Source organism: Moschus berezovskii, chromosome 4, assembly GCF_049115385.1.
Source record: "Moschus berezovskii isolate FMDL1 chromosome 4, NW_MosBer_1.0, whole genome shotgun sequence".
NCBI lineage: Eukaryota > Metazoa > Chordata > Mammalia > Artiodactyla > Moschidae > Moschus > Moschus berezovskii.
Window position 1 is genome coordinate 17840470 of NC_142463.1, and position 121896 is coordinate 17962365.

Below are 121896 nucleotides of genomic sequence, written 5' to 3' on the forward strand. Positions count from 1 at the left end.
CCATCCTTCAATGCATGGAATTACATTTTAAAGCAATGTGAGAGCTAATACTGAACGTAGCCCAATTATACTTTAAGACTTGGAATGGTAAAGTGATATAAATAAGCTCTATAAAGTATATCTCTGAAATTAAGTGATTCTATTTGCTATAAAAAGAAAAAAAAAGTAAAGTACATCATCCAAACCCTACAGAAGTATTCAAATCAGTAATTTACTTTTGTCCCTACTAGTGTAAACTCTGTCAATCTTAAAACTCTCCTATGTTCCACTCATAATTCAAAGTTTCTTAAGCTAAGGCTCCTAACTGGAATTACTATTCGTTACACTATTCACTACTATTGTACAAATTGTCAAACTAGGTTGGGGTAAAACATTGTGGTCTTCTGAGAATATGACCTATGTGCTTAAGACTTTTGTTCATTGAAATTAGTTTGCAAAAACTAAATTCATTCTTTTCGTTCTAGAAGCAGTATCATAGGAAACCAGAGAGATCTTTTAGGTACCAATGATGCTACAAGAAAACCATACAAAGATGAGTTGTTTTTTCTGCTGAAGCATCTAGAGTTCTCAGATATTCGTAGCCTCAAAATTTCTAAACTGGAATGGGGGCGGGGGCGAGGTGTGGTGTGGGTTGGGAAGCTGTCTTCCCTTCCTGCCTCTCAAGACAGAGAAAATCCCAACATGAAACACAGCCTGCTCACAACGTTCAATCTGCACACAGCTCCAAGCTGGCACTGGAGGACTTCAAATACACACACAGCACATGGCTCAGCAGACATTATGGAGAACCAACCCACCCAGCAAAACAATCCCACGAAGGTATGTACTCTTCATTATTCGGCAGGCAGTGTGCTAAGCATTTTGCACACATCAACTCACTGCTACATGAACCCTCTTTGGTAGATTGAATTATCATGTCTATATAGAGATGACAGAGCACAGAAAAATCAACTTGCCCAGGGTCAAAGAGCAAGTACATAGCAGAGCCAGGTGTCAAACCTGGCAGTCTGGCCCCAGAGTCCATGCTTTTAACCTCCACAGGGCTCGTTTATTTACTATCAATAAATGGCAATATTATTTAATATCTAAAGGTAACTTCTAAATCTTTTAGTCCTGAGTTTTTAACCAAGAATATATATTTCTCCGAAAATTTTTCTTTAGTTTATTGAAAGAATTTTTACAAAAAGAAGCTAACAGAAGGGATCCAATTGCCTTGTGAAATCACAAGTCTCCATCTCTTTTTCTTGGTGTTTGTATACTAAGATGTGGCTTGTTTAGTGTCTTCTGCTCTTCATTTTCTCTCTTGTCCGTTTTCCAGGTCTTTTCTGCAGAAAAGGAAATACCATGTGTGTTCACACAGCAGTTGGCCTTCTGCCCCAGGGTCTGGACACAAGGAAAGGGAGGGAGGGAGAAGGGAGGGGTGAGAGTGGAGGCTGCTCCAGCCCCCTCACTCCATACTCACATTTGATCCTTTCTTTCCAGGCCTCTTGAGGCCCCTGCCATGAGCTGTCTTGGCCCGGAAGCTGGATACATCATCATAGCTCTCACGAGTGTTCCATTTGGAGCCTTTCTTCTTCCCACCATAACCAAACTTCTGGTTTTTATAGCGTCGCTTGGCATTGGGCCTGGAAAAAAGCAGTCTTATAGGTTACCCTCAACACTGCAAATCCTGATGAATGTTACGATCCAACCATACCCTCAGTTTCCTATCTGTAAATGAAGCCCGTACATACTACTGTACCCAAAATCTCATCCTTGACCCGGTACTTCTACTCTATAAACTTCCCAGACAAGATCATCTACCTACAGCCAAGGCAGGAAAACAAAGCGAGAATCAGGAAAAGATCTATCATGTGGCTCATCATTTATCTTCAGAGCCCATGGACTGTTGCCCACCAGGCTCCTCTGTCTATGGAATTTTCCAGGCAAGAATACTGGAGTGGGTTGCCATTCCCTTCTCTAAGCGATCTTCCACACTCAGGGCAAACCCAGGTCTTCTGCATTTCAGGCAGGTTCTTTACCATTTGAGCCACCTGGGAAGCCGCATTTTTAAACTAAATCTTATTAAATCACCCTCAGCTGTTCCTAGTCCTCTCAAGGATATTAAATGCAGTTAACACTAGAGGGTAAAACATGTTAAAACTGATCATCCCACAGGAATCTCAATTCACCATATCCAAAGTCATAGTCGCCTCCCTCCTACACTGGTTTCACCTCCTGTATCTACAGCCTAACTTGAGGTTGGTGGTCCTACCATATACTCAGCTGCCCACGCTATGAACCTAGGGTGGATTATAATTCCTTCTTTCATTCTCTGCACCCAGCTCAATTCCTGAGTCCTGCTAATTTGACCTCTTGAGTATTTCTTCAAGCAATTTTCTCTTCTCTACCCCTATTACGACTTTCAGGTCATTAGTCTTGTTCTCTGGACTTTGGTAACGGTCCCCTGATCAATTTCCCTGCCTCCCCCACTTACACAAGTGCCAGCGTAATACTGAAAACACGAATATGACCTGCTCACCATTTTGAGTAGAGCCCATGAGCACCTCCCCAGTGACTGCTGGAAACAGCCCAGGCTCCTCACAGCACTCCCTGCACTCAGCCCAGGCCCTCCCAGCTACACCTCACCACTCCTTGCCTCACGGGAACCCCCATTCCACCAGATGCCGGCTGCTCCTCACACACAAGCCTGCTCTTCTCATCTCTACACTTCTGCTCACTCGTGTTCTTCCATCTTCCCCAAACCCATGTCTCTCCCGTTCTCCTGGTTAATTCCTACCCATCTTTCAGACTAAGCTCTGGTGAACCCTTCTCCAGGAAGCCATCCCCAGACTCTGACCCCTGGACCATGTCACATATTTCTAAAATGGGCTTCCAGACTTCTCCCTCAATGCCTCTATCACGCAGGGAGTATATTATACAGATACGATCATTCCCCTCAGGATGGGTGTCCAGGAATGCATAAAGGTGAACAAAAAGAACCAATAATAATATCCAACGTTATCCCTTTTAATCTAATATTAAGAGGTACTTACAATTTTTTTTTCATTTTCACAGATGAAGAAATTAACATTTAGGAAGGTAAAATAACGTGCTCAAAGCTACCCTCCTAATGAGAGACAGAACCCAGATCAGAACCCTGGGTCTGCACACAATCGTCACACACGAGGAATCAACTTCTACGTATTCACTGAAGTCACCTCACTAGAACCTTCAGAGACTGATGTGGCTGAACGGGGCCATCACAAGGCCCATAGGTCTGGCCGCAGGCACAGCCGCACTCCTTGCACTGAGGACACACCATCAACTGTGGCCCTGCACACACCACCGCCAAAACAGGATGCAGCCTCACCCCTTCTTCATTTGCTGGCCTTTGGCTCCTTCTTTTGTACTCCGTGCAACAGGCTTCTGATCGCCCTCAAGGAAGTCCAGTTTATCAGAGAAACCTGGGAGTGAAGTACTTTGATCAGCACCACAGTGTTTTAAAAAAAAGATTCAACTTCAAAAGAAGGATGTTACTTTTGGAATTGGTATTAAGAGGCACATCTTGCTCCCCACACCATTCCCAAATGTTAGGTCCAATGGTTCCAAATCAATCAAGCCTTCAGATGTGTTTGACAGAATCAGCAGGCGCCCCTGCTCCCCTGCAGCCTTATGAGAGAATACACTCACCTTTCTGATATTTCTTAATGGCACTCATCATGTGTGATTTCTCCTTCTGTCGCTTCTGAAGAACCTCTGTTTGCACCTAGATGTGGACACAGGACTGTTACACCCACTCCAAACCAGCACTCCAAACGTCTACAGCCTCTCAGTGACCAGTCTGTGACCACCACTGAGCACTGACTGTGTGCCACAACCACGTTAAGGCTCTAAGTATATTCTCAATTTCTCATCCCAACAACCCAGTGAAGCAGAAATTCTTATGACCCCAAAACGAAGCACAGAGAGATGCTATAATTTGCCTAAGTCACACACCAAGTGTGGAGCTGAGATTCACACCCAGGTAGTCTGCGTTCTTACCCATGACACAACCTGCTATAAAACTGCACAAATCATGTTTATGTCAACATCCAATTCTCTCCCTAATTATATCTGGGCAGATTAAATACCTAAACCACTGTTGCTAGGCATGAAAATACCAACAGAGAAAACAATCTCCCCAAAAAACAAACAAAATACTTTAAGGATAAAAAGAGATGCTTAAACTCTAAGGCAGGGTTTCTCCATCTCAACACTATGACAGTTTGGACAGGATCATTCTTTGTCAGGGGGGAGTATGGCCTGTCCTATGCATTGCAGGACGTTTAGAAGCCTCCCTGTTCTCCACCCACAAGCTGCCAACTGCACACTCCCCACCAAGGTGTGACAACCAAAAATGCCTCCAGACATTGCCAAATGTTCCCTGGTCAAACAAAATTCTCCCCCATCAGACTGTGCTGGGAAGTCAGGTTTGGAAACCACTGATCTGGACCCAGCTCTTCACAGTACAGGTGTGTAAAGTGCAGCCAAGAGAAGTACCTGACTCGCTTGTAATGACCATACTACTTCTGGTGACACACAGGTGTCCAGGAGGGATTGTGTTTTGTGGACACTAGCTATGAGATAGTAAACACACAACGGAACACACACCAGGCACAGAACCAACTCAGACCAGGCAATCTACGGACAAACACCCTCGGCCCCATCCCATCCCTGTCCGTTTTCCTTCCCACCTTCTTTCCATATTTTCTAAGTGCTCGCAGCTGCTTAGCCTTTTCCGACTTCTCCATGGCGGCCTGTTTAGCCTGCAGTTTCTGTCGAATCTAAAACACAAAATGTTGTCAGCTTATGTTAATTGAAAATGGCATGAAAGCTGCTTAGGGTGCACTGCAGCAGGCAGCAGACACACTGTGGAGCTCTGCACACTGTGGAGCTCAAAGGAACTACTTGTTAATCATCTACTCCAAGCCCTGTGTTTCACACACAAGAATAATAAGGCCCAAAGGCTAACACCTTTATCCAAGACACCAAAAGTCTCAGTCTTGGAACCACAACATCAAGGGGACCTTCTTATTCCCAATGTGCTGTTTGCTCTGTTAAACAAAACAGCTTGCTTGTCACTGAATCAGGAGAAAAGACTAACTTCTCTCCATCCATACCGTCTGCAGACTGTGGTGAAACCAGTATGCAGCTTTAGCCTCCTTCTCCAGTATACCATCTATACTATAAAAACTTCAAACCGATATCAGATACCTAGCTATTTGCATTAAACATACACATTTCAGTTAAAGAATGAACAGTTATGAATTTGAATGTGCAGAAATGGGTCTGGGTTCGTCTCTAGATTAGCTTCCTTGAGTACCACTGAGACAAGAAAAGCCAGCTTGAGACCCAAGGGAACTATTTAGGTATATCTTGGATTCAGTTCAGTTCAGTCGCTCAGTCGTGTCCAACTCTTTGTGACCCCATGAATCACAGCACGCCAGGCCTCCCTGTCCAACACCAACTCCCGGAGTTCACTCTAACTCACGTCCATCGAGTCGGTGATGCCATCCAGCCATCTCATTCTCTGTCGTCCCCTTCTCCTCCTGCCCCCAATCCCTCCCAGCATCAGAGTCTTTTCCAGTGAGTCAACTCTTCTCATGAGGTGGCCAAAGTATTGGAGTTTCAGCTTCAGCATCAGTTCTTCCAATGAACACCCAGGACTGATCTCCTTGCAGTCCAAAGGACTCTCAAGAGTCTTCTCCAGCACCACAGTTCAAAAGCATCAATTCTTTGGCGATCAGCTTTCTTCACAGTCCAACTCTCACATCCATACATGACCACTGGAAAAACCATAGCCTTGACTAGACAGACCTTTGTTGGCAAAGTAATGTCTCTGCTTCTTAATATGCTATCTAGATTGGTCATAACTTTCCTTCCAAGGAGTAAGAGTCTTCTAATTTCATGGCTGCAATCGGGACTTCTCTGCCTCCCAAAGTTGAATAAGGACCAAATTCTACCTAACTGTTCAGTTCAGTTCAGTTGCTCAGTCGTGTCTGACTCTTTGCAACCCCATGGACTACAGCACGCAGGCCTCCCTGTCCATCGCCAACTCCCAGAGTTTACTCAAACTCATGTCCATTGAGTCAGTGACGTCATCCAACCATCTCATCCTCTGTCATCCCCTTCTCCTCCCGTCTTCAATCTTTCCCAGCATCAGGGTCTTTTCCAGTGAGTCACCTCTTCACCTCAGGTGGCCAAAGTATTGGAGTTTCAGCTTCAGCATCAGTTCCTCCAATGAATATTCAGGACTGATTTCCTTTAGGATGGACTGGTTGGATCTCCTTGCAGTCCAAGGGACTCTCAAGAGTATTCTCCAACACCACACTTTAAAAGCATCAATTCTTCAATGCTCAGCTTTCTTTATAGTCCAACTCTCACATCCATACATGACTAGTGGAAAAACCATAGCCTTAACTTACCTTACCTAACTGTAAATTATGCCAAGTCTGAGCCATACATTAATCCTTCATTTTACAGCAGAGAAAAACTGAGGCTCAGAGAAAGGTAACTGTCTACAAGTTATAATGCTGCCCCAGCAATGGCAGGAAAGAACTGTTGTCTCTTCCACACACCATGCCATGACCATGCCAGCTAGGAGATGCATAAAGATCATCTTTACCTTAGGGACCACACTTCTTACATTATCTTCCTCCCTTAACTGTTTATATTAGGAACAAGTCAACCTTACATTTGCCCAACTGGTGTTGATTAGCATGAATCTGACATAGATAACAGATAATAACTGTCCTCTACAACTGGCTCCCTATTAATGTGCTTATGCTTTTGTCTGTTTGAACTTTGAGACAAGCCAGCCATATAGACTTAAGTACAAAGCCTCAGTCTTCCAGAGAAACCTTTTCCATTTCTTACCTTCTGCATCTGCTGATCAGATTTGGCCATCTCTGCAAAATAATCTGTAGGCCGCTTGGTAGGCACTTTGAGCTGATGGAGGCGGGGCAACACTGCAAGCACGGCTGCCTGGGCTTGACGGTAGCTGTGGATATAGGACAAAGTGTGAAATCAGCTAAGGCAGAGAGGCCTTACATCCTTCTCACTGCCTCTCATAAGGTATCCAAGGTCGGAAGAGCCTGCAACACCTGACCGCCACCAGCAAGAACACACACACAAACAAAAATGGTAATAAAACCGCATTAACTCATTAGGAGAAATTTAGATGTACACTCTCTTAAAACGGGTGGGGAGTATTGCTTACAATGAATTAGTAGTGTAATAGAATGACCACTTGAGAAGTGCTCACTAACTTACAAATGCCAATTACACATTCTTATTTAGTCAATTAAAAAAAAGTCCATATAAGTATCCTGCATAAGCAACTTCTGTTCTCATAATCAACTGCACAAAAAAATTAAAAACTTAATATCTGAAAATAAACTGGACTTTAAATTGTGACTGCTGGACCACAGGGCTTTTCTCTCAACCACGGAATATCTCCTACTCTTTAGTCCAAAGAAGCTTTCCTCCCTACTCCGAGGCTTAGAAAACCTCGGAGGAACACATGCTCCCGGCTTCCACCCTCTCCCCACTCTCTAGCACAGGGACCCACAACCTTTCCCACACTTAAAAACATACATACAAACTCATCTCCCGCTTAAAGTCATCTTCTGGATCAACAGCTTTCGGATCCTGGTTCTGAGACGTTGACTGAGGTCCACTGATTTCTGGTACCGGACCCAGGGTCACATCAAGCCTTTCAACCCATTCCAGATCCCGCTTGAATTCAGCCAAACACTGCTTCAGGCCATTCTAGGAAATTCAGACACCAAGCTCACAAAAACGTAACAGGCCAACAAACGAAGTGCCAACCTCCAAGACCCCGACAGGTAGTTGACCCTCTTGGCAATGCGCAGGTTGTGTGTTTCCTGGAACTAGAACGTAGTCTCTGGAGCACAACAGTGCCCCGCGCGCATCCCAAGTCTAGCATTCTCCGACCGGGCGCCTGAACTCACCACGTCGTTCACGGCCTTCTTCGGCCCCTCTAGCACCACGTTGAGGCCTGGCTTCAGAAGCCCTCGGGAAAACGCCTCCTGCAACTACAGGGCACGTTCCGCGGTGAGAACGCGAGAGTGAGGAGTCCTCTCCTTCGCGCAGCCCCGCGAGCTCGGATGATAACCTACCTCTCTGTCTGTGACAAGAGAGTCATCAGAATCGGAGTCCGAACCTGAGAGCGGGGGGGTGTCCATCTCACCGGGCGCGAGTCCACAACCACCGGAGGAAGCGGAGTAGCCCAAGACCCCCGCGCCTGGAAGAGGGCGCCCCTCGCCGCTGCCGGTTTGCAGCCCCCTGCCCTCCTGCCGCGGACCCACGTGGACTCGAACCGCACGGGAGCAAACAGCTGCTCCTGAGCTCGCCGAGCGAAAGACTTCCGCTTCCGGGTGCTGACAGACTTCCGGCTTGCCGTTGCTATAGGAACCGCTCCGGCGTCGGTGAGTGCCGGGTTGCTTCGGATTCGTAGGGATAGTACCCTGGACACACGCGTGGTGTGGGGATCCAGAGAGCAGAAGCTTACAGGTGGGAGAGATCCCTGGGGGTCGTCCAGAGGAGCAGGTAGCCGCGAGGGCGAAAGGAACGAGCAGACGCAGGAGCTGGGTTGGGGGCACCGGAGGAGATCGCTAAGGGGAGGGGCTGGGGAGCAGTTCGGAGGCGGAGCCGCGGGCGTGTCGCGGTGCGGGTGCGGCAGGGTGGGCGGGGTTTCGCGCTCCCCGTGCTCACCAGCTGCGTTGCATCTTTAGCGGAACTACCCGGATCATGTCCACTGTGGTAGCTCAGTCGCTGCATGTTTTTGGTCTTCGATCCCACGTGTCCAACAATGTCTTATTCTTCGATGAACAGATCATTATATTTCCTTCAGGAAATCACTGTGTGAAGTACAATGTGGATCAGAAATGGCAAAAATTCATTCCAGGTAAAACTGTTTCCAATTTGACACCTTGGTAACCATGTGAACCAAATAGAACCCCATAATCCCAATACAACGATTGAAAGAAAACTTTTTTGGCCAACTTGAATAAACACATAGTTTTATAAATGTAGAAGAAATACATGTCTACTTACCTTATTTTAATGTAGAGATTAATGAATCATATATAAAGTCACATGTAAAATCATGTTAATTTAAAGGTACTTATTTTCACTGTGATCTAGTGGAAAAAAATTATTTTGAAGAGTTTCATGCATCTTCATTATCACTCTCTTTGTCATCACCAGGGCTGCTTTTTGACTTCTCTAACAGTTTTCTAGAGTACACCACTTTCATTACAGGCCTTTTGAATTCATTTATGATGAAGACACTAGAGATTTTACCCCAGGTCAGAAATAGCCATTTGTATACTGTAACATTTGGTTTTGTTCACATTGGTCCTGCTAATGACATACATGATTTCCACACCTTAGCCACTCTTTTCCACTGTTTTCTGTGCTCAATCCGTTTTATTGTGACGTGCATACAAAAGACTGTATACTATATATATGTATTATTTAAAGAACTATAGTAAAATGAAGCTTTGAAAGTCTACCTAAAGGAGAGCAAATAGTGCATTCCCAGTTCCAGTGTTTCTCCCTGACTTCACTCATCTCACATGTGCCCACTCGCACTCCATCCTGGAATTTGTAATTTTTCCCTTATTTCTCTGCATAATTTTACCACATATTTAGCTGTGTGGCCTTATGTAAGATATTGTTTTTGTCTGTACTACTTTCTAACTTCATATAAATGTAATGGTAGTATATGTATTCTGTGACTTGCTTCTCTTGTTTAACAACATACTTTGAGATTCATGCATTTTGTACATGTTAACTGAGTTCTTTTTATTACTATGCAGTATCCCCTCATATGACTCTAATGTCTCAAGTATATTTATCCATTCTAGTGTTGATGGACATTTGAGAACCAACATTTGCTTCTCTGGTGGCTCAGATGGTAAAGAATCCTCCTGCAATGAGGGTTCGATCACATTGGGATTGACTTGGGTTTGACCCCTGGGTTGGGAAGATCCCCTGGAGAAGGGAACAACTACCCAATCCAATGTTCTGGCCTGGAGAATTCCATGGACAGAGGAGCCTGGCAGGCTACAGTCCATGGGGTTGCAAAGAGTCTGACACGACTGAGTGATTTTCACTTTCTTTTTTTTTGCTATTTCAAACCATGCTGCTATAAGCATTCTTGCGTTCATGTATTCTTATCTACTTGTGCAGAGATTCTCCAGGGCACACACCAAAACAGTAGTGTGGCAGTACTAGTTCACACTGCTGTTACCCCACAACCTCACCGCCTCTTGCTATTATTCTACTTCTAATGTTCTGTGCATTTACCTACTACTTTGGCCACCTCATGCGACGAGTTGACTCACTGGAAAAGACTCTGATGCTGGGAAAGGTTGGGGGCGGGAGGAGAAGGGGACGACAGAGAATGAGATGGCTGGATGGCATCACCAACTTGATGGACATGAGTTTGGGTGAACTGCGGGAGTTGGTGATGGACAGGGAGGCCTGGCGTGCTGTGATTCATGGGGTCGCGGAGAGTCAGACACGACTGAGCGACTGAACTGACTGACTGACTGACTGAACTGAATGAGGATGAATATATTTTCACATGATTAAGGGGCTACTCCTGTTTAATCTTCTGTGAAATGTCTTGTTTAAATCTTTTATCCATTTTCTACGTTTTAGGGGGTAATTTTCTTACTGATGTATGGTTGCACTATATTTCTGTATGCTAATCCTCTGTCAGATGTATCAGTTCAGTTCAGTTCAGTCGCTCAGTCGTGTCCGACTCTTTGCGACCCCATGAATCACAGCACGCCAGGCCTCCCTGTTCATCACCAACTCCCAGAGTTCACTCAAATTCACGTCCATCGAGTCGGTGATGCCATCCAGCCATCTCATTCTCTGTCGTCCCCGTCTCCTCCCACCCCCAATCCCTCCCAGCATCAGACTCTTTTCCAGTGAGTCAACTCGTCGCATGAGGTGGCCAAAGTATTAGAGTTTCAGCTTCAGCATCAGTCCTTCCAATGAACACATACTACAAATAATTTCTCCCAGTTTGGGGCTTGTGTTTTCTTCCTCCTTGTGGTATCTTGATGGACAGAAGTTCTTGGTTTTAATGAAGTCAAATTTATCAGCCTTTTAATATTCTCCTGTATTAACTCTTTGATACGCTCCACATTTACCTTTCGTCTTTTAGGCTTTGGGTTAGGGGGGTGCTGAGTGTGTTAGGGGAATAGCGAGGAGCCCAGTATGCCTGGAGCAGAGTGAAGAGAGGAGGAGGAGCGAAAGGTGAAGCAGAGAAGTAAGCAGAGCAACATCACATGGGCTTTGAGATCAAGGGCTCCTACTCTGAGTCACATGAGAAGCCGGGATGGAGGATTCTGAGCACAGCGACATGATCTGACTGATGTTTTAAAAGGTTCCTTCTGGCTACTGTTCAGAGAATAGATTTAAGGAGGGACAAGAGAGGAAATAGGAGACCAGCTGAAGGACTATTGCTGTAATCCGGGTGGGAGGACATAGTGGCTTGGAGCAGGTAGCAGGTAACAGGGATGGTGAAAAGAGGTCAAAGCCTGGCTCTGTTTTGAAGGTGGAGGTGACAGGTTTTCTCATCGACCTGATGTAGTTGGGAGAGAAAAGGAAGAAGCAAGGGTTTTGGCCTGAGCAACTGAAAGGATGGAGTTGCTGCTAACAGACAGGAAAGACTGCAGAAGGAGCAGGTTTTGTACGGGATGTTAGTGTTTGACAGGAAAGACTGAGATGCCTGCTAGATATGCAAATAGGATCTTAAGTGAGCACTTTGATGTCAGTTCTTGCCTGAAGAGTTCCATGGACAGAGGAGCCTGGCAGGCTACAGTCCATGGGGTAGCGAAGAGTCGGACACAACTGAGCAACTAACACTTTTTCAATTTCAATTGATGTCAATTGTGGATTCAAGAGAAAGAGGCCCTGGCTGGTGATAAAAATTTGAAGGTTGTTAGCATAGAGGTTCGGAGAAGGCAATGGCAAGCCACTCCAGTACTCTTGCCTAGAAAATCCCATGGACGGAGGAGCCTGGTAGGCTGCAGTCCATGGGGCCGCGAAGAGTCTGATGCGACTGAGCGACTTCACTTTCACTTTTCACTTTCACACATTGGAGAAGGAAATGGCAACCCACTCCAGTGTTCTTGCCTGGAGAATCCCAGGGATGGGGGAGCCTGGTGGGCTGCCATCTATGGGGTCTGACAGAGTCGGACACGACTGAAGTGACTTAGCAGCAGCAGCAGCATAGAGATTAAATACAAAGTCCTTAGAATGAGGATTTTCCTGGTGGTCCAGTGGTTAATTCTGCACTTCCAATGCCGGGGACATGGGTTCAACCCCCAGTCAGGGAACTTAAGATTCTACATGTTTGCAGCATGGCCAAAAAATAATTTTTAAAAAATCCTTAGAATGGAGTAAATGTTTTGTGAAAGAAAAGAAGGATAAAAATTGGACTGTGGGGGCTTCCTACATTTAGTGCCAGGAAATGAGGAAGAATCTGAAAAAGAGTCTTTGGAGGAGTAGCCAAAAAGAGGAAATCTGTATAGGAGGTGAACATATGTCAAGGAGAAGTCAGTCATCAACTACTTTAAAACAACAGGAGAGCATTTACAAACTGCAATCAGTCAGCACATGTTAAGCACCCACTGGGAGTTAGGCACTAGTGATTAAAAGAATGAATAAGCCAGAAAGCCAGGGCCCCTGGCCTCCAGGAGCTCTCAGCATTGTAGTAGGGACAGGTGTGTATGCAAATGAGCACTGGGACTATGTAAACGAGCAGGACGCCTGCTAGGCCAGGTACAGCCCTGCTACAGAAGCCCAGAGGAGGGGAGTAAACTGTTGTCCTTTGCCTTCTCCTGGCAGTCTGGTCTACACTCACACTTGCAACTCCCCACCATGACTTTTACCTCAAATCTGTATTTCAGTCCAAACATCTCCCCTAGCTTTCATCATATCAAGCTGCCTGCTAAGACCTCTTTACCTGAAAGTTCCACTGTATGTATCTCACACACAATATATCCAGAATGGAATTTTTCATTTCCTTTTTTCTCCCTTTCCTTGAGACTCGACTTTGCAAGGTATCCAAACACATGATGAAGATATGATTACAAAAATAAGCTAGTCCTAGTATAAATATCCCAGAAACCCAATAATACACAAATAAATGAATACAGTGGATAAAGGAATATATAAATGAATTTCAGTTCAGTCACTCAGTCGTGTCCAACTCTTTGTGATCCCATGAACTGCAGTACACCAGGCCTTCCGGTCCATCACCAACTCCTGGAGTTTACCCAAACTCATGGCAATCCACTCCAGTATTCTTGCCTGGAAAATCCCATGGACGGAGAAGCCTGGGAGGCTACAGTCCATAGGGTCGCAAAGAGTCAGATACAACTGAGCAAAAAGTGGAGGAAGAATATGGAGTGCTGGCTGTTTAGGGCATACAGGCCTGTTATCTGACCCTGCTGCACCTTCCAGACCCATCTGGGTCATCCTTGGCTCACACTGGATGCTCAGCCACTGCCCACTCTGTGTAGTTCCCCCACCAGCTACACCCTTTCTCATGCCCACACCTTTGCCCCTCCTGACCTGCCCCACCCCCTACCCTGTTCCCACTTTGTCCTCTTTTAGGAATCCTTCCCTGACTTCCCTCCCACCACAGCCTCAGTGAGGGGCCCATCCTAGGTATTTTCAAAACAACCAAGGCACAGTTGTACTGAAGGATACAGGGATCAGCGGTTACCTGTTTCTGCACTTTTCTCCTGTTGCCTTGGCAGCACCCACCATGGTGCCTGCTGCTGCTGCTGCTAAGTCACTTCAGTCGTGTCTGACTCTGTGCGACCCCATAGACGGCAGCCCACCAGGCTCCCCCGTCCTTGGGATTCTCCAGGCAAGAACACTGGAGTGGGTTGCCATTTCCTTCTCCAATGCATGAAAGTGAAAGTGAAATTGCTCAGTTGTGTCCGACTCTTATCGACCCCATGGACTGCAGCCCACCAGGCTCCTCCGTCCATGGGATTTTCCAGGCAAGAGTATTGGAGTGGGGTGCCATTGCCTTCTCCGACCACGGTGCCTGGTTTGTGCTGAATCTTAGTGAATGCATAGTCACCCCTCATCAGCCCCTCTCCTCTGTTTGCAGGCTCAGACAAGAGTCAGGGCATGTTGGCCTTGGCAATCAGTCCCAATCGGCGCTACCTCGCTGTCTCGGAGACCGTGCAAGATAAACCTGTCATCACCATTTACGAACTGTCAGCCATGCCCTGCCGGAAGCGCAAAATCCTTAATAATTTTGACTTCCCAGTTCAGAAGTTTGTTTGCATGGCTTTTTCTCCAGACTCCAAATACCTCTTGACTCAGACCTCACCTCCTGAATCAAACCTTGTCTATTGGCTGTGGGAAAAACAGAGAGTCATGGCCATTGTTAGAATCGACACTCAGAACAATGCTGTCTACCAGGTACTGCCCAAAATAACAAATATTATGAAAATTATTAAAACACAGTAAAAGCTGTCTCTCATTGAATGCTTTCTATGTGCCAGGAATAGTGCTGATTTCTTAAAATGCATTAGGAAATTTGCCACACAACACTACATAAAGTATATGTAATTATTGTCTCTGTTGTAAAGATGAAGGAACTGAGGCTCCAACAGTTTAGCAGTACCAGGACTCGCAGTACCAGGACTCCCTGACCCTAGGGCCTGTGTTCTTTATTTTGTCCCAGAACTGCTTGCTGGTTACAAGTCAGATTCAGAGGCAGTTTGATCAATTTGCTCTCTCTCCCCAGACCTGGCCTCTTCTGGGAAGCATTTCTGGGCAGTGGGAAGACTTCAGGAAAGTGGTGTGAGGTCATAAATGTTTAGGAAGCTATCCGTGAAATTGCAGTTATGTGAGGAGCAGAAGTTTTTATTGTTCTTTGAGGGTAAAATGCAGAGGACATGTCAGGAGGCTGGTTGGGTCCCAAGGTGGCTTTGCTTGGAACAATCAACCTGTTCTGAGATCTAGTGCTCAGTTTTACAGGTCCACGCACTCAGTTCTGTTTAGGTTCAGAGATACTGGCTATTCAGCATCTTGGGCACAGACTCTGTTATTCTCACAAGAGGCTGGTGAGTGAACCAGCATGTCACAACCAGAACACACATCATCTATCCAGAAGTGCAGTTGTTAATCAACAGGTTGCTTGGTGATTACAGAATCAGAGCAAAGTAGAGCCTGAAGATTGTTTCATCCAGGTCATAGTAAGGCATGATACAGCATCCTATTCAGAGCAGGGAGGACCTTCTCTCAAACAGATTCAGGAAACATTCACTGGATGCCTGCTCTGAACCTGCCATTGGGGGGATACAGAGATGAAAAAGTCACAGCCCCTCCAGGCGCTCACCTTCCAGTGGGGGCGACAGATTAACTGTGACTGCAAATGGGGATGAGGGTAAAGGAGGCCTAATCCCTGACATGTGGCTCCTTCACCCTGGACAGGTCACATAAACCTGCCTGATCCTCATTTTTCTGTTTTTAGCTGAGCTTTCATTCTATTTTGCTAACACAGAGTTTGGTGATTGTCAAGACCTGCTACTCATCCTGCTTTTTGGTCTTCATCAGATGACTTTTGAAGGTTTCCTAATTTGATTCATGGACCCTACAAATATAATGGACATAGATCTGTCCTCTCATCAAATATATCTAAAATTATATGATTTAGTGATGTTTAAAGGATCCTGTGAACTACTTGGACTAACTAATAATTAGTTAAACGGGAAATAATTCCATCAAGTTTAGTTTTATGTCTTTTTCTTTCATTCTTTCATATTTTACAGGTGAGCTTCAATCCCCAGGATAACACTCAGATTTGTATCACTGGAAGTGGGATGTTTAAACTTCTCCGTTTTGCTGAGGGAACCCTGAAGCAAACTAATTTTCAGAGGGGAGAACCCCAAAACTATCTCGCCCACACCTGGGTGTCCGATGACAAGATTATTGCTGGCACTGATACAGGAAGACTCTTCCTCTTTGAATCTGGAGATCAACGCTGGGAGACAAGTATCATGGTCAAGGAACCCACCAGCGAGACAAAGAACCTGGGGGTGATCCAGGAATCAGAGAGGTAACAATGCCCTCTGGGCTGGAGCTCTTGGAAAAACACACTCGTCTTGCCAGTAGCATCACTCGTAAAACAGCATTCTTTAAAAATCATTCCTTTGTCTTTTCTAGAGTTCATCCATATTCAGGGTCAAATTTGATGCTTACAACTATAACCTATGTACAACTATTTTTATGTTTCTACCTAACCTCATTTTATAAGTGTTTCCCTGGTGGCTCAGATGGTAAAGAATCCATCTGCAGTGCAGGAGACCCAGGTTCGATCCTGAGTTGGGAAGATCCCCTGGAGAAGGGAATGACTACCCACTCTCGTATCCTTGCCTGGAGGATTCCATGGACAGAGGAGCCTGGTGGGCTAGAGTCCGTGAGGGTCACAAAAAGTCAGACACAACTAAACAACTAACAGTTTCACACTGGTATGACTTAGTCTTCAAAGCTACCTATTTTCAAAAATATGTTTTCTACTGGCTTCCCAGTTTACTAAATCAATTAAATAGATGTCCACCAAGCCTTTGCAATGTGCAAGGCATCTTGCTAAGTGCTGGGGACACAGGTCCTCAGGACCTTATAATTTGATAGGAAGCAGCAGACTAATAAGGAAATACAAGGAAATGTCAGTCAGTATGACAGAAGTGTATGGACCAGAGTAGGGGCTCAGGATGAAGCTGTCAATTTCACCTCTACTGTAGCCAGTAATAGTCACATCTCACTCATACTGGATAGTACCATTGTGTGGTCTAGACACTGCCTTAAACACTCTGTATATAACTTCATTTGAGCCTCACCCATCCTACATAGTACATATTATTATCACACCCATACTGTAGACTCAGAGGTTAAATGCCTCACCCAAGATCACAGCACTGTTAAGTAACAGGCCAGGATTCAAAGCCAGATGTCTGATCCCAATCCCTGAGCCCGCAATCAAAACGGCACCCTGTAGATTCCTCTTTCTCAATGTCTTTGGGTTCACCCATTTATACCACCCCCATGCCAATGACATTTCCTTTTTGTCGTGATTATGTTGAGAACTTCCTAATAAGGCCATTTCCCTCCAGTTTGCTGTGTTCACCATCTTTCAGTGAGTCCAGGACACCAAGAATAAAGCTCAGACTCTTGAACTTGGCCCACATGTCCCTGCTACTCTGACCCTTCTCTATATCTGCAGCATCAGCTCTTGCCTCTGTCTACCGCATATCCCTCATGCACTCTCCTGCTTCTGGGCTCAGTCTGCCCCTACACCGACCCCACTCCTCTGGACACTGCCACATCCCTCTTTGTCCCTCCAGTCTCAGCTGGGAGCCCCCTGCCTCTGCTCATCTCAGACAGCTGTTCTTCCTCTATGTCTGTCCTTAGGTTTTCTTGTTAGCTGATAACCAGCCACTGCCATCCTACTCAGCAGTCCCTGACAATCCTTATCATACATCCCCTAGAGCATCAGCTTAGGAACTGGGTCAACTTATTTATCATTGTTTCACAGAGTCATTGACACAATATAACTCTGGTAAATGTTATATGAATGAATGAAAATATGCGTAAATGAATGAAAGAGAAAGGAAGGGAGGAGGGAAGGGGAGGAAGAAGAAATGGAAGGAAGAAAGGGAACCCTCTGACACTGTTGGTGGGAATGCAGACTAGTACAGCCACTATGGAGAACAGTGTGGAGATTCCTTAACAAACTGGAAATAGAACTGCCATACGACCCAGCAATCGCACTCCTGGGCATACACACCGAGGAAACCAGAATTGAAAGAGACACATGTACTCCAATGTTCATCGCAGCACAGTTTATAATAGCCAGGACATGGAAGCAACCTAGATGTCCATCTGCAGACGAATGGATAAGAAAGCTGTGGTACATTTACACAATAGAGTATTACCCAGCAATTAAGAAGAATACATTTGAATCAGTTCTAATGAGGTGGATGAAACTGGAGCCTATTATACAGAGTTAAGTAAGCCAGAAAGAAAAACACCAATACAGTATACTAACGCATATATATGGAATTTAGAAAGATGATAACGATAACCCTGTATACGAGACAGCAAAAGAGACACAGATGTATAGAACAGTCTTTGGACTCTGTGGGAGAGGGCGAGGGTGGGATGATTTGGGAGAATGGCATTGAAACATGTATATTATCGTATGTGAAACGAATCTCCAGTCCAAGTTTGATGCATGGTACAGGTTGCTCAGGGCTGGTGCACTGGGATGAACCAGAGGGTTGGGATGGGGAGGGAGGTAGGAGGGGGGTTCAAGATGGGGAACATATGTACACCCGGGGCAGATTCATGTCAATGTATGGCAAAACCAATACAATAATGTAAAGTAATTAGCCTTCAATTAAAATAAATAAATAAATAATAAAGAAATGGAAGGAAGAAAGGGAAAGGGATGGAAGGGAGAAAAGGAAACGGAAACTGGATTTAAATCTCAGCTTTCAGTTCAGTTCAGTTGCTTAGTCGTGTCCGACTCTTTGCGACCCCATGAATCACAGTACTCCAGGCCTCCCTGTCCATCACCAGCTCCCGGAGTTCACTCAAACTCATGTCCACAGAGTCGGTGATGCCATCCAGCCATCTCATTCTCTGTCGTCCCCTTCTCCTCCCGCCCCCAATCCCTCCCAGCATCAGAGTCTTTTCCAGTGAGTCAACTCTTCGCATGAGGTGGCCAAAGTACTGGAGTTCCAGCTTTATCATCAGTCCTTCCAATGAACACCCAGGACTGATCTCCTTTAGAATGGACTGGTTGGATCTCCTTGCAGTCCAAGGGGCTCTCAAGAGTCTCCTCCAACACCACAGTTCAAAAGCATCAATTCTTCGGCGCTCAGCTTTCTTCACAGTCCAATTCTCACATCCATACATGACCACTGGAAAAACCATAGCCTTGACTAGACGGACCTTTGTTGGCAAAGTAATGTCTCTGCTTCTTAATATGCTATCTAGGTTGGTCCTAACTTTCCTTCCAAGGAGTAAGTGCCTTTTAATTTCATGGCTGCAGTCAGAATCCGCTACCCCTTACTAATTGTGTGATCTTGGAAACAACCCCTCTGAGCCACTTTTTTCTAAACAACAAAATGAGTATGATAATAAAAACAGTGACCACAGAGGATTGCGAGATTTCCATATAAATGTATAACCTTCCATCTTCCACGGAGCCCTAGTAGCACTCCCAGCCAAAGGGGCACATTTAGGCCATGGGAAGGGGGCTCACACTGAGTGGTTTCTCCCATGTGCATGCATGCTAAGTCGCTTCAGTCATGTCCAGCTCTTTGCAACACCATTGACTGTAGCCTGCCAGGTTCCTCTGTCCATGGGATTCTCCGGGCAAGAATACTGGAGTGGGTTGCCATGCCCTTCTCTGGGGGATCTTCCTGACCCAGGGATGGAACCTGGGTCTCCCACATTGCAGGCAAGTTCTTTACCATCTGAGCCACGCTCCCACACCCAAGGACAGTCCTTCTTTCTCATCCCTAGCACAGTTCATCTCCTTGGAATCATCTCTGTTATCTGTGTGTGCTATTTTCTTTTCCAGCCTGATCGAATTTCCAACAATCACTTCCCCAGTCCCTTCCTACGAGCAGGTCACGATGACCAGCAGCCACAGCCAGCTATCGCTGCCCCAGGTGTTTGCCATCGCAGCCTATTCAAAAGGATTTGCCTGTTCTGCTGGGCCAGGGAGAGTTCTGCTGTTTGAGAAGATGGAAGACAAGGAGTTTTACCGTGAGAGCAGGGAGATCCGGGTAAGGAGGGGAGGAAGCAGCAATGCTGGGGTCCAACTGGCATCTGTTCTCCAGGAGCAGAGCACTGACACAGCGACTGATGCCAGGAAAGGGGCTGAGTGCAGAGCACAAAGGGACTCGAGCCATTTGTCCCGAGGGGAGTTTTAGGATGGGTTGGACAGAGTTGAGGTATAGAAATAGGGAGCTCTGGATCTGAATCCCGGGAGAGAACTTGGGCAAATTGTTTTCTCTTCAAGTTCAGTGTTCCCATAATGTATATGGATGTTTGAACATCAAGAACACCACCTGATTTGGGACTTCTCTGGTGGTTCAGTTGCTAGCCTCTGCACTTCCGATACCGGGGACCTGGCTTCTAGATCCTTGGTCAGGGAACTAGATCCCACCTGCACAACTAAGAGTTTGCGTGCTACAGCTGAGATCTCATGTGCCACAGCTAAGACCCGGCACAGCCAAATAGGTAAATAAACATCTTTAAAAAAAAAAAAAGAAAGAAAACTACCTGGGCTTCCCTGGTGTCTCAGAGGGTAAAATGTCTGCTCGCAATGCGGGAGACCAGGGTTCGATCCCTGGGTCAGGTAGATCCCCTGGAGAAGGAAAAGACAACCCACTCCAGTACTCTTGCCTGGAAAATCCCATGGACGGAGAAGCCTGGTAGGCTACAGTCCATGGGTATCAAAGAGTCAGATACGACTGAGCAACTTCACTTCCACTTTCATCTGGTATGCAGTAGGCATTCAGTAAATCTTTGGGGAAGAAATGATGCAAACTGTTGTGAAGAGAGATTTCACCTGGCTGGGGAAGAACCAGGAAGGTTTCAGAGTGTTTGCAAGTCATCGTTGAAGGGCTGTAGAGAATGGATAACATTTGACAGGAAGAAACAGATCAGGAAGTCCAGGTGAAGGGAAGAAATTAAGCAAAGGTACCGCTGACATTGGAGAAGGAAATGGCAACCCACTCCAGTGTTCTTGCCTGGAGAATCCCAGGGACAGGGGAGCCTGGTAGGCTGCCGTCTTTGGGGTCACACAGAGTTGGACACGACTGAAGTGACTTAGCAGCAGTAGCAACCGCTGACAGGGATCAGTGGTGTGTTTGGGAGATATCTGTTCCCCAGTGGAGGGGCCTTAAGTCACTTGAAGGGAACGAGAGGACTAAGGCTGGTAGAAAGATGGCAAACGCCAGCCTGAGGAGTGAGTATGTAAACGGGCAAGGCATCCTGTTTTCAGTGGAGAAGCACTATGCTTCAGAAAAGTGATCTGCCTGTGATATTAATACACAGTGTGGGCGATTTGAAGGCATTGGCTATGGAGTGGTAAACACACATTAAATGAGTTAGACTTGACTCTAAAGGTTTCCTGGCTGAGTGACTTCACATGAGTTGCTGAATGTGGCAAACCTGTGTCTCTTCACTAAGGAAACAGCTCACCCTGGTGGTTATCGAAAGGATTAAACATCTATGTGATCACGATGCAGTTCAGTTCAGTTCAGTCGCTCAGTTGTGTTCAACTCTTTGCAACCCCATGGAGTGCAGCATGCCAGGCTTCCCTGTCCATCACCAAGTCCTGGAGTTTACTCAAACTCATGTCCATCACGTTGGTGATTCTATCCAACCATCTCGTCCTCTGTCGTCCCCTTTTCCTCCCACCTTCAATCTTTCCCAGCATCAGGGTCTTTCCAGTGAGTCTGCTCTTCACATCAGGTGGGCAAAAGTATTGGAGCTTCAGCATCAGTCCTTCCAATGAATAGTCAGGACTGATTTCTTTTAGGATTGATTGGTTGGATCTCCTTGCAGTCCAAGGGACTCTCAAGAGTCTTCTCCAACACCACAGTTCAAAAGCATCCATTCTTTGGCGCTCAGCTTTCTTCATAGTCCAACTCTCACATCCATACATGACATTGGAAAAACCATAGCTTTGACTAGACAGTCTTTTGTTGGTAAAGTAATGTCTGTGCTTCTTAATATGTTGTCTAGGTCATAGCTTTTCTTCCAAGGAGCAAACGTCTTTTAATTTCATGGCTGCAGTCACCATCTGCAGTGATTTTGGAGCCCCCCAAAATAAAATCTCTCACAGTTTCCATTGCTTCCCATCTGTTTGCCATAAAGTGATGGGACTGGATGCCATGATCTTAGTTTTTTGAATTCTGAGTTTTAAGCCAACTTTTTTCACTCTCCTCTTTCACTTTTATCAGGAGGCTGTTTAGTTCTTCTTCGCTTTCTGCCGTAAGGGTGGTGTCATCTGCATATCTGATGCAGTGCCTGTGCTCAATAAATAGTACTAGTTAATTTTGCAGTTAGGAATTAGTCCTGAGGTTTTTTGTTACTGGAGCCAAAGGGCAGTGAGGTCTAGGATCACAGCAGTGGGACGCAGAGAGAGCCTTTGTGAAGGTTAAGTCTGTAGGATGTTCCCTGAGTAGATGCCGCAGCCCATAGATGAGGAGCTCTCAGGGAGGATGTCCAGGTTCAGTTCAGGGTTCTGGGAAAGGACACCAGGAAATAGGGGTTAAGAGCAAGGTGGATGGACACTAGGGGGAGTTCGTAAGTTTACTTTGACTATAAAGCAATTCATTCTTTTGTGTGTTCATTTACTTAACAAATATTTATTGAGTGTTTGCTATGTGTCAGGCTGTATTCTCGGGGCTGGGACATAGGTGAGAAGTAACCGCACTGAGACTTGTCCTTAGGGCTCAATCAACAAGCAAACAGATATGAACAGATTGTTGGATGAGATCAATGCTACAGCCAGGAGAGGACAGGGAGTAGGAGGGGCTTCTGTTCTAGAAAAAGTGGCTGGGGGAGGCGCCCCCGGAGGAATGTTGACACTTGACCAGAGACAAGGATAAAGTGAAGCAGTTTGAAATGTGGTTTAGACCTTGGGAGTGAAATCACTCACAATATATCCATGGCACATACACACTCAGACACAGGCTCACACTCACACACACATATACACACACATACTCATATGCACCGCCATTGTGCTTGGCTTCTATCTGGCGCATAGATGATGCTTAATTTTCACTGTTTTAAGTATTTATTATTGTAATTACTACTGTTGTTTTCAGGCTTCCCTTGTGGCTCATCTGCTAAAGAATCCACCCGCAGTGTGGGAGACCTGGGTTCAATCCCTGGGTTGGGAAGATCCCCTGGAGAAGGGAAAGGCTACCCACTCCAGTATTCTGGCCTGGAGAATTCCATGGACTGTATAGTCCGTGGGGCCACAAAGAGTCAGACACGACTGAGTGGCTTGCACTTGCACTTTCGCTGTTGTTTTCATTGGATCCTCGTGTTAGGTAAAATCATTGAGAGAGAAAAAGTAGAGACAAAAAGAGGACTGAGGACAAGCCTTAGCGTTTCCCAGTTTCAAGACTGAGATGGGATGAGAGCCCAGCAGGACACTGAGAAGGCGAGGGCGTCCGCTCATCCGGTCAACAAACGTCTGCCGGTCACCCCAGGGCCGGGCTCCAGGGTGGGGCCTGCGGTGGGCACATCAGACGTGGCGCTTCCCCCACGGACCTCACTGTCTGGGGGAGGATGCAAGGCCACACCATGCAGTCACTGAGTCACATGGCAGGCTGCCATGTGCCAGGCACTGCTCCAAGCACCAGGGGACAGAGCGGGAACAGACAAGGTCCCCGGTCCACAGGCTCCTGTTCCCTTTATGCAGTGTGACACCTGGGACTTAGAGGGAACTCCTGGGTGCTGTGGGCACATTGAGGGGCTGTCAGGGCCCACTCAGCCCAGGGCGGTCAGGGAAGGCTTCCCAGAGCCCTCGCTGTCCTGGTGGAGCAGGAGAGTAGACTTCATGAGGACGGAGTAGGAGGTGCTGAGGAAGACAACCCCACGCAGTGGGAGGGCAGCACAAGAGCCCAGGGTGTTCAGGGGAGGAAGGTGCAAGGTCACTGCCCCAGGCTCTAGGAAAGCCCAGAAGACGAGGGCTGAGCAGGGTATCAGGCTTTGGTGGGAAGGAAATTTCTGACGTTCAGGAGGACAGTTTCAGTAAATGAGGCAGTGGAAGCCATGTTATAAGGAATTAAGAACTGAGTGGGTAGTGAGAATGCAAAGGTGGTATATACAGACCAGATTTCAGTCGGTTGTTCGTGGAAGGAGAGGAAAAACAGGGAGAAAGAAACCTCATTTAATAATGTCCGCTGGGAACTCCAGGCCCCCTGAGACTGCTGCAGGAGCTGCGGGACCGCTTCTTTTCTCTCTGTCTGCCCTGTCACCCACCCCATGTGATAGAAAGACCTCAACCTTCCCCTCCCCTGCCCTGAAGCACACTGTGTACCTGGTGCAGGTAGACGCCTGCACTGAGCTCCCACCAGCTGGGCGAGAGTGGGGTCTAGACTAACGCTTGTTCTGAGGGGGGATCTCAAACAGATGTACAGATGGATCCGTTTCACCTGTGCCACTGCCTTATGATTCAGCCACTAATCACTTAAAGGTGAGTAGGAAACCCACAGAAACTGAGACACCTCGAACCTTCCCTTCTCCACATCTGAGGAGCATCCAGGAAGCAGGCTGATCAGGAGTCTGTATGCTGCAAGTATCTGAGAGCATCTTAAAGTCCAAGGACACCTGACAATGCAGAGGCCTTGCTGACCGCTGTCCTGTGTCTTGGGCAGATTCCTGTGGATCCACAGAGCAATGACCCAAGTCAGTCGGACAAACAGGACGTGCTCTGCATGTGCTTCAGCCCCTCCGAGGAAACGCTGATCGCCAGCACCAGCAAGAACCAGCTCTACAGCATCACCATGTCCCTGACAGAGATCAGCAAGGTGAGTCTCGCCAGCAGCACTTCCTGCCAGCCTAGGGACAGGTCACCACTGGGCAAATTTTAATCCAATTCCTGAGCATAGGCCCATTCACCCCTTCATAACAAAGCAAAAGAAACTCTAATTTCAAGATGTCCTTGTAGGAGTACTCCAATACCCACAGGGGGCTGGGGTGGAGGACGCCAGAATCTGATTGTTGTAGCCTCTTTGGATGGCATCACCGACTCAATGGACATGAGTTTGAGCAAGCTCTGGGAGTTGGTGATGGACAGGGAAGCCTGGCATGCTGCAGTCCATGGGGTCACAAAGAGTCAGACACGACTGAATGACTGAACTGAGCCTCTTTGGAGAACACCTTGGAGGTCTCTCTCAGATTTAAATTGTACCTATCTTTTCCTCAGCAAGCAAGTGTACTTCAGGTGTTTAATGTACTGTAGTACCTGCTCCTGTGTACAAAGATGTTTATGTGTAAAGATTTATCATTGCTTTTGTTTTTAAATAATAAAGCCAGTATGAATACACTGTGGATATTGCAGCAAAAAGGATAAAAAAGAAGCACTTTGTACTTATAAAAGGTTCATTTTATCAAGCAGACATTACAGTTTTAAATTTGTATGCAGATAATAGCATGAACTCAAAATACAGCCTGCAAACTTTGGCAGAACAACAAGGAAAATAAACCACCTACAATCACATGAGGTTTTAAAATATCTTTCTCAGCAATGATGGTTTTTAAAATAATAACACTATTGAGTTATTCATACACTATACAATTCACCTACTTAAAGTGTACAATTCAATGGTTTTTAGTATATTCGTAAAGTTATGCAGCCATTACCACCATCAATTTTAGAGCATTTCTTCACTCAAAAAAAAATGCTCTTTAGCTATTATGCACCCAGCATCCCATCTGCCTCCCCCCAGCTCTAGCCAGTAACTTGTGTCTTGTGTCTCTATAGATCTGCCTTTTCTGAATGTTTCATAGCAATATGTAGACTCTTGTGACTGGCTTCCTTCACTTAGCACAATGTTTTCAAGTTTCATTCATGTTCTAGCTTGTATCAGTACTCTATTCCTTTTCATAACCAAATAATATTCCATTGCATGGATATATACCATTTTTGATGGTCTAATCATCAGTTAATGAGCATTTAGATTGCTTCCACCTTTTGGATATTATAAATACTGCTGCTATAAACACCTATGTTTTTCTGTGGAAATACATTTTTATTCTTCTTGGGTATATATCTAGGAGTGGAATTCCTGAGTCAAGTAGTAACTCCATATTTAACCACTTAAGGAACTGCCGGATGGTTTTCCCAAAGTGCTGACCTGTTTTATGTTCCCATCAGCTGTACATGAGTGTTCTAATCTCTCTGTACTTTTGTCAGCACTTATTCTTATCTGATTTTTAATTTACGTTCTTAACAGTGGTTGGTCTGTAGTTTTCTTGTGATGCCTTTGTCTGCATGTGGCGTTGGGGTAACGCTGACCTCACAGAATGAGGTCCAGGGAATACGGTGGAAAAGAGAGTTGCTTTTGTTTCAACACAAGGAAGATTTGCGTGTGTTTAAGAGCTCGTAGGCTGATATGTGAATCATTCTGCCATATACCCCAGACTGAGACGTTTTTATCATTTCACGTGGGGGGACCTCATTCACAAGGACTCAGAAAGGACTTCTCTGATGGCTGGATCTTCAGTCTGTCCGCTTTCTCCATGTAGAGGGGTGAGCTCACCGCACAGAGCTTCTCTCCCTGCTGTTAGGCGTGCCTCTCAGAGGGAAGGTTGCCTGCAAAGGAGAGAACCAGACAGAGAGCAGGATCTTCCGTAGAGAGGAGTGTTTTCACTCTCACTTCCAGGATGTGTAAGTCTCCTGCCTGTCTCCACGTGTACACTCTGCCCTTAGGCCCCCGAACTATACTCTGTTCGGCTGCCAGAGTGATCTTTTCAAAACCCAGATGTGGTTGTCACAAAATTCACATGTTCCACCACCTCCACCATTGTCACAGCCTCAACGCCTCGGTGACCTTCCGGTGCCCTGAGAAGAACTGAACTAGGTGCATGGGGCTGGGTGATGTCTGGCCAAGGCTGCGCTCTGCAGCCCCATCCCATCACTCCACCTGATAGAACGGGCCCTTTGATCACTAGGAGTCTGCATGTTCCTTCTGCCAAAAGGCATCAGCGCTCCTGCCTCTGCCTGGGGCACTCATACTCTTCCTCTCCCCCACATTAGTTCTTGTTAGTTCTTACTCAGCCTTCGAGGGGGAAGAAAGCTATCAGAAATGTGCTAGTAGAGACAGGGTGGTTGAAGATATTAGAGAAAGTATGGGAAGCAGGCGGAGAATGGGGATAATCTGTGCCTACCCCCTGTTGGCTCAGATGGTAAAGAATCTGCCTGTTATGTGGGAGACCTAGGTTCGATCCCTGGGTCGAGAAGATTCCCCGGGAGAAGGAAATGCCTACCCACTCTAGTATTCTTGCCTGGGAAATCCCATGGACAGAGGAGCCTGTCAGGCTACAGTCCATGGGGATCGCAGAGAGTTGGACACAACCGAGTAACTTTTACTTTCACTTTTCACCCCCTCTTTCTGACAGCCCAGCACCTCTTTCTGATATAACAGAGGTGGGTAGAATAGATGCAGGTAGTTTCTAAGTGGGGAAGGATCTGAATTTGAGGGAGTTGCCAGTTCAACCTTTGTCTTGGCTTGTGAGCAAAGTATATACACCTCATTGAGTTTCCCAATCATCACTTCTCATGCAGAAGTCCCAGGTATGATGCTTCTGATGACAAACACCTGAAATCTACACGTAACATGCAGACCTGTGCAATAGGATGCATTTTAACTTAAAATCATTCACCCAGTTCTCCTAGCTGCAGCTGATGGAGTCATACAGTCTCTCTGCAGAGAAATTTGGGAGTACTCATTAAGATCCTTAACACCATTCAGACCATTTTGCCCTGTATTCTATTTCTAGAAATGTATCTGTTGTGTGGGGCCCAACCTATTGTTAGTGAAGCCATCAGCTAAGAATACTGGAGGCACTCACCCACGGCTGCATCTCTCCCAGCAAGCCCCACACACACACTTCCCCCACCAGGGCCAGTGCTGGGGCCAGACAGTCCTTTTGGTTCTTATTACAATTGAAGGATGCACTTGAGCAAAATCCATCAGGGAAATTTGAGGAACAAGATTTTTTACTTACAGGTCCTGGAGGGCACATAGCATGCCAAAGGGCCATATGCAGTGAGGCCATGGGTACAGAGAGAGGTGGACCAGGGGCTCTGCCTTTATCAGGGTTTGAGGATGGGGTGTCAGGGTTTCGAGAGTTCACTATTTATTTAATGCTCATTTAGCCATGAGTGTGGGAATTAGGGTACAGGAAGAGTGGGATCATTCAAGAAGTCAGTTATTTAAGTATCCAGGGCTTTCTACAAAAGGGATCTTCAAGGGTGGGAGCAGCAATTCTTTAGCCGGTTGTTTTGCTGGTAACTGCATCATACAACTGCAATATGTTTATTCAAGCTGGAGGTCCTTGGAAATAGATGCCTTGAGACTCAAAAACTTACTGTCAGGCACTTACTCTACAACATCTAAAGAAGTAATCAGAGAGGTACACAGACTTAACTTGCAAGAATATTTAGTCCATGTTACCCCTTGATAGCAAAAAATTGGAGACCACCTAAATGTTCCCACAGTAGAAAAATGGATAAATTAAATCCTGGTGTATTTATAGAATAAAATATTTTATTGCCATTAAAATGTTTTAAAATAATAATAGCATGGGGAAATATGCATCGTGTTAAACAGCTTGCCCACAGCCTGATTTCTGCGCATCTGGCTGATCAACATCCGTGAGCAGCAGGGGAGTGGAGTGCCCGGCCAGTCTTCTGCTTCCTCTGCTCAGTCCGTCTCTGTGATCCCTCAGGGGGAGCCTGCCCACTTTGAGTATCTGATGTACCCGTTACACTCGGCATCCATCACTGGTCTAGACACTTGCATCCGCAAACCCCTCATTGCCACCTGCTCTGTGGATCGGTCCATCCGCATCTGGAATTATGAATCAAAGTAAGAAATGAAAGGCTTTGCTACTGGGGTACGCAGGATTTCGGTTGTTAAATTTTTCCATGCAGATTATTTTAGAGAGTTTTCCATTTTAATTACTTAGAAGCTTTCAGCTGGAAACCTTTTATAAAAAAATCAAGTCTGTCAGGCTTCCTTTTTCCCTTTTCACTCTTGCATGAGCTAGAAAACTCACTTTGTACTTTATTAAGTGTTTACTATATGCCATACACTATGCTTGGCCATGGGGACAAAAAGAAACCAATATCTCACCTCCTTCCATACCCTCCTGTGTCCTTCGACCTTTCCTTCCCCTTGCCACCACCACCACCGCCCCCCCCCCAAACTGGATCGGTTCTTTGTTTCATGGAGCTCTCCAGATCATTGTTTCATCCTTTCAATCCTGATCACTGCCCCAACAACCCTCAACTTCCAGCTATTTTATCCTCTGAGCACAGCTTCCCTGAGAATCTCCAGCCTAGACTGGCCCCAGAATATAACTTCTTTGCTTTTACATATAGCTGCTGGGGCTGCTAGCGAAAAAATTGTGCATTACTTCTGAGTTGGAGGTCTGAATGGAGCTGTATCTTCAACATCCCTAAACACCCCTCGATCAGTCCCTTCACATGCCATACTCATTGCTGAACACTATCCTCAAGTAACCAAAATCTAGAAAAAGAGGCACCAATAATTACAAGTAATAAAGTATCTCAAATGCTGTTATAAAATTACATACGAGATACAATGGAATGCTCAAGGGACTTAGTAGGCTAGACTTATATTCAGTAATGTATCTTTTCCACAGTTCTTTGGAACTATTTAAGGAATACCAAGAAGAAGCTTATACAATCAGCCTTCACCCATCTGGACACTACATTGTAGTAGGGTTTGCTGACAAACTACGCATTATGAATCTACTTATTGATGATATACGTTCTTTCAAAGAATACTCTGTCAGAGGGTGCAAAGAGGTAAGAACTTCTGGAGGTAAGTATCTTGGAAAGTCAGAGTTGAAATATCACAAATTAACACAGCTGAAGAGGTAGACCAAAGAATATCTTAGAGAATTTTAGTGGCTTAAAAAAATCCAATTTTTCCACCAAAGTTACTGAGTATATTGGTCCTATCCCTTTTCTTTTTTGCCCACCAGAGTATATCTTTGAACCAAACCGTGTGAGGTCCCACCTGCAATCTGTCCTCTCTGTGACTGTGGAGTAATTGTTTTTAAGCATTGAAAAGAAAGTTATCACATATTCAGAATCACAATTGGGAGGACAGGGTTGGCAATTGGGAGGGATCTGGGGAAATGAGCAACAGTGAAAGACAGTAGCAGCCTATCTGATTTCCCCCATCCGCATCCTGAAGATGACTTCCAGAAACAAGACAGAGCTTTATTCCCACTCTGAAACTTCTCCTACAGGCAAAATGAGTATTCCACTCTCTGATCCAAACAGCTTCATGATTCATGCACATTGTAGTGTCAGCATCTTGGCCAGTATGAGCTACAGGAATAGTGACATCAAATAGGCCAAGTCTGAGTCCTATTCACACCTCCCCCCAGTTCCCAATCCTGCATGTGGTGTCAGCGTGAACTCTTTGGGAAAAGAAGCTCCCAACTACAACCTCCAGGTAAACCGCTCTTTCTTTCACTCTTGGGCTCTCCCTGTTTTTCCTTGCAGTGTTCCTTTAGCAATGGAGGTCACCTGTTTGCTGCAGTCAATGGGAACGTGATTCACATTTTTTCCACCACAAGCCTAGAGAATATCTCAAACCTGAAAGGGCACACCGGGAAGGTGAGTGAGTGAGCAGTGTCCAGGGAAACAAGGGCACAAAGTCAAATATCATGCTGGCCAATGGGATATAAGAGAACAAAAGAGAAGTGATTCTTTTCTTCTTGGAGGTCCCTGTCTAGTTGAGGGAAAAGACAATAAAACAAATGCACATACAGATTTAAGTACTAACTGCAGAAAACTCAATGAAAGAAAAATGTGGGTTGTTAGATGAGGAAGTGGTGAGGAATTGACATGATGGAGATTGGGATGTTCACAAAGGCATAGTCCTAAGGAGTGAGTCAGAATTAACCAGACAGACCTAATGGGTCAAATAATTGCCGATAGGGAGCCAAAGACTCTGAGATGGAGATCGCTAGGGGTAGAGGAGGAACTGTCTGTGGTACTGAAAAATAGGTATCAGGAATGAAACTAGGCGTGAGCTAAGATTGGTGAGGTTAGCAGGGCCTGAGTTCTTGAAATCTTGTTCATGGAACCTTATAGGCCCTGGTAGTTCAGCTGGTAAAGAATCCACCTGCAATGCAGGAGAGCCCTGTTCCATTCCTGGGTCTGGAAGATCCCCTGGAGAGGGATAGGCTACCCACCTCCAGTACTCTTGGGCTTCCCTGATGGCTAAGTCGGTAAAGAATCCACCTGCAATGCAGGATCCCTGGGTTGGGAAGATCCCCTGGAGGAGGGCATGGAAACCCATTCAGTATTCTTGCCTGGAGAATCCCCATGGACTGAGGAGCCTGGTGGGTTTCAATCAGTGGAATCACAAAGAGTCAGACACCACTGAGCGACTAAGCACAGCACATACTTTATCCTCCCTTTTCCTTGAAATCACTGAAGACTTTCAGGCCAAGAAATGATATGACCATATTTGCATTTTAAAAGATTACTTTGGCTGCAGAGTAAAGATTGTATTGAAAGGGATGAGGGTAGAAGTGGTAAGGAGGTTGTTGTCTACATAATGATAGTATTTTGGAGCCAGATGGAACTGGTACCAATAGGAAGAAATGTATGCATTCAAAAGGTATTTAGGATGTTAAACTAGTAGCACCTGAAGGTAAAGTGGATATGGAGCATGAAGAAAAGGGAGACGCCAGAGACTGAAAGGGTGAGAAGTCAGCAGATGAACTTAGAAAAAGCAGTGGGAAAAGAAAGGCATTCTAGGCAGCAGGACGTGTTACAGGTGAGGGGGTGGGAGTATAGAACAGGACGGTGGTTTGTGGTTTATAGGCTGGAACACTGAGCACATCCGAGAAGTGATACAAAGAGGAGCTGGAGAAGTTCGTTGCATCATGGAGTGTGTGTGTGTGCCATGCCAAGGAACTGGACGTTAGTCTGTAGGTGATGAAGCAGGGCAAAGGCTAATAGAGTTTTGTCAAGAGAACACACTGGTCATAGCAAACACCCTTTTCCAACAACACAAGAGAAGACTCTACACGTGGACATCACCAGAGGGTCAACACCGAAATCAGACTGATTATATTCTTTGCAGCCAAAGATGGAGAAGCTCTATACAGTTAGCAAAAACAAGACCAGGAGCTGACTGTGGCTCAGATCATGAACTCCTTATTGCCAAATTCAGACTTAAATTGAAGAAAGTAGGGGAAACCACTAGACCATTCAGGTATGACCTAAATAAAATCCCTTATGATTACACAGTGGAAGTGAGGAATAGATTTAAGGGACTAGATCTGATTGATAGAGTGCCTGATGAACTCTGGATGGAGGTTCGTGACATTGTACAGGAGACAGGGACCAAGACCATCCCCATGGAAAAGAAATGCAAAAAAGCAAAATGGCTGTCTGAGGAGGCCTTACAAATAGCTGTGAAAAGAAGAGAAGCAAAAAGCAAAGGAGAAAAGGAAAGATATAAGCATCTGAATGCAGAGTTCCAAAGAATAGCAAGGAGAGATAAGAAAGCCTTCCTCGGTGATCAATGCAAAGAAATAGAGGAAAACAACAGAATAGGAAAAACAAGAGATCTCTTCAAGAAAATTAGAGATTCCAAGGGAACATTTCATGCAAAGATGGGCTCTATAAAGGACAGAAATGGTATGGACCTAACAGAAGCAGAAGATATTAAGAAGAGATGGCAAGAATACACAGAAGAACTGTACAAAAAAGATCTTCACGACCAAGATAGTCACGATAACGTGATCACTGACCTAGAGCCAGACATCTTGGAATGTGAAGTCAAGTGGGCCTTAGAAAACATCATTACGAACAAAGCTAGTGGTGGTGATGAAATTCCAGTTGAGCTATTTCAAATCTTGAAAGATGATGCTGTGAAAGTGCTGCACTCAATATGCCAGCAAATCTGGAAAACTCAGCAGTGGCCACAGGACTGGAAAAGGTCAGTCTTCATTCCAATCCCAAAGAAAGGCAATGCCAAAGAATGCTCAAACTACCGCACAATTGCACTCATCTCACACGCTAGTAAAGTCATGCTCAAAATTCTCCAAGCCAGGCTTCAGCAATATGTGAACCGTGAACTCCCAGATGTTCAAGCGGGTTTTAGAAAAGGCAGAGGCACCAGAGATCAAATTGCCAACATCCGCTGGATCATGGAGAAAGCAAGAGAGTTCCAGAAGAGCATCTATTTCTGCTTCATTGACTATGCCAAAGCCTTTGACTGTGTGGATCACAATAAACTGTGGAAAATTCTGAAAGAGATGGGAATCCCAGACCACCTGACCTGCCTCTTGAGAAACCTGTATGCAGGTCAGGAAGCAACAGTCAGAACTGGACATGGAACAACTGACTGGTTCCAAATAGGAAAAGGAGTACGTCAAGGCTGTATATTGTCACCTTGTTTATTTAACTTATATGCAGAGTACATCATGAGGAACGCTGGGCTGGAAGAAGCACAAGCTGGAATCAAGATTGCTGGGAGAAATATCAATAACCTCAGATATGCAGATGATACTACCCTTATGGCAGAAAGTGAAGAGGAACTCAAAGGCCTCTTGATGAAAGTGAAAGAGGAGAGTGAAAAGGTTGGCTTGAAGCTCAACATTCAGAAAACAAAGATCATGGCATCTGGTCCCATCACTTCATGGGAAATAGATGGAAAAACAGTGGAAACAGTGTCAGACTTTATCTTTTTGGGCTCCAAAATCACTGCAGATGCTGATTGCAGCCATGAAATTAAAAGACGCTTACTCCTTGGAAGGAAAGTTATGACCAACCTTGATAGTATATTAAAAAGCAGAGACATTACTTTGCTAACAAAGGTCCGTCTAGTCAAGGCTATGGTTTTTCCCGTGGTCATGTATGGATGTGAGAGTTGGACTGTGAAGAAAGCTGATCACCGAAGAATTGATGCTTTTGAACTGTGGTGTTGGAGAAGACTCTTGAGAGTCCCTTGTACCGCACGGAGATCCAACCAGTCCATTCTAAGGGAGATCGATCCTGGGTGTTCATTGGAAGGACTGATGCTAAAGATGAAACTGCAATACTTTGGCCACCTCATGCGACGAGTTGACTCACTGGAAAAGACTCTGATGCTGGGAAAAGTTGGGGGCGGGAGGAGAAGGGGATGACCGAGAATGAGATGGCTGGATGGCATCACCGATTCTGTGGACATGAGTTTGAGTGAACTCCGGGAGTTGGTGATGGATAGGGAGGCCTGGCGTGCTGTGATTCATGGGGTCGCGGAGAGTCGGACACAACTGAGCGACTGAACTGAACTGAACTGTAGGTGATGAGAAATAACTGGAAGGATTTAAGAAAACAAGTAACGGGATCAGAAAGATAATTTTCCAGATAGTATTGAAAATGGTTTAGAGGGAAGGGAAGCTGGAGTGAAAGAGGTCAGCTAGAAAGTGAGGGTGAGAGAGGAGCTAGGAACTAAACCATGGCTTTCATAGTAGGGACAAAGAGAAGGAAGCTATCAAGCTCCATCTTGGACGTGTTATGTTTGCTGTGTCCAGGAGTGTGGTATGTGAGAGTAGAAGTCAGAAGGAAGTCTGGGCTAAAAATTCCAATTCAGGGAAGTAGGTGGTAGTTAGTGGAAGTCAGAGGCATAGATTAGATCACTAAGCGCTCATGCAGAATCTGAGATCTTAGTCAGGAGACAGGTGACCAACATGAAAGGGACTGGTAAAGAAGAGAGAGACTGCAAATGAAGGTACAGAGAGAACCTGGAATCAAGGAATTGTATCAAAGAAGCCAGGGAATTAGTTTCCAGACAGATAAAGAAGTCAGTGACCACTGACTTCAGCAACTAACAGGTCATAAGTGTAAGTGCTATTAGGCACCAGTGTACTGAGAGCTACTGAGCTTCCTCCACTCCAACAGTGCGATTGCAGAGATGTAGAGGAAAGCACACCAGGTGAATGTGATGCTCTTTCTAGAACCATGCACATCTCCATAGGAAGCCCTACCTCACCAACCCAGGGGAGCAGCCATTTGTTCCATCACTTTACCAGAATTTATAACACTTGTCTCTAATCAGGGATATATGTTAGGTTTGCTGCTGCTGCTGCTGCTAAGTCACTTCAGTCGTGTCCAACTCTGTGTGACCCCATAGACGGAAGCCCACCAGGCTCCCCCGTCCCTGGGATTCTCCAGGCAAGAACACTGGAGTGGGTTGCCATTTCCTTCTCCAATGTGTGAAAGTGAAAATTGAAAGTGAAGTCGCTCAGTCGTGTCTGACCCTTAGCGACCCCATGGAGTGCAGCCTACTAGGCTCCTCCATCCATGGGATTTTCTAGGCAAGAATACTGGAGTGGCTTGCCATTGCCTTCTCCGATGTTAGGTTTACAGGTGTGCTATTAAAAGAAAATACAAAAACAAAAAATATAGATGGAGCATGCAACTAAAACCATGCATACAGGGAAATTTTTAACATTAAACATGTATTGGAAAAATGACAAAGATGAAAGTCAGTGATACCACCATCCATTGAAAAAGATAAGAAGTAGAACAGCAAATTAATTCAAAGAAAACAAATTGAAGGACATCCTAAGGATAAGAGCAGGATGGAACAGAGAACATTTACACAACAGAAGATCACCAAAGCCAAACATTGTTTTTTGGAATCCCAAAATGGACAAACCATTAGCAAAATTGTTTAAGGGAAAAAAGAGAGAGAGAAGATATAAGTAACCAACATGAGTAACAAAAAGGGGTTATCACTGCAGGTCCAATAGACATTTTAAAAGATTATAAGAGAGTATTATGAACAACTTTATGTAAATAAATTTGAATAAATAGATGAACTGACAAATTCCTAGAAAAATTCAATCTGTAATTTAAAACCTGACAGGAAAACTGTCACCGGAGAAGTATATCGAATTTTAAGGAAAGCATGACACTAATCTTGAGGGGCGGGGGGAACGCTTCTAGAGAATTTTTTTAAAAAAAGTAAATACTTCCAACACTGTTCTAGGAGGCCAGCATAGTTGTGATACCAAAACCTATCAAAGACATCACAAGAAAGGAAAATGGTAATCCAGTCTTTTGTGTAAACGAACATAAAGATGTCCTAAATAAATTATCATCAAACCAATCCAGCAATATGTTAAAAGGATAATACAACATGACTATGTTGATTCATTCTAGGAATACAATGTTGTTTTAGATTTTGAAATCATTAGTGTATACACGTTAATATAGTAAGGATTAAAAAGCATATGCTTATCTCTATAAATCCAAATATAATAAATCAATAACATTAACAGTATATCAATAACATTAACAGTGTATCAATAACAGATTTTAAAAGCACTTAAAATAATGGGGAATGTACGTTATTATAAAAAAATCTTATATAAGACATTTATTTTAAAAGCCTACAACAATCAGCACACTTGATTATGAAATTGTGAAAGAGAACAAAACATGATGCCTTCTGTTAGCCTTGTACTGAGTTCTATCCAGTGCAATAAGGTACGAAATGGAAATATACATTAGTCCATGTATGGTGCTCAGTCGACTGCTCAGTCATGTCCAACTCTTTGCGACCTTATTGACTGTAGCCTGCCAGGCTCATCTGCCCATAGGAATTCTCCAGGCAAGAATACTGGAGTGGATTGCCATGCCCTCCTCCAGAGGATCTTCCCAACCCAGGGATCAAACCCAGGTCTCCCATGTTACAGGTAGATTCTTTACCATCTGAGACACCAGGGAAGCCCAACATTAGTCCATGGGGCTGCCATAACAAAATAGCCCAGACTGGATGGCTTATGAAGAGCAGAAATTTTTCCTCACAGTTTGGAGGGTGGGGAGTCCAAGATCAAAGTGCCAGCACGATCAGAAGAGGGCCCTCTTCCTGGTTTCAGACTTACTGTAGCCTCACATGGTGGAAGGAGCGAGCTAGCACTCAGGGGCCTTTCCTAAGAGCACTCATCCCATTCATGAGGGGAGAACTCAGGACCTAATCACTTCCCAAAGGCCCCACTTCCTAATACCATCACCTTTGGATGTCAGGATTTCAACATATGAATTGAGGTGGGGCTGATGAGAGACAGAAACATTCAGACCATAGCAAAATAAGAGGCATGAAGGTTGGAAAGGAAGAAATAAAGCTATTACCATGGACAGCATAACTGAGTTTATAGAAAATTTAGAGAATTTGCAGATAAACTATTAAAATTCGTGAATCTGGGAGTATTGTTGGAAATGAACTGATTATATTTAAGTCCATTTTTACATAATAGTGACAAACAATCAAAAGATGTAATTTAAAAGGTAGTGCTCAGGCTAAGATATGGCTAAGGATGTGGCTGGCAGGACTGGAGTCATGGGAACACCCAAAAAGATGTCCAGTTGGTCAGGAGGTTGGCTACTTAGAAGGAGATTGAGAAAATGTGTTGGAGATACTAATGTATTAGAGATTATGGGAGCCAGTCGCTCTATTGGAGAAGGGAGTTACAAATATAGAAAAGGGGAAAAGCTAGAATGTTGTTTTTATTTGGTAGTTTTGTTCAGTGACTTGGTAAACTAATTCTGAGAAGTCATTTTTTCTCCTGCAGTGGGCAGCCTCAGACGTCGCTGCTCGGATGTTTTTCTTTCTTGATCTTTTAGCCTGGTTACCTAGGGCTGGTCCCTGGGTTGACCTTAGCCACTTAATTTGTCACAGATTATGCTTAAGGCCCCTTCCCCAGTTATATTTTCACCCTTTACTGTTGGATTTTTGTTTAGAAAACAGAAAACTGTGATTTTCCTGTCACAGTTCATGGAGTTTATGCTTTTGCTGCATGTTTAGCCAGAAACTAGTAGTTTCGAGCTTCCCTCTCTGACTATACCTGAGAGGGTGCAGCCTCAGCCATGCTCACCACCTTCCAGGCTGCCAGGCGTAAGCATGATGTTATTTCTAAGGCTGACTTCCTGGGTAATGCCCCTGGGTCAGAAGCTTATTGTTCAGTTAGTGTTGGTCACGTGTTGTGTTTAAACCCTTCGTGCCTGTGAGGCCTCCATCCTGCGTCAGTGGGTTTTTGCACAGCAGAGGAGATGCTTTCAAGTGTCCCCATATCCTGCCCTGATTTCTCCTGCGTGTGTGCAGCGTAGCACATACATCAGGCTTCCTGATCCCCACAGCTGTCTCTCATCCCGGAAGGGCTCTCTCGTCTGTCTCCTCCCCTTGTTCTTCCTGTTATAATTCTCTTACTCTCTGCCATTTTGCTTCTATCAGGGAGTTTCCAGCCTTCTCTTAACTGCCCTCCACCTAGATCTCTGCCGATTTAGATGATGCCCGTAGGATGAAATTCTCCATGCTCTGTTCCAAATAAGTCAGTCTCCTCCAGCAGAGCTGTGGAGCTCATTGTCTTATGACCAATGTCCCCCTGGGAAGAAGTTCTGCTCCATTGCACCAGAGCTGAGGGTGAGGGGTAGCGACTTTCTTTCCCAAGAGTGACCTCCCTACTCTGGGGATGGGATCCCTCATCTCTTCAGCTCTCCCCTCATGATGTAGAACCCCCACCCATTGAGTTAACCGGGGCAGGGGCGACTGGGGTGCTAGTATTCTCATGCTTCTGCACTTGGAGTAGAGCTTCCACCAGCAGGTGGGGACTGGCTAGGGGAAGGGAGACGAGGTCCTCTTGGCCACACTTGCCTGGAAATAGAGCTTCTGGGTGGGGATAAGAAATGCCGGCAGGTTTCCCAGGATGAAACCATAGCCAATGAGTAAGATCTAGGGGAGAGAGGGAGCCCCACCTTTTGGCTGTAGCTGCCCAGAGTACACTGGAATGAAGTGTTTGAGGATGACGAGGGTAAAGGAGCAGATCAGCGCTTATATCCCGCAGTCCCTGTTCCTCCTGAGACTGAGTAGATTCTCTTGAGTGAATGTTACTGCATTTTCTATATGCCCTTAAGACAATTGCCAGAGACTTTAAATAACTGTTTTTATAAACTTTTTGGCCATACCATGAGGCATGCAGGATCTTAGTTCCCCAACCAAGGATCAAACCTGCACCCCCTATAGTGAAAGCGTGGATTCTTAGGACTACCAAGAAAGTCCCTAAATAACTGTTTTTATGATTTTTAAGTTACCTATTATGTAAGGGATAGGCCAGCTGAGGTTCTTACTCTGCCATTTGGAAGTACCCTCTCTATGCAATTTTTGCAACTCCCTTTGAATATATATATATAAAATATATATGTATAATTATTTCAAAATAAAAAAACTTTTGTAAAACAGCAATGATTGATTGCATCATTATAGGAATTATTATGATTCAGTCTTTACATTCATAAAGTGAAACAAATGAGAATATTTCATCTTCAGTATTTTGCAAACGTCTGAGGAAATAGAATGCTAACTTTCCTACGAAGCTATAATTTGTGTTTACTGACGGGTGTGTACCAGGAAAGGACACTCTGCTTCAGCGTAGTGAATCACGTAAGGGGTTCTCCTCCTCTCCTTGAGAGGGGTGTGTGTGTGTGTGTGTGTGTGTATGAGTGTGTATGTGTGTGTGTGTGAGTGTACATACACACTCCCAACTGGGCACGTCTTCATCCTCTGTAGATTCGTTCGGTTGTGTGGAACACAGATGACAGCAAGCTGATTTCTTGTGGCACAGATGGTGCTGTGTACGAATGGAGTCTGTCCACAGGGAAGAGAGAGACAGAATGTGTGCTCAAGTCCTGCAGCTACAACTGCGTCACCATCTCTCCTGACGGCAAAATCATCTTTGCTGTTGGGTCAGACCAGACCCTCAAGGAGATTGCAGATTCCTCAGTGAGTCTGGCCCTGTCCCTCCTCTGGGCTGCTGCCTTGATCTGCAGAAGACAGCTTCCTGTGTTTACAGCAGAAAGGGGCTCTCTGAGAACAGGGCCCTTCTTGGGAGAACACCTGCCTCCTCATCCCTAGAGGATCAGCTCAGTAATTGTTACTCCTGGAATTTCCTGCCCAGTGCCCACCTGACTCATTTAAGTTGTGGGGCCCTTTTCCATTCTTCCTTTGCTTGCTGACTGTAACTTCTCTCTCTCTCACCCTCCGGGGAAGGAGGTCAGCAGCATCTCTAAATGGCGCTCTAACCCTTGATTTGCACCTACTTCCATGGGCTAAAAACAGAACCGTAGTTATTGCTATCACCTAAGCTTGCCTCCATAATTTTTTGGAAATCCCCAAACTCTGAAATTTTAAAATGATGCACCTCGGCTCCCAAATAGTTAAGGGAGGAAAGAAGAGCTCGGCAAGGACAGTTCCTGGAAAAGGAGCAGTGTCCTCCTGCACGAGCCCAACAGAGAGGAGGGTGTCTCTCCAGTATGCCCCCAGGTAGCCCCCAGTGTGGTGGTTTCCACGGTGCTGCACCAGAACAAAGCTTCTTCAGGGAGGGCCATGGTTCACATCTCTTGGTATCCCTACTAGGTAGCACGATGCATGGCCCACAGAAAACACCCAGTAAATAATTGGTGGCTAGGTGGGTGGGTGGGTTGATGGACAGTAGGGTGGACGGACGGATAGGTGGATGGATGGGTGGACGAGGGGACTAAAGAGTGAAGGAAGGAATGAATTCCCTGAGAGGGTCGTTTTGTTCCTATAATGGACATTAACTATTTGCTGAATAAATTTATGATCCACATCCCATTATTAGTTTGAGATACGTGATAGAACAGCAGCTGAGAGCATACTCTCGGGAGCCTGAGTGTAGGTGGGTGAGCTGAGGTGACTTACCTAGCATCTCTGTGGCTCTGTTTCATCATCTTTAAAATAGGGATGACAGTAACTACCTTAAGGGGCTTTTGTGAGGGTTAAATGAGTTACAACCCGTAAAAGCAGTAGAACGCTTCTGGGTATCTTATTAACGTTTCCTTAGTGTTATTCCTAACTCCTAGAACTGCTTACTCATCAGTTAAGCCACCAAGAAATATTTAGTATGTGCCCTTTTACGTGCCAGACACTATGCCAGATGCTAAAAGGGATGGAAGACACACATTTTTAAATCCGGAAGTTGCCCTAATGTTGCTCTTAAAAGCAAGGAGGAGAATGACCTGGGGACACTGGGGACATGGTTCCGCCCCTCACCCTGAACAAAGCTGGCTGTGTTTCAGGTGATTCGAGAGATGTCAGCATTTGACGTTGCCTACACAGCCATCGTCATCTCCCACTCCGGGCGCATGATGTTTGTGGGCACCTCGGTGGGAACCATCCGTGCGATGAAGTACCCGCTCCCTCTGCAGAAAGAATTCAATGAGTACCAGGCCCATGCAGGTCCTGTCACCAAGGTGAGGGGGACCATTTCCCTGGGGTTCAGTACCAGATTCCGCTCTCGAGAGATCCACCTGGTCCTGCCCGCTGCGTACCTGCTTCATCCCTTCTCCCTCCCAGCATCTTTTCTCTCCCCTTATTTATTAATCCAGCCAAGTGTTCAGTAAACACTTACTGGTTCTTAATACTCTTTGTTTGAACTACTCCTAGGAATTTGTCCTAGGAAGTGGTCAGAGGTGCCCCTGAAGATTTATGTACAAGGTTGTTCATCATATTATTTTGCATAATAATATGGGCCATTTGAGAGATGCTGTAGGGCCCCGCTCAGCTGTCCTCTACAGGCCAGCACCCTCATGTCCCAGCTGCTAATGGCTCACAGCTGTCCTCCACAGAGTTGCTCTGAACTAAAAGGAGACAGCCTGGGAGATGAGCCCCCATCCCTTCCCAGGGGCAGTAACGTGAGCACACATTTGTAAATTGTCCTTCCATCCCCCCTTGTGAAAAAGCAGTGTCCATGTTTCCAATGGGATCCTGAAGAACAGGCCCTGGGAAATGTGTTCTCTCTCCCACCTCCCTCTCTTAACTCCAATTGAACAATACCAGCCCCTGAGGTTTTTCATTAAGTCCCAAACTTTAAATTGACTTGCCTGCAGACACATCCTTATTAGGAAAGGATTTTTTCATTATAAACCGGAACATTCCTGTACTGAACCTGAGTCTTGGGTCCAAAGTAAATTACTATTACATATCTCCCCACTTTGCTTTAGAACCACTAAATTTTGTGGATGTTTACTTTTCTGATTATAAAAGCAAGATATGTTTATTTTAGGAATGAAAATCCTAATAGCATCATCATTAATATACTGATGCATTTTCTTCTACATTTTTGTGCATATGCTGTAAATAGATTGTATTGTATGTACTCTTTTGTTGGCAGCTTTTTTAAAATTTGTGCTATTATAGGCATTTTTTTATATGATTAAATAAATATTCCTCAAAAGCATGATTTTAGTAGCTATTCAAATATCCTATCACAATGATGGATCATAACTTATTTAACTCATCTCTTGCAGCTGGGCATTTCAGTTATCCCATGAGCTCTTGGATATCCTTATCTGTAGATTCCTATGAGCATCTCTGATTGTTTCCTAAGGCTAAATGTCTAGACAGAGAATGAATCCTGAGGGGAAGAGAATGGCCATTTTTAAAGTTCTTGACACATTTTGGTGATTGTGAGAAGAGAGTTTCCATAGTTGATACTTCAGTTTTCATTTTTTTATTTTGAAGTAACTATAGATTCACAAGAAATCTAAAAGACATCAAGGTCCCAGGCGCTCTTCACTTAGTTTCCCTCAATAGTCCCATCTGATGTACAGTGTCAAACCAGAAAACTGACAGTGGTACCAAGGTGGGGTCCTATGTCATTTTTTCTCATATACAGATGTGTGTAACCACCGCTGCACGCAAGACACAGAACTATTCCAGCACCACAAAGAACTCCCTCCCGCCCCCATCAGAGCCCCACCACCATGCCTAGTCTTCGGCAACCGCTGATTTATTTTCCACTTCTATAACTTTGACATCTTGATAATTTTATGTAAATAATCATACAGTATATATATGAAATTATCAAGATGTCAAAGTTTTAGAAGTGGAAAATAATCATACAGTACCTGGAGAAGGAAATGGCGACCCACTCCAGTATTCTTGCCTGGAGAATTCCATGGACAGAGGAGCCTGGCAGGCTACAGTCCATGGGGTCACAAAGAGTCAGACACGACCAAGCGACTAACACACAATCATACAGTATATGACCATTTGAGAGGAGATTTTTTTTCACTCAGCATAATACCTTTGATCTCCATGTCAGTTTTTTCATATGTCAATACTTTATTCTGTTTTCTCTGAGTAGAATTCCATGGTAAGGGTACGTCGTGATTTGTTTAGCTGTCTACCCCTTGTAAGATATTTGACTTTTCCCCATAGGTTTTGGGCTGCTACAAATAAAACTGCTATGAACAATCCCGTACTGGCTTTTATGTTAACATAAGTTCATTTCTCTGGGGTAATTGCCCAGGAATACTCTTGCTGAATCATATATTGCAAGTATGTTTATTTAGTTTTTCAAGAAACTGCCAAGCTGTTTTCTATTCCTTTCAGCATCACACAAAAGATCAAGTTTCTCTGCATCATTGCCAGCGTTTTGTATTATCAGTATTTTTCTTTATTTTAGCTGTTCTAATAGGTATATAGTGACATCTCATCACAGTCTTCATTTTCATTTCCTTAATAACTAATAATGTTGAATATCTTTTCATGTGCTTATTTGCCATCTGTATTACTTCTCCAATGAGATGTCTCTGTATCTTTTGCCCACTTCCTAATTAGATTATTGTGTGTTTTTTTAACTATTGATTCTTTCGTGTACCTAATAATTGACTGAAGATTCCAAATCCACAGAGAACATATACATAGCCTTATCTTTTCATTCATTCCCAGAAGCACGGGAGGGTTCCTGCCTCACTCTTTTCTAAGATCAGATCTTCCTCCCTGGGAGGCTGTGCCCAGGCTTGCGTGGGGTGGGGATCTTGCACAAGCACTGCCTCAGTCCTGGTCTCCACGGCCCGAGAAAGCCTCTCACCATGCTCCTTCTCCTCAGATGTCTCTCACCTTTGACGACCAGTTCCTGCTGAGTGTTGCCGAGGATGGCTGCCTGTTCACCTGGAAGGTCTTTGATAAGGATGGTCGGGGAATCAAGCGAGAGAGGGAGGTGGGCTTTGCTGAAGAGGTGCTCGTTACCAAGACAGACATGGAAGAGAAGGTAAGAATAGGATCTGACAAAGAGCAACAGGGAAATTGCCTGTCAGGCTGCGTCCAGTGTCCTGGGACCAGCATAGAGCCCCTCCCCAGCCTGTCTTCACCTGTGCCCGGCAGACCCCCACCACCACCATTGCATCCTGTGTCCTTCCCACCCCACCTGTGCTTCTGCCATGTGGTCACCGACTTACACTGAGCTGTACTCTCAGCCTGTGAGCTAGCTCTCCTCCCCTACTCTTTGAAAGCAGGTGCTGCTGCTGCTCAGTCGCTTCAGTCATGTCTGACTCTGTGCGACCCCATAGACGAGAGACACCAGGCTCCCCCATCCCTGGGATTCTCCAGGCAAGAACACTAGAGTGGGTTGCCATTGCCTTCGCCTTGAAAGCAGGAACTGTGACATAATTCTCTTTAATGACCAACAGTTTCCAGCACATGCCAGGCATGTGGGAATCAATAAATACTTACAAAATTAATGTAGCACATTGAATATTCCAGTTTTATCTGTGAAACTTAAATAACAGCTGGTATCTGGAACCTTCTTTTTAAAAAAAAAAAAAAAGTATTTATAAAACAGCCCTGAAATCCACTGCTTTCAATAATTAAACAATAAAAGTAATAATATCCAGTAACCATCCTTTTTGGGGGGGCTTTCCTGGTGGCTCAGTGGTAAAGAAGCCGCCTACTAATGCAGGAATCACAAGTTTGATCCCTGGATCAGGAAGATCCCCTGGAGGAGGAAATGGCACCCACTCCAATATTCTGGCCTTTGAGAAATTCAATGGACAGAGGAGCCTGGTGGGCTATAGTCCATGGAATTGCAAAAGAGTTGGACACGGCTTAATGACAAAACAACAGCAACTTTTTTTTAGGTTTGCCACAAGTCAAGCACTGTGCTAATTACTTTATAAGTATTTTCTCATTTAAATCTCCCGACTGGAGAAGATACTATTGTTTTCCCCCATGTTTCAGGAAATACTTTGGAGAAGTTGAGTGGCATGTCCGTAGTGCTCTTACACATAGAGCTCTTACAGTTAGGAGTGGGCCCAGAGCACCAATCCAGACTCCATCCACAGCCCACTTCCAGCACCATGACCTCAGAGGACCTTTCCTCCTGCTGATGCAGCCAACAGTCCAATCACATGTGTTTGGAGCGCTCTGAGCCCTATGCCCCCCGAGGAAGCCCAGTGGGTGGTATTCTCTCAGGGCGTACAGAGCATGCACAGCTGGCACTCACTGGCATTCATCCAGAGTTTAATGTGCATTCACTGAGTACCTGCTGTTTGCTGGTCACTGGGGTTGCATGTGTGGAAAGACAGGCCGGGCCCCGTGATCAGGAAACTCACAGTCACGCAAGGGACAGAGACAAGTGAAAGCAGCGGGACTGCCATGCCAAAAGGGCCCCTTAGTAGGATGATAGTCCCCTGGCGATTCTCGGAGATCACTCCGAGAGCTCCCTGGAACTTTCTGCAGGAAAGGGAAGTGGGAGGAAAGGCTGAGGGAGAGCCTGCGACAGTTGGGGTCTAACCTCCTGCAGGCAGGAACATGTGTCTCCTCCTCCTCCTCCTTCTCCCTTTTCTCTCTTCTTCCCAGAGGGGAGAGGAAGACGCCAAACAGGACACACCAGGCTGCACCGACGCCGGAGGTGTCTGGGCTGCCTCCTGACCCCCGCCCCCAGCTAGGCCTGACAGCGCTGCTGCCAGCTGGAAGTGACTAGTGTGTGTTCCCCTCACTTCTTGAAATTCCCTTGTTTCTTGGGCTCCATGCGCCCACACTCTTATCATTGCCTGTAAGCCACTGACTGTTCCTCCCCAGCAACTTTCCTGGCCCTTCCTTCACCTGGCCTTAAGTCACATTGCCCAGAATCCCCAACTCTCTCTTTTTCTTTACACTCTTTATGACATTCTATGTAACTGTGTGATTCACCCAGCCCCTTAATCATTCATTTATTCATGCATCCAACTAGTACTTGCAGAGGGATCTGCCATGTACCAGACACTGTGCCAGATCTGGGATTACAGAAATGAAAGACATAGGCAGTCCTGGAGCTTATATCACGGGAGAAGGTGTGGGTAAAATTTTATTCATTTATTTATTTTGGCCCTGCCACATGGCTTGCAGGAACTTAGTTATCCAGCCAGCAATTGCACCCACACCCTTGGCAGTGAAAGCGTGGAGTCCTAGTCACTAGACAGCCAGGGGATTCCCTAGGTAAAATTCTTAAAGGGAATCAAATGTGTAGTGAGCGTTATGAAGGAAACGGTGCTGTGGAGCACAGGGAAGGGACCCTGACCCAGGCAGACTGGTGTCTGAGGAAGGGAGCCTTGAACAGAGCCTCTAGGACGAGAACGTGTGCAGACGGGTGAGGGAGGGTGCTCTGAGGAGGATGCCCCTAGCTAGTGGGGCTGGAGTGGAGGGGTGCTGGAGAGAAAGGTTGGAGGTGAAGCAGAGAGAGACGGTAAGGGGGCTTTTATGGCAGGTTTTAGACTTTGGAGATGGTTCCTAAGGCCCCAGTGATGATCTGAGTTAGGCAATGACTTGATAGACTTGCATCTGGAGAGACTTCTCTGCCGCAGCCACGTGGAGAAGGACAGAGGCAGGAGGATGAGCAGGTGCTTCCAGTGCAGCGTGTCAGACCGGTGGTTCCGGCCAATAAATGTATCGCACTCGTCCCCGGACCCCCGGGGCCACATGTTCATCTGATAAGGTTTATTTGGTGCTGACTCCGTTGCCGGTCCTGTGCTGGGCTCCCAGGATAATGCAGGGAAGCAAGCCAGGCCAGGGCAACCCTCAGGGAATGGTCCGGTCAGGGGAGGTGAACTTCACCCACAGTCCTCTCACTCATCTTCACCACATCAGGTACCATTCCCTAAAACCTCTCCGAAATCTTTCCACTCTGCTCTGTTCCTCGACCTCTGGTCAGGCCCTCACCATCCCCCACCAGGACTGTGCAGGGCCCCTCAACTAATGCATCTGCCCTCAGTCCTTCTCTAACCCAGCCTGGGGGCACACTGCCTGGCTTTGGGCACTTCTCACAGTTGGTGATGATATGTCTACCTGACTGATTCAGTAAGCTGTAAGTTCCACGGAGGCAGGAATCCTGATTCAGCAAATACTTTTTGAGTGCCTACTGTGTGTTCAGCACCATTCTAGGTACCTGAAATACCTCAGTGTACAAAACCAACAAAGATCTCAGCCTTCTTGGAGATTGAATTCTAGTGGGGGGTGAAGACAAAAGGCAATAAAATAATACATAACATTTAATAGTGCCAAGATCTAAGGAGATAATGAAAAGTGGAGTAGAGTAAGGGGTGGGGAGTCAGAGTGCTGAGAATGGGAATAGCCAGGGGAAGGAAGCAGGATTAAATCAGGTCCATGTAGACCTGACTGAGCAGGTGACATTTAAGCATATTTGCAGAAGAGATGTGAGTTATTAGCATAATGCCTGCCGCTCAGTGGAGCTCCACACTGAATAGGTGTTTTGGAGATAGAGGAAGAAGCTCATATGTCTCCAGGTGTCTGATCTGTGTTTTATGTGGAAAGATGACAGATGCTCTGAGCAGAGCTGCAGGTCCCAGAGAGCTCAAGGCCACGGGTTTAAATAGTCCGATTCAGCCGCACTGTGAATGTTCTTGATTCTGTGTCCTCCTCCCAAAGGCTCAGGTTATGTTGGAGCTGAAGACTCGTGTGGAAGAATTAAAAATGGAGAATGAGTATCAGCTTCGACTAAAGGATATGAACTATTCTGAGAAGATTAAGGAGCTAACAGACAAGTTCCTCCAGGAAATGGAGTCCTTGAAAACAAAAAACCAGGTCTGTTGAATCAACAGCCACAAATAAGAAATTTCCTATTCACGCAAGACAACTGGCACTTGCTCAAACAATAAGACATATGATAATGTTGATAACATCAGAAATGCTTACAGCAAAGTGCTCAGTGGAAAAAGAGAAAAAAGCAGAATATAAAAAACTCTTTATGGTAAATGCTACTAATGAGGTAAAATAGGTACACTTAGAACAGTTTTTAAGAAAATAGGTAATGATGTGACCATCTCTGGAAGCTGAGATTGTGGATAGTTTGAATTCAGTTCTTTATGCTTTTCTATAATTTCCAAATTCTCCACCAGGAGAATATATTACCTTTCTGATCGAGAGAAACTTACTTAATAGCAAAATGAAAAGTAACAAGAAAAATCAAGTATGGAAAGAGAAAGCTTACAGAATATTGATCTCCAGATTGTCAGTAAGTTAAGTAACATTAGTCTAAATGACCTTCCTGTCATTAACATTGGTCCAAGATTCTCCTGGAGTGATTTCTCTGTTACGTACAAACCCGCCTGGCCCTTCTTCCAACACTGCCAGTTTTTTGCTCAAGTGATATTTGGTTCTTTTATGTTATCTCTATGGGTCTAAAAATACCCTGACAGTTAATTTTAGTATTTCATTCTTTTAATCAACAAACATCAGTGCCCTCTGTACACAGAGTACAAAGTTAGGTCCCTCCCCTGCCTGCAAGGAGCTTTCCTGCTCCATTAAAGAAAACACATTCTTAGAAGCTGACACATTAACATATCCAAGGATTTCCTTTTAGAATGATGTGCTAACAACAGAGGAGTCAAAGCAATCCTTACCTTTTCCACTCAAAAATCCATTTGGTGCCTGTCCAAAACTGAACTCATGATTGACAAGATCCATTTCATAGGAGGGATCTGTATAGAGATAATATAGAACTTTCAGAGCAGACTATAATACAGATAAAAATGATAGCTTGACTATTGTCATAGAACAGTGCTTGGTGCAAAGTAAGGGCTTGGGAAATGTTTGTGAGTGAAGGAGGCTGTTACTTATACAATTGGTGCTTCTCACAGTGGTGCTTTCAGCAGACATGTAGAAATGATAATATTTAACTCTGTGTCTTAGGTTTTAAAAACTGAAAAAGAAAAGCAGGATGTACTCCATCGCGAACGTATGGACGACCTCCTGGACAAACAGAGCCGGGAACTGCAGGACCTAGGTGAGGCCACCTGGGCAGAGGGCAGTTGGTTGGAGACAAAGTCCGACAGCCCTCTGGATTCAGCCCCTGTCTGTAAACAGCCTGCCTTTATCCCCTGGAGCTCACTGTGGTTTTTATTCCTGTGTGTTTACTCATTCTTTAAACACAGGTTAAATACCTACTGCATGCCAGTAGGAGATAAAAAAAAAAAAAAAAAGTGTGGGTTTGGAACCTAATAGGCTGCATCGGGTCCCAGACTCACCCTGACTTGCTGGTGCTCTAGGGAGTCACCTAACCTCCCCCAGCCTCAATTTACTCTTCCATAAGATGGGGGTACTGGTACCTGTTTTGCATAGTCAGGACATTTTTCTTGGCCCTGGACCCACAAACATCCCTCTGCACTTTCCTGGAAACCTTTCTGCCTAACATCGAAGGGAGGGAATCCGGTTGCCTTATAAGACGATAGCATGGGGGCCCTGTAAGGAAGCTGGGTGTGCATTTGAACCTGGCCTGTCGAAGCAGAGGCTCTGGCTGGCCCTGGAAGGGAACGGAAAAGCAGTCAAGGCTCCTGAGTGTCCCCGGGGTGGGTGCTACCGTCCCTCCTGAAGTAACCTTCCTTGCTTCTCTCCAGAATGTTGCAACAACCAAAAGTTGCTTCTGGAATATGAGAAGTACCAGGAGTTGCAGCTCAAGTCCCAGAGGATGCAGGAGGAGTACGAGAAGCAGCTTCGGGATAACGATGAGACCAAGAGCCAGGCCCTGGAGGAGCTGACTGAGTTTTATGAGGCCAAACTGCAGGAGAAAACCACCCTCCTGGAAGAGGTACTCACAGGAAGCCAAGATTCGCCTCCCGTTCACAGTGCCATCCTGCAGCCCTGGCCCAGGAACAGCCCTGAGAGCAGTGGGGAGCCTCGCTTGACCTCCTTTTCCTTCCCCACCTTCCTTCCTGAGTGTGTTTCGTGGCCTTGCTTTGTGCTGTTTCTATGTTTGTGTCCCTGGCAGCAAGGGGCCTCCCTGAGTAGGGAGGTGCTCAGCTTTTCAGACCGAAGTTCCTTGGCTAGACTAAGTTCATCCCCATTGTTCTCTTCTAACTGTATCTTCACCGGGGAGAGTTTTCTAGCAGAAGCCTGTAGAACCTGGAGACGAACAAGGTACCTGAACCATGGGGAAGGTGGTTGCCTGAAACACTTCGTAGCTTCTTATGTCTCACAAGATGAAATCATCCCTTCACAAACAGACCTGTCTTACAGGTTTACCAGCATAAGTGCTGGGTGGTCAAGCAAAGTGAAATGTGGGGCCAGGTTCTCGGTTGGGTGAGAGAGGGGGTCACACAGACTAATGTTCATCCAAATGTAGACGGGACAGTGGGGGACGCAGACACAGAGCACCTCCCCCCTCCACCTCCTAACCCCCCACCCACCCCCCACATCCCCTGCCCCTGGCCTGCAAGGTCAGGAAAGGCTGGCAGGAGCTACAGAGATCCTGGAGGCATGGAAGCTGGGATTAACCAGGAGACAGGGAAATGCAGGAGGTTAAGAGAGAGCATCCAGGGAGAGCAAAGTCATAGAACGTTCCAGCAGATGGGGTTGCCGCAATATCTCGTTTCCTGAGATGATGAGAACATTGAGAGAAGCCAGATGGTCTCCTTTTTGGCACAAAATTCTGGCAGATGGTGTTCTGAGAGTGAGGGGGCAGGAGAGTCATGAAGGTGTGGAGTGGTATTTTGGGTTTTTGTTTTTTGTTGTTTTTTTTTGGCTGCTCTGGGTCTTCATTATGGTCATGGCCTTAGTTGCCCCATGGCATATAGGATCTTAGTTCCCCAACCAGGGATCGAACCCACTTTGGAAGGCACATTCTTAATCACTGGACCACCAGGGAAGTCCCCATATGGAGTGATTTTTGAAGGGAATGACCAAGAAGAGGATGGGCAGGTCTGTCGCTGAAGGCCTAGCTGCCTGAGGCTAATTCTGGCTGTAGTCACCCACTATGCTGTGTGCTTTTCCACAGCAGGGCTCTGCAAGTAAACGTGTGAGCACGGAAGGCACAGAGCAGCCCTGACCCAGAGCTGGGACTTCACCAAGTGGTGAAAAGTTTGTCCTCATAAAACTCAGTGGCTGCAGTTTGGCCTCGTAAAACTCAGTTGGCTGGGAACTAGCCACTGGGTCCAGGCCAGAGAGTCAGTAAGGAACCAAGAGACAGTGGATGACTCAAGCCCAGGCCAGGGAACGTGGTGAGGTTGAGAGCCAGGGTGGCATACCTGGGATCCAACAGGGAAGCCACCGGTGCTCAGAGAGCAGGGCCTGTATTTTAAGACTCAGAGGTGGCACCGTTCCAGGGGGTGGGCCTGAGAGTGGGTGCACGAAGATAAGGGTCACAGCACCAGGAAACGTCCTAGGGTCCTCTGTAACCACCCTGATGATGGCAGGGAAGATGCTGAATCGGCATCCAGAAGTCCTCAGTGAACTGGGACACTGCCCAGGCAGCGGGGGTGGACTCCGTAGGAAGTAGAGGGTGGAGGCCCAACAGACTTGGCAGAGGCTGAGCGCAGATAGCAGAGTGAGAGCCAAGAGAATTCCACCACCACCTGAGCCCACCTGATTCCAGTTCTCCAGTGTGAGCAATGCTCCCTGGCTGCCCTGCCTACCTGCCCAGCCTCATTTCCAGTTGCCCCATCCAGCTCCCCACATCCAATGACGTGGAGCCTCCAGAATTCTTCTGCACCAACCTCTGAGCTCCTGCTCAGGATGATGATCCTTCACTTGGCTGCGGGTGTGCGCCCCCAGGGACTCAGGACAAGAGCCAACTCCTTGACAAATTTCCCCTAACCCCTCACCCTCCTCCCCTTTTACAGGGCTAAGCATCCCTCTGTGTTCTCAAGGCCTCCAGACCCCTTTTGTCCGTGTGGCTTATACAACAACATCTCAGTCTCCTGGGCTCTGCTTTTAGGGTGAATGGATCCTCCCAGAGTAGTGAGAGGCCAGCCTTCCTCCCCAGACCTCTCATGGTGATGACAAGGCTTTTCTTCTTTTGAGTCAGCAGGATTTCAACTCAGAACTTTCCTAGAGAGATGCCTCCCAAATGTCATCTTACTAAGCTGACTGGGATTCTTCTATTTTTTAGCAACATCTCTTAGATCAAGAGCAGGGGCTTGTGGGCCCCTCTAGGTTACAGATGGAGTCCACTGGCCAGACTTCCATCCAGCAAGAGTCTAGCAAAGAGAAGCCTTTGTCAGGAGGTCGTTGAGCTGTTTTAAAACCACCTGCCTCTCTCAATCTCCAAAACACTTGGTCAAGAGATGGTATATGCAACCTGGGAGAATGCCAGGGTCCGAATCAGAAGAAAGCCACTGATTCTGCTGAGATCTACAGTGTCCACCCCCAGGCAGCAGTGATCAAGGAGGGGTCCTACACTAGTCACTCCCCATGCTCCACCAGGCAGAGCTAGTTCTCCCAGCATCTGAGCTCTAGGCTTGTACTCATTCAATACCAACTCTATACCATATACTGTGCTGGGTATTCACTGCGGCAGACAGAGATGCGGCCCTGCCATCATGGAGCCTCCATGTCAAACATCATCATCAAACATTATGTGATGGGGGATATACAGGCTTCACACAGGAAATGATAATTCAACCAAGAGCTGGAGGAAGAGTCAGAGAAAGCCACGGGAAGAGGCTAGAACCAGAGGTACAGTGATTACCAAGGTCCTGTAGCCAAGGACCGTGCACAATGGGGGAACTGCAGTTAGTTCACACTGGCAAGAGCTCAGGGTGGGAGTGATGGCTGAGGCTGGAGAGGTGAGCCAGGCCTGCCTCCTGAGAGTCTGTGGACCGGGTTCAAGAGTCCGGACTCTACCCTGAGGACAAGGGTGAGCCAGAGAAGGCTTTCAAGTTAGGGGTAGCATGACCAGGTGCGTGGTTTAGAAAGCTCCCCTCGACTGGAGGATGAGCTCAGACTGGAAGGAAGCATGACCAGAGGCAGGAAGCCCACTCGAAGACTGAAAACAGTCCAGGCAAGAGAGAATGGGGGCTGGGCAGTGGCAGAAGCATAGAGAAGTAGATGCATTCAAGAGGTGAAAAGGGTGGTACTGGCTGGATTAGGGAAGGGTAGAAATCAAAGAGCCACTCATTCATTCAATATTTATTGAGTACCTGCTGTGTGCCAGTGTGCATTGTATGCTGGGAACTCATGGTAGGCATGATAGGCTAGGTTTTTACCCTCAGGGAACTTACATCTAATGGGAAAGACAATCAAGTAATTCCAGAAATAAATATAAAGTTGTAAGTATCACAAGTTTAGTGAAAGGAAGATAGGGGTGGGGGGCTGGTGTCAGTGTGAAGAAAGCCAGAGGTGGAATGGCGGATGTTCTGATGGGACAGTGATCAAAGCGATGGAGCGTGAGGCCTGATCTGGTGGGGAGAGAGGGACAGACAGGACAGGAAGAAAGTGGAAGGGCCGAGGGGCCCATGGCCTTGTTTTCCATTTCTGTGCTAACACTCGGTCTCTCATCCCCGTGATAGCCTTCAATGCTCACCTTGCCCTGGGCCCTCCGAGCTCCAAGGTGCCGCCTGTCCCCACCTCCCTGGGCTCACACTCTTCTTCTCTCCATGCCAGGCACAGGAGGATGTCAGGCAGCAGCTACGGGAGTTTGAAGAGACCAAGAAGCAGATTGAAGAAGATGAGGACCGTGAGATCCAAGACATCAAGACCAAATATGAGAAAAAGCTTCGGGAAGAAAAGGAAGCAAACCTGAGACTCAAAGGAGAAACAGGCATCATGAGGAAGAAGGTATCGGGCTGGTTTCTGAGAGGCGTGGGGGACAGGCCTGGACCACACTGCAGAGAAAGCATGGGGCGGGTGGATGGACACGGAGTCAGCTAACAGTGGCTCTGCCCAGGGAAGGAGCCGGTGACGGGGGAGACTGGCAGAATTCCCACCTGAATGTCCTCATCTCCAGCAAGTGGGTTTGGAAAGCAGCGCCGGCCAGTGTGAAGGTTCCCCCTGCACAGACAGGCAGACAGATCCTTACCACACCATCTGATGGGGTAACCACTGGGGCTCGTCCTCCTCTCTCCTGTTTACAGGAGACAGGGAGGTTCACCTTGACACTGGTGAACCCTTTGAGCTTTCCTTTATTGGCAAGTGGGATTTAGAGTTTTCCGAGTTAAACCTTTAAAGTGGAAATGAGGTCTTTGGAGGTGAGATAAAGTCTGCGACTGGAGGTGTCCTCAGGCTCTCAGTGTAGGGAGTCAGGGCTGCTCCTGGTCGGACACGGTGGGTGGGAGAAGGATTGGGAGTAGAGGGTACTTAGTTTACAAGGTGGGGGAGATGTTTGTAGTCACTGACGGCCAGGCAAGGAGGCATTCAGTTCACGGATCTTTACAGAATTGCCGATCCCCGCCCCAAACTTTAAGCATTTGTTGTTGTTCAGTTGGTCAATCATGTCTGACTCTTTTCGACCCCATGGACTGCAGCACGCCAGGCTTCCCTGTCCTTCACTGTCTCCCAGAGTTTGCCCAAACTCCTGTCCGTTGAGTCGGTGATGCCATCGAACCATCTCATCCTCTGTCATCCCCTTCTTCTGTCTTCAGTCTTTGCCAGCATCAGGGTCTTTTCCAATGAGTCAGCTCTTTGCATCAGGTGGCCAAAGTATTGGAGCTTCAGCTTCAGCATCAATCCTTCCAATGAATATTCAGGGTTGACTTTCTTTAGGATTGACTAGTTTGATCTCCCGGAGAAGGCAATGGCAAGCCACTCCAGTACTCTTGCCTAGAATATCCCATGGACGGAGGAGCCTGGTAGGCTGCAGTCCATGGGGTTGCTATGAGTCAGACATGACTGAGCGACTTCACTTTCACTTTTCACTTTCACACATTGGAGAAGCAAATGGCAACCCACTCCAGTGTTCTTGCCTGGAGAATCCCAGGGACGGGGGAGCCTGGTGGGCTGCCGTCTATGGGGTCACACAGAGTCGGACACGACTGAAGTGACTTAGCAGCAGCAGCAGCAGTTTGATCTCCTCACAGTCCATGGGACTCTCAAAAGTCTTCTCCAACACCACAGTTCTAAAGAAGCCAAATGCAAAGCAAGTTCACATTCTTTCCTATTAGAAATCACACTGCTTGGGCTTCCCTGGTGGCTCAGAGGTTAAAGCATCTGCCTCCAATGCAGGTGACCCGGGTTCGATCCCTGGGTCGGGAAGATCCCCTGGAGGAGGAAATGGCAACCCACTCCAGTATTCTTGCCTGGAGAATCCCATGGACGGAGGAGCCTGGCGGGCTTCAGTCCACGGGGTCGCAAAGAGTCGGACACGACGGAGCCACTTCACTCACTCAGTCAACCCAGGAGCAGTCGTGCCTCCCCTTCTTGGATGTGACTAAGATGGCTCATCGCTTAGGACCTAGTCTCTGTGACCTTGATGGATCATGGAGTCCAACCTTTCAAGGTCAGTGCAGTCATGGAAAACTCTGGATCCACCAGGGGAACTGGTTTCTGGAGGCTCTAACGGCAGACAGTCTTCCTCACATAAGGGGATGGGACCGGGTCTTCTTGGACAGAAGGCTCGTTGCCCCTTTGTCCTGGGAAACTCCTGAAAATCCCAAATTCCGCTGAGGAGCTCCTAAAATCTACAGGCAGTGGGAGGAATGGAGGTGAGCTCACAGGCTCTGGTGTTCTCTGCTGTTGCCCTTTGTTCCCCTAGTTCAGCGGCCTGCAGAAGGAGATTGAAGAGCGAACCAACGACATTGAGCTCCTGAAGGGGGAGCAGGTGAAGCTGCAAGGGGTCATCAAGTCCCTGGAGAAGGACATCATGGGCCTCAAGCGGGAGATCCAGGAGAGAGACGAGACGATTCAAGATAAGGTAAAGGCACATCCTCTGTCCCCCCTCAACTCCAGCCTAGCTGGACCCAGGCCATGAGGGCAAAGCTCTAGACAGACTCCCTGCCTTTTGACCGCAGTGGGGGATGAGCTGTCAGTGAAGTGCCTACTGTGTGGGTGGCACGGGCCTAAGTGCCGTAAATTCATCCATTCAGTTCCCCCCAAAACGCCAGGGACCACGAGCAACCCAGTTGTATAGCTCAGGAAGCTCAGGAAACTGGTTCCCAGGGTTAAGTGTCTCACCCAGCGTGGTAACAGTTTATAGGTGACAGACTTGTGGTAAGAACCTGAGTGCTGACTGCCAGGCCCCAGCTCACCTCTGTGCCAGGCATCCCAGGGTGACCATCCCTTGGACTGGGGGCAGCTCACCCACCGCATCGCCGGTGTGGTCCCCCTGATCAGAGAGGAACTCCCCTGCGGGGAGCCCTGTAACCACTGGGGACCGCAGAAAGTGAAATCACTTTTCTGGATAGCTTTCTCACAAAACAGCAAGACAGACACATCACCTGTTGTGAGGTCCACCAGCTCCGTATCCAAAATCTCACCTCCTCCTCCTCCTGAGCAAATCCAGGCTCCTCGCCCTCCTCTCATCCCCTTTGCCATTGTTGCCTTAGTTGGATGCAACTCGGGTGTGGTTGAGAACCTGGGTTTCCACCTAGTGAGCTGGGTTCCTGGGCAGCCTTTTCCACTGGCCACATGACAGCCTCAGGCAACTGATCCAGGTCTTGTTTTCTCACCTGTGAATGGGGTGCTCAGCGGGTCTGACAAAGACACAATGAGGCAGTGCCTGCATGTCATTTCTGCAAGTGAGCATTTGCGTTTATATCTGGGCATTTTTTTAGGTAGGAGCCAAAGCTCTCTGCAGATTCTTAAAGTGTTTTTTTATTAATTTTTATTGGTGTATAGTTGATGTACAATGTGTTAGTTTCACATGTGCAGCAAAGTGAATCAGTTACCCATATGTATATACCCACTCTTTTTTAGATTCTTTTCACATATAGGTCATTACAGAGTACTGAGTAGAGTTCCCTGTGCTATAAGTAGGTCCTTACTAGTTAGCTATTTTACGTATAGTAGTATGTATATATTGACCCCCAATCTACTGATTTTTTTTGTCCCCCGCCCCCACTTAAAGGGGGGTTTTGACAAGAAAGAGGTTAAGACCTCTAGAAAATTGCACCAGCCTAACGGGTCTAACAGCCTTCCATCCCACTTCCCATCCAGGCTCCCTGCCTCCACACTCTGTAATCATTTCAGTCTCCCACTTTAAATTCTTTCGCAGCACTCAACTGCATGTGGCAAGGGTCAGCAACCTTTTTCTTCTGTGAAGGGCAAGGTAGTAAATATTTTTGTCTTTGCAGGCAGTGTGGGTCTCTGCCACAGTTGCTCAGTTCTGCTCCAGTAGCATAAAATCAGTCATAGACATCAGTGAATGGGCTTGGCTCTGTTCCAATAAAACTTGATGAAAATAGGCAGAAGGTCAGATTTGACCTGAGGGCGATAGCTAACCAGCTTCTGGCCTCCTGGATAAATTCTCAACTATTTAGACCCTCGCCTTTCTCCCCTCTTCCCCACCAGCCTCGTTTCTCACTGCCCGCATCTACCACCGCCCTAGCTCATGCGGGTTCTTTTCAGCACCCTCAGTACACACCATGCCTTCCGTGTGCCAGCCTCTTCAACAACACCTGTCACAGTGTAGGTTTACACTTGTTGGCACGTCTGCTTTCCCAGCTAGTATGTTTCCTCTTAAGGGTAGGGACTGTGGCATATTTCTATTTGGCATTTGTAACCTTGACAAAAGATCTCTGTTCAGTAAATAACAGATAGATCTACACTCCAGTTGTCATTGCCTTGCAACACATTGCCCCAAGACTTAGTGGTGAAAAACAACTGTTTTATTATACTTGAAGATTTGTGGGTCTAGAATCTGGACAGGGCACAATGGGATGGCTTGTCCTCAATGTCTGGGTCCTAGTGGGACCTCAGTTGGGTGACTCCAGCAGTGGTGGGCTTGAAGACCAACAGCCAATGTGGCTTCTTCAGCCCCCTATCCAGCCTCTTTTCCAGCATGGCTGGAATGCTGGGCTTAGCTGGGACTGTTGACAGAGCACCAAACATGCTGTCCAGCCTATAGGTCTCAGAGTGGTGGGACGTTTGACATAACAGGTGGCCTCCCCCAGAGCACGTGTTCCAAGAAAACCAGGTGGAAACTGCTAGGTCTTTTCCGAGGTAGCCTGGGAAGCCACACTGCATCACTTGAGCTGCATTCTTTGGGTTACAAGCAGACCATAAATCCAGCCAGACACAAAGGGAAGGGATTAGACCCTGCCTCCTGATGGAGAAGTGTAAGATCATATTGTAGAAGAGCATTTGGGATGAGAGGTGCTGTCCAGGTGAGCTTCTTCCATGCAGTTGACCACAACCTGTCCGGATGGGTGAGTGAATGATTGAAGTCTGGAACAGAAGCTGGGGAGTCAGTGGTGCCCCTGGTGGGAGACACCCCCCTTTGTGTCCCCTCAGGAGGTCACAGGATTTGTGTTCTGTGCCTAAAGGGATTCCATACCAGGGCCTCCGGATAGCTGTCTCATGCCTCCGTGCTCTCACCCACAGGAGAAGCGAATCTATGATCTGAAAAAGAAAAATCAGGAACTAGAGAAATTCAAGTTTGTGCTTGACTACAAAATAAAGGAGCTGAAGAAGCAAATAGAGCCTCGAGAGAATGAGATCAAGGTGATGAAGGAACAGATTCAAGAGGTGAGAGGCCATCTGGACACCCTGGCCTTTGTCCCGACCATTCCTGGCTGGGGTGGGGGCTGGGGGAATGAAAGCACGCTCTCCTCACAGCCTCTCTCTGCTCCCAAGGTCCACACCAGCCTCCACTCCTCACCGGAAGTCAAAGGGAAGGCCTAAGGAGGGGTCCAGTGGTGCAGAAGCAAAATGCTTTGAGATTTGGCTTCCCCTGGGGCCCTTGGGTGGGATTTAACCCTGCTCCTCCCCTGACTCCCCGCTGTGCCCATATTCTGGGCCCTCAAAGGGAAACCGCAGCCATTGAGGCTTCAGCCACCAGGGGGCGATGTCTACTCAGCCACCAGCTTGTCCACCAGAAAGTACATCCCTCTGGATTCAACATTTTTTTCAAGGACTAACCATGTTGGTGGGGGCCCTACGTGAGGCGGCGGTGTTTGGACTTCATCTGACAAGGAGTAGGAAATCCTCAGAGGCTCTTGAGCAAGAGAATGGCAAAATGAAGTGTGTGTTCTGGGAAGCAAACAGGATGAAGGCAGAGAAAAGAGAGGGCTCCTGAGAGTCCAGTGGGGTACAAGTGTTCCCCTTTGGCCCCTCTGCCTTTCCTTATGGCAGCGTTTACCTGGAAGTCTGCCCATGCTGGGCAGAGAGCAGCTGGCTGGGGTCCACGGTTGATCTGAAACTGAACTCCTAACATCCCCCTTGTCCAGTTCCCCCACTTCTCAGTCAGCGGCACCAAGGTGCTTAAGGCAGAACTCTGGATGCCTTCTAAGGTCTTCCCTTGTTAACCCCCGTATCCAAATCACTGATGCCTGTCTGACTGATTTCCAAATGATATTTCAAATCCAACCCTCCTTGCCCTCTGTTTCCACCTACCACTCCAGTCCACACCTCCCTCTTCTCTCTTCTGGACTTGACCCCAGCCTCCAGTCTGGTCCCTACATCAATACCACAGCAAACTCCCAGTGGTATCCCATCCCACCTAGAATAAAATTCAAACTCTACCGAGGCCCCTGAGGCCCTGCATGATCCCACCTCTACCTGTCCCTCCAGCCATATCTCCAGGCTCATTCTCCAGCTCTAGCCTGCAGGCTTTCTGACAGTTCCGAGGACAAGCCACGTTTTTCCCATCCTGGGACCTTTGCAAATCTGTTCCCCCTGCCCGGAAGGCTCTCAGAATGATGATCACCTAACTGGCTGCTTTGAGTTTTTCACATCTCAGCTCCTGTGTCACCTCTTCAAGAAGGCCTTCCCTGACCATCCTATCCAAAACAGCCTCCTGCTCCCCATCATCTCTAACTGTGCTGAGCAAAGCCAAACGTAAAAGGTACAGGATGTGCCGATAGCCCCATTAGAACCGGCTCCACAATAGCTATGGTGGAGGAAAGCAAGGCCTTTTGTCCAGGAGGCCCAAAAAAGAGGCCAGATGGCGTGCTCGGTCCAGGGCTGATGCATCCAGAAAGGACTTGTCCTTGTGACGGTTACTTTCTCCCTGGCCTCTGGGATAAGGAAGAGTGTTCCCAGCTGGCCACAGAGCGGCTTCCTGGTGGCCTCCTGCCATTCTTGAATGACCTCAGGGCCCAAGAATGGCAGCCTGAGCAGATAAGAAAGAGCAGGGGCCCCACCTGCCTGGAAGGTCGAGGTGCCGCAGGCCCCAGACTGTCACTGCCTCCCTTCTCCCCCTACTCCATCTGGCGTTTGTTAAGTGCATTTCAGGTTGGGTCAGTTGTCTTCCGCTGCCACACCCCTCAAAGATTGTTCACTTTCCCTTCAGTTCCTGGACCAACCATGACTTTGGTCGTCAGCAGGGAATATGCCCCCCTCACTTTGGGAATGAGTCAAACAGGACCCCTCCAGCCCCACCACAGGTGCCAGTCTCAGCCAGGGCTGCTCTCTGGGCCCAGTTCCTTCCCCAGGGGCCCATGACCCAGGGGCTTCCATCTGGGGGTCAGAAACCTTTGGCCCACCTGCTGCAGCCCTCCCTGGAAGTTCCCTTCCCTGCAAGAAGGAAACTGCAAGTCCTCGGCGCCTTTGTAGAGCTGAGACCTCTGTGCGTGGAAGAATACTCCCCACACACACCCCAAATGCTTTTCCAGCTTCTCTTTGATGAGTCATGACTATCTCCTTCCTAGGGCAGGAGTTTGCAGAACCTTATTTTCCTTCATACATTTTTATTTCTTCATCTAGTGCGGGGTTTGTTCTCCTCAGGACTGTTTACACTCTGGGGTGCCCACGTCTTTGTTGGTGGGGAGGGGGGCTATCCTGTGCCTCGTAGGATATTTAGCAGCATCCCTTGTCTCTACCCACTAAGATGCCAGTAGCAACCTGCCCCTCCCCCTCCCCCAGATGTGACACCAAAAATGCCTCTGGATGTTTTGCCACATGTCCCCTGAGGAGGCAAGATGCCTCTCCCCAGCGCCCCACCCCATTGAGAATCTCTGAACTGGGTGAGTAACACATGACGAGTAGGTGGAATTTCCCCACCGGGAACAGGACTACTTGTTCCCCTATACCAGCTAGTCTCCTGGCTGTCCAGCCAATGACTCAAATTTAACATATTTCACAATTTTCTGTGAACTAGATTTTTTTTTTTCTCAGCGTGGTTTGAGGCTTTGCTCGTATCACTTCCTTTCCAACCTAATCTGCCATTGCTGACTTTAAGATTGTAGAGAAAGAGGCACAGCCAGCTACAGGCACTCAGATAGACCTTGGAGAAGCCCCTCTCTCTTTTTATAAAGTATTATTTATTCAGCTATGTCGGGTCTCAGTTGCAGGGTGTAGGCTCAGTAGTTATGGCATAAGGGCTTAGTTGCCCCGAGGCATGTGGGATCTTAGTTCCTTGACTAGGGATTGAACTCATGTCCCTTGCATGGCAAGGCAGATTCTTAACCACTGGCCCACCAGGGAAATGTCCCCTTTCACTCCTGCAGCGGCCATTTCCTTGGACTGGGGCAGCAGCCTCTCGCCTGGGCCACAGTGGCAGCCCCCTGACTGGCTGCCTGGTTCCAGTCTTGCTTTTGCCATCAAACCTTCTAAGGTGCACATCAGGTCAAGCCACACCTTGGGTGAGACCTGTCAGCGGCTCCCTGAACTCTCAGGATAAAGGCCACGCTTCTGACCAGTTTAAACTTCTGGCCAGGAGAGTCTGAGCTTCTCACCATTCGAGCCTCAGCCCTAGGGTCCTGAATGACCCAGCTCAGCTGACCTGTCCAGCCCCCTCTTCCCCTTCCTCACATGCATCCCCTCCAAGGTCCAAGGGTGGCTGAACCACTCGCAGCCTGCAGAGATGCACCAGACTCCCATGCTTCTGGTCCTTTCTGTGCATGGCTGTTCTCCCTGCCTGACATTCTCCTTCCCGACTTGCCCTCTAAACCCTCTTCCTCCTATAAAACCCTACTGAGCATCCCTTCCCTGGGGGCCACCCCCACCCCTCCACTGTGCACACACAGGGCTCTTTCTGTCCTGACTGCAGACGATGCTTATCCTGCTCCACCTGACCTTCTCATTGACTTCCCGCTAATCCCTCTAGACCCAGGGCTTCTTGAAGACAGAAACTGCCTCTCAATCAGGTCCGTATCCCCTATGCCTTTGACAGCCAGCCAGTCCTTTCTAACAGATACATTCTTTGGTTAGCTGTGCAAATAACCACACTTGCTGTGTGTCCTCTACCCGGTGGCCCCGCAGAGCTCTGCAAACATTGCATGTTTATCTTATCATTCTTCTTCCAGAGCCAGGTTGTTCCAGGCCCCCCTCCCTTCCCTCGCTTTTGCTCTGCCTTGCCCTTCTACATCTGCGGTGCATGCGTTCATTCACATGAATATTTCCCGAGTGCCACCTTTATGCCAGGCGTTGGGTCAAAGGGTTCCTCTGTCCATACAAAATGCTTCCAGTAATTAGGCTGACATTCTTCTAAACGTTACCCCTCCCTGTCCAGGATGCGGCTCCTTAAGGCTTGCTGGTACTCCAGAACATGACTGGGGAGCCTTGAAATCTGACCAAAGGGGCTGGGTTAGAGTAAAGGGGCTACTCCATCCGGTCATGAAAAAACCCAGTAAACTCCCCCAACCTCCTCCCTCCAAAAAAAAAAATAGCAAACCTCTCTAATAATAGGAATGCTGCTGCTGCTGCTGCTAAGTCACTTCAGTCGTGTCTGACTCTATGCAACCCCATAGACAGCAGCCCACCAGGCTCCTCTGTCCCTGGGGTTCTCCAGGCAAGAATACTGGAATGGGTTGCCATTTCCTTCTGCAATGCATGCATACATGCCAAGTTGCTTCATTCGTGTCTGAATCTGTGCGACCCTCTGGACAGCAGCCCTCCAGGCTCCTCTGTCCAAAGGATTCTCCAGGCAAGAATACTGGAGTGGGTTGCCATTTCCTTCTCCGACAGGAATGCTAGTGTCCACCAGATTTGGCCTGTCAATCAGGCTGCACTCTTTTGATTTTGGCAGGAATTAAATCCGTGAAGCACTCACCTACAGCTGATTGTCACTCACAGGTCTTTGGTTAATAGCAACGCCACAGTGAATAGTCTTTCAGAAGCACATAGACAGCTTCTTTTTCTTTTGAAAATAAGACACCCTGAGTTGTACTTTTCAAGAACTTTTCAACAGAATGATGAGGCAAAGGTCCCTTCTCAGCCTCCTCTTTCCTGTTTGATGCTTTAGACTGGGGACACCTACATGCTGGTCCTGTCAAAACTTTCTGCTTTAGAGTCAGCCCTGCTGACTTGTGGCCCCAAAGAGTCAAAATTCACTCACTCAGCTTCACAGAGTAGACAAGAAAGGGGCTTGTCTGCAGAACCTTGCCTCAGGCTCCAGGTTCCAGTAGTCAGGAGTCACCAATTTATAAGGAATTCAAGAAAAGAAGGTTGAAGGAACAGAGAAACTAGAGGGGGAGGATTCATAGCCTGGGTATAGAAACACATGATCTGGGCCACCATACCAGCCAAGGGGGTCGGGGTCTTCGAGGATGGCCAGGAATAAAAGGAAAGGTTCGTTCCAAAGGGGGAACTAGAAGGGAGGTGCCCTGGTAGTAGGGGAAATAGTCCCACTGAAAGACTTCAGTTCTCAAATATAATTTTCATTCTCTTACTTTCTTCATGGAGGCACCATTGGTTTGTAATGTCATGTAAGTTTCATGTTACTACACTGTGTTTCTGCTTCTGTATGCACTGCAGCATGTATAGTTAGTTTCCGTCCATCAGCACACAGTCGCTCCCCTTTATCCATGTTGCCCTCCCCCTGTCCTTTCCCCTCTGGTAACCACTACTCTGTTTCCTGTATCATGTGCTTGGTTTGTCCATTTACTTTGTTTTTTGCTTTTTTTCAATTGAAGTATAGTTAATTTACAATGTTCTATTAGTTTCAAGTGTACACTTAAGTCATTCAGTGATACACACACACACACACATATGTATGGGTTTCCTTGGTAGCTCAGCTGGTAAAGAATCCACCTGCAATGCAGGAAACCCTGGTTCAATTCCTAGTTCAGGAAAATCCTCTGGAAAAGGGATAGGCTACCCACTCCAGTATTCTTGGCCTTCCCTGGTGGCTCAGATGGTAAGGAATCTGCCTGCCATGTGGAAGACCTGGGTTCAATCCCTGGGTTGGGAAGATCCTCTGGAGAAGGGATAGGCTACCCACTCCAGTATTCTTGCCTGGAAGATCCCATGGACAGTGAAGCCTGGTGGGCTACAGTCCATGGGGTCACAAAGAATTGGACATGACTGAACACAGCACGGTATAAGATACTGAGTATAATTACCTGTGCTACACAATACATACTTGTTTACCTATTTTATATATAGTGGTGTTTATGTGTTAAGCCCAAACTCCTAATTTATCCCCCTCAACCCTTAATATTCCCTCTGGTACCCGTAAGTTTTTTTATGTCTGTGAGTCTATTTCTGTTTTATAAGTAAGTTCATTTGTATCATTTTTTTTAGATTCCACAGATAAACAGTGTCATACAGTGTTTATGTTTGACTTACTTCACTTAACATGACAATCTCTGTGTCCATCCATGTTGCTGCAAATGACATTATTTCATTCTTTTTTATGTCTCCGTTATATATTGTACTACATCTTCTTTATCCATTCATCTGCCGTTTATGTTGCGTCCATGAACATTGCGTCTTTTATATTCCAAAGATGAATGAAATCATACAGTATTTGTCTTCCTTTGTCAGATTTGTTTCACTTAGCATAATACCCTAAAGGTCCATCCATGTTATTGCAAATGGAAAATGTTCATTCTTTTTATGGCTGAATAGTATTCCGTTGTGTGTGTGTGTGTGTGTGTGTGTGTGTGTGTGTGTATATATATATTACCTATATATATCTTCTTTATCCATTCAGCTGTTGATGGACACTTAGATTGCTTCCATACCTTGGCTATTATAAATAATGCTACAGTAAACATAGGGGTACATATCTTTTCTAATTACTGTTTTGGTATTTTTTGGATGAGTACCCAGAAGTAGGATAGCTGGGCCCTCTGTTAATACTTCTCTTCTTAATTTTTTGAGGGATCTCCATACTGTGTCATACAGCGGCTGCACCAATTTACATTCCAATGAATAGTGCGCAAGAAGTTCCTTTTCTCCACATCTTTGTTAATCCTTATAGTTTCTTGCCTTTTTGATAATAGGCATTCTAACAGGCATGAGGTGATATCTCATTGTGGTTTTGATTTGCATTTCCCTAACAATTAGTGATGTTGAACATCTTTTCCCATGCACATTGGCCATCTGTATGTCTTCTATGGCTTACTTTCTTATTCTTGACTCTTTCCCCACTGCTGTCTATAGATGGAAGCCGAACTGGAGCGTTTCCATAAGCAGAACACACAACTGGAGCTGAACATCACAGAACTGTGGCAGAAATTAAGAGCCACTGATCAGGAGAGGCGCAGAGAAAGACAGAAGGTATGAGGATTTTCAGAGTCTGGCAGCTCTTGGATGCAAGAGCTGGCACCTGTCTGCAACGGGCAGCTGGCTTCCAAGAGACAGAGCCAGCCCATCGCTAAGATACATTCCCATTTTAACTCACATTCTTTACTCACTCACAACCCTGCCCTATTTGAGGCTCGTGTAAATTTATGTGACTGAATCCATCTGAGACTATAAAATGCCTTTGGGTAGAGCAATCAAGGAGGTGGAAGACAGTGTTATAAAGATGCTTACAACACTGGCTTGTGCATCCTGGGAAGGAGCATGCTCAGAGAGGTTCTCTGTAGTAGGTGGTTAAAGCCTTGACTACCAAAACAGTGTGACCTCACGGGACCTCAGAGATCACCTGTTCTGGTCTCTCTATGTAATAAACAAGGAAAGCAAGGTCAGAGAGATTATGAGATTAGAAACTTCACCCAGAAGCCATAGCTATTTAGCACATAGAGGCCAGTGCTGGAAACCCAGTCTGCTGGTCCTGGGCCAGGACGTGGCTGCACCCCCACCCCCTGGTGGCTCAGACAGTAAAGCATCTACCTACAATGCAGGAGGACCCAGGTTCAATCCCTGGGTCAGGAAGATCTCCTGGAGAAGGAAATGGCAACCCACTCTAGTATTCTTGCCTGGAAAATCCCATGGACAGTGGAGCCTGGCAGGCTACAGTCCACGGGCTCGCAAAGAGTCGGACACGACTGAGCGACTTCGCTTCCACTTCACTTTCACCCGCTGGCACAGAGCACCTCATGGTGTTGATAGAATCAGATTGAACTTTTCTATCTCCGACATCAAGCCTCGACTCTGGACTAGGTAATACTAGAAGCTTCAGAGCTATCGACGTGAACTGACACACATCCTGCCCTTTCCAAACTGAAGAGGTTAACAGGTCGCTTATGATGTGTGCATAATAATTAACCATGCAAGGTAGAAAATTATGGAGCATGATTAAATGGGCTGTAGGGGCAAAGAGAGAGAAGAGGCTCTCTAGGTCAAGGGTAGGGGAAGATGGGTGTCTGAGCCAGTATGGTGGAAGAGCCCAAATTTGCAAATGAACCATTCTGCCCAATTTTGTCATTATCTTCCCTACCCACTCATTCATAGCAACCCTCAGGAAGGAGAAGCACTGGATGAGCTAATTAGGGGGCAAGGAAGCCCCGGCCTGGGATCTGCACGAGGGAATCAATGCTCTCCATCCTGGCTCTGAAAGGAGTAGGTGACCAGTGGTACCTCCTTTAGTCTTTTAAGGCCTGTGGTCCTGGAAGAAATACAGAGCCAATAAAGAAATCCATGTGTGCAGCCTCTTAAAGATGCGAAACCATTCAGGCCATGGGCATGGGAGTTCAGTGCCTCCCCCGCGGGCCTGTGTGCGCCTCCTGATCTCTGGGCCCCATGTGGCCCCTGGCGGTCAGTGATAAGTCTCAGATGAGGTGTTTCTTGTCCCTTTAAGCAGCCACGAGGCTGCAGCCCCTGTCCCTGGAGAGTCCCTACAGGGCCAGAAGTAAATGCCTCTGCTCGCAGGAGCGGGACTTGGAGGCGCTGGTCAAACAGTTCAAGACGGACCTCCACAACTGCGTGGCCTACATCCAGGAACCGCGGCAGCTGAAGGAGAAGGTCCGTGCGCTCTTTGAGAAGTGCGTGCAGCGGGCAGATACGGTGAGTGCTGCCTCCCACTCCCACCCTCCGCTGTCCTCCGGGCTCTCCCCTCCCTCGTGGCTAACCCCTTCTGCCCTGTCAGGTGGAGATCGCGGGGCTGAACTCAGACCTGCAGCAGGAGTACGCCCGTCAGCGGGAACACCTGGAGAGGAACCTGGCCACTCTCAAGAAGAAGGTGGTCAAGGAGAGCGAGCTGCACCGCACGGATTACGTCCGCATCATGCAGGTACCCATGCGCGCCCTCAGAGACCGGGCCATCAGAGATGAGAAGGTCTGCTGCCAAGGGCCCCTCCGAGACCACTGTCCTCAGGGCTCCCCCAATGTCCACTAGCTTTCTCCAAAGTTCCTTCTTTGACTCACCTCCTCTGACCTCCCAGAGCTCATCCTGGCGGTGACCATGGCCCAGAACCCCACCCAAGGAGGTTTCGTCAGCATTTCCATGCCCACTCCTGCCCTTCCAAGGCCCATTCATTTCTGCCCCGACTCTCTTCACCAGGCACCTGTTTCTTTTTTCTACCCCCCATCTCCAAGCAAAGCTCTCCTGCACCCTGCCTCACTCCTCTCCTCGACCGCTGTTTCCTCTGGACCTGCGTCCACATGACTTTAGCGCTCCGAGTCACTCCCCTCCATCTCCTCTTTTCTGTTTCCAACTCTTGTTTCACCTTACTTTGTCTTGCTGCTTTTTATTCTGCTTTTTATTTTATTTTATTATCATATGGTCCCCGCTGGCCAAGTCCTCTCCTGGGAGCGTGGCCAAGTCTTTTGTCCTCTCCCGGGAGCGTGCCTGTCGCCTCCCACCTCCTCTGGCTTTTCTGATGCCTCAGGTTCCAACTCTTCTCTTGGGTCCGGAGCCAACCACACCCACCCTAAGGGTTATCCTCCCCCTGATTTAATGAGGCCTCCCAGAACCCTTCCTCAGGCTATTCAGAGTCTAACCCCGTTACTACCGCTTCCATTCAAGTGCACCGTCAGGACTGCCAGGCAGGATTCTGCTGCCAATCCCTATCTGGGTATCAGTATCATCTGAGGCAGTTAATGTGAGTTAATAGTAAGAGAAAACATCAGAATTACATTTATAAAGCACATATCTTTTAACGTTTGTATTTCTTTAATGCTATAGTTTAAATACTGGAATGGGGATGAGCTACAGTTGGACTAAAACAAATCAGTTCCGAACACAGCTGGGAGAGCACAGTGCAGTCTAGGCCAGACCAAGGCATGGTGGGCCCTCATGCTACCTTCCAACCAGTCCCTGCCCACGGCCCAGCTCCTGAATCCTGAAAGCAGCCAGAGGCCCAGAGATGGCAGTGGATCCAATGGATGGGACTCCGCAGCAGCTGATACACAGAGCCATTGCTAGGGGTCTTGAGTGTTCCCTAGCATGGAGAGCCCCCATGGATGCTGCAGTGCAGCATGCAGGGCAGGGGGACCAGGGTGACTACAGGAGAGGTTGTCAGCTAGTGACACTGCTGAACTCTCATCTGTGATTTACCACCAGAGCACACACCCAAGGGGTCCTCCAGGGGCTGGGTTCCTCTCTATGTGCCAACCAGGCCCCCAAAGCAAGTATCAATCCCAGGAGAAGGAAAAGGAAAGAGGACGGAGACCACAGGATAGATCAGAGTAAGAGCATCAGCAGGAGGCTGCTCAGGGCTGGCAGAAGGTCCCCCTTTGGCTCCCCCATCCCCCAGGGACTGCCTGCCCACTCCTGCTGAGCCAGGGTGAGAGTCAGGGGAGCAGAAGCAGAGGGGACCCAAGCAGGGGACCCTGATGGCAGGCAGAAGAAGCCATCAACAAGGAGCTCCCTGGAGAGTGTCTGCTGCTGCAGCATCGTAAACCTGCGTGTTGCAGAGCCCTGCAGATGTATAGAAGTGCCGCAGATAACCACAGGGGCAGGAGGGGTGTCAGGACGCAGGGCTCTGGGGCCCCACCATGCCTCAACCAGGAAGACTCCTTGCTTACTTCAGTGGGCTCTGTGTAAGATTTTTTTGAAAGATGTAAAAAAACCTTTCAAAACCTCTATTCTAGATGATAAAAATTGTTTCCTTCTTTGATGTTAAGGGCCAGGCAAGGTGTCAGGGCGGCGAAGCATAGCCTTTCTCAGTTCAGAGCCGGTTTATCTGCTAGCCACTCTTGCTGGCAGGTTCAGGGGAAGGGAACTCTTCAAATTCTCCAGGAGCCACCTTCCAGTCTGTACGAAGAGGAAAAGATGCCAACCTCAGCCAGTGACTGCGAGGATTGGATGAGCTAACTAATGTAAAGCATCAGGCACTGGCCCTGTACAGAACAGGGGTTCTAAAAATGCAGTTTTCCTTCCCTTCTCCTGAGCAAAAGACTTACTCAAAAACCAAGGCAAAATCCAGTAGGAGAGCCTAGAAGTCCATCACAACATGGACTGGGGGTACCCATGAGCTGGGGGCATAGGAGATAGGATGGTGCAGCCGATTCCAGACCTCCCAGCTGGTGGCCTGAGGCACCCGCTGCTTTGATACATGTTTGTAAGGAGCTGAGTCTACAGGAACCAAAGCCCTGACACTTAAGTCTCAAAGGGCCAAGGAAGGCTGGGGTAGACACGGCGTCTGAGAGAAGCTTGTTAGCAGACGCAGAAAATGAAGTCAGTGTTTCATTTGTATGTTCAAACAGGAGCATTTGTCACTTACTCTCATGCCTGCTTGCAGATATGAAAATAGGATTGGCGATAGAACACAGATATCTAGGACACATACTTTATTCATTCAGGACACATATTTTGCGAGCTTCTCACATGCCAAGCTACAAGCTGACCGTGGAGGATTCCCAGATGAATGTGAAGACTTGCCTACTCTCATGGGGCTCAGCTAGGGAAGTGGAGCCAGACACAAGTAATCACTGCTCCACACCAGGCGTGTAGTCTGGCCAGTGTACTGGAGAGGCGGGCTTCAGCTGGGCAGCGTGGCATTTGAGCTAGGCCTTGAATGGTGAGTAGAGGGGGGGGTCAAGGAGCAGTGGAGGAAGAACCTCCCAGCCAGGGGCACAACCTGAGAACAGTCAGAGAAGAGTGAGACCATTGGGGTGTTTGGGGACCCCGGAACCCTCTGACCTAACTTTATAGCAGAGCATGGGGGCGGGGGGAAGGGCCTGCTGGAAGGGTAGGTAGCTTAGGGTCACGTTGAAGGGGCTTTTTGTGTCACACCGAGAAGCATGCAGTGTATCTTATGAGCTGGTGCCACCCAAGTTTTCTTAAGTAAGTAGGGGTGTTATCTGTTCTGGAAATGTTACCTCTATGGGCAGAAGGGAAAGACCGGTGGGGAAAGGGAGGTGGCAGGAAAACCCTTTAGAGTATGACTGTCATGTTAAAGAGAGATGTCAGGCCTTGGGAGGGAAGGTTGTGATGTCAGAAGACATTTCAGAGTAGAGATGATGAGTAGAAATGTCAGGTTGGATGTGAGAGGAAGGCTGAAAGAGAAACAGAGAAATGGTTCACTTGTGCATTAGGCAAGTGGCGACCCCACCAGCTGTGGGCTCAGGAAGGACGCCACTGGATGCGGAGCTCTCAAGTTTCTGGAATAAATCTGTTGCCTACTTTTTTGCACACTAACCAGACGCTGCTGTATTCTTAAAGATGTCAACCCAAGATAGGCCAGTAGGGAGTGCTCTAGGCATTTCCTCTCCGTGCCCTTCTTCCTGGGAGTCTGAAGTTCAATGTCATTCCCATCTGGAGCTTTCTGGCATTGTACTCAACCAAAGGCAATCGTGGACAGCTTGGACAGCCTCTTTGTTCAGGCTTTCTATCTAAACAGACCTTGGCGTCCCTGAGTGTGTCTCTTTCACATACCACAGGTCCTAGTGCTCAGTGGATCAAGGTTAGATTTTCCCTGCCAAAGGAGCTGTGGGCACTGTGTGTGTGTGTGTGTGTGTCGGGGGCGGGGGGTGGCGTAGCTCTGAAGGATTACAGGAGTTTTTGTAGACCATCCTGACCAAGGAGGGATCCGGAACAGAAGGCTCAGCAAATCTGTTGCATTCACATTTTAATCTCACAAAACTACTCAAGGCATATACAGTTGAACTCAGTGTGACCTCTGGACTCCTCAGAACATGGGCCACCCCAGAAAGCCCTCTGGTACTTTTATACTAAGGCAGCCCCCACTTGTGCTTTTCTGAGTTTCCTTGGCCATCCTGTGTGAGGTGTGGACGGAGGTGATGTACATCAGTGGTCAGACAGCAGAGCCTGGGAGGTGCCTGTGGGCAGACACAACCAGATCTGAATCCCAGCTCTGCCCTCCACGCAAAGCCTTGGATTCCTCTTCTGAAACTAAATCTCATTACAACTTCCTCGTAAGGTGGTTGTATAGATCAAATGATATCGTGTATGCAAAGTATCTGATATGGTGCAGGAATCTAGTCAGCCGTGAAGTTATTATCTTGTTGTTATCATCATCAAGGGCTTCCCTGATAGCTCAGTTGGCAAAGAATCCACCTGCAATGCAGGAGACCCCAGTTCAATTCCTGGGTCGGGAAGATCCGCTGGAGAAGGGATATGCTACCCACTCCGGTATTCTTGGTCTTCCCCTGTGGCTCAGCTGGTAAAGAATTAGGTGGCTCCGTGCTTGCTCCCTTTTAGTTCTGGGCCTGAGACACTCTTCCCTGCCCCCTGCTTCCATGAGGAGGCTTCCTTACACTGGTGACCCCCCACTCGCTCTTTCAGGACATCTCTCTACATTGGATCCACGCTGGACCCCCGCGTCTGGCATAATAAGCACCTAATAGGCTTCCCATTTTTATGAATGAATGAGCAGAGCAGAAGAATCAGGTTGCGCTGAGTCCTGGACCTCAGTGATGCTCTAGTGAGGACTGAGCCGTAGTCTGGAGACCCGCCTAGGAGGCAGGTCTCATAGAGGTGTCCAGGGCTGGCAGTGGGGTCAGAAATGTGTATATCCAAGGGTTGCAGCCAGAGGTCCCAGTCGTGGCAACAAGGTTGTCAGGGTGGAGGGAATGGCAGGGGCTCCACGTGGGTCTACGACAGTGGCAGAGGAGAGACGCTGCGAGCTGGTGATGAATGAACATGAAATTCAGTTCAGACACAGAGTCGGCAGGGTTGAGTGACACGAGGAATAGAGATCGCCTGGGAAGAAGTACCTTAAGATGTTTCTGAACAGAACTCTGGAGATGGCACTTCTAGTCTCTGATCTTTATTCTGAAAGTTATTACTTTATTGAATGAGGCAGAGGAAGTGAAACTAAGTGACATCAACGAAAAGGAGGTGTAGAGAGAGCCCCTGAGCAGGCCGGTGTCCCCAGGGCGTCCCTGGGGCTCTCTGAGGACTCCTTTCTATCTGGTCTCCCCTGACTCTACCCCCTGATTTGTAATTTCCTCATTAGGAACATTCATCTTATTCAACTTGGCATCTTGCATTAGTTATTCATTTGCTTATCCCTTCCACAAATATTTATTAAGAACCTCTTAGGGGTCAGGCAGAGTCCAAGGTCTTAGAATCTAATGAATACATATTTAATTCATTATGTCATGATATAAAGTCAGCAGGGAGGAAACATAGCATCTGGAAAGAAAATGTGGGCTGTGCATCTCCAAGGTTTGGGCTGTTTAAAGGGGTTAAAAATGAGGAGAAAACCTACTGACTTTATAAAAAATATAGGCACGAAGCTGAGCCTGAGAGAACAAAGGAGTGGCAATAATTGGGCATTTCATCCAAGAGGGAGAACATTTTTTTTTTAAATGAGGAATAGTGAAATTAAGTGATATACTATAACTCTGAAGGCAGATCTGACCTGCTTAGGTGAAGAGGCGCTGGAGGGAGGGCCTGGCAGGGAGTCTGCAGTTCACATCCTCCTAACAGAGAAGGCTCATCCCCCTGGCTCAGGATCACCCTGTCCTCTGGGCTCAGACTCCCCGCTTGCCACTGTGAAGATGGAGTCCCAAGCTGAATGAAGCACAGCGTGTTTCCGGAACTGGTCCGTCTTAGGTAGATTTGGCCGGTAATTGCTGTGTCAGTTCGGTTCAGTTCCTGGGACTCCATCCTGGTCATTCAGGCAGGGCTAAGTGCCTTTGCTCTGAGTCCTACTCCTCCATCCCAGTAAGGTGGCCACCTCACTGAAGCGTGCCCAGACCCCTCACCAAACCCTAAGCTCTTCAAGTAATGAATGGCAAAAAAACAAGCGTAGTACAGCACTGAAGAGCTCTGAGCTCTGGGGCCAAACTGGGTCCGAATCCTGGCTCAGCCACGTGTTATCTTTATAGTTTGGGGAAGTTAAAGTACCTCTGTGTGCCTCGGTTTTCTCGGCGTTCTGTGGTCGTAACAGAATCTGTGCATAGCGTTATTATGAAACTTCAGTGCATTAAGTCCATGAAAAGCACTGTTGTTGCTACTGATGGGAAGAGCCTGGATGGATGGGAATGGCGCATGCTGTCTGTATGTTACATTGCCAGAGTCCACCTGAAGGTGAGTCAGCTGACACCTCAAGAGACCAATCCACGAGCCAGAATAAAGACTCATGATGCCACCAGAGGAACCAGAGATGTAATATGGATCCAGGACCAACCCTGACCTTCCCCTACACCCTCAGCCCCAGGCCAGCAGAGGTCCTGTGCCCACTGATCACTTATCCATCTATACTCACTCTCTCCTCCTCCTTTTCTATAGGAAAATGTCTCCCTGATCAAGGAGATTAATGAACTCCGCAGAGAGCTGAAGTTCACCCGCTCCCAAGTCTATGACCTTGAAGCAGCTCTGAAACTGACCAAGAAAATTCGACCAGAGGTTTCAGAGACAGGTAATATCACCAGTGGCCAAATAAGACAGGCACTGGGATCCAGGGGACAGAGGCAGCCACAAACAGGTCTCCTCTTGGCTTCCAAAGCTGCCTCTCCCAAGCTTCCTCCTGCATCATGTCACACCCACCCCACAGCCTCCTGGGCACCTCTGCATGCCACACGCCTGCTCCCCAAAGGCTTTGTGAGGACCCTACTGCATTCAAACACTCACAAATCCAAAATCCTTGGGCTTAGCTAAGGTTTCAGAATTAAGGATCTTTCAGATCTTAGGAAGAACATACTATATATACTATACATTATATAACATCCCTAGAGGAGTCTGGGGCAGTGCCCTGAAATCAAACATAGTCTTTCTGTAGAGAAACATATGACTATTCATACTCCAGTTCATGAGTCTTAAATGCTTTCCATTTTTAAAGTTTTTAGCATTTAATAATTGTGGGTAAGGGATTGTGGACCTGTACAAAGAAAATAAGGCAAAAAGAAAGGCCAGAACTATTCAAAGGGAGAGTGGGAAGAATGACCCTAGAAATGTTAAACAAGTTAATTATTGCAGTTATAAAGTTCCTCTGAATTTCTGATAGCCAAGACAAAAAGGGGAAAAATATAACAGTTTATATAGCTCTTGTATGGAGAAAGGACGTTTTTTCTGGAGAAGCAAACCTTTCTCTGGTACTAAATTCTATGAGAAACTAAATACATGGAGCCCTATGTAGTATATATAATACGCAAGCCTTTTATATAAGTAAGCCTTATAATATATATAAAACCGCGTGTGCATGCTAAGTCACTTCAGTCGTGTCTGACTCTTTGTGAGCCTATGGACTGTGTAGCCTGCCAGGCTCCTCTGTCCATGGGATTCTCCAGGCAAAAATACTGGAGTGGGTTGCCATGCCCTCCTCTGGGGAATCTTCCCTACCCAGGGATCGAACCTACATCTCCCACAGCTCCTGCATTGCAGGCAGATTCTTTACCACTGAGCCCCCAGGGAAGCCTATATGCGATCGTATATATAGACTTGCCTCACATGCCATTTTTGTTCGAGTTGAAGAGAAGTTGAGAGGGTCAACTCTGTGAGTAGTACCAGAAGAACAGTATCAGCGCTAAAGAAATGACATGAGAGTACTATATGTGTTAACGTGGCTGAGACCCTGACTTCTTGGAGGTGAACCCATTTTCAGTTAGAAGTGATGCATAGATGCGTCTGTGAATAATTGCAAAACTTCTCTTTTAAAAAGTATTTCAAATATGCCCGAGCAGTCTAGCAAATAACCCCTTGGGACCTCCTCAGGATGCTGTATGATATAGCCAGGTTCTTCTTATTGCTGCTGGGTTAGCCAAAAAGTTTTTTTGGTTTTTTCCATAAGCGCTTCAGAAAACTCTTAACAAAATTCTGGCCAACCCAATACAATGGAAACTGTCAGACCTAGACAGAAATTGAGAGAAAAGTCTAACAAATTTCCACAAATCCATTCCCCAACTCAAACAAGCGTCAACTCCTATCACTCTTGCTTCCTTGGTATCTCTAGCCCCTCCCCCAACCCAGTTATTTCCTCCCTTATCCATAGTAGGTTATTCTGAATCATGAATCAAACATGAAATCAAACATCATGTCACTTGTTTCATAGAGCTTTACTCAAGGGAAATTTCATCTCTAATAGTTGACAACAGGTATTATCAATTGACTGAGAAGGCAATGGCAAGCCACTCCAGTACTCTTGCCTGGAGAAGCTTCTCAGGAAGCTTCTCGGCTGAGATGCAGAAGCATCTCAGCATGGATGGAGGAGCCTGGTAGGCTGCAGTCCGTGGGGTCGCTAGGGGTTGGACACGACTGAGCGACTTCACTTTCACTTTTCACTTTCACACATTGGAGAAGGAAATGGCAACCCACTCCAGTGTTCTTGCCTGGAGAATCCCAGGGACGGGGGAGCCTGGTGGGCTTCCGTCTATGGGGTCACACAGAGTCAGACACGACCGAAGTGACTTAGCAGCAGCAGCAGCAGCAGCCTTGAAATGAAGAAGGCTGGCTTCTGATTTTGAACATGGGGCCACCGAAACAAGTTAGCCCCAAATACACATTCCCAAGTTGTTTAAAATTAACCAGTTCATTTATTGATCATTTTAAACTAGGCAAAGGCAGGTGATGCAGGCCCAAGAAGGTGGATAGGCTGATCAGCCTTTATGTGCTGTACCTTCCCAGGGTTGCTTCTCTCCCCAGGGCTCCAGGGCTTGACTGAGGAAATGGTTACCAGGAACACTGAGTAACACAGGGAGGATAAAAGGCCAGGAGTCTGGAAGAAATCAAGAGCCTAGAAAGATCAAGAACCTAGGAACCACAGCAAAAGAGAAGACAGAGGAGCAAAGGCAGAAAGAGGAGCCAGACTTCACCTGGAAAGGATGAATGCTGGCCCCATCAGACCAATTAGAGGACCAAGGCAAGGCTGCCCACTGGCCATTACTGACCACTTCCTCTTTGGTCAGCAATCTCTCTCTCCCTTGGACATCATCATCTGTTCTTTTCTAGTTTTTCCTCCAGGGAAGGGGTCAGCAGTGGATAGGAAAGAGACCCCTCTCCCACTGAGAGAGAGAAGCTTGACTGTGGGACGGGAGCTGGAGACATAGTTTCTCAGTGAAGAAGGTGGCAAAGTCATTCGTTAAGGGCAGAGGAGAGGGTGGATTTGACAATAATTTCTTAGATATGATGCCAAAAGCACAGGCAACAAAAGAAAAAAAATATAATAAACGAGACTGTCAAAATTTAAAACTTCTGGGCATCAAAGGACACAATCAACAGAGTGAATAGGCAACCTATGGCATCAGAGAAAATATTTGCAAATCATAAGTCTAAAAAGGGGTCAATGTCCAGGATATATAAAGAACTCCTACAACTCAAAAAAAAAAAAAAAAAACCCACCTGACTGAAAAATGGCCAAAGGACTTAAATAGACACTTTTTTTCCCAAAGAAGATACACAGATGGCCAACAAGCACATAAAAAATGCTCAGTATTACTAACAATTAGGGAAATGAAATCTAAGCCACAGTGAGATACTGCCTCACACTCATTTGGATGGCTACTATCAACCAAACCAAACCAAAAAGAAAGAACAAAACAAACATACAAAAAAAAAAAAAATCCTGGAAAAGACTAAGGGTTGACAAGGGTCTAGAGAAACTGAAACACTGGGGTACTGTTGATCTGAACGTAAAGCAGTACAGCCACCATGGAAAATAATAAGGTGTTTTCCTCAGAAAATTAAAAATAGAACTACCATATGAACCAGAAATTGCACTTCTGGGTTTATACCCAAAAGAAGTGAAAGCAGGGTCTCAAAGAGATATTTGCAAACTCATGTTCACAGTGGTGTTATTCACTGCCAAAAGGTGGAAGCAGCCCAAATTTCCATCAATAGATGAATGGATAAATAAGATGTGGTGCGTGCATGCTAAGTCGCTTCAGTCGTGTCCGATTCAGTGCAACCCTTTGGACCGTAGCCCACCAGGCTCCTCTGTCCATGGGATTCTCCAGGCAAGAATACTGGAGTGGGTTGCCATGCCCTCCTCCAGGGGATCTTCCCAACCCAGGGATCGAACCCGAGTCTCCTATGGCTCCTACAGATTCTTTACTGCTGAGCCACTGGGGAAGCCCTAAATATTCAGCCTTAAAAAGGAAGGAAATTCTGACATGTAACGTAGATAAAGCTGAGGACGTTATGCTAAGGCAGACACTAAAGAACAAATACCATATGATTCCACTGATCTGAGGTACCTAGGGTCGTCAGATTCACAAAGGCAGAAGGCAGAATGGTGGCTGCTGAGGCTGCAGACAAGGAAGTCGCGGAGCTGTATAATGAGTATGAGGTTTGAGTTTTTCAAGATGAGAAGAATTTTGGAGACTGGTTGCACAACAGTGTGGATGTACTTAATGCTACTAAACAGTACACTTAAAAATGGTTAAGAGAATAAATGTTGTATAGACTTTATCACAATTTTCTTGCTAAGTGGGAGAAAGGAGTTGGGATTGAAGTTCCTGAGTGCCACTGTGGGGTATGAGAGTTTGCTGATGCACATAAAGTCCGTCTTTTGGAAACCAAGAATTTGACTCTCACGTGTTACTTTTACTGGTAGTATGCAGCAGGCCAGATGTGAAATTGGAGACCCTGGATGGTTGGGTTATCTCGGGTTGGGGCTAGGCAGGGTGCCTGGGAGCAGAGCAACGACGCCTCTAGAACACCAAAGTTGCTGTCATGACGACAGAAGAAACTCCCCGTGGGTCTAACTGGACAGAAAAGGGGGAGAATCTAAGAGGAGTCCATTTGGTGGGTAAAACATGGAGTTGTCCAAGAAGATGAGGTCTAAATTCAGCCAAAGAAGAGGAGAATGGAGCATTGGAGTGAAACACCCTGGCCATAACGAGGGAAGGGAAGGTACGAGCTGGTGGGCAGGCCAAGCACATTAATGCTGAGAGTTGGATCTTGTGAGGCCAGGCAGTAGGAAGAGCCATGGACACCAGCATTTCTCAGGAGCATGGCAGCACTGAGGCAGGAGGAGGGCTGAGAGTCTTGGGGGACATCCTCAGGGAACACACGTGAGTGACCACAGCAGGAGGCATCTCCAGGAGCCGGTTTACGTGAGGACAGGCAGCTTAGAGGCCAAGCTGCGTCAACAAGGAGAGCAGCACCCTCTCTCTGCGGGGGTGTGGGGGTATTCGGGATGAGCAGCGCGCATGGAGGGAACTCAGGGCAGACAGACTAGGGGGATCAGAAGAGGGGTCAGGCTTAGGCTCCGCATTTGCCTTATCACTCCAAAGTGTGTCTGTTCACTTCTGCACTGCCTGACGGCGAAATGGCTCCTCTCTTTATTCCTAGCGTCTGGGATGGAGTGTCTGCCCCATAGTAGGTGCCCCATGGACGCGTGTAGGGGTTGGGGTAGGGGCTGGTGGGGGAAGGAAGGATAAGCCGCTTCCAGAAACCTTTGCAGCCATCCTGGAACAGACCTCCCAACCCTAACCCTGCCCTGTCCCCTGCAGTGTCCAGCGAGGACGTGCCCAGTGTCCCTCCCACCAAGAGGTTGAATGTGCAGGAAGAAACTGGGCGAATCATCGAGATGCAGCGCCTGGAGATCCAGCGCCTGAGAGACCAGATCCAGGAGCAAGAGCAGGTCCCCGGCTTCCACCCCGTGGCCGGGCTGCAGCTGCCGGCCCTCAGCGGAGAAGTGGATTTAAAGGCCCTGACCAAGTGACACCCTCTGGTGAGACGTCTCCAGCCTCTCCAGAAGGTGCGCCACGCACCTGTCCTGGACTGACTCTGGGCTGCAACCCAGACCACACGAGCCTCTCCCCCAGGCCCTGGGGAACCTGGGACACAGGCAGAATAAAGGTGTTAGCCCACAAACACGTCCAACTCTCCGCTTAGCCACAGAGCCGGGGAGGAGGGAAGGGAAATAGGGACCCTGAGGCCCAGGGGGCTTCTGCTTGCGCAAAGCCGCTGCCAACCCCTGTCCAGGCACCCAGCTGCCCGCCCCTGCAGAGATCCCACGCCCCTCCCCGCACCGGGCCTCAAGGGCAGGGCTGTTACTTCTGACCTGCTTTTTCCTCTGCCAGCTGCATCAGGGTCAGACAAACCTTCCTATGTTTTCTTCTCACTTAGGAAACCTAGCGAGGTTTTCTGAGGATTTTCACATCTGTGTGAGAGTGAGCGTAGAGTTAGGAGCACGGCACAGTGGGCAGCGTGCCCCGACGTCTTCCCTCACCTGCGGACCCCGGTGGTAGGACTATACGCAGAGCTCTGCCCTTCCTTCTCTCACCCCCCATGCCTCTCTACACTCGTCATCCTCAGTCTGCAGGGCCCTGCCCCACTTCTCCATTTCCAGGGGGTGCCTTTTCCCCATGACCCTATACTGGCTGGTCCAGCCACACGCACCAGGAAAGGTGGGTTTTTATGCACTAAGAACCCAGATGTCCTGTCTTCTCCCACCTGCAGAGGTCAGATACCCTTCTAATACCCAAATAACAAATATTAAACCCCCAGTCTCTGCTGGCCCCACTGGCTGTCTTAAACCTGGCATCTCCAAGGCATCTCCCCATCTTTCCCAATCTGCTTTACCCCAACTCTGGGCGCTGCCCTTGAGTTAGTTTTCTAAGAGCTGAGGCAGAGCTGTGAAGCTTGCTGAGGCTCTCCTGAAGGCTGAGAACAAAAGGAGATGCAGAACAGAGGCCCTGAAGCAAAGTCTACATGGGTCTCTCTCCTGAGTGACTTCCCACTCCCACCCCCAGCCCACACCCTTTTGTGGGGGCCAGGAGGAGCCTGGTAGGCTGCAGTCCGTGGGGTCGCTAAGGGTCGGACACGACTGAGCGACTTCACTTTCACTTTTCACTTTCATGCATTGGAGAAGGAAATGGCAACCCACTCCAGTGTTCTTGCCTGGAGAATCCCAGGGATGGGGGGAGCCTGGTGGGCTTCCGTCTATGGGGTCTCACAGAGTTGGACACGACTGAAGTGACTTAGCAGCAGCAGCAGCAGCTTATTCCCTCCAGAACAGGGTTCACCCAGCAATGTCCCCTCCCACAGGGAGACCAGGCCCAGAACATGATCATGCCGAGTAGATGGGCTCTTCTGGGAACTCAGACTTCTCCATCCCAAACTAGCTTTACCCTCTTCAGAAGAAACTGACTCGGAATGAGGTTGGGGAGGTCAGCAGGGCCAGATGGTGTGGGATCATGAAGGCACGTTACAGGTGGGGGACCATCCAGAGGCCACCGCTGAGCCACTGAGAGTCACTCCCCACTGCTTCCCAAGCTTTGCCAAATAGGCCTCCTTTCAGTTCCTTGTCAAATTCTTTCTGGCCTCTGGGTCCTTGCACATGCTGTAGGCTCTGCCTGATGTGCTGTCACCCCACCCCTCACTCAGTGAGCCTCTCCTCATCCAGCAGGTCATAGCTGAAATGTCACCACCTTAGAAAGACCTTCCCTGATCCCTTCCTCCCCCGCCTCATCGTCTTCCCTTCTAGTGAAAGTGAAAAAAGTGTTCGTTGCTCAGTTGTGTCCTCTTCCAGTGTGTCCTGTTTGCGACCCCTTGGACTATAGCCTGCCAGGCTCCTCTGTCCATGGAATTCTCCAGGGAAGAATACTGGAGTGCATTGCCATTCCCTTCTCCAGGGGATCCTCCTGACCCAGGGATCAAACCCCAGTCTCCTGCATTGCAGACAGACTCTTGATCATCTGAGCTGCTAGAGAAGGCCCCCTAGCCCTCCCTATGACATATCCCTTCAGTGCGATGCCGCCTCTTCCCAGGCTCTCCATTTCATGGGGCAGGGGCTGTCTGTTTTCAAAGTTCACTCCAGAGCAGAGCATTGGCTAAGGGACCCAACTATGGTGGCAGGGACCATTAGGAGGACTCCGTGACCAACCACACATGAGAGGACAGCTGCTGGGACCAATGTGGTGACCATGGACATTCAGAGAAGAGAGTTCTTTTGACTTGAGGACTAAAGGGAGTTATCCAGGCAAAGCAGGAGGGAGAAGGACCCTGCAAGGGTTAACTGGGGCTCTACTGGGGGCCAGAAGGAAATTCACTGGCTAGGGTTAGCAACATTCAGATGACAATTTTTTCACCTTAAAAATGGCTTAGGATGAAGATGTCACATTTCACCTACAAGATGGGTCTTATGTTACTGATGAAGAAACCAAGGACAGGTAAAGCAGCTGGCACGGGGTCAGGACTACACCCTGGTTTGCCCAGTGGCATCCACATCCTGTACTCTTGACCTGGGGCTGGAGAGGTGCCCAAACAGAACACTGGGCCAAGTGGTGGAGGTTACAGAGTTTGAGGCCCACAGCATCTAACGCAGAAGTCAAAGGAGCAGGCAACTCTCACGCTAAACTCACCTAAGCCCATGGCTGGCTGTGGTCCGCTGGGAAAGGACGAGGTGGAGAAATCCCAGGCCGAGGGAGAGCCCCACACACAGGCAGAGCCTGGCACCTCAGCCACCAAGTCAGCAGGGTGCTTTCTCAGTTGCACAGGGGTGAGTGCAGCTTCCTGCTGGCAAACCTGGGACCAAAGGGACAATCTTGTTTATGTCCCCGTGTTGTTTTCTGATCAACATATAGTTGATTTAAAGTGTTGTGTTAGTTTCCACTGTATAACATGATGATTAAGTTATACATGTGTGTGTGCATGCCAAGTCACTTCAATCGTGTCCGACTCTTTGCGACTCCATGGGCCACAGCCCACCAGGCTCCTCTGTCCACAGGATTCTCAAGGCAAGAATACTGTAATGGGTTTTCATGCCCTCCTCCAGGGGATATTCCCAACCCAGGGATCAAACCCACGTCTCTTAAGTCTCCTGCATTGGCAGGTATGTTCTTTACCACTAGTGCCACCTGGGAAGCCATATATATACATATTCTTCTTATTATTCTTTTCCATTATAGTTTATTACAAGATATTGAATATAGTTTCCTGTGCTATACAGTAGGACCTCATTGTTTATCTGTTTTATATATAACAGTTCAAATCAACCAGTCTCAAACCCCTAATTTATTCCTCCCCCATCCTCTTTCCCCTTTGGTAACCATAAGTTTGTTTTCTGTGCCTATGAGTCTACTTCTATTTTGTAAATAAGTTCATTTTTGTCATATTTTATATTCCTCCTATAAATGATATCACGTGATACTTGTCTTTCTCTGCCTGAAATACTTCACTGAATATGATAACCTCTAGTTCCATCCGTGTCGCTGCAAACTGCATTATTTCATTCCTTTTTGTGATTGAGTGGTGTTCTATTGTGTATATATACATACCACATCTTCCTTATCCTTTCGTCTGTTGGCAGACATTGTTTCCAACGTCACTATGTTCTGTCTTCCATGTTTCTATACCAGACTGTTGGGTGGCACTGGTTAGGTGGCATTGCTGAGTGGCTGCTGCTTATGAGAATTTCCTTCACTTTGCCTAAGCTGACTCCATGGGGAGGTTCCCACCACACTGGTGCCACCTTCTCCTCCACAGGCTCCCTTGAGCCAGTTGACCTCTCACTGATGGAATGGGCCTGGCAGTCTGTTGCTCACCCAAGTGCCTAGGCATTAGCATATGGACTCTGCTTTTGTTCTTCTGGTTACAATCTACTGGGGATCCACTCAATGCTGGTGTGACAGCTGTGCCTTTGGGGGCTACCCTCTTTCTGGATTCCAGACATCCTTTGGCTCTCTTCCCCTTCTTCTGGAGTCTTAGCATCAACGGTGGCCAGACAGGATGAGTTGCTCAGCTGAGCCACCTCTGCCATCCTGTTCTCCCAACACTGAAGACACTGCCCTGTAGGAGTTCATACATCAGTGTCTACCTCTCCCTACTGCTTCGTTTGCTTGTTTTGCAAATTAACATTAGGTTTTATTAGAGTCTCAGGCAGCGTGGGGATGGGGCAAGAGATACACTGCAGCATTAATAGGAACTTCTATAGTCATTGAACCTGGTCTTGGGAGAAGACATACAAACGTATGACAGTTAATGGAAATGCAACCCTAGAGGCATAAAAATATTTCAGCAACATGGAGTTGCTAGGAAAACATATTTGAGAAATATGGAAAACCCTGAGGGTCACTCTTCCAGAGTCAGAGAGAGGAAGATCGCCATTAAGGATGGAGTCATCAAAGAAACTACATGCTGCCTTAGAACAAAGCGCAAGAATGGGCTTCTCAGAACCCCTATTGTTATTCTCAAAGCTAAAAGACCAACGTGATTCAGGAATAGCTGACCTCCTACATGTTTCCCTCTCAAGGAATACATTTTTTTTTTTTTTTGGGGGTGAAATGTCCTATAGATATCTATTAGGTCTAACTCTTCTATTATATCATTTAAAGATTGTGTTTCCTTGTTAATTTTCTGTTTAGTTGATCTATCCATAGATGTAAGTGGGGTGTTAAAATCTCCCACTATTATTGTGTTATTGTTAATTTCCCCTTTCATACTTGTTAGTAATTGTCTTACATATTGCGGTGCTCCTATGTTGGGTGCATAAATATTTATAATTGTTATATCTTCTTCTTGGATTGATCCTTTGATCATTATGTAGTTTCCTTCTTTGTCTCGTTTCACAGCCTTTGTTTTAAAGTCTATTTTATCTGATATGAGTATTGCTACTCCTGCTTTCTTTTGGTCTCTATTTGCATGGACTATCTTTTTCCAGCCCTCCACTTTCAGTCTGTATGCGTCCCTCGTTTTGAGGTGGGTCTCTTGTAGACAACATATATGGGGGTTTTGTTTTTGTATCCATTCAGCCAGCCTTTGTCTTTTGGTTGGGGCATTCAACCCATTTACATTTAAGGTAATTATTGAAAAGTAGGATCCCGTAGCCATTTTCTTTATTGCTTTGGGTTCAAGTTTATACACTCTTTCTGTGATTCCTGTCTATAGAAGATCCTTTAGCATTTGTTGGAGAGCTGGTTTGGTGATGCTGAATTCCCTCAGCTTTTGCTTGTCTGTAAAGCTTTTGATTTCTCCTTCATATTTGAATGAGATCCTTGCTGGGTATAGTAATCTGGGCTGTAGGTTATTTTCTTTCATCACTTTAAGTATATCTTGCCACTCCCTTCTGGCCTGAAGAGTCTCTGTTGAAAGATCAGCTGTTATCCTTATGGGAATCCCCTTGAGTGTTATTTGCTGCTTTTCCCTTGCTGCTTTTAATATTTGTTCTTTGTGTTTGATCTTTGTTAATTTGATTAATATGTGTCTTGGAGTATTTCGCCTTGGGTTTATCCTGTTGGGGACTCTCTGGATTTCTTGGACTTGGGTGATTATTTCTTTCCCTATATTAGGGAAGTTTTCAACTATTATCTCCTCAAGTATTCTCTCATGGTCTTTCTTTTTGTCTTCTTCTTCTGGGACTCCTATGATTCGAATGTTGGAGCGTTTAACATTGTCCCAGAGGTCTCTAATATTGTCCTCATTTCTTTTAATTCGTTTTTCTTTTTTCCTCTCTGTTTCATTTATTTCTACAATTCTATCTTCTAGTTCGCTTATCCTGTCTTCTGCCTCTGTTATTCTACTGTTTGTTCCCTCCAGAGTGTTTCTGATCTCATCTATTGCATTATTCATTGTATATTGACTCTTTTTTATTTCTTCTAAGTCCTTATTAAATCTTTCTTCCATCTTCTCAATCCTTTTCTCCAGGTTATTTATCTGTAACTCCATTTTACTTTCAAGATTTTGAATCATTTTCACCATCAAAATTCGAAATTCTTTATCAGGTAGATTCCCTATATCTTCTTCTTTTGTTTGTGTTGGTGGGCAATTATCTTGTTCCTTTACTTGCTGGGTATTTCTCTGCCTCTTCATCTTGCTTATATTGCTTTGCTTGGGGTGTCCTTTCCCTCTTCTTGCCCAATCAAAAAATGGGCCAAAGAACTAAACAGACATTTCTCCAAAGAAGACATAAAGATGGCTAATAAACACATGAAAAAATGCTCAACATCCCTCATCATCAGAGAAATGCAAATCAAAACCACAATGAGATACCATTTCACACCAGTCAGAATGGCTGCTATCCAAAAGTCTACATGCAATAAGTGCTGGAGAGGGTGTGGAGAGAAGGGAACCCTCTTACACTGTTGGTGGGAATGCAAACTAGTACAGCCACTATGGAGAACAGTGTGGAGATTCCTCAGAAAACTGGAAATAGAACTGCCATATGATCCAGCGATCGCACTCCTGGGCATACACACCGAGGAAACCAGAATTGAAAGAGACACATGTACTCCAATGTTCATTGCAGCACTGTTTATAATAGCCAGGACATGGAAGCAACCTAGATGTCCATCTGCAGACGAATGGATAAGAAAGCTTTGGTACATATACACAATGGAGTATTTCTCAGCCATCAAAAAGAATGCATTTGAATCAGTTTTAATGAGGTGGATGAAATTGGAGCCAATTATACAGAGTGAAGTAAGCCAGAAAGAAGAACATCAATACCGTATATTAACGCATATATATGGAATTTAGAAAAATGGTAACCTGAACCCTGTATAAGAGACTGCAAAAGAGACATAGGCATTTAGAACAGTCTTTGGGACTCTGTGGGAGAGGGTGAAGGTGGAATGATTGGAGAGAATGGAATTGTAGCATGTATATTATCATAAGTGACCAGTCCAGGTTCGACGCATAAATTTTCCTCTGTTCAAAAAAAAAAAAAAAAAGGAATACATTTATTTTTGGTGATTAAAAACCTGTTTTCTAAAAGGTTTTTTTGTAGGAAAATATGAGGACTTGCTGAATTTAACCTCCCACTTTCCCCCAAAGATAACATTTATTATTTTGCCCTTCTATTAAAATTCACGGAGAAGGCAATGGCAAGCCACTCCAGTACTCTTGCCTAGAAAATCCCATGAATGGAGAAGCTTGGTAGGCTGCAGTCCATGGGATCACTCAGTCACACACGACTGAGCGACCTCACTTTCACTTTTCACTTTCACGCATAGGAGAAGGAAATGGCAACCCACTCCAGTGTTCTTGCCTGGAGAATCCCAGGGACGGGGGAGCCTGGTGGGCTGCCGTCTATGGGGTCGCACAGAGTCGGACACGACTGAAGTGACTTAGCAGCATTAAAATTCATCTTAGGAATGCAAATAGTCACAGTTTATTGCTTCAGTTTATTGCTTGCCATGTTTAATTTTTAACAGATTTACAAGAATGAGATTTAGATTATTTGTATTTGTCTCTTATAATGTAGGATTAAATATTCTAAAATTATTACTCTCCAAATCATAAAAGTTGCATTATATTAGATATTTATAATCATTATTGTTTATCAATTATTAATAAATATCATCAAAATTTCATAGCAAGTACTATAAAATGTTTGCAGGTGTTTGACAGTAGTGACTGGTTTTAAGCCTAGAATAGTTTTCTAGTCTGATTTTTTTTTCCTCTTTTCAATAGTCCCTTCCTTTGCGAGAATGAAATTCCCTCACCTTATTTAGAAAATTCTGGATCATCGATTGTTTTGGTTATTTATTGTTATATCTAAAGCTACACCAAAACTTTGCAGCTTAAAGCAACAGCTTTATTTTGTTCATCACTTTATGGGTCAGAAAGTCAAGAAGGACTTCCCTTGATATCTTATCTCTGCTCTACATGGTAACAGCTGGGGAAGGTGACTGAGGCTGGAAGATGGGCACCCTTACATGGCTGGCAAGTGTTTGTACAAAAAGTCCCCTACATATAAACAAGTTCCATTCTGAGAGCAGGTTCATAAGTCCAATGTGTTTGTAAGTCCTACAAATTTAGCCTAGGTATCCAACTAACACAATCAACTATCTAGTACTATACTTTAATAGGTTTATAATAGTTTTCACACAAATAATACAGAAAAAAAACGTTTTTAATCTACAATAGTGGAGGTGATGGAATTCCAGTTGAACTATTTCAAAACCTAAAAGATGATGCTGTGAAAGTGCTGCACTCAATATGCCAGCAAATTTGGAAAACTCAGCAGTGGCCACAGGACTGGAAAAGGTCAGTTTTCATCGCAATCCCTAAGAAAGATAATGCCAAAGAATGCTCAAACTACCACACAATTGCACTCATCTCACACGCTATCAAAGTAATGCTCAAAATTCTCCAAGCCAGGCTTCAACAATACATGAACTGTGAAATTCCAGATGTTCAAGCTGGTTTTAGAAAAGGCAGAGGAACCAGAGATCAAATTGCCAACATCCACTGGATCATGGAAAAAGCAAGAGAGTTCCAGAAAAACATCTATTTCTGCTTCATTGACTATGCCAAAGCCTTTGACTGTGTGGATCACAATAAACTGTGGAAAATTCTGAAAGAGATGGGAATACCAGACCACCTGACCTGCCTCTTAAAAAATCTGTTACAGGTGAGGAAGCAACAGTTAGAACTGGACACAGAACAACAGACTGGTTCCAAATAGGAAAAGGAGTATGTCAAGGCTATATATCGTCATCCTGCTTATTTAACTTATATGCAGAGTACATCATGAGAATTGCTAAGCTGGATGAAGCATGAGCTGGAATCAAGATTGCCAGAAGAAATATCAATAACCTCAGATATGCAGATGACACCACCCTTACGGCAGAAAATGAAGAAGAAAGAGTCTCTTGATGAAAGTGAAAGAGGAGAGTAAAAAAGTTGGCTTAAAGCTCAACATTCAGAAACTAATATCATGGCATCCAGTCCCATCACTTCATGGCAAGTAGATGGGGAAACAGTGGAAACGTGGCTGCCTTTATATTTTTGGGCTCCAAAATCATTGCAGATGGTGACTGCAGCCATGAAATTAAAAGACGCTTGGTCCTTGGAAGAAAAGCTATGACCTACCTAGATAGCATATTAAAAAGCAGAGACATTACTTTGCCAACAAAGGTCCGTCTAGTCAAGGCTATGGCATTTCCAGTAGTCATGTATGGATGTGAGAGTTGGACTATAAAGAAAGCTGAGTGCTGAAGAATTGATGCTTTTGAACTCTGGTGTTGGAGAAGACTCTAGAGAGTCCCTTGGACTGCAAGGAGATCCAACCAGTCCACCCTACAGGAGATCAGTCCTGGGTGTTCATTGGAAGGACTGATGTTGAAGCTGAAACTCCAATACTTTGGCCACCTGATATGAAGAGCTGACTCGTTTGAAAAGACCCCGATGCTGGGAAAGATTGGAGGCGGGAGGAAAAGGGGACGACAGAGGATGAGATGGTTGGATGGCATCACCAACTCAGTGGACATGAGTTTGGGTAAACTCTGGGAGTTGGTGATGGACAGGGAGGCCTGGCGTACTGCGGTCCATGGGGTTGGGAAGAGTCAGACACAACTGAGCAACTGAACTGAACTGAATCTACAATACCTTGAAAAGCACAGTAGTAGAGTATAACAGCTGGCATACAGAGGCTGGCATTGAGTCAGTAGGCAAGAAGAGTTACTGACTGGAGGAAGGAGAGGAGGTGGGAAATCGTAAAGTTGAAGGACGGTCAGCAATAGGAGACAGAGGGCAAGCTGCACTTTCACTCACATCTGACATTGATGGCACAGGTTCTGGTTACTTGCTGAAACAAGATGCACATTTGCATCTTTGAGAGTTTGCGACTTGACGGTTGGCAAGTAGAGGACTTACGTCTGTCAGCCCCAAGCTCATTTGGGAAGCTCAAGGACCTCTACGCTGAAGTGTGTTGACCTTCTCAGAATGGAGGCTGGTTTCAACACCTAAGAAATGTACATTTTATTTCTTTTTAGTCCTGGGCTTGGAAACTGGCAATATTATAACTTCTTCCATGTTGTTGATCAAAGCAGTCTTAGAACCCACTCAGATCCAAAGAGAGGAGGCACAGACTTTCCACTGCTTCTTACAAAGCATAACAAGCCATTACCAACCTGCAGGTCCCAGCAAGTGTGGAAGGGGGCCTGGGGGGCCTGAGAATATCTGCATGTCCAGCTTGGACCCCCAACATTCACTGTTCAGGATCTGGAGTGAGAGGTGAGAAGGCATGTCAGGGTTGAACATGAATGAACCCCAAGGCTTCTGGGGCTCATTCTCCCTGAGTTCTGTTGGGGTGAGCTTCCCTAGGCCTTGGAGGTTCTGGGGCCTGCTTATGCTCAGGGCATGTCTGAGATGCCATCAGACTCCCCACAGCTGAGCAAAACTGGGGGGCAGATTCTCAAGGAAGGAAATGTGCTGTGTGCCAGGCAGCAGGAAGGGCTCGCATTCTTGATCACCTATGATGACCAGTCAAGTAAAGGAATCTGTATTTATTGCTCATCTAGTATCCGTCATATGGTGGGATTTGGCAGCGGCAGCAAGTGTAGACTATACATAATTGCTTATGTATTAAAATGTAGGCCCTAATGTATTAAACGTAGTAAAATTGGGACCATGAGATTCTAGTTCTGAACAGAGAACTTATGAGTGCACTTCTTTATTCACAAATAACAGAAACCAACTCTAGCCAGTTTAATCAAAAAGGAGAGTTTATTGTCTAGCCCTGGGGGTGTGTCATGGAATCTCAGGGCTGAGATACAGTCAGGTCTTGGGAAGGACTTGAACTAAGACCTGGGACTTGGCTAAAATCACCCCTTCTGTTATTCTCAGCTCTCTGCAGACCAGCCCCATATTGCCAGTTCAGCTGGTAGAGGGAACCCTTAGTATCCCGTGAGTACATGCTACAAGGCTGACATGGAGTCTCTAGTCTGACTTCAAATTGCCAAAGGAGACTGTTTGGTTTCCCAGGTGGCACTAGTGGTGAAGAACCCGCCTGCCAGGGCAGGAGACGCAAGAGACTAGTGTTTGATCCCTGGGCTGGGAAGATCCCCTGGAGGAGGACTGGCAACCCATTCCAGTATTCTCGCCTGGAGAATCCCATGGACAGAGGAGCCTGGCAGGATACAGTCCATGGGGTCACAGATGTCCATAGGGTCGCAAAGAATTGGACACAACTGAAGCGACTTAGCACACACACAGCCCGAGTCTGGGGTTCATTTCTATCCAGTCAACTGTACCCGTACTGCTGGGTCACAGAATGGAATCCTGGTTACTGGGGCTCATTCCCAGAGTGAAGTTGGTCATTTTGAGCAGGGTAGATACTCCAAAAAACGTCTATCTGGGGCAACTGTCAGTCATGGAATCTGGAGTGGGGTCAGAGGGGATGGAGCCCTCAAAGACGTACTGTTGCACCTGTGCTTTAAGCCCCTAGTCCTCCCACCACCTTTCAGGGTAACGGACGGGAGTGCTTTTGCTCACTGCTGTCTCCAGCACCTTCACAATCCCTGATCCAAAGAAGGGAAACAGTAAATGTTTGCTGGATGAATTATATTCTTCATTCTCACCCCCAGCTATTTAGACTAAGCACTATTGTCTACGTTTTGCAGTCTTGCAAATGAAGAGATTGGGACACAAGGAGGTTTATCTAAGGTTGCTCAACTAGAGCTGGGACTGGGACCTTCAAGGTCAATCTAATTTCAAAACCAGAATTTTCTCAACTATCCATGTGTTTTCTAAACCCCTATTGTTTGCCAGGCCTGTTCTAGGGGCTAGGATCTCTACACAAATCTCTCTCTTCATGAAACTTATCTTCTAGTGGGGTAGACAGACAATATTCCAGACAGATAAGAAGAATATATGGCATATTAGACAGAAAAAAGCTAAGGAGAAACATGAGAGAATAAAGGAAATCAGAGAACTAAGGGCAGGGAGATAGGAAGGATGTGGAAGGCTGTGATTTTATTTTTTAATTTTGTATTGGAATATAGCCAGTTAACAATGTTGTGACAGTTTCAAATGGACAGCAAAGGGACTCAACCAAACATGTACATGTGTCCATTCTCCCCCAAACTCCCCTCCCATCCTGGCTGCCACCTGACATTGAACAGAGGTCCCTGTGCTATAGTAGGTCCTTGCTGATCATCCGCTTTAAATATAACTGTTCATAAGGTTCAAAACTCCCTCACTGTCCCTTCCCTGCATCTTTTTCCCCTGGCAACCATAAGTTCCTCCTCTAAGTCTGTAAGTCTGTATCTGTTTTGTAAATAAGTTATTTGTACCACTTCTCTTTAGATTCCCCATTTAAGGGGTGTCACACAATATTTCTCCTTCTCTGTCTTACTTCCCTCAGGACAAAGTTCCCAGGTGGGAAGGCTGTGCTGTTAGACAGGATAGAGGGGGAAGGCTCCCTGAGAGGGGGACATTTCAGCACCTTCCAGAAGAAAGGTGAGGGAGGGAGCCCAAAGGAGGAACGTGTTCCAGGCAGAGGGAACAGTCAGTGCAAAGGCTCTGAGCAAGCACAAGCAGAAGAGAGACAGCAGGGGATGAAGTCAGAGAAAGCATTCGAGATGGTGGAAGGACTCTGGCTATTTCTCTGGGTAAGATAGGCCATTGGAGGGGTGACACTGGAGGCAGAGCAGTGACATTATCTGCTCGAACCATAATGGTATCGGTATCGCTGCAGCTTACTGGGTGGAGAACAGTCTGAGGTGTAAACTTGGCCCAAGCAGGGAGGCTGGGTTGCAGGCCTCTCCCTTCTCCTGGGTCCTCCCACCAGCTAAGGGATCAGTTAGGATCTACACCTTGCACTCTCTGCCCACTGTCGCCGCCTCCCCCTGCCTTCAGTACCATCCATCTGTGCTGTCCCAGCGGCCTCTGCTTTAGGGACAGAGTTCAACAGCCCTGCGAGGAACCTGCCTGTCCACCTTTACTCCAAGTTATTCGATAGACCCATAATGAGAACAGAGTGTCACCTGATCGATGTTTAAACTGAAGAAGCTTTTAGACTTTGCTCCCTCCTCCCAGAAAAATTCCCTTCAAACCCCCAGAGGAAGGGAGGGGGGCAGGGGGCGGGGGGCGGGGGGGCGTTGAGGGGAGGAGGGCGAATCTCATGACTTACCCTGTCTAGCTCTATTCAGGACAGCTGGACCAGGGGTCTGGCTGGAACTGGCCCCTCCCTGGAATCAGTAAGAAAAGGAATGTCAGAGAAGCAAGAGGAATACACAGCCACTGAGCCCTGCCAGGTCCTTGCTCCATGCCCGCCCCAAGGCAGGGAACTTTTTGTAATGTTTTACAAAGGAGTAAAACCACATGTTTGTCCCAAGGTCCAACCTGCCTCTTCCCCTTTTTCCTTGAAGGGAAGCCATCCAGTAAAATATCTGCAAGCCATACCTGGAAAGCTTTAGACAGACGGCTAGTCTGAGCTGAGATGCACTATAAGTATAAAATACACAGTGAAAATACACCGACAAAATAAAAGATTGAAATAGCTCAATCACTTGTGTAGTAAAATGAAAATATCTGGGGCTTCAGTACAAATTTTAATGTGTTCATTTCACCTGTTTCTTTTTACTTTTTTCACGTGGTTACTAGATGATTTTAAATTACATATGTGGCTTGTGTTATATTTCTACTGGACGAGGCTGCTCTAGAATTATGACCAGGCCCCAATGATTTCTGCAGACAAAGCAATGAACAGGTCCAGCATAATGACTTTGTGAGCTGATGATGGAAAGAAAATGTTGATTTTGTCTTTCTTGTGTGTTTCATACACACCAGAAGGAAGAGAGAGCAGGAGGTATTACAGGGGGTTCGATCCAGTCTAGCGCCACTTCCAACCAGCCTCCCTCGCCCATTTTGTGGTGTGTGGTGCCAGATTCGCCCATCAGAAGCAGAGCCCTGCCCAAGTTCTTGTTATACTTCAGAACCCTCCATGAGTACCTCAAGTGAGTCCAAATGCCTCGCCAGGGCATTCAAGGCCCTGTGCCACCTGAGCCAAACTTGTCTTTCCAGGTTCATCTCACAAGCTCCCTGCGTAAAAACCCCACATCCGACAGTTCACACATTCATTCACTCAGCAAGTATTTACTGATTACTTCCCACGTGCCAGGCACAGTGCTGGCTGCTGAGGTCACCATGGTTAGTAAAACAGGCACTAAACCTGTAAGCACTGGGAACCTCACGTCTATTGAGGGGTATTGCTGTTGTTCAGTCGCTCAGTCGTGTCTGAATCTTTGTGACCCCATGGACTGCAGTATGCCAGGCTTCCCTGTCCTTCACCATTTCCAGGGCTTGGTCAAACTCATGTCCATTGAGTCAGTGATGCCATCCAACCATCTCGCCCTCTGTCATCCCATTCTCCTCCTGCCTTCTGTCTTTCCCAGCATCAGGGTCTTTTCTAGTGTGGGGTTACAGGTTAGTAAATAAGGGCACTCTTAGCACATGCAGTAAGAGCAATGGTAGGGGAAGCCCCAGGGCCATGGGCACTCCCAGAGAGGCACCTGAACCAGCCTGGAGGTCAAGGAGAGCTTCCTGGAGGAGGTGACATCTCAGCTGACAAATTCAAGTTGGTCAGACTGAGGTTAAGGGTGTTGTAAATATCCCAGGGAGACGGAACTCTGAACTCAAAAACCAAGCAAAAGGGCAGAGCAATGCAGAGCATGCATAACTGAAAGAAAGAAAGGCATTCTGGCTGCAAGGCAGAGACCAGAGGAAAATGACTGGCCAGTGCTGGGTTTTGTGAGCCTGTGAAGGAGAAAGGCATTTATCCCCAAGTGTGTATTCCGCAAGTGTTTGAAGCAAGGGAACCCTTGCTTTCTACCTGAAGAGCAATTACCCACTTCTCCCTGTCCACTCAAACCCTGCCTCCTCAGCGGGACCAAGACGCAGGGCAAACCTACCTTGATCTCAGGCCCTCGAGGCTTAGAAGGAAAATGGGCAGGGGTCTTGGGGGTCTCCTGCCTAGGGGAAAGTGACAAGGAAGTGGTGGGGCTGGGTTTGTGGGCTGGGTTTTAGAATTTAAAATTTAGAATTTTAGAATTTAGAATTTGGGACAAAGGCAGGATTTGAGTTTGGAGTTAGAATTTGGGGGCTACATTCAGAAACGGGTCAAGTTTGGGGCCAAGAATAAGGTTGCAGTCCAAGACCTAATTCCAGAATTTGGAAATGAGGTTTCAAGCCAGATTTGGGGCTGGGATCTGGGGCTGGGACTGGATTTGGATTTGGAAGTGGGGCTGGGGTTAGGATTGGGAATTGAGATTCAGAGTTGGGGCTGAGATGTGAGGTAGGGGCCTCAGTTAGATCCAGGAGTTCTAGGTAGGGTTTAAAACTGCAGCTGGGTTTTGGGGTTGGGTTGCAGGCTGGAGTTAAAGCTAAACAGAGGTTGGAGCTGGGGGATGGGCTCAGGCCCAGGCTCTGGGGCAGATGGACAACATTCCTCCTGCTGTCCAGGTCTAGGAATTGTGTTCGAGCCCTAACAGCAGCTGACAGAAGCCCCTCCCTTCCCTGGAATGCCTCAGCCCAGCAGAAGAAGCAGTGCCACGTAAGCCAATCGGCTCAGGCTCTGTCTTGGAAACACCTGTTGATCCTCCTCCCCCTCCCCCACCTCAGCTCACCTAGGTGCAGGTTAGGCAGGTGAAGCACCTCCCCGGAAACGGAGCTGGAGTGCCCCACCTGCCAGCCCTGACTGCTCGGGATCGGATCCAACAACTCCAGGCTTCTTGTGAGTGCCCCATGATCCCCTACGCCCTGCCAGCCCACCTTCTCCCACTGGCTCTTCCCTTGAGAACCCCCAACCTCGGGCCCGCGGTCCCAGCACACCTGTGCAAGCACTTTCAGACCAGTGAAGTCACAGTCCTGGGGAAGCTGGGACTGATTCCAGGGCCCCTCCTCGGCCCCTCCCCCAACTCCCTTGGGGGCATCTGCAGCTGCCCCTCCTACCTCATGTGCCAGGCAGCCCCTGCTGAGGGATTGGGACAACGGATACCTCATCAGGGGTGTAACCCACGTACAGTCATGAAGTCACGTTCCTAGAATGACCTAGGGCCTTCGTCCTCCATATAAAGCAGGAGTCTTCGTCCTGAATTGGATGAAAGAATGCTGGGTTCTTTTATTCAGAAAGCACACTCTGGGCATCTTTGCGGGCCCTAGAGTTTCCACTGAAATTCTGACCTGGAGATTTTTAATGCCCCCCCCCCCAGATAAAGGGTATTGACCTCACTTTTCAGATTAGGAGCCTGAGCTCCAAGAGGTGAACTCATGGGGGCTTCTCTGACCTCCTGCAGGCCCCGCTGTGACTAACCCACAGCCCAGCACTCAGCAGCACTCCTGTAAACTGGGGCTTCTTGTGGCAGGGCCTGGAATGCTGTATTTTGTCCTGTGGGATTCACTCTGACTGGCCTCTGGAGGATGTGTTCGATGAAGAACCACTCCAAGATCCCTCGCCCACACACCCCAGTGGAGGGACTGCAGCTGGGGGACCAGTCCAGAGCCCTCCTTCCCTTTGTACCACATTAGGGAAATTGTGGCATGGGGGGGCGGTGAGAGGAGAGGCGTGGGGGAGGCTGGAAGAGCAGTGAGGGAGTTGTGGGGGGACAGAAGTTGAAGTGCAGGAGCAGGGGCATGAGGGCAGGGATGAGATGGAAAAATGTTCAGAGGTGGCGTCCCCAGGACGTGCCCAAGGGAGAAGCGCAAAGGAGGAGCAGGTTCAGGGTGAGATGATGAGCTTGGGTTGGGACCTCTTGTGTCAGAGGTGCCTATGGGACGTCAAAGTGACTTCCACCTTACAGGTCTGGAGCTTGGGAGGGAGATCTGGGTTTGGCAGAGAGAGGGATTCGGGAACCAGTTGCTGTGGCTCTGAGATTGGATGGAACCTCTGGGGAAGGAGGGTGTTAGGAGTCAGATCCTGACTCACAAAGAAGAAGTCGCACCCCAAAGAGAGAAGATGCAGGGTCGGGCTGCTGGTTCCAGAAGGGTTAAATCATAAGCCCCCTCCCTCCCCATAACCCTTCCCCCAGGAGCCAGCGGTGACAGCTGAGACCATGTGAGTCAGATCCTGAATGAGGCTTTATCTGCGCGTCTTCATCCAGTCCCGTCGTCCACCGTGACACCAGCCCCATCAGCCAGCCGGAATGCGCCAGGCAACTGAGACAGCGAGAGCCAGAGAGGTCAGGGGTTGGGCAGGGGGTTCCCCACAGGGCTGGGGGTGCCTTGGGTGGAGGTAGCCTACCTGGGGTCTCTGGAGAGGCATTCCCAAGGGAAAGTGCCAGGGAGGGACTTGGGTGGCCAGGGGGGATTGCAGGGGACACGGGAGGATTCCCAGGGGACACGGGAGCATCCCCAGGGCTCCCAGGAGAGACCATGAGGGGCAGGCAGGCTGGAGAGATAGCATGTGTGATTCTTCCCTGGCAGGTGATGGTGACCAGACCCTGGACCATGCGCGGAATGGGACTCTGGGCCTCTAGCTGCCACGCAGGCGGTGGGGGATCCAGGCCGTGACCTGCAGCTCTGCCCCTGATGCTGCCCTCCACCCTCACTCGTGCCAGATCAGCCATGTCTGAAGGAGAGGCTCAGGCCCCGCGGGGCCGGGGGCTGCCCCCGGATGTGCTGGCCGAGCAGGTGGAGCTGTGGTGGTCCCAGCAGCCGCGGCGCTCGGCGCTCTGCTTCGCCGTGGCCGTGGGCCTCGTGGCGGGCTGTGGGGCGGGCGGCGTGGCCCTGCTGTCCTCCACCAGCAGCCGCTCGGGGGAGTGGCGCCTGGCAGTGGGCACGGCGCTCTGCCTGCTGGCCCTGCTGGTCCTGGTTAAGCAGCTGATGAGCTCGGCCGTGCAGGATATGAACTGCATCCGCCAGCCCCACCACGTGGCCCTGCTGCGCAGCGGAGGAGGTGCGGACGCCCTGGTGGTGCTGCTCAGCGGCCTGGTGCTGCTGGTCACCGGCCTGACGCTGGCCGGGCTGGCTGCTGCCCCTGCCCCGGCCCGGCCGCTGGCCGCCATGCTGTCCGTGGGCATCACCCTGGCTGCCTCTGGTGCACTCTTGCTGCTGGGCCTGCTGCTCTATCAGGTGGCCGTGAGCGGACACTGCCCCCCAGCCCGCACGGCCGCTCCCCCCACCCGCAGTGACCACAGTGGCAACGGCAGCGTCTTCAGCATCTCAGGACAGCTGTCTGCCGGTCAGCGTCAGGAGACCACGTCCAGCATCGCCAGCCTCATCTGACCGAGCCCGGGGCCCTCCTTCCCCTGACCTGCCCTCAGCCTCCACAGAACTGTGCCCGAGCGTGAGCGAGTGTGTGCGCAAGCATGTGTGCACACGCGTATCGAGCGGATAGTGACAGCACGTGTGTCCCCAGGACTGCCCAGCCCCCTGAGGGACTGTGTGACTGACCTGTGACGAGGCGCCGGCATGCACCCACACATCACATCACAAGGAGAGTCCTGCTTCTCCTTGGAGTTCATGGAGCTGTCACGGTCTGCCTGTTGGTGTCCCGAGCCTCTCGGCAGAGAAGCGTCTGGGATCCCTGAAGATTCTTGACCCCTGTTCCTAACACCTCTGAGAGCCAGCTCTGCCTGTAACACCCATCTGTTTCCCCAGGAGAGGCTGCTGCCCACCCCCAGAGACTACAAAGGGAGCCCTCTTCATTGAGGAAACTGACTGGTGGCAAAGTGGACAGAACACAGGCTCTGGCATGACAGGCCTGAGTAACAGTATCCCCCTTCCACTCCCCAGCCGAGGGCCTTGGGCAAGTGGCTTAACCCCGCTGAGCCCCAGTCTCTTAAGAGAAACGGTCATGGTCATAGATTGTTAGGATCAAATGAGATGATGTGTGGAAGGGCCAGGCACATGGCAGGTGTGCAATAAAAGTGGTGGCTGCTATTACTAGTTTTGTCTTTAAGCATCTCCCTTAGAGACTATCCCTTCCCCTGGCCCTGTCCATCCCCTCCCCCCAGCCTCCCTCCCAACAGGAGCACTTAGTGCCTCTCTCAGGCTTACAGAGGTAACTTGAAGGTGTCCTTAGCCAGGCTTGTGGCTTCTCCTCATAGGTGCTAGGAAGCTCGAGAGGGGACGGGTGAGGGGATACTCACCCTCAGGAAGGTGGCGGGCCTCTGGTCCGAGGGAGAAGGCGGTGGGGAGGGGTGGGGAAGCTGATGAGTCCTCATCTGCTTAGGTGCTGGTTCCACATGAGGCCTGAGTATTTAGGTTTTATCAGCTGGTTTCTCCAGAGGCTGTAGCTCCCAACCCCCCTCTGAAACCAGAACATCCTGGTCTGTGTGATCGCAGCACCAGCTGGCCTGCCTCTGGGTTCCCAGGCATGGGAGGAGTGTTAGATGCCCGCTGGGGCATAAGAGTCTCTTCCTGCTTTAGGTCAGCCCTGAAAGGGTTCTCCCTCTGTGGGTGCAGGGACACTCGTTGCATGAGTTGTTGTTTCATCACTTCCTGCTTCACAAGGTGAAGACCGTGGGATACCCCACTGAGGAAACCAGGAGTGGCGGGGAAGCCGGGCAGACATGCTGCTGCTGCGGCTGCTAAGTCACTTCAGTCATGTCCAGCTCTGTGCGACCCCATAGACGGCAGCCCACCAGTCTCCCCCGTCCCTGGGATTCTCCAGGCGAGAACACTGGAGTGGGTTGCCATTTCCTTCTCCAATGCATGAAAGTGAAGAGTGAAAGTGAAGTCGCTCAGTCGTGTCCGACCCTTAGCGACCCCACGGACTGCAGCCCACCAGGCTCCTCCGTCCATGGGATTTTCCAGGCAAGAGTACTGGAGTGGGGCGCCACTGCCTTCTCCAGACATGTTGCCTAAGAGGTGTTAAATGTGGAGCTGCAGAGGCTCTGACAGGAAAATTGTTTTCAGCTGCCAAGATCAAGGCAGTTTCCTGGAGAAAACGCTGGGCTGATGGACGAGGGGAAGGGTGTTGCCAGCCGTGGCAGGGAGCAACGTGAGCAGAGAGAATAGGCAAGTCGAGGAGCACCAGGAATTCCGTGGGCATCTCAGACTCCACGTAGTCAAATGTGAGCCCCTCTCCTCTCTACCATGAACTAGCTCCCGGTCTCACCCTTCACCCAGCATCCAGGTTAAAGACCTCAGGTGCCAAGGTCCCCCCTGCTTTTGCAGGATAATGTGTGGACTCCCCGACAGGACTGGTCTCCCTCCCCTCAACGCACCCAAGAACCAGCCAAGGTGCAGCATCAGCATGACCCCAACATGTTCTCTCCCTTCTCCCAGGCTTCATGGCTCCCTTCTCCTGCCATGGCACGTTTCAAGACCCTGGGCCCTAGGAAGCCACGTTCTTGGGAAGTCTTTCCTGACCCTCTCCCCCTACACTAGCAAATTACCCCTTTGCTATGGCCAAACCCTCCATTGTAGACACCAGCCTGCAGTTCTTTCTCTGTGAATCTATCCCCTTAACCAGATGGTGATCTCCTTCTGGCAGGGTCTGTGTCCTGCTCATCCATGTGTTCCTAGCCCCCCACACTGGTCCAGCACGTAGTAGGGTATGGATGTGTGGACTAAAGACAGCTCATTGAGACCCTCCTAGAACTGGGAAAGGTGGAGGTTATACTGTCTGCTGTTGGCCCTGAATCTTTCCCTCCTGAGGCCCCACACCATCTGCCTCTTAACTCCTCCAGGGCTTCCGAGAGGGAGCTGTCACTCTCACCCAACCCCTGGCCCATCAGAGAATCAACGAATGCCTCTCCATCCTATGAAACAGGGTTTACATCCTGGGCTTTTTTCAGCTGAGACGAGATTAGATTTTTTCACAAGATTTCTTTCAAGAAACTAAAGGAAAACAGAAACACAGAAAATCGGGAGGAGGAAGAGTTACATATGAAAATGTCTGGATGAGCAGTTACCATGGGTCAGGCCATGTCAGACTCTCCTGGGAAGGACGCTGGAGCATGGTTCCTGCCCACAGAGGACCTATTTCAAAGGGCAGTAGAAGTCATCATCTGTACACCCAACTATGACATGGGAAGGACGGTAACAGCTGGGTGGAGGCCCAGGAACGGTGAAAATGCTAATGCTTACTCATTCACTAAAGCCGACCCCACAACCTCCCACTTCCTGCTTGTGGGCTCAAAGCATCTCACTAACCCCATCTTGGTCTCCATCACAACCAGGTCTCCACTGACCACCTCTGCTCTCTCCCTCTCTCTTAAAGCAGTCCATTCTGTCTTCTTATTCCATCTGGGTAAGATTCTGTGGCTCATCCTCTCACCCACTCCTTGACAAACTCCTCAGCAACTTAGCAGCCTGACCTTTGGTCCCTCCCTCCCAGCAAAAATCCCCTCTGTGGATAAACACTCAAGGCAAGTGGCTACTAGAGAAATCTGAAGAACCAGGCAGCCTGGTGTCGCCGTGATTCCCCATCACCAATCTCAGCCAGGTCTGAAACTCAGTTCACAAGTTACCCTGTTTCCCAGGCCAGCTCCTGCTCCCACACGGCCCTCAAGTTCCCTCCACTCCCTTCACACCCCAGCATCACTCCCCTCACAGCCCCCAACACTGCTTTCTGCAGACAACTTGGCCTCCCTTATCATAAGAAAATGAGAGTCATGGGACAGGAAGCCTCCACCTTGCTCCCATGAACTTGCTCCTTCTTAACTCCTGTCTGTCAAATGGTCTTGTCAGCCAAGCTGAGGAATTTGGATTTTGTCTTCAGCAATGAGAAACCTGGGAAGATTTTAATTAGGGTGGTACCCTGACCAGAATGGGACTGGTGACTCGCCTGGCTGCCCTCTGAAGCCCAGATTGGTCTAAAGAGGAAAAGAGTAAGAAAAAAATGACTAAACAGCCCCAGAAGTGCTATCTCAGCTAGCTCCAGAGGGATGAGAAGCAGCTGGCCAAGTTAGGGAGGTTGGGAAGAGAAACCCAGAAAAAAGAAAGAGCAGAAGAGCCCAGAGAAGAGAGAACTGGCCCTTTGAGGAACCACAGAGAATTGTTAGTAGTGGAAACAGGGAGCCTTAGCGGGCGAGAGGCAAGGGCGTCCCTGAGGGGAGCCCTGGGCCCTCCCGGGTTTCAGAGTCTCCTTCGCAGGTAGCAACAGTTTCTTGAGGTCAAGAGGAATCCAGTGATGGTCTGTAAGGAAAGCAATGGCCTGGCTGAAATGGTAGTTTAGAATTCATTGGAAGAGGCAAAAATGGAGGCAGGGAAAGCCTCCGCCTCTGCTGACAGAGGACTTGTTCCAAAGGGAGTGGAAGTCATCATCTATCACCCAACTATAACATGGGAAGGATGGTATCAGCTGGGTGGAAGGCCAGACTCCAGCGGTAGATTGATGCCATCTCCAGATGACAGGGCTTGGACAAGGAGGTGTCTGCTGGGACAGTCTTACAGGATAAGTTCTATGGATGCTCAGAAGGTAGGACTCACAGGTCTTTGTGACTGTCTACCTGGAGGAGCTTCTTTAGGACCAGACAGATGTGATGGGTCCACATTGATAGAGAAGAAGTAGGTCTTTAAGTCCCTGAGCAGGAAGGTTGGGGAGAGTGGATCAGAGCCCCCAGTGGAATGATTGGGCTCACAATGCTATTTTGATAGGAGAGAAGGAAGAATGTGGACACAGGTAAGTTTGTGAGTTTTGCAACAGGAAACTGACCAATGCCCATTCTCTCTGTGAGGCAGTGGTGATGGTGGTTTAGTCACTAAGTCAGTCTTATCCAACTTTTGTGACTCCATGGACTGTAGCCTACCATACTCCTCTGCCCATAGGATTCTCCAGGCCAGAACACTGGAGTGGGTTGCCATTTCCTTCTCCAGGGGACCTTCCCAACCCAGGAATCGAACCCAGGTCTCCTGCATCACAGGCAGATTGAGGCCATTTTAAAGAATTTTTGGGGAAAATGAACAAGGAAGCAGCAAGGTTGCCGGAGGCTTTGAGAGCCTGGAGAATGTTGGAGAATGGAGACTTTGAGAGCCTGAGGGAGGCTGGAAAATGGAGGCTTTTGAGAGCCCATGGGAAGCTGGAGAACGGGCAGGAACAGAAGCATGGACTGGGCGATGCAGGTAGCGGTGAAGGGGTGAGAGGGAGGATCCTTCAACAGCATTCAGAAGTTAAGATGCAGACCTCAAGTTGGAGTGTCACCTGGAGTGTGCAATGGTGACGTGATGGGGCAGGTATCAGCAAGAGAGAGGTTACCATAAAGGCCCCGTAATCTAAACAGGTGTCGGGGACAAGGGGAGCTGATAAAGACAGCATAGAGTGGTCAGGACCTCTTAGAAGCTCTCACGGGCAGCAGGCAAGATGAGAGAGAGAGAGACTTGCGCCATGTTCTTTCTGGGTCTCCTGGATCCTAGAAGAATACGTTCCAGAAACCTCCAAATCTGTTCTAACAGTGGTCCTTCCATCATACCCAGTCACACCCCACAGGAGACCTCAGGCTCCCCTTGAGGAGCTTCCTCTGGGCCTCAGGGGACCAACACAAGCTCAGTGTTTGCACACTGACCAGTCTGCCTCCTGTACTGTTGCCCAGGACTTGCCCTGGGCTCAGCAGAGAACAACCTGCTCTGGTCCCTTCCCCAGTCAGGGATGGGATACACCACTTCTACCCTCCCAGCCTGCTCTCCCAAACCTGGAACTTCTTGGCCCTCATTCATGTGGGCAAGGGGTGCCAACCCAGGAAGGATGGGGGTGAATTCAACTACCAGGAGATTCTTTCTCTGGGTCTGTTTGATCATGACTTAGAGGTGAGATAATGGTGTTATTGCTGAGTGAAGCAGGCAAGTTATAGTTAACCTGTCTGAGCCTCAGCTTCTCAGTCTATCAAATGGGTTGCCTTTCCAGCAGGGCTGTTTTAAGGCAGTGCTTACACATCAGTGTTATTATTGTTGCTGTCATTATATCCTACAGCATCAGAACTTTTCCCCCCCTTTTTTTCCTTTTAATTATGCTGCTGCTGCTGGTAAGTCACTTCAGATGTTTTGTCCGACTCTGTGCAACCCCATAGACAGCAGCTCACCAGGCTCCTCCGTCCATGGGACTTTCCAGGCAAGAGTACAGGAGTGGTTTGCCATTGCCTTCTCTTTTAATTATGACAGTATGATAACACATTTACAGGAAACAGAAAATACAGAACAAAATTACATATAGTTCTACTATATATTAGAATTATTTTTTAAGTATATGAATTAAGATGTTTAGTTGCAGTTTCAATATCAAACCCTCAAAAATTAATAGAATGAATGGACAGAAGAGTAGAAGGATATAGTAGACAAGAAAAGCACTGTGAACCAATTCAACACAATTAAAACAGCAGGATATAGATTCTATTCAAGTTTCCATAGACTATAAACCAAGAGACACTGGAATATATCCAGGGATGTAAAACAAGTCACAAATATTTCATGGTCTAAAGGTAATGAAATCGTACTGAGTCTGCTCTCTTTATCACTGTGGAATTATGTTAGAAATCAATATCAAAAGGTATTTGAAAACAACCCACGTATTTTTAAGTGCAATGTGACATTTACCAAGAGAGAGCATCAGAACTTCTAATTCTAGTCTTTTGCTGCTCTGAACTGGATCTTCTGACCTGAGTCCTGGGAAACAGACGTGTTCAAATCCCAGTCTAGAGCAAATGAGGAGGAAGGAGGCATGGCAAGCTCCTGCTTCAGGATTAAGACTGATGATCTGTCGTGGGGAGAGACTGCCCTGGTGGTGCCCCTACAGATACGGCTAACACTTGCAGATGCTTGCTCTGTTCTACTTTACACATGTCACTCATTTAAGCCTTCTAAAACCATGTGAGGCAAGTGCTACTGTCCTTATTTTACTGAGAAGAAGTTGGAGCACTGAGGGGGTAAGTAACTTCCCCAAGGTCACACAGCAGGTAAATGGCAGAGCTGGGATTTGAATCCAGGTCTTCCTGGTGGCTCAGATGGCAAAGAATCTGCCTGCGATATAGGAGACCGGGGTTCAGTCCCTGGGTTAGGAAGATCCCCTGGAGAAGGGAATGGCAATCCACTCCAGTATTCTTGCCTGGAGAATTCCATGGACAGAGAAGCCTGACGGGCTACAAACCTGGGGTGGCAGAGTCCGACACACCTGAGTGACTCACACTTTCACATCTGTACTTTCAGCTCAGTTTGTTGCTCTGCCAGCCTTCTTCAACTTCACATCCCTGGCTTGTGTGACCCCTGTTTTTGGCCTCCACACAAGGACAAGGGTTGTGGCCTTGCTCTGGGGACAGAAGGATGAGGCTGCCAAGAAGTTGGGCTATGCTTTGCAGTCAGGTCTGGGTTGGGGCTCCCAGGGGAGAGAAGGTAGTGACAGCTACTGAGGGATGAGGACAGGTTACATGCAAGGGGCTGAGGTGGCTGGGATCGGGGTCTGAAGCCACAGAGGGCAGACCAGAGAGAAGCCTGGCTGAGTCCCAGGCCTCCCAGCAGTTCCCACATCCCCGTGCCCTTGAACCTGTGGACCTGAGTGGTGTTTCCTCTTCGTGCCTGGGGTCAGGCAGGCGAGCGCGCTGGGAACCATCCCTCCGGGAAATCCAGCAGGGCCGCTCTCTAGGTCCAGATTTCCCACCACCCACAGCAGGTTCTAGAATTCTCTTGCTTTTTCGATGATCCAACAGATGTTGGCAATTTGATCTCTGCCTTTTCTAAATCCAGCTTGAACATCTGGAAGTTCACGGTTCACATGCTGTTGAAGCCTGGCTTGGAGACTTTTGAGCATGACTTTACTAGCGTGTGAGATGAGTGCAATTGTGCAGTAGTTTATGGTTTTTCCATTGGTCATTTATGGATATGAGAGTTGGACTATAAAGAAAGCTGAGGGCCAAAGAATTGATGCTTTTGAACTGTGGTGCTGGAGAAGACTCTTGAGAGTCCCTTGGACTGAAAGGAGATCCAACCAGTCCATTCTAGAGGAGATCAATCCTGGGTGTTCATTGGAAGGACTGATGCTGAAGCTGAAACTCCAACACTTTAGCCACCTGACGCGAAGAGCTGACTCATTTGAAAAGACCCTGATGCTGGGAAAGATTGAAGGCAAGAGGAGAAGGGACGACAGAGGATGAGATGGCTGGATGGCATCACCGACTCCATGGACATGAATTTGAGTAAACTCCAGGAGTTGGTGATGGACAGGGAGGCCTGTTGTGCTGCAGTCCATGGGGTTACAAAGAGTCGGACATGACTGAGCAACTGAACTGAACTGAACAACAGGTTCTGAGGGGAAGCCTCCCTTACCAACCCATCTTGGTGCCAGGCTCAGAAATGTGTGTGTTAGGTCACTTCAGTCGTGTCCAACTCTTTGTGGCCCCATGGACTGTAGCAGCCAGGCTCCTCTGTCCATGGGGTGCTCCAGGTAACAATATTGGAATGGGTTGCCATTTCCTTCTCCAGCTGCCATTTCCTTCTCCAAACTTCTAATCTGGGATTGGGCGCTCAGCTCTGCCCACATTTCTCAGAGGTTCAGTCAAGGCCCTGAGAAGCTGAGCTGCTTCCTGGCCCAGAAGTGCAAGCCAGGGCAGCCCCTCAGGGTGGGTCCTGGGGAACGTATGAGGGGCAGAGGAGAGACCAACCGGCTCCTCCCCCGGAGGCTACTCAGCATCCTCTCCAGGGTCTCAGGCTGGGGCAGCCTGTGCTGCTGTCTCCCACACAGGGCCTTCCCCAGCCTCCGAGGGTCTGGGGGCTGAGGAACAATGAATAAGGTTGGCCCCCCTCCTCCCTGGCTCATCCCCAGTCTCTCCTGTCTCCTCCTCCTCCGCAGACAAACCCTCAGCTGTCAGTGTTTCCCTGCTCTGTCCTCAGTGCCGCCTCTATCCCACCCCAGCCCTGGTGAGCTGATTCACTCCTGAGGGGCTCGGAGACCCTACTGTCAAGGATTCCCAAGCCCACATCTACAGACTAACCAGACTTCACTCTGAATGCAGCTGCCCCTGGCATCTACCCCTTGGAAATCCCACATCCGGCATTGAATCCTCAGTCCCCGAAAACCTGCTCTTCCTTAAGCGCCCAGCCAGTCAAGTCAGAAACCAGGGCGGCTTCACTGACTCCCTACTCCCCATGTCCAGCGGCCAAAAGTCCTGCCAACCATCTCCCCACCTCACCCCCGTTCTATCACATCCCTGGGATCTCTGTTCCCTGTGCCACACTTAAGTCACATCTTGGTCTTTCCCCTTCCATCCATCCCTGCACAGCATCCCCTCTTCAGCTTCATCCCTGGCATGGGTACCCTCAGCCCTACACCGCAGCCATCCTTGACCTCTGACCTTTTCCTCGAGCACCCCACACATTAGTCAGCCCTCACCTTCTTTCTCCGCTGGCTCTTTCCTCAAAGGCTAACACTGCATGTGGTGGACACATCTGGGCAGCTGCCTGGTTCCCAGCTTCCCCCTGTTTGGCTGGGGCTGAACTGGAACAAACAGGTAGGCTTCTCAAATCACAAGAGGACTACAGGAGCCTGCCCCCACTGGTTGGAGGTAATCAGACCAGTAGTAGATACTTGACACAAGCTGGGCCAATCAGACTCTATCAACTGAGGACTTGAAACCCAGAATCAAGATTTTGGGAGTCCCAGGCATGGAACCTCCTAAGTACCCATAAATGACAGAGCACTAGAGGTCCCATGCCCGACCTCAGGCAGCTGGGATCACCTGCTTCCTGCCCTCCTGAGTTAGCTATCCCCCTTTAATTCACCCCTCAAACTCCTTTCCATTGCTTGCAACCAAAAGAAGCTTAACTCAAACCTCTGCTATCTTGAAATTGTCTCCCTTTCCCCAAACTTCCCACTAGCAATCATGACCCTGTCTTTCTCCTCTCCATCAAGGTTCCACAGTCAACTCCACTCCATCATCTCTCATCCACTCACCCCTGCTACTGCTGCTAAGTCACTTCAGTCGTGTCTGACTCTGTGCGACCCCATAGATGGTAGCCCACCAGGCTCCGCCGTCTCTGGGATTCTCCAGGCAAGAACACTGGAGTGGGCTGCCATTTCCTTCTCCACCACTCACCCCTAGGCCCATGATAATTCAACAAAGTCAATAAATATTTATTGAGTATCTGCTATGTACAAGACTCTGAGTACACAGAATGAGGTGCAGACTGTGGCCTCAGAGAATACACAGTATGGCCTAGTAAGGGTAAGTGCAAACTGTACCAAAGATGAAAATTAAACATGGTAAGAGACCACTAGGGAAACTCACAGGTGTTACGGGAGGCAGCAGCCCTCAGGTGTCCAAAAGAGGGGATGTCTGAGCACTGTCATAGCTTTGAGTGACAAGTGACATTTTTATGTCACGCATCAGTTCAGGAAAATAAAAAATGAGAGATTTTATTTTTATTTAAAATGAAAACAGATGTATTAATATCTGTGAAAAACATAATAGAACTATTTAGACTAGCACTTTATTGATAAGAAAAAAATCTCAGTAAGACATTTGGCACATTGAATTTCCTCTGCTAAGATGTTATCATCAGGTCACATCTGAAATGCTGGCAGGTAGGCAGGCCACCTGGAGTCTACTGGCCGGGGATTTTCATCACTGTCAGAGAGGACTTGGAAGAAGAGAAAGGAATTGATGCAAAAGAGGAGTGTGAGCAAAGGTCCAGGGAGAAACAGCATGGCAGGAGGGGGAGGAATAACAAATAATTAGCTAAGCAGGAAGTAAAGAAGGGACAGTCAAGAAGGTAAACCAAAGGCTAACAAAGTCATGATTTCAAAGTCAGGCCCTTGGTAAGCTTTATTCTGAGAACAGGAGGGAGCCATTGAGAGTTATTGAGCAAAAGAGGGTCATGATCACTTTGGTGACTAGAGCTGAGGGAGGGAGGATTGCTCCACCCCTGGTCAGCCTGTAAGCCCTAACTACAGAGTCCCTGAGGCTTGTGGTTCCCATGAAATATCTGCTCTCCTTAAGCTGTCAAGCATAGGGATGGGGAGTGGGGTAGCCCAAAGATGAAGACTCAAAAGGAGAAGTGGTCCCTGCTTGCCTCTGTCCCCAGGCCACCAACCCCAGGCTGAATGTAATTGTCCTCAATGAAGCCGTCATCATCCTCATCTTCACCCACCTCGGGCCGACCTCCCTTCCCTGTTTCAGGCAGTGGGCGGTGCTGGTAGCTGGCACGGTGTTTGCGGCAGAGATGGCATTTGGCAGCAAGCGCGATGAGGAGAGAGAGGAACACAGCCCCCAGGATGACCCCTACCAGGACAGGCCATGCCCGGATCCCGCTGCCCAGTCCAGCGGACACGGTAGATGTCGTGGGGACCTCGGAGGGCCCCGCAATGGCTGCAGAGAAAGGGGTAGTGTTATGGATGGGGCCCACCATCGGCTCCCAGGGGAAACTGAGAGACATGAGCGCAAGGTCCTCCCCACAATCTACGGGGAACCCAACCCCCTCCTCAGTCTCCCTCCCACTGTCACTCACTTTGGTTTGCCTCACTCATGGAGGGGCCAGAAGACACTGGTGAGCCTCAGCCTCTGCCAGAAGAGCCCTGGCTCTAAGGAGACCCCCCGCGATGCCAGGCAGCCCTGGGACAGAGTCCTGGAATATACACACACAGATGGGGTTCAGGGATGGCCACGGGGCACACATTCCAGGCCACACTCACAGCCACAGGAGGGCACTGCACAGACTCTGGAGACCGGACAACTGGCCATAACTAGCTACCCACAGGAGCAAAACAAGCTGAGCCATGGACATGGGCTGTTTGTAAGGGAACACCAGGAAGTGGCTGGAAACATAACTCAATGATGGAATTTACTGAGCATAACTTATGATCCACCCTGTAATGTGGGCATAAACATTATCCCCACTCTACAGGTGTGGACACTGCAACCCAGAAAGGTGAACTAACTCAGCCAAAGTCCTAGGACTTGAACCCAGGTCTCAGATGCCAGGGCCCAGAGCCCAGGCTGCTCCCCTACTCGGTAAGCTGAGGGTGGGAGGTGGGCCAGAAGCAGGCTCACCTTCCAGAGGATGGACAACAGCAATTCCTTGAAGCTAACAGGCAAAGCAGAGACCACGATGGAGGATGGTGCTGGTTCCCACCCAGGATAGGAGGCCCCAGATACTGCCAGAACTGCCCTGGCCCTCTGCTCCAGAGTCAGGAGCCCTGTGTCCCCACCCCCACCTCTACCCTCAGCCCTTCAGGCACATTCCTTGTTCCTTCACCTCTGCCCTAGGGGGTGGGGAGCTGTTTTGGGGGAGTAGCCAAATGCAAATCAACTGGATCAGGAAATTACCTAGCTGAGACTCTCTAGGGCTGGGAAGGGTCTAGAGGAGTAAGAGCAAGGGAGTAAGAAGGGCAAGGGAGCAAGAGGAGTAAGAAGTAAGGGAATATCTGGAGCAAGATCATCTAGGCTCAGGATACCTGGAGAGAGAGCATCTGGGCCAAAGGAATGGCTGGGGTGGGAGGAGCTAGGGGAGGAGCTAGGGGAAGAGCATCTGGGTTAGAGAAGTACCTGGAGGGCAAAGAGCTGGGGCTGGAGGGATCTGAATCAGAAGAGGACCTGGGAGGAGTGTCCAGGCAGAAAAGCACCTAGAACAGAAGTACCTGGTTTAGGGGAGTGCTCGGCCATCTTCTTTAATATCGATACCTTAATGATGCCTTCCCTCCTCAACACCGCCACACGGTCACCAGGCCCCATGAGTTCTTCCTCTCAGTAGCCCTAGAATGCTGACACCCCTCCTCTGCCCCAGTTCAAGCCACCTTCATCCTGTTCCTCAACTCTTGCAATAACCTCCTAACTGAGATCTCTCCTCACCTCTCATCCACAGAGTGATGAGCTTATGGACCAAATCTGACCCCATTACCCTCCAGCTTAAAAGTCCTGCACCACACACACACACACACTACCCTCCAGCTTAAAAGTCCTGCACCACACACACACACACACACACAAAACCCTCCAGCTTAAAAGTCCTGCACCACACACACACACACACACACACACACACACGTTCTGCCTTGCACTCTTGTTTCTCAGCCACTCCCTCCTCAGTTTTTCGAGTCCCTCATCCCTCAAGGCCAAATCAGACCATACTTGCCTGTGAGGTTGTCCCAAGACCACCCTCATCACCCCCTTCACTGCCCTGCCCACTCGGCCACCAGTCAGAATCCGCCAGTTACTAAATGTGCAGCTTCCTAGGCAGGGATTAGGCTGACAAATGTGCACCCTGCCGTAGGCAGAGAGACAGCCTGGCAGTCAATGGTTCAGTGCATGTTTGTGAGATGAGTGGAGTGGGGGAGTCCTCAGAAAGGAGAAGTAAATCACTCACTCGTCCAATCACCAGCAAACGTCCACTGTGTGCCTGTCTGGGCCCCTTACTAAGCCTTGGGTTCTCAAAAAAAAAGGTTTTGTTCAGTTGAAATGAGTTGTTCAAGAGGGAGGGAACATATGCACAAATATGGCTAATTCATGTTGATTATGGCAGAAACCAACACACTGTAGAGGAATTCGCCTCCAATTAAAAATAAAAAAAAAACTGAAATGAGTTAAATTCAACCTGATGTTTCTAAGATTTTACTCCTATTCCTTTCCTTCCTGCCCTGTCCCCAGGGATACACACAAACACACACACACACACACACACACCCCACCTCAGGCTATCACCCCACCCCTTCTGGTCACATTTCTTCCACCAACAAACACACACTCCACCCCAATTTGTAGCTGCTTTCCTGCTTCCAGGAGCCTTCAGGGATCTGTGACTTCCCCGCCCAGGCCCCCCAATGCCTTCCCATTTGCTCCCCACCTGTAGGAACTGTGCCCAGTCCGCAGAGGAGCTTCCGGTTACAGCCGGCAGGACCGGGCCAGGTGGGCAGGCCCGAGCGGCCGCATGACTCACCTGGGGACGCTGCGGGCAGGCGGGGCGGGAGGAGCGGGTGAGAGCCGAAGGCAGCGCCGCCAACAGGGAGGACTAATTCTACACCTTCCCAAGCTTTTGCGGAGAACCTTCAGGCACAGGTCTCACCCCCACCCCCAGTGCTGAGCGGGTGGGGGTTGGTGCAGCTGGGATCCAGAGACTGGACAGTCTTCAGCGGGCGGCTGCTCAACCTGGCGGCCCTGATAAACAAGTGAATTTCCGGTGACAGGTACAAAGTCCAGAGTTGACGAGGGTGCTCTGCAGGCCTGTGAAGGTGGTGAGCCAGAACCAAAGGGAAGAGGGGTGGGCTCAAGAAAAAAGGTTTTGTTCAGTTGAAATGAGTTGTTCAAGAGGGAGGGAACATATGCACAAATATGGCTAATTCATGTTGATTATGGCAGGCAAAGCCAGAGGGACCAAGCACAATCAAAACTGCCTGCAAAAGTGGACGTAAGCGCGCGCGCGCGCGCGCGCGCGCGCGCGTGTGTGTGTGTGTGTGTGTGTGTGTGTGTGTGTGTAGGCGGATGTGGAAGTCGATGGACAGTGAGTTTAGAGGCCTTTTGGGAATGTGATGTGCCCTTGGGGGTTACCCTTTTTGTGTGTGTTTACCTAGACAGAGGGTACAAGCCTCTATCTGGATCTCAAGGGTTCTGTGACCCCCACAAAGGTAGGCTCCCCAAGCTTAGTGTGCCTCCTTGACCTTTCAGACCCTCAGGGAGTCACCTTCCCTGAGTCCCCAGTCTACCCTAGCAAGCCCCGCCCCCACCTTGACAGGCCCCGCCTCCTCTATGCCCAGAGCTCCGCCTATCAGAGCATTTCCGTTGTTATTTTGTAATCATTTCTTCCTCTGCTCCCTCCCCAACTTGGGGAGCTCTCCCAGGGTGGAAACAAGTTTGACAGTCAGACACGACTGAGCGACTTCACTTTCACTTTGCACTTTCACATATTGGAGAAGGAAATGGCAACCCACTCCAGTGTTCTTGCCTAGAGAATCCCAGGGATGGGGGAGCCTGGTGGGCTTCCGTCTATGGGGTCACACAGAGTCGGACACGACTGAAGTGACTTGGCAGCAGCAGCAGCAGGTTCCCAACTGCATTTCGGACTCTTTTGTTGACCATGATGGCTACTCCATTTCTTCTAAGCGATTCCTGCCCACAGTAGTAGACATAACGGTCATCTGAGTTAAATTCACCCATTCCAGTCCATTTTAGTTCACTGATTCCTAGAATGTCGATGTTCACTCTTGTCATCTCCTGTTTGACTACTTCCAATTTGCCTTGATTCATGGACCTAACATTCCAGGTTCCTATGCAGTATTGCTCTTTACAGCACCGGACCTTGCTTCTATCACCGGTCACATCCACAACTGGGTATTTGTTTCGCTTTGGCTCCATCCCTTCATTCTTTCTGGAGTTATTTCTCCACTGATCTCCAGTAGCATGCTGGGCACCTACCGACCTGGGGAATTCCTCATTCAGTATCCTATCATTTTGCCTTTTGATACTGTTCATGGGGTTCTCAAGGCAAGTATACTGAAGTGGTTTGCCATTCCCTTCTCCAGGGGACCACATTCTGTCAGACCTCTCCACCATGACCCATCCATCTTGGGTGGCCCCACACGCCATGGCTTAGTTTCATTGAATTAGACAGGGCTGTGGTCCATATGATCAGATCAACTAGTTTTATGGGATTATGATTTCAGTGTGTCTGCCCTCAAATGCCCCCTCACAAATAGTGGAAACAGTGTCAGACTTTATTTTTTGGGGCTCCAAAATCACTGCAGATGCTGATTGCAGCCATGAAATTAAAAGACGCTTACTCCTTGGAAGGAATGTTATGACCAACCTAGATAGCATATTAAAAAGCAGAGACATTACTTTGCCAACAAAGGTCCGTCTAGTCAAGGCTATGGTTTTTCCTGTGGTCATGTATGGATGTGAGAGTTGGACTGTGAAGAAAGCTGATTGCCAAAGAATTGATGCTTTTGAACCGTGGTGTTGGAGAAGACTCTTGAGAGTCCCTTGGACTGCAAGGAGATCCAACCAGTCCATTCTAAAGGAGATCAATCCTGGGTGTTCATTGGAAGGACTGATGCTGAAGCTTAAACTGCAATACTTTGGCCACCTCATGCATCGAGTTCACTCACTGGAAAAGAGTCTGATGCTAGGAAGAATTGGGGGTGGGAGGAGACGGGGATGACAGAGAATGAGATGGCTGGATGGCATCACCGACTCTGTGGACATGAGTTTGAGTGAACTCCGGGAGTTGGTGATGGACAGGGAGGCCTGGCATGCTGTGATTCATGGGGTCGCAAAGAGTCGGACATGACTGAGCGACTGAACTGAACTGAACTGAACTGAGGTTCCCAACACCTGACACAGGGCAGGTTTCAGTAAATAACTAAGGGAGGAAGTGTTCCATGAGCTAAGTCATACAGGCATAGCAGTTCACAGGGACCCACAGGGCAGAGAGGGAGCAAGGGCTGCGGCCTGGGTTTGCGAATGGGGCACGATTAGAACTGCGACTGGGAAGCGGATGGCCAGTTCATGCAGGACTTTGAAGATCTTGGCACGGAGTTTGAACTCCTACTGCCAGTGGCCCATTCCTCACTCTCCCACCCACACCTCATGTTCTCTGCTGCAGTTTCGTGCCAAACTGTTTTCCATTCCTAGAAGTCACCAAACTGTTTTCCATTCCTAGAAGTCACCAAGCTCATCTCCTGGCTTTGCATGTGCTGTTCCTGGGACCCCTGCTTTCCTCCAACCTTCATCCTCTCCCCAACATATCCACCTCCCACCTGGCTGACTGTTCCTCCCAGGCCTCCCATCATGCAGGTCCTAGGTGAGGCCCTCTTGATCTAGATGTACCCTAGCCTAGGTCCCTCCTCCCCACTCTGCCCCTAGAAGACCCTGGCCCTTCTCCCTCATGGCCCTGACCACACAGTGTTGTGATTTTCTCTTTACTTGGCAGAGTCCCCTGTGAGTCTATAAACTCTGAGGATAGGGTCTGTGTCTGTCTTGTTCCCCTTCAAATCCCTAATATCTAAAATGACAACAATAAGTCCCTCTGAAATAAACAAATGAGAGGAAAGTGAATATTATCTTGGATGAGGCAGTGAAGATCCAAGGAAGGTTTAGAAGTTTTGGTTGATTTTGAAGCAGGGAAATTTCACAGGATTCAAAAGATATTCATTGAACACCTACCATATGCTGGACACTGTGCCAGCATGTGGTACATATGGTTTTGATGTTGTTGTTTTCATTGAGGTATTCACATAGCATAACTTAGTTCACATAACAACACAACAAAAATCACTCTATTCATCCATTTCAGCACACAGTTCAGTGGCTTTTAGTACATCCAGAATGTTGGGCAACAATCACGCAGTATAGTTCTAAAACCTTTTCATCACACCAAGAGAATTCCCCCTGCTTGTTAAATAATCACACTTCATTTCCCTATCCCTAGCTTCCAGCAACCTCTAATCTTCTCTGTCTCTATGGAGCTGCCTATCCTGGATATGTCCTACAAGTGTAATCATATTTGTGCCAGCTTTTTAATGAACTGCTTTATTTAATCCTCCTAACTGTACTATGAAATTGATGTTAATTACCCTCTTAACAGATGAATAAAATGAGGCCATAAGAAGGTAATTTCCATGAAGTCCCACAGAAGAAAACAAGTAAAAGTCTGCCCATCTTTCAGTCAGCCATTTATTCAATGACTATTTCCTAAATGCCCACCACAGATCCACAGAGAGCCCATAGGCAAGCATTGTAAAATAGCAGAAGGCAACCTGCTAAATGCCCCCACAGCATGGAGAGCCGAGAGCCGGCTGGATATTAGCACCTACCAACCTCTCAGCCAGAAGCTTTAGTACAGGGAACAACCTTTACAACCTTCCGTGGCGGCCCTGGCTGCTGTGTGGTTGGCTCTGTGCTAGCTACTGGAGAGAGTCCCTGCCGCCATGCAGCTTTCATTCTGGTGGTGAAGATAGACAACACACAAGTAAAGACGTGAATATGATCATTTCAGAAAATGGTTAGTGCTGTGAAGAAAGTAAAATAGCTTCGCGTGATGGAGCTGTGGAAGGGACTCCTATTTTATATTAGATGGTCAGAAAAAGGAGGTTGACTGCAGGGGAGGTGTCCGAGCTGAGATCTGTATAAGAGAGAGACAGCAGTCATGCCTATATCTGGGGGAAGAACATTCCAGAAAAAGGGAACAGCCAGGACAGAGCAAAAGCAGGACTGGCTTGTTCAAGAAATGGATAGAAGGTGGGTTAATGGAGTCCATTAAGTCAGGGGAGATTGGAGAAGCTGTGATGCTGTGCCAGGTCCTTCCCTCTGTGAGATGGGGAGCCATTGATGATCAGAGTTGGGGACCCAGGGACTGACCTTCTTCGGCTTCCATGTGAAGAATGGATGAGAGGAGGCCAAGGCAGAGGTAAGGAGGCCGGTTAGAGAGCCATGGCTATCACCCAGGAGAAGGGAATGTGGCATTAGGGTAACTAGGTAGAAATGGAGAAAAGTGCTAGATTCTGGATGTATTTTGAGGGTGAAGCCAACACAATTTGCTGATTGGATATGGGAGTTGAGAAAAAGAAAGGGAGCAAGGATAGTTCCAAACCGTTGACCTGAGCAACTAGAAGGATGTAGTTGTGGGGAGACTCTGAAGGGGACAGATTTGGGAGGGCAATCTGGACCTCAGTTTTGGACATGTGACTTGTGAGATGCCCATGATTCATCCAAGTAACATACTAAGTAGGCAGTAGATAAACTACCCTAAAGGCAGCAGAAGGTAGGGGCTAGAAATATAAATTGGGGAACCAGCAAAAAGCAGACTTTTTTTTTTTAAGCTGGTCATCTAGGTGAGACCCCATAGAGAAGTGCAGAGAGAAAAGAGGGCTGAGGGCTGAGCCCTGGAGCCTTCAGGGAGCAGAGGTGAAGGAGCAGAGGCAAAGCAGGCAAAGGGACTGGGGAGTGGCCAGCATGATGGGACAGAGGTGTCCTGGAGGTCAGAGAAGAAAGTGTTTCAAAGGCAAGAACTTGACCAGCACATCAAATGCTGAGGATAGGTCCACTAAGATGAATGTGAACTGAAAACTGACATTGAACTTGGCCGTGTGGACGCACTGGGGACAAGTCAGGGGAAAATGCCCAACTGGATCCATGCCTGGGCATGGGAGCAGAGGAGGTAGGGACAACTCCTTCAAGGAATTTTCTATAAAAGGAGCAGAGAAATGGGGCAGACATGGAAGCAGGTGTGGAAGGATTTTTTTCAAGACTTTTTCCACGGCTAGGAGCTTTTAGACCATGTGTGTATGCTGGTCAGAATAATCCAGGAGAGGGAGGAAAGTGATGATGCAGAGGAAGAGAGAAGAGACAGTAGGTGGGGTGGGGGGGGGGATGTCCTTCTAGAATCAAGGGGTGTGGGAGTTGAGCGGCAGCTGAAGGGCTGGCCTTGGGCAGAAACGAAGGAAGGTGGAGTGTCAGGTGAGTGATGGGAGTCAGGGAATTTTCTTCCCATGGCTTCTGCTTTTCCAGAGAAATAAGAAGCAGTGTCCTCAGCTGAGAGTGGGGAAGGGGTGCTGAGATTTGAGGAGAGAAGACTTGAGTTTATCATCCTGGGGCTTTGGAGAAAGAACTGCATGTGGCAGGCTTGCCAGGCAGCATCAGGACCCCCTTGAGGGGTCCTGATGAATTCATAGTGAGATCAGTATGTTTTGTTTTCTAGCCCCTCCAAGTGCAAGTGGGAAACAAGATGGAACCTGCAACCTAATCAGGGTTGGGAGACACGCCGGGCAAGTCTGATGAAGGGGACTGAGCTGTAGACAAGGCCTGAAGCAGGGCCAGGTACAGAGGGAAGTGTGGACAGAGTTGAGGGGGTGGGGGGGGACTCTGAAAAAGTGGCAGAATTGATAGATGTTAGCAGTGATTACTGGCTGGAGTAGTCAGGTGAAAAAACAGAAAGTAGTGGGCAGATGACAGCATGTAGAAGTGGAGCTTACCCAGGGGATGCCGTTCTTGATCCGGACAAGTCCTAGGACGCGAACCGTGGAGTGGTCCTGAGGTAGGATCTACAGACTGTTGGTGGTTTCACTATTGCTTGTGGCATATTAACTCCTGAATCAGATGTCAAATGATTTTGTGCTACAGTTCAATGAGTAAATGGCAGAGGCAGGATTGAACCTAGGTCTTTTGCCTCTAGGTCCAACACATTTCCAGATACATCCCAGCTACTCCTGTGAGTAACACTTAACATCAAGGTGTTCAATTCCTCATAGTCACCGGGGGTGACAGTCAGTGACCACTGCTTTTCAAGGATTGACTTATATTTTCCAAAGAAGACTCAAAGTGCTGCTATTAGAAGAACCGGGAAAGGATGCTGAGCAGGTGAAAGAGCCTGGTGTCCTGGTCCCCAGCCCACACCCAGCTCCTCTCTGTGGCAGTCCCAGGACTCTTAGCCTGGGAATAGTTTCATCCCCTTTAAGAAACCGATGAAAGTCTAGACTGCTGTCAGCCTGCACACCAACCAGCTCTATTATGGCGACCTGCAGCTCCAGCGTCGTGATTAGTGATGATGAACCAGGTTATGACCTGGATTTATTTTGTATACCTAATCATTATGCAGAGGATTTGGAAAAGGTGTTTATCCCTCATGGACTAATTTTGGACAGAACCGAACGGCTTGCTCGAGATGTGATGCAGGCGATGGGAGGCCATCACATCGTGGCCCTCTGTGTGTTGAAGGGGGGCTATAAGTTCTTTGCAGACCTACTGGATTACATCAAAGTACTGAACAGAAATAGTGACAGGTCCATTCCTATGACTGTAGATTTTATCAGACTGAAGAGCTACTGTAATGACCAGTCCACAGGCGACATAAAAGTGATTGGTGGAGATGATCTCTCAACTTTGACTGGAAAGAATGTCTTGATTGTTGAAGATATCATTGACACTGGCAAAACGATGCAAGCCTTGCTTTCCCTGGTCAAGCGGCATAATCCAAAGATGGTCAAGGTTGCCAGCTTGCTTGTGAAAAGGACCCCTCGAAGTGTTGGCTATAGACCGGACTTTGTTGGATTTGAAATTCCGGACAAGTTTGTTGTGGGATATGCCCTTGACTACAATGAACACTTCAGGGATTTGAATCATGTTTGTGTCATTAGTGAAACTGGAAAAGCAAAATACAAAGCCTAAGATGAGAGTTCAAGTTGAATTTGGAAACAGCTAGTGTCCCATTGATATCACCAGTAAAATTATCAAATGTTCTAGTTCTGTGACCAGATGCTGGTAGAGTTTATTATTGCATGTATCTTCTAAGAATTTTATCTATTTTGTATTTTAGAAATATTAGTTACTGCGTTCCTGAACTCTTTATTTGCACTATGAACCTGTAAACTATCATTTCCCTTTGGGTAAATTGTTGTTTGACTCATGAATAAAAAATCTCTTAAACTGTACCACTATTGAATGAAAATATTGAAGTTATATCTGTAAGAAACATTTAAAGAAAAGAATTTATTAGTTTTTGAATTGGTATTTTAACTTTTACATATTCGGGAAAGAACAGAAGCGATAGAACATTGTCCATCGTACCACTGTGTGTTTAGAAAAGTGAAAAGCAGTCAGTTTCAGGCCAGTGACAGCACTGAGAGGCATCATTGTGTCCAATAAACCATACATCCTGGAATTATTTCAGTAGGTTTCAGTGGTACTAACTGTATTTTCCCACTTGTTCAGATTATTTCCAGTGAATCTTTGTCAACAGTTCCTTTTATTTTTTTTCCAAACTTTAAACTTTTTATTTTGCATTGGGGTATAGCCGATTAACAACCAATAGTTCCTTTTAAATACAAATCAATAAGTTCCAAAAACCTACCATTTTTTAATTCTTCAATATAAAAATCCTTAAACTATAAAAGCTGTCTCTTTAAAAAATAAAAAGATGATGAGGATGATGAAAGCAAGAAAATGCACATGCACACCCAGTCACAAATATGCTCCCAGGCCTGACAGTTAGGAAGTGCTCAATAAAAACTTGTCAAAAGACTGAATGGTCAGAATTGGGGGAGCTCACTTGCTTTCTTGGGGTGAAGGACTGGTATTAACACAGAGTGTGTAGGAACCTCTATTCTATTAGAAACAGGTACCGCCTTTGACTAGGCAGAGGACCTCTTCTTCTTTGTAAGCCTCTGGAGGGCGACTGCCCATTTCCTGCTTCCAGTCACACCCAGCATCGCAGATGGGGTGGCGGCCCCACCCTGCACCCTTCCTTCTTCATTCAATCCCCATCTTCCCTGGAGCCTGGCTCCTCCCCATTCCTGCTCAGCCAGGGCTGACTTGCTGGACATGCCCCAGCATTCAGAGCATCCCTGATGTGGTCCCAGCAGGGACTGAGCTCTCTGACCTGGTCATCAGTGAAGTAAGGTAGAAGGATGTGTCCCCAGTGGTGCATCCCAGCAACACTCGGAGATCACAGCTTCTTGGCTTTCCCCACTTCCTCAAGGCAGACCAGCCTGTCTGGGGCCATGGTGTTCGCAAAGCCCAGAGCAAGAGCTTACTGAACCTCCTCTGTCACAACTACACCACCATGAAACTCCAGTGTAATTGCGTCAGATGGTTGCCACAGCCAACATCCAGGTTCACAGGACAGCTTCTTCCCAAGCCGCCAGCTCCATCTTGCCAGGCTGGATTTATAATTAGACACCACAGGTGTCCAGAACAATGAAGCAGCAGTCTGGGTTCCCCTGTGATCAGCTACCTCTCAAGTAACTGGATTGGGAAGAATAAAACTCAGCAGACCTGCCAGAGGATGGCCATTCCCTCTCCTGAGGGATGTCACACCCAGGCAAGTGGCCAGAGGTGACAGGACAGCTGGACAGAGTGGCCCCACAGGCTGCACCTCGCAGCCCCACCTCCGCGGGCGCCTCGCAATAGGAATAGTCATCTTTCCATATCCCCACTTTCTCCTGGGGGCTGGAAAGGAAGAGAGTTGGTCCCATCTGAGCCCCCAGGAGTATTGGGGCATTCCCAAGTGGAAATCCTCTGGTGGTCGACACCACTCATGCCTGGGGAAAGGCAACTCTACCCACGATGGCATGAAGCCCACTCCTGCCTGCTGTTGCACTCACACCCACCCCCAGAACAAGCGTCCCTTCCTCAGGGTGGGGGCAAGGATGGAGCACCAACATGCCTTCAGGGGAAAAGGGTTTAAAAAAGCATGTCACCTGTGACATGGTGAATGAATGGGCTGTGTCGCCACTACTCCTTATTCTCAAATAACATTCGAAGTGAGATTGAACAGCCAGGAAGCCATCCCCATGCTTCAGCCAGGCTGTGGATCCTGAGGGAAAGTGTGACTGTGGCGGGTGGTGGCAGCTTTCTCCCATGAAATGTGCTTTGTATTCTAAGTAGCCTTGCTGTTGTTTGAAGCCAAGGACAATGAGTCATTTGTGTCCCAAGCCAGTGGTTCTAGGATTTCAGAGTGACCTGAGATGAAGTAAGGACCTGGTGTACCTTAAAGGCAAGGTGCCCTGAAAATTCATGCCTGCCCAGCTCTACCGGTCACGCTTGCCTTTTAAAGGGCCCCTACTCAGTCGTGACACACCCACAGCACAGAGAAGACAAATTATTTTTCTGGAATAAAAACCTCTAATGCTTTCTGAGTACACGCGTGCATGAGTGCCAAGCCGTTTCAATTGTGTCCGACTCTTTGCGACCCTATGGACTGTAGCCTGCCAGGCTGCTCTGTCCATGGGATTCTCCAGGCAACAATACTGGAGTGGGTTGCCATGCCTTCCTCCAGAGGATCTTCCTGACCCAGGATCGAACCTGCATCTCTTGTGTCTCCTGCGGTGCAGTCAGGTTCTTTACCACTAGCGCCACCTAGGAGGCCCTTCTGAGTACATAAGGGTTGACTTCTTAAAATCATTTTTAAGACTTTGGAGATGATCATGCAGATGGTAGCCACCTCCCTGTAAATGCTAGCAGAGACTTACTTTTACCCTGCTTGCCATCTGGATGAGACCATTTAGCAGACCTGGTCCAGAGTTAAGCTCTCTGGTTCTAGATCAAATTGTCTGGAGTGAGAGCTGAGCTAAACCATGTGACACTCTTAGGAAGCCTCAGTTTCTTCACCTGTTAAATGGGGATAATTATAATTAAAGCTGATTCAAGAGGTAAGGAGCTAATGGGGAGGTGTCAGTGTATTTTCCTGGCACTTGTAAATGTTCAATAACCATCTGTCACCCTAATGGAGGTTTGTTGCTGTTCTACATAAGACCTCTGCTTGCAGTTCTAGATAAATTTTGTTCTAACCAAGGTCAGATATGCTTTAAGAAGGTCCTGAGCTTTGAACTATCTGAACCCTGTATGGGATGTTGATTCCAGCTTCTGTTCTCCCAGGGTTCCTCAGGGCCAAATGGCCTTTGTCAGGCAGTTTGTATAAAAGGGACTTCATTCAAGCCTTGTTGGATTAACTGGGGCTTCCTTTAAATAAGGGCTTGTTTTCAGAAGGTTTCTTTTTTCCAACAAGGAAAATAACACAATGGATTCCAAGTAATCTACAGTCCTCATCACAGCTTGTCACGAACACCTGGCACATCTTTTCAGCCCAGAGGGCAAACACACACGCTCCCTCACTTGCTAACTTCAGGAACCTAGCCCCAGCCTGTCCCAAAAGCATTTGCTGACAAACTTCCGCTCACTAAAGTTATTTCCTGGAAGAATAGCAAAACTGGTTTTGAATTAACAGTATGGCTTTAGTTGCTGCAGAAGCTTAGTGAAATTACCATCATTACCAATTATTTACCTAAAAAAAAAAACTTACAAGAATTACTTTCTTTTTTTTTCTTTACTGATCAACATGAAGAATGATTTA

At 47.8% G+C, this 121896-nt stretch overlaps 4 protein-coding genes, 1 long non-coding RNA gene and 1 pseudogene across 9 annotated transcripts; 3 read left to right on the forward strand and 3 right to left on the reverse strand.

Moving 5' to 3' along the window:
- Positions 1 to 1146: 1146 nt before the first annotated feature.
- On the reverse strand, positions 1147 to 8379 carry EBNA1BP2 (EBNA1 binding protein 2). The gene is made up of 9 exons (XM_055403448.2): positions 8163 to 8379; positions 7995 to 8078; positions 7622 to 7791; positions 6898 to 7021; positions 4716 to 4805; positions 3673 to 3748; positions 3353 to 3446; positions 1463 to 1625; positions 1147 to 1325 (listed from the first exon to the last, which is right to left on the reverse strand). The coding sequence occupies exons 1-9, from the start codon at positions 8226 to 8228 to the stop codon at positions 1275 to 1277; spliced, it is 918 nt and encodes a 305-aa protein (XP_055259423.1). The 5' UTR covers positions 8229 to 8379; the 3' UTR covers positions 1147 to 1274.
- Positions 8380 to 8783: 404 nt separating this feature from the next.
- CFAP57 (cilia and flagella associated protein 57) lies at positions 8784 to 80362 on the forward strand. The gene is made up of 22 exons (XM_055403161.2): positions 8784 to 8950; positions 14195 to 14511; positions 15867 to 16153; positions 19685 to 19892; positions 24513 to 24665; positions 28591 to 28730; positions 29530 to 29695; positions 30404 to 30517; positions 39474 to 39686; positions 41003 to 41176; positions 43819 to 43980; positions 47631 to 47786; positions 48894 to 48987; positions 49598 to 49788; positions 53580 to 53753; positions 55666 to 55824; positions 58452 to 58595; positions 65397 to 65513; positions 67050 to 67184; positions 67267 to 67410; positions 73822 to 73951; positions 78981 to 80362. Exons 1-22 carry the CDS (start codon positions 8794 to 8796, stop codon positions 79190 to 79192), a joined length of 3747 nt encoding a protein of 1248 aa, XP_055259136.2. The 5' UTR covers positions 8784 to 8793; the 3' UTR covers positions 79193 to 80362.
- LOC129541325 (uncharacterized) lies at positions 71174 to 95474 on the reverse strand. 2 transcript variants are annotated; one of them, XR_016037169.1, is made up of 6 exons: positions 95220 to 95474; positions 92330 to 92387; positions 89328 to 89418; positions 88969 to 89159; positions 71924 to 72209; positions 71174 to 71402 (listed from the first exon to the last, which is right to left on the reverse strand). It is a non-coding gene; the product is annotated as an uncharacterized LOC129541325 (long non-coding RNA). The 2 variants fall into 2 exon arrangements; XR_008682806.2 differs by having other exon boundaries at positions 95149 to 95474.
- Positions 95475 to 96238: 764 nt separating this feature from the next.
- TMEM125 (transmembrane protein 125) lies at positions 96239 to 98076 on the forward strand. The gene is made up of 2 exons (XM_055403162.2): positions 96239 to 96374; positions 96619 to 98076. The coding sequence occupies exon 2, from the start codon at positions 96724 to 96726 to the stop codon at positions 97417 to 97419; it is 696 nt and encodes a 231-aa protein (XP_055259137.2). The 5' UTR covers positions 96239 to 96374; positions 96619 to 96723; the 3' UTR covers positions 97420 to 98076.
- A 9455-nt stretch (positions 98077 to 107531) lies between these two features.
- On the reverse strand, positions 107532 to 111027 carry C4H1orf210 (chromosome 4 C1orf210 homolog). Of its 3 annotated transcripts, XM_088835203.1 has the most exons (4): positions 110902 to 111027; positions 109608 to 109684; positions 108571 to 108687; positions 107532 to 108431 (listed from the first exon to the last, which is right to left on the reverse strand). In XM_088835203.1, the coding sequence occupies exons 3-4, from the start codon at positions 108587 to 108589 to the stop codon at positions 108109 to 108111; spliced, it is 342 nt and encodes a 113-aa protein (XP_088691329.1). In that variant the 5' UTR covers positions 108590 to 108687; positions 109608 to 109684; positions 110902 to 111027; the 3' UTR covers positions 107532 to 108108. The 3 variants fall into 3 exon arrangements, with proteins under 3 accessions (XP_088691329.1, XP_088691330.1, XP_088691331.1); XM_088835204.1 differs by lacking the exon at positions 109608 to 109684 and having other exon boundaries at positions 110902 to 110960; XM_088835205.1 differs by lacking the exons at positions 109608 to 109684; positions 110902 to 111027 and adding an exon at positions 109700 to 110038.
- Positions 111028 to 111106: 79 nt separating this feature from the next.
- On the forward strand, positions 111107 to 118461 carry LOC129540900 (hypoxanthine-guanine phosphoribosyltransferase pseudogene; annotated as a pseudogene). The gene is made up of 2 exons (XR_016037170.1): positions 111107 to 111241; positions 117223 to 118461. The product of XR_016037170.1 is annotated as a hypoxanthine-guanine phosphoribosyltransferase pseudogene (transcript).
- Positions 118462 to 121896: the final 3435 nt, after the last annotated feature.

Coding starts and splice junctions, on each gene's coding strand:
- EBNA1BP2 (XM_055403448.2), bottom strand. CDS start 8,228: ATGGACACCCCCCCGCTCTCAGGTTCGGACTCCGATTCTGATGACTCT. Junction 3,749..4,715: donor TTAGAAAATATGGAAAGAAG/GTGGGAAGGAAA, acceptor GTCCACATCTAG/GTGCAAACAGAGGTTCTTCA. Junction 1,326..1,462: donor CTGGAAAGAAAGGATCAAAT/GTGAGTATGGAG, acceptor CCTTTTCTGCAG/AAAAGACCTGGAAAACGGAC.
- CFAP57 (XM_055403161.2), top strand. CDS start 8,794: ATGTCCACTGTGGTAGCTCAGTCGCTGCATGTTTTTGGTCTTCGATCC. Junction 29,696..30,403: donor CTGTCAGAGGGTGCAAAGAG/GTAAGAACTTCT, acceptor TTTTCCTTGCAG/TGTTCCTTTAGCAATGGAGG. Junction 58,596..65,396: donor TGAAGGAACAGATTCAAGAG/GTGAGAGGCCAT, acceptor TGCTGTCTATAG/ATGGAAGCCGAACTGGAGCG.
- TMEM125 (XM_055403162.2), top strand. CDS start 96,724: ATGCTGCCCTCCACCCTCACTCGTGCCAGATCAGCCATGTCTGAAGGA.